This window comes from Hemitrygon akajei, chromosome 12, assembly GCF_048418815.1.
Source record: "Hemitrygon akajei chromosome 12, sHemAka1.3, whole genome shotgun sequence".
NCBI classification, from domain to species: domain Eukaryota; kingdom Metazoa; phylum Chordata; class Chondrichthyes; order Myliobatiformes; family Dasyatidae; genus Hemitrygon; species Hemitrygon akajei.
In genome coordinates, this window is record NC_133135.1 from 14,982,110 (window position 1) to 15,126,288 (window position 144,179).

At 40.7% G+C, this 144,179-nt stretch overlaps 1 protein-coding gene across 1 annotated transcript; it reads right to left on the reverse strand.

The window, feature by feature from the left end:
- Positions 1 to 30,452: 30,452 nt before the first annotated feature.
- On the reverse strand, positions 30,453 to 105,203 carry LOC140736733 (calcium-activated chloride channel regulator 1-like). Its single transcript, XM_073062612.1, has 14 exons — positions 104,992 to 105,203; positions 104,674 to 104,817; positions 91,952 to 92,102; positions 84,570 to 84,678; positions 81,324 to 81,489; positions 74,965 to 75,186; positions 71,954 to 72,178; positions 71,695 to 71,872; positions 69,276 to 69,382; positions 68,966 to 69,187; positions 65,619 to 65,880; positions 42,512 to 42,679; positions 41,401 to 41,628; positions 30,453 to 31,948 (listed from the first exon to the last, which is right to left on the reverse strand). The coding sequence occupies exons 1-14, from the start codon at positions 105,154 to 105,156 to the stop codon at positions 31,545 to 31,547; spliced, it is 2,751 nt and encodes a 916-aa protein (XP_072918713.1). The 5' UTR covers positions 105,157 to 105,203; the 3' UTR covers positions 30,453 to 31,544.
- Between the last annotated feature and the right edge of the window lie 38,976 nt (positions 105,204 to 144,179).

The following is a 144,179-nucleotide window of genomic DNA, read 5'->3' on the forward strand; positions in this document are numbered from 1 at the left end:
CTGAAGACATTTTTCGTATCTTCTTTAATATTATTGGCTTACTTACTTTCATATTCTATCTTTTTCTCCTTAATGACTTTTTTTTTAGTTACCTTCTTTTGGTTTTTAAAAGCTTCCCAATTCTCTAACATCACTCTAATTATTACTTTGTGATACGCCCTCTCTTCGGCTTTTAGGTTGGTTTTGACTTCTCTTGTTAGGCACAGTTGTGTCATCTTGCCTTTAGAATATTTCTTTCTTTTTGGGATGTATATATCCTGTGCCTTCTGAATTGCTTCCAGAAATTTCAGCCATTGCTGATTTGCCAACATCCCTGCCAGTGTTATTTTCCAATAAATTTTGGCCATCTCCTCTCTCATGCCCCTGTAATATGTTTTACTCCACCGTAATACTGATACATCTGACTTTAGCTTCTCCTTCTCAAATTTCAAGGTGAATTCAATCATATTATGATCACTTGCCCCAAATGGTTCTTTCACCTTAAGATCTCTAATCAATTTTATTCATTGCACAATATCCAATCCAGAATAGCTGGTTCCCGATTGGGCTCAACTACAATCTGTTCTGAAAAGCATTCTCATGGGGATTCTAGAAATTTCTCCTCTCAGGATTCAGCTCCAATCTAATTTTCCCAATCTATTTTACATATTGAAATTCCTCATGGCTCTTGTAACATTGCCCTTTTGCATTTTTGTATTGCATTTTCATTTTCTCAATGTAATTTGTAGACAGCACTTTAACACTATTCAACCCTATATTCCTTCTTCCTAATGATTTAATGTCATTTTTTACCAACAGAACCATGCCATCTTCTCTGTGTACTTACCTACCTGTCTGTCCTTTTGGTACAACATATATCCTTGGACATTAAGATCCCAGTTATAATCTTCTTTCAGCCATGATTCAGTGATGCCTGCAACATCATACATCCCAATCTGTAACTGTTTCAAGTTCCTTTACCTTATTCCTTCCAATATTAATGCCGTCCAATAATTTACCCATTGCTGATATCATTTTCCTATAATTTTCCAGATTATTCTTAGAGCCTTTCTTAAACAATGGAACAAAATTCAATCCTCCAGCATCTCACCAGTGGCTAAGGACAGTTTAAATAACTCTAGGGCCCCTGTAATTTCTGCAGTAGCTTCACACCAGCTTCAATGGGCACCTTATCAGGCCCTGGGAATTTATCCATCCGAATTCACCTCAAGATTGCCAGCACCTCCTCCTCTGTAATCCGGATACAGTCCATGACCTCACTACTCTTTTGCCTTGGTTCTATACTCTGAGTATGTCTCCCGGGGACTGGCTAACAGACAGAAAATAAACAATAGGAATAAATTGCTCATGCTGGCAGCTCACAAGTTGGGCTGAACTTTAAGGCGATGAGCCAATGAATAATTCAAACAACACTGGAAACAGTGCCAACTTCATGACAAGATAAACTAAAGCTGTGGAGCACAAGTGGATCTGAAGAAATATAATAGGTTGGGGCTGATATGGACCTGAAAGGGTGAAAGATCAACATTCAATCAATATTGGAAAACATGCTTCCCATTCAGTTCTTAACAAAGTCTTCATCAATACTCACTCAAAAGACTCCACAGGCCATTAACTTCACATCCTTATGTGTGGCTTGCAGGGTGAATAAGTAGTATGAAAAACAAATGCAATGTTAGCATTGATTTTGAAAGGACAAGAATATAAATGCAAGGATGTACTGTCATTTCCGATTAACTGGACTCTGAAACTCATACTTGCTCCTCAATCACATTTTATTTACTTGTGCACAAGGAAAACAGCAAGCCTCTTGTCACCACACTGTTCCGAAGTTTGAGCAAACAAATGCCATTTTTATACTGAAATCGAATGAGGATACAGATGTAGACTAATTAGTAACCTTGTGTATGCTCAGCTTCCTTATTTACATAATTGGTCACCAATCTCACTGTGGCAACACACACAAAATGCTGGAGGAACTCAGCAGGTCAAGCAGCATCTATGGAAATGAGTAAACAATGGATGTTTCCAGCTGATAGCCTTTATTAGACTTCATCATGTTAAATGACTCCGGTCCGCTGCTGTGCGAAGGGACATTATGTTCATCAAAGACTTCTCTTCAAAGGCCTTTCTTGCATCGGTTCACTGCATATTATCTGTAAACTCTCCTTGCCTGGACATTACTTTAACCCTTGCTGCAACTTCCATAGTACTGCTAAGCTATATAAGGTGTTGATCAGACCATACGTAATATTATGACCATATTGTGAGCAATTTTTGGCCCTGTATCTAAGGAAAGATGGCTTGGTCTTGGAGAGGTCTAGAAATGGTTCACAAGAACAATCCCAGGAATGAAAAGTTTCATGTATGAGGAACATTTGATGGATCTGAGCCTGTACTTGATGTACAGAAGGATGAGGGAAACCTACCAGTACTGACTAATCTGAATGGAGTGCATGTGGAGAAGCTGCTTCCATTAGAAGGAGATTACAGGATCTGAGGGCACAGCATCTCAATAAAGGGATTTCCCTTTAAAATTGAGATGAGGAGGAATTTCTTTAGCCAAAGGTGGCAAATATGTGGAATTCATTGTCAGAAAGTGTGGGGGAAGCCAAGTCATTGGATACTTTCAAGAGAGTGATAGGCTTCTGATTGGGAAAGGAGTTAATGTTTATGTGAGAAGGTAGGAGAATAAACTTTAAATGTGTCAACCACAAATGTCGGAAACAGCTCTATTTTCACCTTTAATATCTTTATTTTTCCCGTTTGGGGTTCTTTTGAAGACCCTGACCTGGAGTTACACACAGACTTCAGTTCTTTGCGGGAATGGGACTATTTCTCAAGGTTCCATGACTGGCTGTTATTCAACATGCCAAGGGTTGGGCCTGAGAGTCTCGCTCGTGTTTGTAAGCCTAAGATCTCAGGGCTCTGGAGACGGGTGGATCGAGGGTCGGTGTCACGACAGGAGACTCGTGTGTCGTCGGGGAAGCCAGAAAATCTTTTGCTGTGGGCCTGAAGACCTGAGGTCTTTGCAATCTTCAGACACAGAGCTTGAAAAAAGCGACAAAATGGATTTTTAACATCGTAAACCAGCGGGTTGTTGTTATATCTCCCGCTCGCTGTGAAAATGGGGGACACCAAACTCTCCACTGCTAGGGAGAGAGAGAACCTGTGGTTTGTCAAATGTTGGATGAACTGCGAAGTCTTTGAGGTAACTTTGGTCTGTGTCCTTGCTATTGCTTAGCACACGCTTGGGCTCAGTGATGGTACCGATGCGCCATTCTTTTGCTGGTGGGGGCAGGGGGGATCGTTACTCGCTGCCAGTTACGCACGGGAGGGGGGAACTGAGGGGTGTACTTTGGGGTTGTCATGTTTAACTGTCGTTCATTCTTTGGGGCACTTCTCTGTTTTTATGGATGTTTACGAAGAAAGACATTTCAGGATGAATATTGTATACATCTCTATGACATTAAGTTGAACCTTGGAGCCTTTGAACAATTCAATGGTGGAGCAGATTAATGGGCCAAATGGTCTAATTTTGCTCCAGTACCTTTTGGTCTTAATGCTTGTTCAAACTGACAGCACTATCCATCCTTATATTATGGGATGACCTTTCCATTATTTTATTTCTCTTATCACAATAACCTGTAGTAAAGTTGGTTTCTTTCCATCATATTTTGCAAAGGTTTAGCTGTTAACCACATGTTTACATCTGCTTAAAACAATTATGAATTTCAAGTAAATTTTAAAGAGCTACAAGGGGTGATTGATAAGTTTGTGGCCTAAGGTATGAGTCAATTTTAGAAAACCTAGCACATTTATTTTTCAACATAATCCCCTCCTACATTTACACACTTACCCCAGTGGTCATGAAGCATATGGATCTTGGACCTCCAGAAAGTGTCCTCACCATGGGTGATTGATAAGTTTGTGGCCTATAGTAGAAGGAGATGAGCTCTCCTTATACAGCTCTCCTTACATGCACATGCAATTCAACTCTTTGAGCGATTATGCAGAAATTCGAAGTTAATAACTTAGCTCCTACCTAAGGCCACGAACTTATCAATCACCTCTGATGATTTATTAACTTCAAACCTTCTGCATAATCACTCAAAGAGTTGAACTGCATGTGCATGTAATGAGAGCTGTATTACTCATCTCCTTCTACCTTAGGCCACAAACTTATCAATTACCCCTACCGGGGACACTTTCTGGAGGTCCAAGTTCCGTATGGTCCACGACCGTTGGAGTAATTGTGTAAATGTAGGAGGGGACTATGTTGAAAAATAAATGTGCTCGGTTTTCTAAAATTGACTCCTTCCACCTTAGGCCACAAACTTATCAATCTCCCTTTGTATAATGGATCTTAATAAATCATAATCAGATTTATTATCGCTAACATACATCATGAAATTTGATCATTTGTGGCAGTAGTGCAGTGCAAAGCATAAAAAATATATGATGAATGACAATAAGAAATACAGTATCTGTATTGCTAACATAAAGTCAACATATTAAGGTGGTGTCTGGACTTGTTTTCGGACTGCTGATAGATTTTTAGTATTTAGCCTGTTTTTGAAATTTGAACCCAATAGATTTTGAATATTTTTGTCAGACTTCCTTGACTTCACTTCTCAAATTCTGTCCTGGATTCAACTTCATACTTGAGTAGTTTTAACAATATGGACTGTGACCCTCTGGCTCAAACCATCTATTATTCAACAGAGAATTTCCTATGTGACATAGGAGACCATTCATCGAATCCATACTGGCACTCAGGGCAATCCTATCAGTTCCATTCCCCCACTTCAGAATCAGAATCAAGTTCATTACCACTACCTTATGTCATGAAATTTTGGATACAAGAGATTCTGCAGATGTCCTGATGAAAGGTCTCAGTCCGAAACGTTGAGTATTTGTTCATTTCCATTGATGCTCCCTCTAATCCCAAATGTTATGCACTTTGTCTCTCTGACATAGACTGCCAAGTCACAGTGTGCCTTCATCTTCACTCTCTTACCTTTCAGTCAGCTCTGGCCTGCTTGTTGGAGTTGGCTACTGGCAATAAGAGCAGAACACCTAAATACTGAACAGTACAGGCACCATCCATAGGAAGGAAAGAAAAGACTAGTTCTGTAGATTTCCAGCAATGGGGATTATGAGAAGGGCAGAGAATCAACAGAGATTTCATGGAAAAATAGACAAACTGAATGCATGGCAACAAATATGGAAGGTGCAATATAATGTAGAAAATTGAGTTGTGCACCACCTTGTTGAACATAACATTTTTTAAGTGGTGAGAGATTTGGTAACGTTCAAGGGGAGAAGTGATATGAAGGCAGGTAATAGAAGGAGGAGCGAGAAGGTTTTTTTTTACCAGAAGTAGATAACAATATTCATGCCATCAGGTTGGAGGTTACCCAGACAGAATATAAGGTTTTGATCCTCCAAGATGAGGCTATGGGACGGGAATGGGAATTGAAATTAAAATGCTTGGCAACCTGTAAGTTTCACGTTTGGCGGACGGTGCTTGAGGAAGCTGTCCCCCAATTTATGATCGATCTCAGCAATGTAGAGGAGGCTGCATCAGGTGAAACTGACACAATATACTACCCCAGCAGTTTTGCAGGTGAAGTGTTGCCTTACCTTTAATGACTGTTTGGAACACTGAATAGAGGTGAGGAAGAAGTGAATGGCAGGTGTAGCACTTTGGCCAATTGCAGGGATAAGTCCTGGGAGTGAAATTGGACAATGGAATCCCAGAGGGAGCGATCTCTGCAGAAAGTGGAGGGAGGGGAGGTAAATATGAGTTTACTGGTAGGATTCCTTTGGAGATGACAGAGGATGATTTGTTGTACGTGCATGCTCATGGGGTGATCGTAAATATGAATGATCAGATAAAGAAGTGCTGCAGGGGACAGAGTTACAGATTTGTGATTCATTGGGATCTATCTTGGAGAAGGTATGATCTGTACAAAAAGGACGGGTTGATTACAGAGACATGAGAGGAGAGCTGGTCAGTGTTGATTAGAATGGGAAACTAGCATGGATGGCAACTGAACAGCAATGGCTGGAGCTTCTGAGTGCAATTCGGAAGACGAAGGATATATATATCTCAAAGACAAAGAACTATTCTAAAGAGAGAATGAGGCAACTGTTGCTGACAAGGAAAGAGTGAGCATATAATATTGGAAAAATTTCTGGGAAGTTAGAGGAATGGGCAGCAGTTAAAAATCAATGGAAGACAATGAGAAAAGCTTTAAGGAGAGAGACAATGAAATATGAAGGTATACTAGCCAATAATATAAAAGAGGATACCACTTTCTTTTTCAGATGTATAATGAGTTTAAAGAGGTGAGTGTAGATATCAGACCACGAGAAAATCATGCTGAAGAGGTACAAATAAGGCACAAAAATAGTGGAGAAACCTAATAAGTATTTTACATCAGTTTTCAAACACCAGCATATGCCATAAATTTGAAAAAGGTGGCAGAAGTGAGTGTAGCTGCCATTACTAAGGAGAAGGTGTTTAGGAAGCTGAAAGGTCAGAGAGTGGATAAGTCACCAAGACCAGATGGTCTACATCCTAGAGTTCTGAAAGGGGACTCTAGGAAAGCTGAAGAGATTCTGGAATCAATAGTAAAGATGTTTCAAGAATCACTAGATTTTGGAATTGTTCCAGAGGACTGGAAAATTGCAAATGCCACTCCAATCTTTAACAAGGCAGGGATGCAGAAGAAAGGAAATTATAGGCCAGTTAGCTTGACTTCAGTGATTGAGAACATAGTGAAGTCCACTATTAAGGATGAGGCTTTGGGGCACTTAGAGACACAAGATAAAGTAGGACAAAGTTAGCATGGTTTTTTGAAGAGGAAATATTGCCTGACAAACTGAATGAAATGCTTTGAGGAAATATCAAATAGGATAGAAAAAAAGGAGAGTCAACGGATTTTGTTTAATTGAATTTTCAGAAGGTCTTTGAAAAGGGTCACACATGAGGCTGCTTAACAAGATAAGAGCCCATTGTATCACAAGAACGATACTAACATGAATATCGGATTGGATGATTGGCAGGAGGCAGGGTGGGAATAAAAGGTGTCTTTTTTTGGTTGGCAGCTGATGACTAGAGGTTTCTGCACAGGTCAATGTTGAGACTGATCCTTTGCATATTATGTCAATGATTCGGATGAAGGAATTGATATTTTTGTGACCATTTGCAGAGAATATGAAGATATGTGGAGAGACAGGTAGTGCTGAGGAAGCAGAATGTCTGCAGAAGAGCTTAGACAGATAAGGGAAATAAGCAAAGAAGTGGCAGATGGAACATTCTGTTGGGAAGTGTATGGTCATGTACTTTGGCAGAAGGAATAAGTCATGAACTATTTTCTAAATGGAGGAAATTTTTTAAAAATCAGAGCTGCAAAGGGACTCTTTCTGTAGGATTTTCTTTTTTTTCAAATCTTTTTATTAATTTTAAGAAAAACATTAGTAAAATATGAGTACAAAACATTTGAGAGTACACAATTAATAGATTAATTAACAATCAGATATGTATTAATCAATATATAAAGTCTCCCAAACTCATAGTATTAATGTAAAGGAATTAAGAAAAAGAGAAAAAGGAGAAACCCCCCCCCCAAAAAAAACTAAAAGAATTAAAGAAAAAACTAATAAAAAAAACTAACCAACATGGGCAATTGCATAATGTTAAATACATACAGTAGTGCCGATGACTCCGAACCTCCATCCACACAATTCAGGATAGTAACAATAAGGTTCAGGATCAGACCATTTAATTCATATGAAAATGTTAAATAAATGGTCTCCAAGTTTCCTCAAATTTAACTGAAGAATCAAAAACCACACTTCTAATTTTTTCTAAACTCAAACAGGAAATAGTTTGAGAAAGCCACTGAAATACAGTTGGAGGGTTAATTTCTTTCCAATTCAGTAAAATAGATCTTCTAGCCATTAATGTAACAAATGCAATCATTCATTGTGATGAAGCGGATAAACGCTTATTATCTATCATGGTAGACCAAAAATTGCGGTAAAAGGATGTGGTTGGTAATTAATATTTAAAACTCTTGAAATAATATTAAAAATCTCTTTCCAATAGTTTTGTAAACAAGGACAAGACCAAAACATATGGGTCAATGAAGCAACATCAGAATGACATCTATCACAGGTTGGATTAACATAAGAATAAAATTGAGCAAGTTTATCTTTAGACATGTGAGCTCTATGTACAACCTTAAATTGTATTAGAGCATGTTTAGCACAGATAGAGGATGAGTTTACCAATGATAAAAATTTTTCCCATTGCTCAGTAGATATAGGGCAATGCAATTCTTCCTGCCATTCCTTCTTAATTTTTTCTGATATATCTGGCTGTACATTCATAATCATATTATAAATGATAGCTACTAAACCCTTTTGACAAGGATTGAGAGCTAAAATTCTTTCTGTAATGTCCAATGGACATTCTTTCAAAAAAGACTTTAATTCATTATATAGAAAATTTCTAACTTGCAAATATCTAAAACAATGGGTTTTAGATAAATTATATTTATTAGATAACTGTTCAAAGGACATAATGTTATCATCCAAAAACAGATCACGAAAACATGTTATACCTTTTGTTTTCCATAAAAGAAAAGCTTGATCTATAGATGATGGTCGGAAGAAGTAATTAGATATTATAGGACTTAACAGCATAAACTTATTCAAACCAAAAAATTTACGAAATTGAAACCAGATTCGTAATGTATACTTGACTATGGGATTAGTTATCTGTTTATTCATTTTGAGTAACGAAAAAGGAAGTGAAGATCCTAAGATTGAGATCAATGAGAAATCTTGCACAGATTTACATTCCAAATTTACCCATTGTGGGCCAGCAACTGTAGTCGATTCTTGTGTCCAAAATATCAGATACCGTATATTAACTGCCCAATAGTAAAATCTTAAATTTGGTAGAGCCAAGCCGCCCTCCCTCTTAGGCTTCTGTAAATATTTTTTACCTAGTCTAGGATTTTTGTTCTGCCACAAATACGAAGATATTTTAGAGTCAACCATATCAAAAAAAGATTTAGGAATAAAAATTGGTAATGCTTGAAATAGATATAGAAATTTAGGTAGTATCATCATCTTAATGGCATTAACTCTGCCTACCAAAGACAAAGATAGTGGGGACCACCTATTAGCAAGTTGCCTAATTTGATCTATTAAAGGTAAAAAATTAGTTTTAAATAAATCTTTATGTTTTTTAGTAATTTTAATACCTAAATAAGTAAAATAATCTGTAACAATTCTATATGGTACATGATTATAAATTGAAACATGCATATTTAATGGAAAAAGTTCACTCTTATTAAAATTCAATTTATATCCAGAAAAATTACTAAATTGAGCAAGCAAAGAAGAAATAGCAGGAATAGATCTTTCAGGGTCAGATATATATAATAACAAGTCATCCGCATATAATGATACCTTATACATCGTCTCCCCACGGGTAATACCTAAAATATTGGGTGATTCACGAATGGCTATAGCCAAGGGTTCTAAAGCAATGTCAAATAATAAAGGGCTTAAAGGACAACCTTGCCTTGTACCCCAAAATAATTGAAAAAAAGGGGATCTTTGATTATTGGTAAAGACCGAAGCTAAAGGTTTATGATATATTAATTTAATCCATGATATAAATTTTGAACTAAAATTAAAATGTTGCAATGTATAGGATTTTCTAAAAGTTGCAATTAACTTCCTTACTTGTGGTAAGGAAGGCAAATGCAATGTTAGCATTTATTTCAAGAGGACAAGAATATAAGATCAAGGATATCATGCTGAGGCTTTATAAAGCATTGGTCAGACCAGACTTGAAGTACTGTGAGCAGTTTTGAGCCCTTAACTAAGAAACCTTCAGGAGGGTATAAACTAATTTGCAAGGGGGATGGGACCTGGAGCGATAGAGCAGTGAAAGATGTGCATGGAGTAAAGGCAGATCTAATATATAGAGAGGCTTTGAGGAAGGAGAAGCAGAATAAAGGGTGTAAAAGTAGTAAGGTAGAAGGGTTAAAGTGTGTGTACTTCAATGCAAGAAGCATCCGGAACAAAGGTGATGAACTGAGAGCTTGGATACATACATGGAATTATGATGTAGTGGCCATTACGGAGACTTGGTTGGCACTAGGGCGGGAATGGATTCTCAATATTCCTGGATTTCAGTGCTTTAAAAGGGATAGACAGGAGGAAAGGGGAGGAGGGGTGGCATTACTGGTCAGGGATACTATTACAGCTGCAGAAAGGGTGGGTAATGTAGCAGGATCCTCTTTTGAGTCAGTATGGGTGGAAGTCAGGAACAGGAAGGGAGCAGTTACTCTACTGGGGGTATTCTACAGGCCCCCTGGTAGCAGCAGAGATACCGGGGAGCAGATTGGGAGGCAGATTTTGGAAAGGTGCAAAAATAACAGGGTTGTTATCATGGGTGACTTTAACTTCCCTAATATTGATTGGCACTTGATTAGTTCCAAGGGTTTAGATGGGGCAGAGTTTGTTAAGTGTGTCCAGGATGGATTCCTATCACAGTATGTTGATAGGCTGACTAGGGGGAATGCCATACTAGATCTAGTATTAGATAACGAACCGGGTCAGGTCACCGATCTGTTCGTGGGTGATCAAAACTCCCTGGCCTTTAGCATTATCATGGAAAAGGATAGAATCAGAGAGGACAGGAAAACTTTTAATTTTTAATTGGGGAAGGGCAAATTATGAGGCTATTAGGCTAGAACTTGCAGGTGTGAATTGGGATGATGCTTTTGCAGGGAAATGTACTATGGACATGTGGTCGATGTTTAAAGATCTCTTGCAGGATGTTAGGGATAAATTTGTCCCAGTGAGGAAGATAAAGAATGGTAGGGTGAAGGAACCATGGGTGACAAGTGAAGTGGAAAATCTAGTCAGGTGGAAGAAGGCAGCATACATGAGGTTTAGGAAGCAAGGATCAGATGGGTCTATTAAGGAATATAGGGTAGCAAGAAAGGAGCTTAAGAAGGGGCTGAGAAGAGCAAGAAGGGGGCATGAGAAGGCCTTGGTGAGTAGGGTAAAGGAAAACCCCAAGGCAATCTTCAATTATGTGAAGAACAAAAGGATGACAGGAGTGAAGGTAGGACCAATTAGAGATAAAAGTGGGAAGATGTGCCGGGAGGCTGCAGAAGTGAGCGAGGTCCTCAATGAATACTTCTCTTCCGTATTCACCACTGAGAGGGAACGATGACTGTGAGGACAATATGAGTGAGGTTGATGTTCTGGAGCATGTTGATATTAAGGGAGAGGAGGTGTTGGTGTTGTTAAAATACATTAGGATGGATAAGTCCCCAGGGCCTGACGGAATATTCCCCAGGCTGCTCCACGAGGCGAGGGAAGAGATTGCTGAAGCTCTGACCAGGATCTTTATGTCCTCGTTGTCCACGGGAATGGTACCAGAGGATTGGAGGGAGGCGAATGGTGTCCCCTTATTCAAAAAGGATAGTAGGGATAGTCCAGGTAATTACAGACCAGTGAGCCTTCCGTCTGTGGTGGGAAAGCTGTTGGAAAAGATTCTTAGAGACAGGATCTATGGGTATTTAGAGAATCATGGTCTAATCAGGGACAGTCAACATGGCTTTGTGAAGAGCAGATCATGCCTAACAAGCCTGATAGAGTTCTTTGAGGAGGTGACCAGGCATATAGCTGAGGATAGTGCAGTGAATGTGATCTATATGGATTTTAGTAAGGCATTTGACAAGGTTGCACACGGTAGGCTTATTCAGAAAATCAGAAGGCATGGGATCCAGGGAAGTTTGGCCAGGTGATTTCAGAATTGGCTTGCCTGCAGAAGGCAAAGTGTTATGGTGGAGGGAATATGTGTTTCTCATCTTGGCTGTGTGCCTCCATAACCTCCTTCCTCACTCCAAATTGTCCACCAAGGGGTAGCTTATGGGAAAGTTTCAAAATTCCATTCCTTGACAACACTAAATCAGCTTCGACTCCCTTACTTTCCTTAGCTCCACTATTCTCCACTTTACCATCCTCTAACCTCTCCTGGTAAAGGGCTGGTAAAAACGTCTCAGCTAAATCAAGGCTGGACTCAGCTAAATCAGCGGTTTTCTTAGCAGCTTTCCTCGACATTCTTCTGGTGACTGCGCCTGCGGGATTAACTTCAGAAACTATGGACGGGTCCTCATCCTGGCAGGCTTGCTAGTCAGCTTCACTGCTGGGTACACGTCCCCACCTGCCAGGTTGTTCCTATGCAAGACATCTACCTCGGGTATTGGGAGTGCAGACCGTCCCCCTATCGTGACTGGTCCGGAAACAAAATCACATGTCAAAAATTCTTTATGTAACGGAACGGCCTCAGTCCCTTTTCCAACCCCTTCTATCACGTTCATGTCACCAGCATCTGTCTCACTATTGAATTCAAACACTCTGTTTAAGATTAAGGAATGAAAAGCACCAGTGTCTCTCCAGATTCTTACTGGCACTGGGTGTGACCCCTCCCTCACAGATACCAACCAGGTTGAAAGGAATTTCTCACATCCCTCCTGAACTCGGTTTACCTCCTCCTCTTTTAATGGTATTTCAACTGGCTTAACACAGCCTGTCGGTGCGGTCGCCTTTCCTTTCCCTGTCTCCTTCTTTGGAGCAAAGCACCTAGACACAATATGACCAGCTTTCCAGCAATTAAAGCACACAAAACTAGGAGATCTCCTGTCAGACTGTATTTCCTCCTCCTTGCCTTTTCCACTAGTCTCCGGCTTATTCTCTCACTTAGCCGGTGGGCTTCCTCTACCATCCCTACTACCCCTCTGGTAGCTCTTATTTGGGGAAAATTGTATCTTATGGGTTAAGGCGTATTCATCTGCTAGCTTGGCAGATTCTGATATGGACTTATTCTTCTTCTCGTTCAGGTATGTCCGGATATTATCCGGAACACAACCTTTAAATTCTTCGATCAGGATCAACTCTCTTAGGCAGTGGAAATCTTCTACCACCCCTTCTGCAGCGCACCAGTGGTCAAAGTACACACACTTCTCGTAGGCAAACTCTGTGAATGTCTGATTCCACTGCTTCCTTAAGTCCTTAAACTTTTGTCTATACGCTTCGGGTACCAGCTCATAGGCCCGAAGGATAGCCTGTTTTGCTTCCGCATAATCCTCTGCAACCTCCACAGACAACGCCGCATATGCTCATTGAGCCTTCCCTTTAAGTACACTTTCTAACAACACCACCCACTTATCTCTAGGCCACTTCTGGTTCGCAGCCACTTTTTCAAAATGCAAGAAGTACCGATCAATGTCCGTCTCCTCGAACAGAGGTACCAACCTAATCTCCTGACTAACATTAAACTTTTCCCCACGGCCTGCCCCACTATCCATGCGTTGCCATTTCTCCCTCTCGAACTGTCGCTGTTTTTCTGCCTCCTCTGCCTCCAACTTAATTCTCTCCAGCCGCATCTGTTCTAGACATAACTGAACCTCCCCTTTCCCTACAGGAAAGTGCTCTAACACCTCTGCCTTGAATATCTGCATTGTGACATAATATTCAGCTATCTTACGTTGTATCTCAGCCTTTGTCATCCCTTTCTTAACCACAACTCAGACTTTTTAGTCTTCTTTAAACCCACAGGGTCCGGACTTAACAGAAACTCGTCAACATCCATTTTTGCTGTATGTCTTTCTGGTTTCTCACACAACCAGATCAGATAAGGGAATTCTGCCCCGATTCACTGCCCCCCCAATTCGTTAATTAAATCCCGGATGAGCCCCCAATTTGTTACGTACCCCATAACTGTGTTAGCAAACCAGCAGAAATGGAATGATACGTTGGAGTCTGGTGGTACTGTAACTAAAGGTGTTTATTAGTAAACTAAGCAATACAGTATCAAAAATGCAAATATACATATAAAACAGGTTAGCAATGATAAATACAGAAGTGCAGGAATTATAATCAAAACCAAGCTCTATCAAAGTCTAGGGGTAAATGAATTGTCATAAGAGAATATAGAGTTCAGTTCAGTTCGTGTTGAGGTAGTTGTTGTTGTGTTGCAATGTTGGAGAGAGCGAGAGAGAGAGAGCGAGCAAGAGATGAGCAGCTGCAGCAGGTAAACCTTCCGTCGTCTTCTTGTTCCATCATACCGTTGGGGTCACCGGTTGTGACCCTTCTGTTCCAGGCTAGACCATTCTTCAGTGATGGACTCGTCACCCAGGCAAGGGCGGACACACACACAAGTCCCCACTGGTCTGCCTTCATCCACCGTGCTCTGGAATGATTCTCCTGAACCAATCCTCCAGGCCCCCACCTTCCTGTGGGTGCACAACACTCTTTCAGTGTCCACTGGTGTGTCTGTGGGTGTCCCCGCAGACCGGTCTTTTATCCCCACTGACGGGGTATCGTCCATCCATCAACTCTATGTCCATCAAACTGGTCACTCCCTGCTGTCTCCTCAGGAATGTTAATGAGCAAGGAAGTGTCCTTGTAGCAAGAGGTAAATAATCAGTGAAGAAGCCATAATACATAAATTATCTGTCTCTCTCTCTCTTATCTGTAGCAGATGCCTCTACCTCTGTTCTTCATCTCTCTCTCTCATTAGCAGCATAGTTCCCAGGGGGAAGGGGTCAGCTCTGGACCCCATTTCCATCTGGTTTGTTCAGCACACATAACAAGGCCAAATCATTGAGTATATTTAAAGTGGAGCATGGTAGGTTCTTGATAGTCAGCACATCAAAGGATATGCGGAGAAGGCAGGAGAATGGGGTTAAGCAGGATAATAAATCAGCCATGATGAATTGCAGAAGAGATGCAATGGGCCAAATGGTCTAATTCTGCCCTTATGTCTTATGGTATTATGGTCTTATCCCTTCCTGTCTTTTCAAAGAAATGCACAACAGTAACAAACCTCTTATGCTTTAGTATTACTTCTATAGCCAGGGGTGATAGGGCCCAGAGCATCTACAACTTCCTTTCTTGTATCTGTTTTAATACATGGGTATATATAACAGTATGGCCTTGGGATTTAAGTATTTTGCCTTTTTTACTCCCTCTGTGCTTATCCAATAAAATATTTTCAATAATTCCTCATTAATCACATCATTGGTATTGCCAGTATTTTTTCAAAGATAGCAACAAAAAATCATTAGGAAGCCTTTCCAAGTCTTCTGCTTTTATGATTTTTTGCTCCCTATAACACACATTTTTTCCCCTTGGTTATCATCTTCCTCTTTATGCATACAAAACATTTTTTTATTTTCTTTAAATTCCCAATTTGTGCCATGTCATCTTCCCACAGTTGCAAAGAGGCAGGAGGTACAGGAACCTGAAGTTCCACACCACAGGATTCAAGAACAGTTACCATTCAGTACAACCATTCAGTTTTTGGAATGACCGGCAAAACCCTCATCATCAGAGTTTAACAACACTGTAATTATTTCAATCACTTTGCACTAAAATAGATTTAACTTTGTTATTCCTTTCTTCTAAATGTTATGATTAATTTTAATTTGTGAATACTGTTCATATTATATTATGGGTATGTGTTTCTGCTGCTAATTATAGGACTTATATGCATCTAGAGTCAGGAAGTGAGCAAGAAGCATTATTGTAGACCCATCACACCCTGGACATCACCTGTTCCAACTCCTCCCTTCTGGTAGGGGCTTTAGATCACTGTATGCTAGGACAAATAGGTACAAGAATAGTTTCTTTCCATATGCCATCAGTCTTATGAACACTTGAATTATAGTTATTATAAATCAAGTCCACCTGTACATTCAATAGGAGAACCTCATTGTATATAGTTTATGATGATTTGCACTATTGTTTTGTTTGCTTTTAATTCTTTACAGAGAGAGCTCAGGGAAACCGGCATCAAATTCCCTGTATGTGTCCTCATACTTGGCCATAATAAAGGATTCTGATTCTGATTCTGATTCTAATTGTAGACTTCAGGAGAGGGAAACAGAGGTCCATGAGCCAGCCCTCATTTGAGAATCAGAGGTGGAGGGGGTCAATAACTTTAAATTTCTGGTTGTCACTATCTCTGTGGACCTGTCCTGGACCCATCATATAAATGTAATTGCAAAGAAAGCACAAAACACCTCTACTTCCTTAGGAGTCTGTTGAGATTGACCATGACATCAAAAACTTTGACAAACTTCAATAGATGTTCAGAAGAAAGTGTATTGACTAGTTAAACTATGGGAGAACCAATGCCTTTGAATGGAAAATCCGACAAAAGCTCTGGTATTTGGCCCAGTACATTACAGGTGACATCCTCCTAACAATTGAACACATCTACATGAAACACTGTCATAGGAAAGCAGCATCCATTAACAAAGATCCTCACCACCCAGGCCATGCTCTTTTCTCACTGCTGCCATCAGGCAGAAGGTACAAGTGCCTCAGGACTTACCATCAGGTTCAGAAACAGTTGCTACCCCTCAACCATCAGGCTCTTGAACAAAAGAGGATAAGTACACTCATCTATTGAAATGTTCCCATGACAAATGATCTTACTCTTAGGACTCTTTATCTTGTAATTTAATGCTTTAATTTTTATTGTTATTTATTTATATTTGCATTTGCACAGTTTGTTGTCTTCTATGCCCTACTTGATCTCTCATTGACCCTGTTTACATTTACTATCCTGTAGTTTTGCTGACTATGCCCACATGATAAAGAATGTCAGTGTTGTATGTGGTGATATATATGTACTCCAATAATATAAATTACTTTGAGCTTTGAACTTTGTACTAAGTTTTTCATTGCCATGATCCCTGGCACCGTAAAGTGTTCAAACTCAAAAGTACATTTATAACCAAAGTATGTATACCTTGAGATTTGTATCCTTAGAGGCAGCCACCAAACAAGAAACCCCAAAAGAACCCATTAAAAAAAGACCGTCATACTCCCAGTGTGCAGAGAAAGAGAGAGAGAGATAAAAACAAATAGTGCAAGCAATATAATAGGCAAATACCATTTGGAATGAAGGTGAGTCCTCAAACATGAAGCCCAAAACAGACAGAGCAGGCCCACAGCATCAGAGTCATTTCAGTGAATAGCAGAGTAAATGTCATGGAACCCACAGATATGAAGTCCAGATCGGCTGGAACAGGCCCACAGTCTCAGCTTCAGTTCAACAAACAGCGGAGTCAACATTGTTGAGTCCACAGACACAAAGCTCGCAGCAGCTGGAGCAGGCCCTCATCATTGGCCTCAGTTCAGCAACCAACAGAGTAAATGTCAAGGAGCCCACAGACACAAAACCAGGATCAGACAGAGCAGGCCCACTGCCTCAGTCTCCATTCAGCCCTTAGCAGAGTAAACTTCACAGAACACCAAGTAGAAATGAACCGACCCTCACCTTTGGTCCCTACACCCTGCCTTTGCAATTCCTCTGGCCCAGCATTTAAATTGTCTAAACACTGGGTCATTCCTTGCGCTAGGACCAGGGCTCACTTGCATCAATGCTCTCTGAGTCTAGACCCAACTGCCACATTTTAGTTCATGCCAAATCATCCAGCACTTAAATCAATCCAATCTCACTCTTGGTTTAGGATGGACCCTGAAACTGTCTTTCCTCCACTGTGACTTTTCTCCACTCCACTTGCCTCAGCTCCTTCTCAAATGTGCCTCAACTTTTCCTTGCAAATGCACTCTTCGACCTTCAACTCAGCCTTGTCTTCACTTGCCTCTTCATTGTTTGCGGTGATCAGTAAACTTAATTTTTTTTCCAGAAAAGTGTTACTAATAAAGTGTTTCTTTGATTTCTTCTTTTCTGAGCCACCTGGAAGTTGTCATTCACCCTCAGTAGTGCCATCTTCAACTGAAAGCTTTCTGCTAACAACTAGGCTTCCTGCCACCCCCACTGATTGGTGGGTTAACTGAAATGTGAGCAGCCAACTTTGGAAAAGGAGAGGTCAGCATTAAAGAGGTTGCTGGATCTCTGTCGGCAGATTAATTTGGAGTTTTTTATGAATTAATGCAAGCTAATATGTGAATATTATTGCATTGATATTTCTAGGAGCATACTGTACCCAAATTGGCTGTTAAGTTTCCCACTACAACAGTAACTACATTAATTGACTGTAATGATTGGTTGTCCAGGCCTATAAGACTCTCAGTACTCCTGACCCCTCAATCTACTTCATTATGACTTGCACTTTATTGTTTGCACTGAACTTTCTCTGTCAATATAAAACTTCAGCTTGCTTTCAGAATCAGAATCAGTTTTAATTTCACTGGCATATATCATAAAATTCATTCTCTTTACAGCAACAATACGATGGAATACATAAATAAATAAATATGGAGACAAATACTGAATAACAGTAAGTATATAAATGTCTATTAAATAGCTATGTTTTGAATGTAAGTAGTGCAAAAACAAACAGAAATAAAAAAGTAGTGAGGTAATGTTCACAGGTTCAATGCATGTTTAGAAATGGGATGTCAGAGGGGAAGAAACTGTTCTCAAATCTTTGAGTGTGTGCTTTCAGGGTTCTGTACCTCCTTCCTGATGGTAACAATGAGAAGAGGGCTTAGGTTGGGTAGTGAGGGTCTCCAATAATGGATGCCACCTTCCTAAGGCACTGCTGCATGAAGATACTACAGAGGCTCTCTTTGGTATATTTGTAGAAGTTTTTGATTGTTTCAGTTGACAAAACAAATCTCCTTAAACTTCATTTGAAATATAGCTGTTGTCTTGCCTTATTTATAGCTGCATCAACTTGTTGGGACTAAGTTAGGTCCTTAGAGATTTTATACCCAGGAACATAAAATTACTCATTCACTCTATTTCTGATCCCTCTATGAGGATTGGTTTGTGCTTCCTCATCTCACCATCTCTGAAGTCTATAATTAGCTCTTTAATGTTGCCGACATTGAGTACAAGTTTGTTGCTGTGACATCATCCAACTAACTGGTATATCTTACTCCAGTAGGACCTTTCATCACCATCTAAAATGCTGCCAACAATGGTTGTATTATCAGCATATATAAGTACACAGTAGATGCCATTTCATTGGCTCTTTACTCAATCCTAGAACGTCTGGACAGCTAAGGTGCATACATCAGGATACTCTTTAACAACTACAGCTTAGCATTCAATACCATCATCCCCTCAAGACTAATCAATAAGCTCCAAGACCATGGCTTCAATGCCTCCTTGTGCAATTGGATCCTGAATTTCCTTACTTCTAGACCCCAGTCAGTTCAGATTAACAACAATTTCTTCTCCACAATCTCGATCAGCACAGGTCCGCCATAGGGCTATGTGTTTAGGCCCCAGCTCTACTCACTTTACACTTATGACTGTATGCCTAAGCACAGCTTCAGTGTCATATTCAAGTTTTCTGATGATACCACTGTTGTGATGTGGCCAGGATGTGGATTACAAATTACAGCAAGAAATAAAAAGGGCACATCAGAAGGACAATGTCATGATAATTTTTGGGGATTTTAAAATGAAAGTAGATTGGGAAAACCAGGTCAGTACTTCATCTCAAGAGAGAGAATCTGTAGAATGTCTAAGGGATGGCTTTTTTGAACAACTTGTTGTTGAGCCCACTAGGCAAATCAGCTGTGCTAGATTGGGTGTTGTGCAGGATTTGGAGGTGATAAGAGAGCTTAAGGTTAAGGAACCCTTAGAGAACAGTGATCACAATATGATCAAGTTTACTTTGAAATTTGAAAAGGAGAAATTAAAATCCAATGTGTAGGCAAATTATAATGGTATGAGAGGGGAACTGGCCAAAGTTGACTGGAAAGGGGCACTAGCAGGAAGAACAGCAGAGCAACAATGGCTGGAGTTACTGGAAAAAAATGAGGGAAGTGCAAGACAGATATATTCCAAATAAGAAGACACTTTCAAATAGAAGAAGGACACTACCGTGGCTAACAAGTGAAGTCAGAATCAAAATAAAAGTAAAGCAGAGGGCATACAAGGAATCCAAAGCTAGTGGGAAGATAAAAGATTGCAAAGCTTTTAAAACCTTGCAGAAGGAAACTAAAAGGTCATTAGGAAGGAAAAGATGAATTATGAAAGGAAGGTGGAGACCAATATCAAAGAAGATTCTGCAAACATTTGTAAAAGCTTTTTTAAGTATATAAAGGATAAAAGAGAGTCGAGGGTAGATATAGGACCAATACCAAATGATGCTGGAGATATTGAAATGAGAGATGCAGCGATGGGAGAGGAACTGAATGCATATTTTGCATCATTCTTCACAGTGGAAGACATCTGCAGTATAACGGACTTTCAAGAGTGTCAGAGAAGTGAAGAATGTGCAGTCAAAATTACGACTAAGAAGGTGCTCAGGAAGCTTAATGGTCTGAGGGTGGATAAATCTCCTGGATCTGATGGAATACACCCTCAGGTTCTGAGGGAAGTAGATGAAGAGATTGCTGTGGCATTAACAATGATCTTTCAAGAATGGATAGATTCTGGCATTGTACCAGATGACTAGAAAATTGCAAATGCTACTCCACTATTTAAGAAGTGTGGGAGACAACAGAAAGGAAACATAGACCTGTTAGTCTGACATTAGAGGTTGGAAGCTGTTGGAATCAATTGTTAGGGATGAGATTTAGAGTATCTGGAGGCACATGACAAGATAGGCCAATGTCAGCATGGTTTTCTGAGAGGAAAATCTTGCCTAACAAACCTACTGTAACTTTTTAAGGAAATTACAAGCAGGGTAGATAAAGGAGATGTAGTAGAAGTGGTGTACTTGGATTTACGGAAGGCCTTTGACAAGCTGCCGCATATGAGGCTAAGAGCCAATGGAATTTCAGGAAAGTTACAAATATGGGTGGATCATTGGCTGTTTGGTAGAAAAATGAGAATGGAAATAAAGGGATCCTATTCTGGCTGACTGCCAGTTACCAGTGGAGTTCCACAGGGGTCAGAGTTAGGAAAACGGCTTTGTATGATGTATGTCAATAATTTGGACTATGAGATTAACCTCCATGTTGAATCGGTGGTGAAGAAGGCAAATGCAATGTTGGCATTCATTTCTAGAGGTATAAAATATAAGAGCAGGAATGGGATATGGAGGCTCTATATGGCACTTGTGAGACCAGACTTGGAGTATTGTGTGCAGCTTTGAGCTCCTTATTTTTGAAAGGATATACTGACATTGGAGAGGGTTCAGAGAAGATTCAGGAGAACAATTGCTGGAATTAAAGGGTTACCGCATGAAAGAAGTCTGGCAGCTCTTGGGCTGTATTCCCTTGAGTTCAGGAGAATGAGGGGGGGATCTCATAGAAACATTTTGAATGTTAAAAGGCCTGAACAGATTAGATATGGCAAAGTTATTTCCTATGGTAGGGGAGTCTAGGACCAGAGGCCACAACTTCAGGATTGAAGGACATCCATTTAGAACTGAGGTGTGGATAAATTACTTTAGTCAGAGGGTGGTAAATCTTTGGAATTTGTTGCCACGAGCTACTGTGGAGGCCAAGTCATTGGGTGTATTTAAAACAGAGATAGATAGGTTCTTGATTAGCCAGGGCATCAAAGGATATGGGGTAAAAGCAGGGGAGTGGGGATGACTGGAAGAATTGGATCAGCCCATGATTGAATAGTGAAGTAGACTCAATGGGCCAAATGGCCTATTTCTACTCATATAACTTATGGTCTTATGGACTATTTTCTCAATGGAGAGAAAATTCCAAAATCTGAGGTAAAGGGACTTGAGAGTACTTGTGCTAAATTTCCTAAAGGTTAATTTGCAGATTGAGTTAGTGGTGTTATGTACCCCTAGGGTTCATATTTTCTGTGGACAATCACATTAAATTGTCGGGAGAATGAGACTGGCTTTTGGACACTGTTAGAGGAGAGGAGAGGAGAGGAGAGAGAGAGAGAGGGAGGTGAAGAATGCTTGGAAGATTGATGTTATGGTTTCTCAGTAGTTTGTTTACATTTCCACAAGGACACTGCCTACTTGTGAGTTCTTACACAGAGAGAAGGGCGGAATTGGTTGATGGACAGCTGGTGTTCAGCATGCTGAAATAAATACCAGGTCAGCTGCTGGACCCACACACACACGGTTTTGGAGACTCGATGAGCTTGTTGTGCCCACAGGAAGATAGATTTTTGGAGGATTGATCAGGAGAATCAATCAGTGGCTCTTGCAGTGCAGAAAAGGTGTGACCGGTGCGGTGTTATTTGTGTGTCCAACCCTGGCCTGGGTTGATAACTCTACCACAGAAGAACGGTCACCTTGGTTATGGTCACAGTCGGTGACTTTGAAGGAAGAGAAGAGGGGAGAGGAAGGTTTGAAACAGAAGAAACCTAGTGACAAAGAGGTCACTGTTTGGACTCTCTCCTCTGTAGCCCATAAGGGTGAGTTTGAGTTCCATTCAAATACGAAGGTGTGACTGTCATGTAGTTAATCCACAGGAGTGGGCTCTCTGGTGAGGGGGAAACCTTTATGATTACCACTTGTGTGTTACTCTTGTTTGGGTGTGGTACTTCACTGAAGAAAGGCAAATCACTGTAGGAGTTATTTCGTATGTCGTGGAACTGGATAAGCGGCTATCACAGTACTGTGTTTGAGGTAAACTTGTGGAATCTACCCATGTGTGATAATCCTGGCTGGGGTTGGTAGTTTTACTACTTGAAGATGGTACCTTGTTGATAAGCTACTGCTGGTGATAATCCATAGGTGGATTCTGTTTGAGTATCCTGTGGCCACCACTTTGGGATGACCAGTAGCTGAATTCAGGTATGGTACCACCTGTGTTGAAAGGATATTCATTGAAGATCACTGTTGCTGATACTTCGTGTGTGGAGTGGAACAACGTCGGAGATAAAACCGACTGCTATTGTTATTTTGGAATATCGACATAATTGCCTTCTCACAACATATGCCTTTGGATTACAAATATCTCTCTCTTACCAACAACAGCAACCCTGTGCATTGAACTGACCTTTCCTACATATCATCGTAAGACTGGATTCATTTACCCCTAGATTTGAAGAAGCTTGGTTTTCCTATTTCCACACTAATGTATATATATTATTGCTATCCTGTTTAAGATATATCCGCATTTATAGTACTGAGTTGCGTAGTTACTAATAAGCACTATTAGTTTATAGCAATACCAGATTCCAAAGTGTTTTCCATTTTGGCTGGTTCTTTAACCTGTCCCTGGTCCCTGACAGCGGTGAAGAAGGCAAATGAGATGCTAACATTCCTTTCAAAAGGACTGTAACCAAGGCAAATACATGCTTGATAGAGCTCTTTAGAAAAATATATGATTCAGATAATGGTAGTAGAATCATTTCAAGCATGTATAAGGGTTATCAAATCTTAAAACACATTCGTCTTCATACATTAAAACAAAATGGGAGAAGGAAGGAGGGATAATTATATCGGAGGAAGAATGAACAACAATATGGAGATATCAATGGAAGTGTACCAATTCACAAAACTGGAGGGAGTTTGGATGGAAAAACTTGATAAGATATTTTATTACACCCTCTCAGAAATCCCATTATGATAGCAACCTCCCTGTTCGCTGGAGAAATTGTGGAAATCAAAATGCAAATCATTATCATATTTTTTGGGACTGCCCTGTTATCAAAAACTATTGGAGGGGGATACACAATGCCCTACAAGACATATTTAAATGTGAAATACCCTTGAAGAGTAAGACCATATATTTTGGATATATACCTCAAGAATGGTTGAAGAGAGATTAATATTTAATGAATATACTGTTGGTGGCTGGTAAAAAGACTCTTACTAGGAAATGGATATCACAGGAGAACCCAACTTTAAATACATGGATGGAAATTACAATGGACATTTACAAAATGGAGAAGATAACAGCATCTGTTAATCATAAGCTGAAACAATTTGATTCATACTGGGGAAAATGGTTTAACTACATAATGCCTCATAGGCCTGATTTTATTCTCACAAATCAATGAATCTGTTGTAAAAAAAAAGATCACTCCCTACTTGTACATAGTTCTTTCCTTTTGCTTGTTTTTTCTTTCCACTCTTTTCTGTAGGTGTATACCTCAGATAAATACTTTGTGGAGATTTGTGATATATATGATTATATGATGTATATGTACAATGTCTGAAATACATCTTATTGAAATGTTTGTTTGATGAACTTCAATAAAAAAATAAATTACAAAAAAAAATATAAAAGCAAGGATGTAACGTTTAAACTCTATAAAGCACTGATGAGGCCAAATTGGACAATTGTGAGGAATTTTAGGTCCCTTAATGAAGAAATAATATGCTGACATTAGAAACATTTCAAAGGTGGTTCACAAAAATGCTTCCAAGATTGAATGGTTGTCATATAAAGAGTGCTTGATGGTTTCTAGATCTGTATTCACCAGAATTCAGAAGAACGAGGGGTGATCTAATTGAAACCTTCAAATGTTGAATGGCCTCAATAGAGTAGATGTGCAGGAGACACAACAGTCTAGGACCAGAAGAAGCACTAGTCACTGGCAGCCAATAAGAAAAGGATACTTTTATTCCCACTTGCTGCCTCCTACCAATTATTGAAAGCTGTAACCATGTTAGTAACTTTCCAGAAGTACCATTGGCTCTTAACTTGGTAAGCAGCCTCATGTGTGGCACCTTATCAAAGGCCTTCTGAAAGGCCAAATATACAACATCCACTGTATCGCCTTTATCTATCATACTTGTAAACACCTCAAAGAATTCCAACAGGTTTATCAGGCTGGATTTTCCCTGAAAGAAACCATGCTGTGTCACAAGGGGGCGTTGGGAGCGGACCCAAATTCAAGACACAGACACTGAAGTAATATGAACAGGACTATGTTTATTAAGAATACTAGGGAAGCCAAGCAGCGAGGACAAAATAACAACACGGACGAAGATGTAGAATAACAAATTGGAAAACCTGAACTTGGACTTGGGACTTGAGCTTGACAGGGAACTCAGGTCATGACTTGGAACTCGGGTCTTGACGGGGACTTGGTACCTGGGTCTTGTCTTGGCTCTTGACTAGAACTCGGACCTCGGGCTCAGCTTGATCAGGCACTCGAGTTTGACTTGACCAGGAGCTCAGGCTTGGCTCAGTAGGTCAGGCAACATCTGCGGAGATGATTAGACAGTTGATGTTTCAGGCTAAGACCCATCATCCAGTACTTGTTTCCTATCCATAGATGCCTCTTGACCTGCTGAGTTCCTCCAGCATGTTGTGTGTGTTGCTGTGGCTTTCCAGCATCTGCAGACACTCCTATGTCTAAGATATGTGAGATGTTGGCCTTAACTCAACCTTCAACAATTTTGTATAATGAACCAGTTATACAAGCAAAACCTTTCATAACCACAGTACAGTTCTACACCAGCTGTAATATTTCCACCCAACAGTGAACACAGAAGAGTCAGAACTGATGATTGTATTGAATGACATCAATGTTGACACTCCTCCTGCTATCACAGGTTTCGGCACTGAGAATCACAATACTTGTGACAATATCATCAGTTGAAGTTTCTTCATGGCCGTGTGAATTCAGCACACTGATTTGCAACCTGAGTTTACAAGCCCAAGTTTTCAATCTGCATCCAATATATTACTGCAGTATTTGCATATTCCTCTGTTAAAGCTATTGCTAGTAGTAGTCTCTGAAAGTCCGAGGAAGACGAATGTGTTGCACAGTCAACGTCTGTTGGCACGCATATGACTTCTGAGGCCAAAGTCTGAAGCACAGATATGGTCACAGAAGGGGCAAGGAGCATCGCCTGTTGGGGCAGGAGCGGACGCCTTCCTGTGTCTTTCGTGACTCGCCTTGAGGCGCTGCATGAACCAGTTGGCTTGTAAGTTGTTTGCTGCCTTGGAGCATAGATTGCGCCACTTGGACCGATCAGCAGCAGTGTGTTCAAGATCACGGGGCTGGAGTTTGGCCCACTTAAAGTTTGACTTGAGGTTTTCCTTGTACCTCTTCCTTGGGCAACTTTGGGCATGGTTGCCCTGCTCCAGTTCTCCGTAGAACAACTGACACGGCATTCTGGACTCATCCATGCGGATCACATGGCCGGTCCATCTGAGCTGAGCCTTCAAAACCTTGGCTTCAATGCTTGTAGAATTGGCTCGGACCAGGACTGTCAGGTTGGGGATACAGTCTTGCTGGCAGATTTGCATGATTGATTGCAGAGCGCGATTGTGGAATTGTTCAAGCTGTTTGACATGTCTGCAATACAGTGTCCAGATTTCACAGCCATATAGAAGTGATGAGACCACAACAGCATTGTAAACCTTCAGTTTAGTGGAGAGGCAAATGTGCTGCAGAACTTTGACCCGGAGCCTTCCGAGTGCCTGGCTTGCTTTCTGGATCTTTGATGTGATTTCTTGAAAGCTATTGCACAATCTTTTATAAGAGAGTAGCCTCTGCATCCACCTGGATTTTCCTGTCTTCCCTCTTACCCCTTCTCTTATCTACACTAACCCTCTGGTGCTTCCCCTCCTTCCCTTTCTCCCATGGTCTGCTCTCCTCTTCAATCAGACTCCGTCTTCTTTAGCTTTTTACAATATCCACCTATCACCTGACAGCTTATACTCCCTCCCCTCACCCAGCTTATTCTGGCTTTTTCCCTCTTCCTTTCCAGTCCTAATGAAGGGTCTTGACTTGAAATGTTGATTGTTTATTCCTCTCCGCAGATGTTGCCTGACTTGCTGAGTTTCTCCAAGATTTAGTTTGTGTTCCTCTGGATTTGCAGCACCTGCAAAATCTCATGAGTTTATGTTTTACACTGACTGTATTTTGCTGGCTTCCATCAGCCATTGTTACTTCTCATCTTCAATCACTGACATACGTCAAGTACATTAATTTTCACATGTTTTTTCCTTGTCACTCTTCCATTCCTCCTTTTGGGATCAAAGATATAAGGTATTGAATAGTATTATGTTGCACAAGGTTCATACTGAAGATCAGAGTGCTTCTTAATCTTTCAGCTTTTCTCTACCTCAAACTCTCATTATTTTGTCCCTTCTTGGAAAATAACAAGTATTTGAGGTTATCCTCTCTCTACTTTCTATTCTATTCTTAAGGATGTGGAGAAGAATGAACTTATGCATAACCTTTTCTTAGAGAATCTTTAGTTATTAATCCTCAACAATAATGACCAATTAGGCACAATGAGAATTTCTATTACCTGACAAATACCTTTATTGGTTCATCAAAGCGCATGAAGTTACAAAACTAAGTACCTGTGCACACACTACTGGATTTCCCTGACACTCCCTAAATAGTCAAAGTAGGAAAGATACTACCTGGGACAGGATTCTATGATGGCCAGGTATTCCTCTTGATCCCATTGTAATCTCCATGTTTCTGACCTGGGGTTATCTGCTTTTGCGATGGGTAGTATCCAGAGTTGTCACTGCCTGTATGTCGACATCCTCCATTCATATCCTTTTCCTTATCAGAACAATCTATAATCTTGCAATTTTGCTCACTAAGGCTCATTGGCTTCTCTTTGCATCTGGCCCAAGCAGACAACTTCCAAAATCAGCCTAGTTCAAACCAGTTTAGCCATTTCAGCCAAATAATGGGCTCATGTTACATCAGATCACTGGTGGTTCTTTCAACAAGCCTGCCAGTTTTACGTAACTGAGCTAACAGCTTCTTGTTAGGAAATAGACTCATTTAAATAATTGTCATTTCTGAAGATTAACCTAATTATACTCAGTTGCACAAACTTCTGGTAATCACTCAATGGAATAGGATTTTCTTACCATTTTAAATAAACAATATGCAAATATGTTTCTTTGTTTCCTAATCTATTTCCTATTTTATTTAATACCTTGTTCTTAGATTATTCTTTCTCTCATTCCCCTTCCATTTAGAAGTTTATTGCTGGTTTATTCCTTTTTTTGCATGTAAAGCTTCTCATTATAGAAAGGATGTGGAAGCTTTCAAGAAGGTGCAGGGGAGATTTACCTGGATGATGCCTGGAATAGAGAGCATGTCTTATGAGGAGAGTTTTAATGAACTAGGGCTCTTCTCTTTGGAGAGAAGGACAAAGAGAGGTGACTTGATGGAAATGCACAAGTCAAGAGGCATAGATCGATTGGAAAGCTGGAAACTTTCTTTTCCAAGGATGGAAATGGCTAATACAAGAGAGCATAACTTCAAAGCGTTGGAAGGAAAATACAGAGGGATATCAGAGGCAGGTTTATTTTTACACTGAGTGGTGGGTGCATAAAACCTGTTGCCAGGGATAGTGATAGACTGATTAGCTCCATTTAAGATACTCTTAAAGGGAACATGGATGAAAGAAAAATGAAGGATTATGCAGGAGGGGAGAGTCAGATTGATCTTGGGGTAAATTAAAGTGTCAATACACACCTTGGGCTGAAGGCCTGTGTTCTGCCATCTGTTCTACGATCCATGCTCTTTGTTCCTTGAATATTTGTTCTGAAGTTTCTCTAGAGAATAAAGTAATGCTACCATTTTCAGAAAATATTGTTTTTATTGATATAGAGCTACATCAAGATTATTCAATGATACAGATTCTACCCCAGTAGAAAACCACATCCTCCTCCAAAAGCAGTGTTTCCAATCTAAAGCTTGCAATCTTCCGATCATTCCCAAGAGGCTAAGTAACTAATCTGGACTGAATTTCCAAGGGAGATCTTCCAATTGTCTGGAAATGACCATAGATAGCTCAGAACATATCAGACAAATCCTTCAATCTTCAAATACTCTGCAGCAATAATGACTGAGATAAAGTAATCCTCAGATTTGTAACCTTAAGCAGCTGCTGCTTCTGGCAGCCTTTTTTTTTGCATTTTTTCTGCATAACACAATTAATAATCCCAATAATCAAAACATACAATAACTGCTGCTACTACTGCAACCCAAGTACTGTGCAGTACTTTATTATCTTCCAATCTGTCCAGCAGAGTCACAAAGAAAGAAACCTTGGCAACATTGGACATGTCAGAAGACTGATCCTTTTCATCATAAGCATGTAAAGTGAAATAGAGTGAGGTTATGTTTTTAAGTCCTGTACATTCAGATGGCAAAGGGGAAGAAGCTGTTCCTGAATTGTTGAGTGTGTGCCTTCAGGCTTCTATACCTCCTTCCTGAGAAGAGGGCTTGTTCTAGGTGGTGGGGTCCTTAATGATGGACACTGCCTTTTTGAGGTACCATTCCTGGAAGATGTCTTGGATAATACAGAGGCTAGTAGCCATGATGGAGCTGACTAATTTTGCAACTCTCTGCAGCCTACTTCAACTCTCCCCCCCACCCCAATACCAGACAGTGATGGGGTCAGTCATAATGATCTCTGTGGTACAACTGTAGAAATTTCTGAGTGTTTTAGTTGACATACCAAATCTCCTCAAACTCCTAATGAAATACAGTTGCTTTCTTGCCTTCGTTATAGCTGCATCAATATGTCAGGTCAGGTCCTCAGAGATATTGACACCCAGGAACTTGCTCAGGAAATTGTTCACTCTCTCCACTTCTGATCCCTCTACAAGGCTGGTGTGTGTTCCCTCATCTAACCCTTTCTGAAGTCCATGATCAGTTCTTTGGTCTTACTGATGTTGAATGCAGGTTATCACTATGACACCACTGAATGATATGGTATATCTTGCTCTACCATCTCATCACCATCTGAAATTCTGCCAACAATGGTTGTATTGTTACCAAATTTGTAGATGGTATTTATAATGCCACGTCATCTTGGGTGTAGAGAAAGTAGAGCAGTGGGCTAAGCCGGTGGGAACTTCTGACTGTAGCAGTGAGAGATTGAAAATGTCTTTGAGCACCCCCGCCAGTTGGTTGGCACAGGTTTTCAGAGCCTTACCAGGTTCTGTAGCGATCCACACAGCAGTAGTTTCATTCTCCCTTTCAAAACAAGCATGAAAGGCATTGATTGACCTTGGAACACCTTGAGCCAAAGATCTTTATTTTGCTGTTCTGTTCTATGATCCATGCTCTATGTTCCATGAATATTTTTCTCTGACCAGACTTGTGGTCAGCTGGCCTCTCCATCCTCTGCTGGGCCTCCCTTTCCAACCTTACTGTTCTTCTTCAATGTCATAGATGTATCTTTTTACATTAAATGGCTACACTTAATTATACCTTATTGCTGTTACTGATGACAAAGATGGAACATTCAATATGTATGACCCTGGTATCTCAAAGGTTCAAAGATTCATTTTATTGTCAAAGTATGCATGTCAATACATCTCTGATATTTCTCTTCTCCAGATAGCTGTTAAGTAAAAAAAAAGGGCTTTGTTGAAAGAAAATACATCAGCTCCCTGCATGAAAAAGTAAAAGATAAAGAAGCAAAATTTTTAAACCACAACCTCCCGCCACCCCCCACTGAAAATGGCAGCTGGAACATCAAACCCCCAGCCTCTCCCTCCCTAAAATTTTAGAGACAATAACATCAAGCCCTGCAACCTCTCCCTTGCAAAAAATGAGCGGTGACAATATCAAACCCCCCAACCACTCTATCACACACAGATTGCTGACACAAAAAAAACATTAACAAGAACATCAGGTCCCAAATCGCCAAACCCTGCCCTCGCACAAAAGTCATATCCACCAATCAGCAACAAGAAAGAAAACACAGAAAACTGAAGGAGACCAATATAAACTACAATCCAATGATCACGTATATCTCAGAATTTCAAAAACATTCACCAATCAGCATTGAGGAGAGCAGCCGCACAAACATAGTGCTTCCATGAAGACCAACCATCACGCCAGCATCCAAACGCTGCCAACCCGGCTGAGCCGTCAACCCCGTGGCCTCTGTAGAGAGTGTACGCTGATCTCCTCCGCATTCAACTCAATCCTTCAGTCTTCCTTGACACTTTAAAATGGAGTTGATCATGGCCCCACACCTGATCTCTGGTCTGCTCCATGAGGCATCTTATGTTCTCGGTGCTCTCCAAGGACTACAGAGCACTAGATCATTTGATCAAATTCCAAACTGCACAAGCTTCAACAGTTTACGAAACACAATCAAGACAAAAAGAACAAGCAGAAGATGTAGAGAAAGTGAAATAATTGAAGAGATTGGCTATCTAAAAAATGTCACCTGAGGAATTACTGTTCTCTGGCACCACCTTGACTGGATGTCTGTAGTTTTTATGGAAACTAAGGACACTATGGAGACTACAAAAAATAACCTTAATTATGAGCTCCTAAAAGGAGGTATCATAAAATAAACTAATGCTACCATTCCAGAAAATATTGTTTTTATTGGTACAGAGCTACATCAAGATAACTCCATGATACAGATTCTACCCCAGTAAAATTCCACAACATCCTCCAAAATCAGTATCACCAATCTAAAGCATGCAACCCTTCGATCAACCCCAATAAGCTAAGCAACTAACTTGGACTGAATTTCCAAGGAAAGTCTTCCAGTTGTCTGGGAGTGACTACAGATGTCTCAGAAAATCTTCAGACTAGCCTGCTACAATTATAACTCAGAATAAAGTAAATGTTCAGATTAGTAAACTCAGCTGTTCCATTGACATTATGCTGATACTGCTTCTGGCAACCTCCTTTTGCACTTCTTCTGCACAATATAAACAGTAATCCCAATAATCAAACATACAATGATTGCCACTACTACTGCAATCCAAATACTGTGCAGAACCTGCACTTTATTGTCCTCTGGTTCGTTAAGCAAAGGCACAAAGACAGAAACCCTGGCAACATTGGACATCTCAGAAGACTGATCCTTTTCATCATAAGCACATAGAGCGAAATAAAGCGTGGTTGTGTTTTTAAGTTCTGTACTTCCAATGGCAATTGTAAATGTTTCTTTGGAGCCAAATGGTTGCGGTTTCAAAATTGTCAAATTAACCTGTTCAGCTCCTGAGAAACTGTCCCGTAGCTGCAGCAGTTTCTCACTCATTCTCATCTCATAGTAGGAGGCTGATAAAGAAAGGAAATACTGTAAGTGATTGTATTGACACATTGAACGGTTATTGGATAGATGTGAGAAAGTTATGAGTGCATATACGGCCGATCGATTACGTGGTAAATTGATTGGCCCTGCTGCGTGTGGAAAGCATTCTCTTATCATGTGGACTTTCAAGTGAGCATGTTTCTGTCTCTGTGGGCCCAATTCATCACTCCCACACTGTAAATTGTCCAGAGTGTACAGTGGCTAACATGACTCAGTAAAAGCATTTAATCCTTTGTCGTTCTTGATCCTCGTGCAGGGTTCTCAGATTATTAACTGTATGTTAACTGCTAACTGCATATATAAAAAGGCTTCTCTGTAGAGTTATAATGAAATGGCTTCTTTATTAAGTGTACTCTGGTGTGTGTGGTGTGCGGTCCGATATTGTGTGTGCGAGTTTGTATCAGTGTGCATTTCACAGCATCCATGCAAACAGGAGACACGGTTTGGCGGGTGGATGGATTTTCCCCGAGACATACATAAGCCGATAGCGTGTTTACATTCGCAAACATAGCACATGACTGATTGGCCTCCTTCAATGTAATACCTCTTGTTTTATTGCCCTGACAAGCAACTTCAAATATTTTACATTCAAGTGGAGTTATCATTCCAAATCAGAACAATGTAGTCCTGTAATGTATTTCAATTTTGAAATCTTATCAGTTCAATTATTTCCATCCCAGTTCAGTATATTCAGATTAGATTAGCTTTATTTGTCACGTGTATTGAAATACCAAATCATACAGTGAAATGTGTCATTTGTGTCAAATTGAATCAGCGAGGGTTGTGCTGGGCTGCTGGTAGGTGTCATCATGTTTCCGGCATCAACATCGCATTCCCACAATTCCCTAACCTGACCATATGTCTTCGGAATGTGGGAGGAAACTGGAGCAGCCAGAAGAAACCCACATGGTCACAGGGATTACATACACAATCCTTACAGGCACGACTGGGAACTGAACCTTGATCAGTGATCACTTGCACTGTAAAGTGATGGGCTACCTGCTGCACCACAACACAGGGAGGATTCCCTGCCTGTAACAATTCCAGCAGAAAGAGAGGCCAACCATACCTACCTTAACTCTCTGGGCCACTGTGTGTGTTAGTGTGCACTGGTGTTCATAGACAATGAGTCAGTTTGTGATCTTCAGTACCAGACATTGACTGGAACTGTAGAGCCCCACTGGGATCAGAGTGAACAAAGGCTTCATGAAATGTAAGAGCTGTGAAGATGTATGGCAGAAACTGGAAGGGAAAGACAAGTATCTTATCCCTTGTGGTCGTTGACTGACTGTGATCTTCCATACTCACAATGTGGTCATAAAATATACTTCAATAACCAAAAGGTATTGAGTCAGGAGCTGCTTGTAAAACCTGCCAGAGAGACCACTAAAATTAAATTGCCACATTGAAGTTATCTGTATGAACAACAGGTGTTGGGAAGCATTTAGAACCTATATTTCCCCACCTGGAATCTATCTCATTGTGAATATGTGAAACCCTTTAAACTAAAATGTAATTGAAGTGTACTTAAATATAACTATTAAAATAATGTTATTATTTTAATAGTTATATTATTTTAATTCCACAGGGAATGTAATTCATAATTATGATTTGGTAACATTAAACATCTTTTTAAGTTTACACATGTTGCATTGAAAGTGATGAGAGTAAAGGAGGTGAAATGTAGTGTCAGCTGTTATAGGAGGATTACCACTAATCTTTAAACTCCATTTATAGACATGTGATCATCAAATAAGCAACTTATTTCCTTTAGGGTTGGCATGGTGGGGTAGTGGTCAGTGTAAAGCTATTATGGCTCCAGAGACTGGGTTCAATTCCGCTGCTGTCTGTAAGGAGTTTGTTCTCCCCATTACTTTTTGGGCTTCTTCTGGGTGCTCTGATGCTCCAAAGATGTATGGATTGGGAGGTCAATCGGTCACATGTGAGTAAATGGCCAATACAGGTTCATTGGGTCAAATGGGTCTGTTACCATGCTGTATTTCTAAATACATTTTTAAAAGTAGTTCACCTGAGTCACATTCTTTATTTAAGAACATAAGAACATAAGAAATAGGAGCAGGAGTAGATCATCCAGCCCATCAAGCTTACCCCGCCATTCAATAAGAATCTGTCTGTAAACTCAGCTCCATCTACCTGCTTTTTCCCCATAACCCTTAATTTCCCTATGATGTAAAAACCTATCTAACTATTCCTTAAATACATTTAGTAAAGAAGCCTCAACTGCTTCCCTGGGCAGAGAATTCCATAGATTCACCACTCTCTGGGAAAAACAGTTTCTCTTCATCTCCGTCCTAACTCTTCTCCCCTGAATCTTGAGGCAATGTCCCCTAGATCTGGTCTCACCTACCAATAGAAACAACTTTACTACTTCTATCTTATCTATCCCTATCAAAATTTTGTATGTTTCTATAAGATCCCCTCTCATTTATCTGAACTCCAGAGAGTATAGTCCCAGGCGACTCAATCTCTCCTCATAGGTTAACCCCTTCATCCCTGGAATCAACCTGGTGAACCTCCTCTGCACTGCCTCTGAAGCTAGTATATCCTTCCTCAAGTATGGAGACCAGAACTGCACACAGTACTCCAGGTGTGGCCTCACCAGTACCCTGTATAGTTGCAGCATGACCTCCCTTCTCTTGAATTCAATCCCTCTAGCAATGTAGGCCAACATTCTGTTTGCCTTGTTAATAACCTGTTGTACCTGCAAACCAACTTTTTGTGATTCATGCACAAGCATTCCCAAGTCCCTCTGCACAATAGCATGCTGCAATCTTTCACTGTTTAAATAATAATCTGCTCTTCTATTATTCCTTCCAAAGTGGATGATCTCGCACTTACCAATATTGTATTCCATCTGCCAGACCTTGGCCCACTCACTTAACCTATCTATATCCCTCTGCAGACTCTCCACATCATCTGTACAATATGCTTTTCCACTCAGTTTAGTGTTATCAGCAAATTTTGCTACACTACACTCAGTCCCCTCTTCTAAATCATTAATGTAAATGGTAAACAGCTGCGAGCCCAGCACTGACCCAGCGTCGGTACGGGCAGCGGAGCGGGAGCAAGGAGTGCTCGAGGTCGACAGACGACTGGAGAACGGAGGATCAGAGGATCAGCCGTTGTAGGTAGGCTGAGACCGTCAGACCTACCTGTACAGTACCTGAGGAGGAAGGTAAAACTGTGCAGGCGTCGGTGACGTCAGCGGCGAGCGTGGAGTTTAAAAAGAGGCCCACTTTTAGGAGCGGGCAGCATCGGCTTTGGCTCAGTGGCCTTTGGCGCAAGGGGACTTCGGTGAGAGGAAATCAGTGAGCCTGAGTATGTGCTTGCTGAGGTAAAATAGGTAAGGTCGGTAGGTACTTTTTTCATTTATTCTGACTAATCTGGGATCAGGTAATGGGGGAGACAGTTAGAGCAGTGGTGTGCTCCGTATGCAGTATGTGGGAGGTCAGGGTCAACACAGTTGTCCCTGATGACCACACCTGCAAAAGGTGTATCCAGCTACAGCTCCTATCAGACCGAGTTAGGGAATTGGAGCAGGAGCTGGATGAACTACGGATCATTCGGGAGGCAGAGACAGAGATAGATAAGAGTTATCGGGAGGTAGTCACACCGAAAAGAAGGAGGTAGGCAAATGGGTGACAGTCAAGAGAGGCAGGGGGAGCAGACAGAGAGAGCAGAGTACCCCTGTGGCTGTTCCCATCAAAAATAAGTATACCGTTTTGGATACTGTTGGTGGGGATGACCTACCAGGAACAAGTTGCAGTGGTCCTGTCTCTGGCACTGAGGTTGGACCCTCGACTAGGAAAGGGAGGAGGGAAGAGAAGAGAGTGGTAGTGATAGGGGATTCTATAGTCAGGGGGGCAGATAGGAGATTTTGTGGGGAAGATCAGGAGTCTTGGATGGTATGTTGCCTCCCTGGTGCCGGGGTCCAGGACATCTCAGATCGGGTGCAGGTTATTCTCGAGAGGGAAGGTAAGAACCCAGATGTTGTGGTCCATGTATCGACCAATGACGTGGGTAGGATGAGTGAGGGGGTCCTGCGTAGTGAGTTCAGGGAGTAAGGTGCGAAGCTGAAGGGCAGGACCTCCAGGGTAACAATCTCAGGATTGCTACCTGTGCCACGTGCGAGTGAGGCAAGGAACAAAAAGATTATAAAGATTAATATGTGGCTGAGAGGATGGTGCAGGAGGGAGGGCTTCTGGTTTATAGATAATTGGGCTTTGTTCCAGGGAAGGTGGGATCTGTTCCGAAGGGACGGTTTACACCTGAACTGGAGCGGTACTAACATTCTTGCAGGAAAGTTTGCTAGTGCTGCTCGGTGTGGGGGGGGGGGGGGGTTAATTAAATTTGCAGGGGGCGGGGATTCAGAATGTGAGAGAGGATAGTGAGAGGAAGAATAAAGGACAGGTGGGGACTACACGGTTCCGGAATATTAAGTGTGTAGTAGAGAAAGGTGAGGCAGAACAAGTGATAAGGAGGACACATGTACAGAGGGATGGTCTGACGGAACATGGAGTTAAATGTGCAGAAAGAATAAGTAAATTTAGGAAGGACAACAAAATTCAAGGGGTGTATAGCCCAATGGGAGTTCGAGGAGCTGGGTTAAGCGCAATAGGCAGCGATTTAAACAGAGAGAGGAGAAATGGGCAAAAATTCTATATCTGAATGCATGAAGTGTCAGAAATAAGGTGGATGAGCTTGAAACTCAGGTGCAAATGGGTAACTATGATGTTGTAGGGATAACGGAGACATGGCTGCAGGGAGATCAGACCTGGGAAATGAATGTACAAGGGTATACGTGCTATCGTAGGGACAGAAATGTGGGCAGAGGGGTGGGGTGGCTCTGTTGGTGAGGAATGAGATTCAGTCCTTTGCAAGGGGGGACATAGGATCAGGAGAAGTAGAGTCTGTGTGGATAGAACTGAGGAACAGTAAGGGCAAAAAGACCCTAATGGTTGTTGTCTACAGGCCCCCAAACAGTAGCATGGATATTGGGTTCAGGTTGAATAGGTAGTTAACATTGGCATGTGGCAAAGGTAATGTCGCAGTAGTTATGGGGGATTTCAACATGCAGGTGAACTGGGAGAATCAGGTTGGTGCTGGACCCCAGGATAGGGAGTTTGTAGAGTGCCTACGGGATGCATTCTTGGAACAGCATGTACGAGAGCCAACCAGGGACAAGGCTATTCTGGATTTAGTGTTATGTAATGAACAGGATTTGATAAGCGATCTCGCAGTAAAGGAGCCATTAGGAGGTAGTGATCACAATATGATAAGCTTTTATCTGCAATTTGAGAAGGATTAGGGCAGCTCAGAGGTGTCAGTGTTGCAGTTGAACAAAGGAGACTATGGAGCCATGAGGGAGGAGCTGGCCAAAGTTAAATGGATGGATATCCTAGCAGAAAAGACAGTGGAACAGCAATGGCAGGTATTCTTGGGAATAATGCACAAGGTGCAAAATCAGTTCATCCCCCGGAGAAGGAAGGATTCAAAGGGGGGAAAGGGGCCACAGTGGTTGACAAAGGAAGTCAGAGATTGCATAGCATTAAAATAAAAGAAGTATGACAGAGCTAAGGTGAGTGGGAAGACAGATGATTGGGAAAATTTTAAGGAACAACAGAACTTAACTAAAAAGGCAATACGGGGAGAAAAAATGAGGTATGAATGCAAGCTAGCCAGGAATATAAAGGATGATAGCAAAAGCTTTTGAGGTATGTGAAGAGAAAGAAGATAGTTAAGAACAATGTTGGGCCTTTGAAGAATGAATTGGGTGAAATTGTTATGGGAAGCAGAGAAATGGCAGAAGAATTTAATAAGTACTTTAGATCTGTCTTCACTAGGGAAGACACAAGCAATCTCCCAGATGTATGGATGGGCCAAGGACATAGGGTAACAGAGGAAATGAAACAGATTGACATTAGGAAGGAAACGGTGATGAGTAGACTGATGGGACTGAAGGCTGACAAATCCCCAGGTCCAGATGGTCTGCATCCTAGGGTACTAAAGGAGGTGGCTCTGGAAATTGCTGATGCATTGGTAATCATTTTCCAATGTTCCTTAGATTCAGGATCAGTTCCCGAAGATTGGAGAATGGCCAATGTTATCCCACTTTTTAAGAAAGGAGGGAGGGAGAAAACAGAGAACTATCGTCCTGTCAGCCTAACATCAGTAGTGGGGAAGATGCTAGAGTCCATTATTAAAGATGAAATAGTAGCATATCTAGATAGCAGTGATAGGATTGGGCCAAGCCAGCATGGATTTACCAAGGGCAAATCATGCTTGACTAATCTGTTGGAGTTTTTCGAGGATGTAACCAGGAAGTTGGACAAGGGAGATCCAGTGGATGTAGTGTACCTTGATTTTCAGAAGGCATTTGATAAGGTCCCACATAGGAGATTGGTGAGTAAAATCAGAGCTCATGGCATTGGGGGGAAGATATTGACATGGATAGAAAACTGGTTGGCAGATAGAAAGCAAAGGGTAGCGATGAATGGGTGTTTCTCGGAATGGCAGGTGGTGACTAGTGGGGTGCCACAGGGCTCGGTATTGGGACGACAGCTGTTTAAGATTTACATCAACGATTTAGATGAAGGCATTGAGAATAACATCAGCAAGTTTGCTGATGATTCTAAGCTGGGTGGCAGTGTGACATGTGATGAGGATGTTAGGAGAATTCAGGGTGACTTGGATAGGCTGGGTGAGTGGGCAGATACTTGGCAGATGACGTTTAATGTGAATAAGTGTGAGGTTATCCACTTTGGGAGTAAGAACAGGAAGGCAGATTATTATCTGAATGGTGTAGAGTTAGGTAAGGGAGAAATACAAAGAGATCTAGGAGTCCTTGTTCATCAGTCACTGAAGGTGAATGAGCAAGTGCAGCAGTCAGTGAAGAAGACTAATGGAATGTTGGCCTATATTACAAAGGGAATTGAGTACAAGAGCAAGGAGATCCTTTTGCATTTGTACAGAGCCCTGGTGAGACCACACCGGGAGTATTGTGTACAGTTTTGGTCTCCAGGGTTAAGGAAGGACATCCTGGCTGTAGAGGAAGTGCAGCGTAGATTCACAAGGTTAATTCCTGGGATGTCTGGACTGTCTTACGCAGAGAGGTTAGAGAGACTGGGCTTGTACATGCTGGAATTAGGGAGAATGAGAGGGGATCTGATTGCAACATATAAGATTATTAAGGGATTGGACAAGATAGAGGCAGGAAATATGTTCCAGATGCTGGGAGAGTCCAGTACCAGAGGGCATGGTTTGAGAATAAGGGGTAGGTCATTTAGGACAGAGTTAAGGAAAAACTTCTTCTCCCAGAGAGTTGTGGGGGTGTGGAATGCACTACCTCAGAAGGCAGTGGAGGCCAATTCTCTGGATACTTTCAAGAAGGAGCTAGATAGGTATCTTATGGATAGGGAAATCAAGGGATATGGAGACAAGGCAGGAACCGGGTATTGATAGTAGATGATCAGCCATGATCTCAGAATGGCGGTGCAGGCTCAAATGGCTGAATGGTCTACTTCTGCACCTATTGTCTATTGTCTATTGACCCCTACAGCACCCCACTCACCACAGACTGCCAAATGGAGAAACAACCATTTATACCAACCCTCTGCCTTCTATTGGTTAAGCAATCCACCATCCAAGCCAATACACCTCCTCCAACTCAATGCATCCATATCCTATTTATAAGTCTCTTGTGCGGCACCTTATCGAGTACCTTCTGGAATTCCAAGTATATGACATTCACCTGTTCCCTCTATCCACTGCACTCATTATGTCCTCAAAGAACTTCAGTAAGTTTGTCAAACATGACCTGCCCTTTCTGAATCCATGCTGTGTCTGTCTAATGGAACCACAAGTTTCTAAAGGTTTTGCTATATCTTGCTTAATGACAGCTTCAAGCATTTTCCCAACTACAGATGTTAACCTAACTGGCCTATAGTTGCCTGTCTTTTGCCTACATCCTTTTAAAAAAAAAATTGTGTGCCATTTGCTGTCTTCCAATCTACCGGGCCTAGAGTCTAGAGAATTTTAATAAATGATTACCAACACCTCTACTATAACCTCCGCCAGTTCCTTCAGAAACCTGGGATTCATCCCATCAGGACCAGGGGACTTATCTACCTTCAGGCCCTCTAGTTTACTCATCACTATCTCTTTAGTGACAGTGATTTTATTGAGGTCCTCACCTCGCATTTTGTCCATAAGATCCTTCTTTGGCATATTAGACATACCCTCCACTGTGAAGACCGGCACAAAATAGTCGTTCAATGCCTCAGCCATTTCCTTATCACCCAATATCAATTTCCCCTTCTCGACTTCCAAGACCTGTCTCATTTCACAGGACTAGATCTAAGATAATATTTTCCCTTGTAGGTTCACTAATATGCTGCTCAAGAAAGCCATCACGGATTCATTCTATGAAGTCCTCCTCAATACTTCCTTGCCCAGCCTGATTCACCCTATTTATGTGGAAGTTAAAATCCCCCATGGCAACTGCCATTCTGTTTTTACAAGCCTCAGTTATTTATTGGTTAATCACCTCTGTCACGGCAATATTTGTATTAAGTGGCCTATAGGCAACTCCCACCAGTTGCTTTTTCCCTTTACTACTCTTAATCTCTACCCAGATGAACTCAGCATTCTGCTCCGTAGATCTTATATCGTCTCTCATAATCACCCTGATCTCATCTCTAATCAAGAGTGCCACCCCACCTCCTTGGCCTTTCTGCCTATCTTTCTGTATTACCTGATACCCTTGAATATTTAATTCCCAGTCATCTCCACCTTGCAACCAGGTTTCTGTAATGGCCACTAAATCACATGCCTTGGTACTGATCTGTGCCACAAGTTCACTAACCTTGTTTCTAATGCTACAGGCATTTAGATAAAGTGCCTTTATACTCATTGGCCTTTTAGAATCTAGTGACCTATGCGATTTTTGCTTTTTACTTTTATGCACTCTACTCTTACTTTTTTCTTCACTAACTCTAGCTGTGGTCTCTGCATCACTTTCCTCTTCTTTTCTGTGTGGGTTTCCATCCCCTTGCCATGTTAGTTTAATGCCTCCCCAACAGCACTAGCAAAAAATCTCCTTAGGACATTGATCCTGGCCTTGCCCAGATGTAGACCATCTGGATGGTACTGGTTCCACCTTCCCCAGAAGCAGTTCCAATGCCCCAAGAATCTGAAACCCCACCCACCCTCCTGCACCACCACTCAAGCCACATATGCATTCTAGCTCTCCTGCTATTTGTTCTTGTTCTTTCATCTTGGAAAACATGTTTTTATATGCATCAAACCACAGCTAGTCATCAGATTTCCCAACTATTCAATCACTTCATTGCTGGGAAGAAAAACTTCATGTAAGTTATTAAAACACAGGAACATTTACCTGCTCCTTGATCCAGGTCTGCTCCTGGTGCTGTCCACTGCAGCTCAATTTTATCTTTTTCTATGGCTGCATAAAGGTCTGTAACTTTGCACGGTGGAAAGTTGACGATAGGTGTACCTGGGGGAACTGAAAGTGCTCCTCCTGATTTCACCCTGCTGAAGATTCCTATCTGAGCTGCAGAATCTTCATTACTAACTGGAGGCTTTGGCAGATTTGTGTGGATAACACCTATGTGGAAAGAAAGGAACTCAAATTGAAATTGGAACTAGTTTATTCTTATCACATGTGCTGAGGTACAGTGAAAACCTTGTTCATACAGATCAATTCATTACACTGTGCATTAAGGTAGGATGAGGTAAAATAAAATCAATGCAGAATAAAGTGTAACAGTTGCAGAGAATGTGTAGTGTAGGTGGACAATAAGGTGTAAATTAATGTGTTGGAAGAGTCCATCTTATCATATCAGGTAATCATAAAATAATCTTACAACATCAGGGTTCAAGTTGTCTTGAGCCTGCTGGTATATAGTAGAGACAGATGTATTAAGGATATTTATGAAACTCTTAGATAGGCATATGAATGATAGAAAAATGGAGGGCTATGTAGGAGGGAAAGGTTACATTAATCTTAGAGCAGGTAGCCTGAAGGACCTGAACTATGTTGTAATGTTCTACGTTTGAAGTTCTTTCTAAATCTGGACACACCAAACAGAATTCCACACCAGCTTGCATGTGGTACCCGGACAGTTACTTACCTGAATACCATCCTATTAAACAGGGCAGGTGGAGATGTGCGATTGGGTTCTTCCTGATGATGAGTGACTGGACAAACACAGGTAAGATTGTTGGAGGAATGGGCACCAGTTTACAAAGCAAGCATACAATTCAATGACTCACCCTGTCATTACATCACAAAGAAGGAAAGGTTTAGATGGATGTAAACCAATGGAAGTAATTGGCACTAGCCCAGTTAGACAATTGGGCCAGCATGGACAAATTGGGCTATAAGACCTGTTTCCATACTGTATTGCTCTATGATTCTCTGACTTTAACCACTGTAATGACAATAAAAGCCAGTGTTGTCTTATTGTGAAATGCCAAATATTCATTACCATTTTCTATGTATCCTGGTATGTACATGGCACTCCCATCTGTTCTGTTTGTCTTCGTGGTAGACCCTTCCTTTCCCAATACCCGCACCTTGAAGTTGTATCTTCCATTTTTAGTAGCTGGCAGGAAATACTTAGAGTAAACTCCATCATTGCTGACAATATCAGCACCTAAAAGTAAGTAAAGGTCAATGATTTTCAGCTGAGAAGAGAATGCAACACCAATAATACAATTTAGTTAAAAGCTGCCTATAGAAGCTTCCTACTCTCATCTCATTGGTAGTCCATTATGATGTCCTCAGGTCAAGAACAAATTCCAAATTTTGGATGTTTTCATTGCTGTGTGGACTGCCAAATGTGTGTTATTTTCAGCAGGAATAATTTTAAGGCAACATTCAAGAAAGGGAATTTTCTCATTAATTGCTCTATTCCATCACATCCACTGAAGCTGTGATATATGAATAGATCACAAAAGGTCCCAGGCAGTCATTATATGGATACAGAACGAAAGCTCATATCTGTCTTAAATAATTATTTGTCAACTTCAATAATTAATTCATGTATACAAGGTTGTGATATACATATGTTAAATTAATCTGAATTATTTCTGAAGCTCCTTGGATGGATCGATGAGAAAGTTTCCAAACAGCAGTAAACCACCAAGTTTGATCCAGTCAACCACAATCCAGAGATGTCTGAAATTAGCAAGTAATTCCTTTATTCTGCTTTTCCCATCCATATCCATCCTTTAACCTCAAAAATTATTAGCTTTTTTAGTTATATATTGAACCTGAGGGATTCCAATATTGTTGCAGGCAGTTTAGCAAGGGTTGTTCGGGTGGGGGTTTAATCTAATTTGGCAGGGGGAGGGAACTGAAGTGATAACACTGAAGATAAAGTAGTTGGTTTACAAACAAGCAATGTGTAGTGAGACTCCTGGCAAGGAGAGGCTGATGATAGAGCAAAATTGCTGTCAACAGGATAAGTTGCAATGTAAAAGGCAGACAAAGGAAAAAGGTGAATATTGTCCTGAAGATATTATATTTGAATATGTGCAGTATACAGAATAAGGTCGATGAACTTGTAGCAGTTACAGATTGGCACGCATGATGTTGTAGACACCACTGAATCATGGCTGCAAGAAGATTACAGCTGGGAGCTTAATGTCCAAGGATACACATTGTATCAAAAGGACAAGCAACAAGGCAGAGGAGGTGGCATTGCTCTGTTGCTAAAAAAATGATATCAAATTATTAAAAGAGGTGCCATAGGATTGGAAGATATTGAACATTAGTGGATAGAGCTAAGGAACTGCAAGAGTAAATTAAACTTGATGGGAGTTGCATATAGACATTAAGCTCCCAGCTATAATCTTCTTTCAGCTATGATTCAGTGATGCCTACAATCTCCTATCAGCCAATCTGCAACCGTGCTACAAGTTCACCTATCCTACTCAGTATACAAATATAACACTTTCAGTCCTGTATTCATCCTTTTCAATTTTGTCAGCCTTTTATGTTGCAACTTATCCTGTTGACTGCAATTTTTCCCAGTCAACAACCTCTGTTGCCTCTGTTATTAAACCAGCTACCTCATCTTCAGCACTTTCAGCTGACTTTTCTACGATACTTCTTGCATTGAAATATACATAGCTCAGAAATTAGTTGCACCGTGTTTAAGCTTTCAATTTCTAACTTTGTCTGAGATCTTACCAACATCAGCCTCCCCAACCTCTCCACTAACTGTTCTCATAATCAACTTCCCATTTCCCTGTGACTCTATTTTAAACCCCACCATGCAACATTTACAAGTCTTCCTGCTCAGATATTAGTCCCCCTCCAGATCAGGTGCAAACTGTCCCTTCTGTCCAGGTCCCACCTTCCTTGGAAGGGAACCCAAATAAATGAAAGGGTAATTTATTTTCTAAATGGAGAAAAGATTCAAAACTCTGAGGCGCAAAGAGACATGGGGGTCCTTGTGCAGGATTCCCTAAAGGTTGATATGCAGGTTGTGTCTGTGGTGAGTAAGACAAATCAACTGTCAGAATTCATTACAAGAGGAGTAGAATATAAAAGCTAGGATGTAATGTTGAGACTTTATAAAGCACTGGTGAAGCCTTGCTTGTATTATTATGAGCAGTTTTAGGCCCCTTATCTTAAAAAGGATGTGCTGGAACTGGAGTGGGTTCAAAGAAAATTCATGAAAATTATTCCAGGATTGAAAAGCTTGAGATATGAAGAGCATTTGATGGCTTTGGGCCTATATTCACAAGAATTCAGAAGAATAAAGGTGACCTCATTGAAACCTATCGAATGGCAAAAGGACTTGATAGAGTGGACATGGAGAGGATGCGTCCTATGACATGAGTGTCTAAGACTAGAGGACCCAGCCTCAGAATAGAGGGAACAGTGGAAAACATCTTGTATTGTACCGGTACCGAAGAAACCACAACCAAAGGAGTTGAATGACTTCAGACCTGTTGCCTTGACGTCGCACGTGATGAAGACCATGGAGCGGCTGATAATACAGAATCTGAGGCCACAAACCAGGCACGCCCGGGATCCGCTTCAGTTTGCGTATAAGGAGAAGGTGGGAGTGGAGGATGCTATCACGTATTTGCTGCACAAATCACTCTCTCACCTAGATGGGGTCAGTTGTGCTGTGAGGATTACATTCCTTGACTTCTCTAGTGCCTTTAACACCATCCAGCCCAAGATCTTAAAGCACAAACTAACGGAGATGGGAGTAGACTCTCACATGGTGGATTGGATAGTGGACTACTTGACAGATAGACCTCAGTATGTGCGGTTGGGAGACTGTAGGTCTGACACAGTGGTCAGCAGCACAGGAGCGCCACAGGGAACCGTACTCTCTCCGGTCCTGTTCACCCTGTACACATCTGACTTCCAATATAACTCGGAGTCCTGCCATGTGCAGAAGTTCGCTGATGACACGGCCATAGTGGGGTGTGTCAGGAATGGACAGGAGGAGGAGTATAGGAAACTGATACAGGACTTTGTGATATGGTGCAACTCAAACTACCTGCGTCTCAATGTCACCAAGACCAAGGAGATGGTGGTGGACTTTAGGAGATCTAGGCCTCATATGGAGCCAGTGATCATTAATGGAGAATGTGTGGAGCAGGTTAAGACCTACAAGTATCTGGGAGTACAGTTGGACGAGAAGCTAGACTGGACTGCCAACACAGATGCCTTGTGCAGGAAGGCACAGAGTCGACTGTACTTCCTTAGAAGGTTGGCGTCATTCAATGTCTGCAGTGAGATGCTGATGATGTTCTATAGGTCAGTTGTTGAGAGCGCCCTCTTCTTTGTGGTGGCGTGTTGGGGAGGAAGCATTAAGAAGAAGGACGCCTCACGTCTTAATAAGCTGATAAGGAAGGCGGGCTCTGTCGTGGGCAAAGTACTGGAGAGTTTAACATCGGTAGCTGAGCGAAGGGCGCTGAGTAGGCTACGGTCAATTATGGAAAACCCTGAACATCCTCTACATAGCACCATCCAGAGACAGAGAAGCAGTTTCAGCGACAGGTTACTGTCGATGCAATGCTCCTCAGACAGGATGAAGAGGTCAATACTCCCCAATGCCATTAGGCTTTACAATTCAACTGCCAGGACTTAAGAACTTTTTTTTAAAGCTATTATTAATGCTTTTTGAATTAGTGATTTAGATGCATATCATATTATTACTGAGTTAAGTATTGTATGTAATGAGTTTTTGCTACAACAAGTGTATGGGACATTGGAAAAAATGTTGAATTTCCCCATGGGGATGAATAAAGTATCTATCTATCTATCTGTCATCCTTTTAGAAAGGAATTTATGGATCTGTGGAATTCATTGCCACAGGCGGCTGTGGAAGCGAATTCATTTTGTATATATAAGGCAGAAATTGATATATTTTTGAGTGGTCAGGACATGAAGGAATATGGGGAGAAGGCAGGAGCTTGGGGCTGAAAGGAAAAATGAATTTATAGTAACCCTTTGTTCTTGAATATGGGGGGGTTTGTGTCTTTTTTTTCTTTTTTTAAGCTGCTGTCTTGAGAGATGGGGGTAAAATTAGTGTTAGTCTGCTTGCTGGCCCTTCTCTGGTTCTTTCTAGGGTTTTCGTGGGTGAGGGGGGAGGGGATTTCTCTTTTTCTTTTGCTTTTGCTTTTCACTTAGTTTCTACTTCATGGGCGGACCTGAAACTACCAAAATGTCTGAAGTGTTGTAATTTCCGGTTCCTCTTTGAACCTGCTCTCCTCTTCTGGATTCATGAGTTTACTTTCTGTTTAACCTTGTGCGTTTATTATGATAAACATTAGCAATATGGATAAGACTATTAATTTTGTCTCCAGGAATACAAATGGTCTAAACCATCCAGTTAAATGGAAAAAAATATTTAAAGTATTCCATAGAATGAATGCTAATATTATTTTTGCACAAGAGACTCATGCGAGGGAAGAGGATAATCAATGTTTTTTTAGGTTTTGGAAGGATCAACAGTACCATTCGAATTCCCAACCTAAAGTGAGAGGCGTTTCTATTTTTATAGACTTCAACTTCTTACATTCATTATGAAACAATTTCAGACCCACACGGTAGATTTTTGCTCCTCACTGTTTTACTTTTTAACGAAAAAGTTGTTTTGGTTAATGACAATGCCCCGCATATTGATTGTCCCAATTTTTTTAAGTGTTTGTATAGTGGCATATCTAGATAGCAGTGATAGGATTGGGCCGAGCCAGCATGGATTTACCAAGGGTAAATCATGCTTGACTAATCTGTTGGAGTTTTTCGAGGATGTAACCAGGAAGTTGGATGGGGCAGATCCAGTGGATGTAGTGTACCTCGATTTTCAGAAGGCATTTGATAAGGACCCACATAGGAGATTGCTGGGTAAAATCAAAGCTCATGGCATTGAGGGGAAGACATTGACATGGGTAGAAAACTGGTTGACAGATAGAAAGCAAAGGGTAGCGGTGAATGGGTGTTTCTCAGAATGGCAGGTGGTGACTAGTGGGGTGCCACAGGGCTCAGTATTGGGACCACAGCTGTTTACAATTTACATCAACGATTTAGATGAAGGCATTGAGCATAACATCAGCAAATTTACTGATGATACTAAGCTGGGTGGCAGTGTGACATGTGATGAGGATGTTAGGAGAATTCAGGGTGATTTGGATAGGCTGGGTGAGTGGGCAGATATTTGGCAGATGACGTTTAATGTGAATAAGTGTGAGGTTATCCACTTTGGGAGTAAGAACAAGAAGGCAGATTATTATCTATATGGTGTAGAGTGAGGTAAGGGTGAAATACAAAGAGATCTAGGAGTCCTTGTTCATCAGTCACTGAAGGTGAATGAGCAAGTGCAGCAGGCAGTGAAGAAGGCTAATGGAATGTTGGCCTTTATTACAAAGGGAATTGAGTACAAGAGCAAGGAAATCCTCTTGCATTTGTACAGAGCCCTGGTGAGACCACACCGGGAGTATTGTGTACAGTTTTGGTCTCCAGGGTTAAGGAAGGACATCCTGGCTGTAGAGGAAGTGCAGCGTAGATTCACGAGGTTAATTCCTGGGATGTCTGGACTGTCTTACGCAGAGAAGTTGGAGAGACTGGGCTTGTACGCGTTGGAATTAAGGAGATTGAGAGGGGATCTGATTGAAACATATAAGATTATTAAGGGATTGGACAAGATAGAGGCAGGAAATATGTTCCAGATGCTGGGAGAGTCCAGTACCAGAGGGCATGGTTTGAGAATAAGGGGTAGGTCATTTAGGACAGAGTTAAGGAAAAACTTCTTCTCACAGAGAGTTGTGGGGGTCTGGAATGCACTGCCTTGGAAGGTAGTGGAGGCCAGTTCTCTGGATGCTTTCAAGAAGGAGCTAGATAGGTATCTTATGGATAGGGGAATCAAGGGATATGGGGACAAGGCAGGAACTGGGTATTGATAGTAGATGATCAGCCATGATCTCAAAATGGCAGTGCAGGCTCGAAGGGCCGAATGGTCTACTTCTGCACCTATTGTCTATTGATAATGGGTGGGGATTTTAATTGCTGTTTACATCCCTTGATGGATAGATTTAAGTCTAACCAGGTTCTTCCGAATAAATCTCTCATTAACTCCTTTATGGTTGATTCTGGAATTTCTGAAATTTGGCGATTTCTACATCCTACGGATAAAGAATTTTCATATTTCTCTCATGTTTATCATAATTACTCAAGAATTGACTATTTCTTTATTGATCATCGTTTACTTACAGACGTTATTGACTGTAACTATGGTTCTACTACTATGTCCGACCATGCAACTTTGAAACTATCTATTAAGACAATGGATTCATCCTCAAGTGTTAAACCATGGCAGTTCAACTCTACTTCAGGATTCAGACGTTCTCAACTTTATTAGACAACAAATTGATTTGTTCTTTTCAACAAACTCTACAGAAGAGATTTCTAGTGGAATATTATGGGACACCTTTAAGGCATTTATCCATGGACAAATTATTTCATACTCTGCTGGAGTCAGAAAACGAATTAACACTGAAATACTTATGTTGGTTGATAAGATTAAAAAATTGATAAGACATACTCTGTGACTCCTAGTAAGGAGCTTTATAAAAAGAGAGTTGAACATCAAATGGAGCACAATTTGCTGTTATCCTCTTTGATTGAAAATCAATTAATTAAAACTAGGACTCAGTTTTATATACATGGGGATATATCTGGTAAATTATTGGCTAATCAAGTGAAAACTGCTTTGGTTAAGCATCAGATCATTAAGATCCGTAAATGAGATGGTACTCTGATGGTTGATCATAAAGAGATAAAAAAAAGTCTTTCAAGAATTTCATAACTCTTTATATCAATCAGAATTTTCTGACAATTCTTCCATAATGTATGAATTTTTAAGGCAACTGAATATCCTGAGATTAACGGCTGAGGATTGTGTATCAGTAGATGCAGCCATTATAGAAGCTGAAATAAAAGAGGCTATTTTTTCAATGAATTCAGGTAAAGCCTCTGGTCTAGATGATTACACTACAGAATTTTAAAAATCTTTTTCTTCTATACTTACTCCTTGGTTATGTAAAATTTTTAAGGACGCATTAACTGTAGGTAAATTACCACAATCTTTTTATGAAGCTTCCATTTCTCTAATTCTTAAAAAAGACAAAGACCCTATTGAATGTGCATCATATTGGACTATATCTTTGCCGAATGTGGATTCCAAGATTTTTACCCAAATTTTGGCCACTAGATTGGAAAATACACTACCTCAAATCATTTCTGAGGACCAGACTGGATTTATTAAAAATCGTTATTCATCTTTTAACATTAGAAAATTAATTAATATAGCTTATACTCCTTCATCTAGAATCCCAGAATGTGTTATTTTCTTGGACGCTGAGAAAGCATTTGACAGAGTTGAATGGCCATATTTATTTAGTATGCTTCAGAATTTTAATTTTAGCCCAACATTTATATCGTGGATTAACTTAATATATTATAAGCCTTTGGCTTCGGTTTTTACCAATAATCAAAGATCTCCCTTTTTTCAGTTGTTTCGTGGCACAAGGCAAGGCTGTCCTTAAAATCCTTTACTATTTGACATTGCTTTGGAACCCTTAGCCATTGTTATTCGTGATTCACCTAACATTTTTGGTATTACCCGTGGGGAAGGGACATATAAGCTATCATTATACACTGATGATTTGTTACTATATATCTCTGACCCTGAGAGATCTATTCCTGCTATTTTATATTTGCTTGCTCAGTTTAGTAGCTTTTCTGGCTATAAACTGAATCTCAATAAGAGTGAATTATTCCCATTAAATACACAAGTTTCAATTTATAAACATCTACCATTTAAAGTAGTTACAGATAACTTTACTTATCATATTTGGGTATTAAAATTACCAAGAAACATAAGGATTTATTCAAAGTTAATTTTTTACCTTTAATTGACCAGATTAACCAACTCGTTACCAGATGGTCCCCATTGTCTTTGTCATTGGTTGGTCTAATCAATGCTATTAAGATGATAGTTCTACCTAAATTTTTATACTTATTTCAAGCATTACCTATTTTTATTTCCTAATCCTTTTTTGATATTATTGACTTGAAAATATATTCATATGTATGGCAGAATAAAAATCCTAGATTAAGTAAAAAATATTTACAGAAGTCTAAGAACGAAGGTGGTTTGGCTTTGCCATATCTAAGGCTTTATTATTGGGCAGTTAATATCCGATATTTAATATTTTGGACACAGGACTCGGTGGAAATACAAAGCCCACAATGGGGAAATCTGGAGTGTAAATCAGTACAAGGTTTTTCACTTGTCTCTATCTTAGGGTCTTCACTTCCCTTTATCTTCTCTAAACTGAATAAACAAATGACTAACCCTATAGTTAAATATACATTACGAATATGGTTTCAATTCCATAAATTTTTTGGTTGAATAAGTTCATTTTTTCAAACCCTATTATATCTAACTTTCTTTTTCAGCCCTCTGTTATGGACCAAGCCTTTGTACTATGGAAAAAGAGGGGTATAACATGTTTTTGTGACTTATTCTTAGATAATTGTTTCATGTCCTTTGAACAGCTGTCTAATAAATATAATTTGCCTAGAGCCCATTTCTTTAGATATTTATAAATTAGAATTTTTTTTATTAATAAGTTACAGTCCTTTCCAAATTCATGCCCAATTGACATTATGGAAAAAAACTCTAGGTTTAAAACCCTATCAGAAGGATTTAATAGCCATCATTTATAATATGATCATGAAAATACAGCCAGGGATGTCAGATAAAATTAAGAATGAATAGGATAAAGAACATCAATTTCCCTTACCCTCAGAGCAATGGGAGAAAATTTTACAGTTAGTTAACTCCTCTTCTATATGTGCCAAACATGCCCTAATACAATTCAAGGTGATGCATAGGGCCCATATGTCTAAGGATAAACTTGCTTGATTTTATTCCCACATTAATCCTATTTGTGATAGATGCCATTCTGAAGTAACCTCTTTGACCCACATGTTTTGGTCTTGCCCTTGCTTGCAAAAATACTGGAAAGAGATTTTTGGTATAATTTTAACAGTTTTGAGTGTTAATTTGCAACCTCATCCTATTACTGCAATTTTTGGCTTAACAATGGTGGATAACAGTTATTTATCCCCTTCAGCTCGGCAGATGATTGCATTTGTTATATTAATGGCTAGAAGATCCATTCTATTGAACTAGAAAGAAATTAATCCCCCAACTACATTTCAATGTTTTTCCCAAACTATATCTTGTCCGAATTTAGAAAAAATCAGAAGTGTCATTTTTGACCCTTCGGTCAAATTTGAAGAAACCTGGAGATCATTTATTCAACATTTTCATATGAATTAAATTGACCTTTCCCAAACCTTTTTCTTATCATCTTTAGTTATTTGGATGGAGATGTGGAGGTATTGACACTACTGTGTATACCTGATATGATACAATAGCCCATCTCGGTCAGGTCAGCTGTTGTTAGTTTTTTTTTGGGGGGGGGTTTATTTTTGTAAATACAGTATGATTCTGGGATGTTATTATATCTGTGTTGTTAACTGTTTGTATTTGCAATCCAACCTTATTAATTATGTACTCTCAAACTCTCTGTATTTGTTGTTTGTTTTCTTATGTTTTGTTTGAAAATTAATAAAAAGATTTAAAAAGTAAAATTAGGTAAAACTAAACCTCCAGATTTTTTAGATTTTTGAAAATTAACCTTATTTAAATGAGGACATTTATTTTTCCTTATTTAAGAGGATAAAATAGAATCAAGAGAGTCAAAAGAGGTTTTAAGAATAAAAACAGGTAAAGCCTGAAAAAGATATATAAATTTAGGTAGAATATACATTTTAATAGAATTTAATCATGCAATTAATGATATTGAAAGAGATGACCAATTTAATAATATAATTTTTATATGATACGATAAAGTAAGAAAGGTTTCTTTAAACAGGTGTTTGTAATCCTTAGTGACTGTTACACCCAAATAAGTAAATTGGACTCCGCCTCCCGGTTACGGACATGTAAGACACAGTTGCTTCTTGTCCGCCTTTCATCGCTCCCTTTTCCGACTTAAACTTTGAAATTTCAATTTTATTCAGTGGGATCTGTAGAGTAACAGTTATAATTATGGCTACTCTCAGAAGTGCCAAGAGAAATCTGGACCCGGGCAATGGGAAGTCCAAAAAAGCTGACGAATTCTCAGAAGAACCCTCCTGGGTAAAGAGACTAGAATCTCAAATCAGCAATATCGGCATTGAGTTAACTCAATTAAAAGAGAAATTTGAAGGAAATGTTGACTCTCTGAGCCTTGATCTTAAAGAAGTTAGTCGAAGTTAGTCTCTTACTATCTTTCCTTTCAGTCAGTCCCGAGGAAGGGTCTTGGCTTGAAACGTCGACAGTGCTTCTCCTTATAGATGCTACCTGGCCTTCTGTGTTCCACCAGCATTTTGTGTGCATTGTTAGTAGAAATGCTGCTGACCTTTCTTCTCGTTTGGAAAAAGCCCAACAACGGATCATCGATCTCGAAGCTCGATCATGTCAGAATAATATTCGAATTGTTGGATTATAAGAGAAATCAGAATCGCCCGACACACCGGATTATTTTGCAAAAATGTTTCAGTCTTTATTTCCGGAGGTTTGTTTACAGCCTTCAGATATTGAAATGGCTCACAGAATCGGCACTTTAAAATTTTTGGATCAAGGTCAAAACAGGCATATTGTTGTGCGTTTTCTCCATTTCAGAGACAAAGACCATAGTATTAAGCTTGCGGGAAAAAAAAGACTATTTCAGTAAAAGGATTCAGACATTACCTTTTTTGAAGATTTTCCACGCGAAATTGTTAAGAAGTGTGCTGGATTTGCATTGGTTATGAAATTAGCGTATGACAAAAAGCTTTCTCCACTGCTTCCAGCGAAATTAAGGCTTTTTGTCAAAAAGTCTGGTGTTCATATTTTTGATGATCCAGTCGATGCATTGGGTTTTATTAATTCTTTATCCAACACATCTGATGACGAGTCTGAAGCCTGAAGCTTGAATGATTTATAATGGCTTGATTGTCTCGCGGTGTAAAGGATAATGAGATTGGCAGATTTGATGTTTACAGAAGTCCTTACCTCAAAATGCATTTTTATCTCTGAAAAAGACTGGTTTGGGTGGCTTCAATTTCAGTAGACATAGAGGGAGAACTGTTGATAGACTGTAATAAGCTTGAACCATTTAGAATTTTTTTTCTGCAACATTTAAATAAATTAATTGTTTTTTTGTTTCATATGCTTTTGTAAAGATCTTTTACGTAATTATTTGGATTTCCTTATGTTTTAAAGATAGACCGGACAATTTAAAAATGGCAATTGTTTTTCTTTTGTGCAAATATTTCAAGAATTGTTTTGGATGTGTTTTTCCTCCCTTATCTAATGTTATGAAGGTTACTTTCAAATTGAAGGTTGTTTTGTTTTACAGGAAAAACACTTTCCTTCCAAGTAAATTATATCGAGATATATGTCGACTGTAATGAGTTTTATGTTCAGTAGAGGGAGACAGAGATTTTTTTCTTTTTTTTTTACTTAGGTAGGCAGAGTTTGCATTTGCATCTATGCTTTTCTTGGGGCTTGTGTCGATTGTTATCGACTTGTTTCTGGGCTTTGTAGTTTGGGTGGGATTTTTTTTCTTTTTTCTTCCCCCATTAAGGAATCCTGGAGCATACACCAATTATTTTTATTGTTGTTCATCTCCGCCATTTTCAACTACCCTATCCTGGCATGTGACTAACTATTCTTTTTAGATACAAAGTTCCATGATGATATCTAAACAGTTAAATGTTTTAATTTGGAATGTTCACAGTTGGAATCATCCTATTAAGCGTAAGAAAACATTTAAAGTTATTAACCGATTACAGCCTGATATAATTTTTGCTCAAGAGACGCATATCAGGTTATGTGATAAAAATTGATTTTTTTAAATTTTGGAGGGTCCTCAGTTTCATGCAAGCTCCCAGAGTAAAACTACAGGTGTCTCTATTTTTATTGATTCCAATATTCCTTTTAATCAGGAGAATATTATAGCTGATGTTAACAGTAGATTTTTGATTGTTAAAGAAATAATTTGTAATAGGAGAATGGTTTTGGTTAATATTTATGGAGCAAATGTTGATGATCCCTCATTTTTGAAGCTGTTTTTGCTCTATTACCTGATTTAAATGAATATATGTTATTAATGAGTGATGATTTTAATACTTGTCTAAATCCTTCAATGGATGTCATCATCCAAATATCAACTCCCTAATTGTTCTGCATCACTTATTAATTCCTTTTTAATTGATTACGTTTTAATTGAAATCTGGAGGCATATGCACCCTAGTGATAGAGAATCCTCTTTTTTTCTCACATGTTCATAATAAATATTCGAGAATTGACTATTTTATAGTTGACTCTTGACTTTTATTTAATGTTCAGAAATGTGAGTATGATGCGATTGCTATCTCTGATCATGCTCCTTTAAACTTAATATTTGAACTGAAAGATGTTGTTTTTACCAGATCATTTTGGCGTTTTCCAGAACATTTATTACAAAGTTCAGAATTTGTTGAGTTTATTGAGGCTCAGATAAAAGAGTATTTCTCTTTAATAATATAGGAAATGTCTTTAAGTTAATAATTTGGGATACATTAAAAGCTTATTTACGTGGTCAAATTATTTCGTATGTAGCTAAACTGAAGAAACAAACAAGAATGGAATTAGATAAGATCTCTGAACAAATTAAAGAATTAGATAACATCAGTGCAATCTCTCCAAATGTTGTTTCATTTAAAAGAGTAGAATTACAATCACAGTATAACTTATTACTAACATATCCTATTGAAGGATATTTGCTTAAATTGAAAAGTCAATTTTATATTTTTGGGGATAAAAATAATAAGCTCTTAGCTTCTCAATTAAGAGCAACTGGAGCTAAAAGACAAATCTTAAAGATTCATAAAAATAATGGAGATATAGCAAGTAACCATGAGGACATTAATAATACTTTTCAAGATTATTACTCTGATCTTTATAGATCTCAATTTCCTGCAAATTCCTCCAAAATTAAGGCTTTTTGCATAAGATTAAATTTCCACAAATTTCTGTTGAAGATCAACAGATGCTCGATGCTCCAATTACCGAGCATGAAATTCAGAAAACTATTTTATCAATGCAATCGGGTAAAGCTCCTGGACTTGATGGTTATTCAGTGGGATTTTACAAAAAATTTGGAAGATTACTTTCTCTGCATCTTTTGGAAATATTTCATGAATCCTTTGAGAGGGGTAATTTGCCTTCTTTTTATGAAGCATCTATTTTCTTAATTCTTAAAAAAGATAAAGATCCTGTTGAATATTCATCATATAGACCTATTTCGCTATTAAATGTGGATGCAAAAATTCGCTCTAAAATAATGGCTAATGCTGGAAAATGTTTTAACTAAAATCATTTCTATGGATCAAATGGGCTTTATTAAATGTTGTTATTCTTTCTCTAACATTTGGAGATTGATGAACATTATATATTCATCATTATCTAAGCAACCTCAATGTGTTATCTCTCTCAATGCAGAAAAGGCATTTGATAGAGTTGAGTGGCCATATTTGTTTAAAGTATTAGAAACATTTGGTTTTGGTAATAATTTCAATAGATAGATTTAAATGATTAATAAGAATCTTATTGCCACGGTCATTACTAATAACTGCAGGTCTTCTTTTTTCTGTCTTTCTCATGGCACTAGACAGGGATGTCCATTAAGCCCTCTATTATTTAATCTTGTATTGAAGCCTTTAGCTATAACACTACATGAAGCTAAAAATATTCATGGTATCTCTGAATGGAACCATACATGAGATTTCTCTTTAGGCGGATGATCTTTTGGCTTTTATTTCAAATCTTGAGGAATCAATTCCTAATCTTTTGGAAACGCTTAAAGATTTCGGTAAATTTTCAGGATATAAACTTAACTTGAATAAAAGTGAACTGTTTCTATTAAATGTCCCTGTTAGTATATATAATGATACTCCTTTTAAAATTGTTAATACATTTAGATATTTAGGTATTATAATTACTAAAAAGTATAAAGATCTCTATAAAGCGAATATAGTTTCTTTAATGGACTCCATGAAACAACTATTTTCTAGATGGAATCCACTTACTTTTTCTTTAATAGGTCTTATTCATGCTGTGAAAATGATGATTTTACCTAGATTTTTATATAATTTCCAAAATATACCTATCTTTTTAACTAAAAAATTTTTTGATCAAATTGACTCTCTTATTTCTTCCTTTGTTTGGAACAATAAGACACCAAGAATTAATAAGTATCATTTACAAAAAATCTAAAAAAGATGGTGGACTTGCACTTCCTAATTTAAGACTGTATTATTGGGCTGTAAATATTAGACAATTATGTTTTGGTTATATTGGCTTGATAAGAACCAAAAACCATTATGGGTTGATTTGGAATTAAAAGCTGTTAAACAATTTCATTTAACTTCAATTTTAGGAGCTCCATTACCTTTACAACTCTCTAAAATTCTAAATTTAAATCTTTACCCTTTAATAATCTTTAGGGATTATTAAACAATCCCTATTTTAAACAATTTAAGTTGTCTAGTTTTTTTATATTGAAACTTTTCATTTAAACCTTCAACAACTGGCCCGATTTTTCTCCTATGGAAAAATAAAGGGATCCATTCTTTTGCAGATTTATTTTGTGATGGTCGATTGATGACCTTTGAAGAGTTAATTAATAAATATTCTCTCATTCATACACATTTTTTGCAATATTTTCAGGATAGACTTTTTTACAGCAATATTTACCTAAGTTTCCATATTTACAAGAATCTAATTTGTTGAATACCATTTTGAAATTAAATCCCTTAGTGAAAGGTTCCATTAGCAGAATTTATAATTTATTTTTGTTACAAAAAGAGAACCTATCACTAAAGATTAAACAAGATTAGGAAAGAGAACTTAATATGACCTTTGTTAATGAAGATTGGCTTCAAGTTTTGAAAACCATAAATTCTTCTTCTGTATGTGCCAACCATTGTTTAATTCAATTTAAAATTGTTCACCATTATTCTTTTCAAAGGAGAGACTATTTTAATATTTCCTAGTATAGATAACTACTGCGATAGATGTAAAACTGAAGTAGCTACTTTGTCACATATGTTCTAGTCATGTTCTTCATTAAAATCGTTTTGGAAATCTTTATTTTCTACAATTTCTAAAGCCCTGAAAATTAATTTACAGCCTAATAGATTGACTGTTCTATTTGGAATAGTTGCGCATCATATTCAGGGTATTTCATTTTCAGATCAACATGTAGTTGCATTTGTTACACTACTGGCAAGAAGGGCTATTTTATTAAAATGGAAAGATATTTCTTCCCCTACATTAATTTAATGGTTTTCTCAAGTAATGTTATGTCCTAGTTTGGAAAAAAATTAGAAGTAGAACTTTTGATCCTCAATTCGATTTTGAGAGAAGATGGGGTTCTTTTGCCAAATATTAACATTTAATTTGAATTATGCTATATTGTTTTCTTCCAATTTTATATTTTTTATAAATATGAAATGGCGGTTGATGGCTTTTAAAAAAATATTTAGATGATGGTCAAACTTATTGCTCGGGGGGGGTTGATTCCTATTTTCTTTTTCCTTTTTTTGTAGTTAGTGGGGTTTTTTCCTAGTTAGATGGGGTTCCTTTTTTCCTTCTTTTTCCTATATATATATATATAATTTTTTTTCCTTTTTTTGCGATCAGTTTTTTCTTCAGCTTTATTAATTGTATACATATTAATCTGTTGAAGTTTTGCATCATTTTATAGCTGTAGAAGATTATGTACCAATAAAAAGATTCTGAAAATGAAAATGAAAATAAGTAAATTGACTCTTTACAACTTTAAAAAGCAGATTAGTATTAATTGATTCCAAATTATTTAAAGGAAATAATTCGCTCTTACGTAGGTTCAATTTACATCCTGAAAACTGGCTAAAATGGAAGAGTAAAGAAAGTACGCAAGATAACGAGGTCTCAACATTACAGATAAACAGCAATATATCATCAGTGTAAAGTGAAATTTTGTGAGTCATACCTCTCCTTAAAATACCACAGATATCATTAGATTCTCAAAAAGCAATGGCAAGGGGTTCTAAAGCTAGACCAAAGAGAAAAGGGCTCAACGGACAACCTTGTCTAGTTCCGCGATGAAGTTTAAATGGTTTGGAATTTTGAAAGTTAGTAAGAACTCGAGCAGAAAGAAATAGATAAAATAATTTAATCCATTGAATAAAATCTGGTCTAAAATGAAGTCTTTCTAAGGTTTTAAATAAATAATTCCATTCAACCCAATCGAAGGCCTTCTCAGCATCTAAGGATATCACACATTCTGATATCTCTTGGGAGGGAGAGTAAATAACATTTAATACATGGCGTATATTAAAATGGAAATGTCAGTTCTTAATAAATCCAGTCTGTTCATCAGAGATAATAGAATGTTGAATATTTTCAATCCTATGAGCCAGAACTTTAGAAAGGGTTTTAGTATGAACATTGAGTAATAAAATTGGCCTATATGAAGAACATTCAGTTGGGTCCTTGTTCTTCTTTATGATAAGCAAAATAAAGGCTCCATAGAAAGATTGAGGCAAGCTACCCAATTTGAAAGAATCCAAAAAGACTAAGTGTAACTGCAGTATAATTAATGAAGAAAAAGCCTTTTAAAATTCTCCAGAAAATCCATCTGGACCTGGAGCCTTCCCCGAGTGTAATGAATGTAAAGCCTCAGCAATTTCCTCATAAGAAATGGGTTGATCCATTTGTTTACAATTATCTACAAAAAGTGCAGGGATATTTAATTGATCTAGAAAATTATTCATTACAGTATTATCTTTAGGGGATTCAGAACTATAAGGTTTAGAATAAAATTCTCTAAAGGTATCATTTATTTCAGAATGATCAGTTGTCCTATCACCATTAGTTTTGCAAATTCCTTTAATTTGTCATTTAACTACAGAAGTTTTTAATTGGTTGGCCAATACTTTGCCTGATTTATCTCCGTGAATGTAAAATTGAGTTTTATCTTTAAGAAGTGAGTTTCAATTGGATATGTTAACAGAAGATTGTATTTAGTTTTAACTTCAACACATCTTTTATATAAAACAGGATCTGGAGCTGTAGCACATTTTTGATCGAATTGATTGGCTAATTCAATTCTTTCTTTATTAGCTTTATTCTTAACACTCGCAGTATAAGTGGCCTTAAAAGTATCCCATACAGTAAGATTAGAAGTCTCTTCCTTTTTATTCTCTTCAAAAAACAAAATATGTCTCTCTAGAAATCTTAAAAATTCCTTATCAGATAACAAAGTTGTATTAAAATGCCAAATTCTGTTTGTCTGAGGAAGACCAGGGAGATTTAAAGATAGAAATACAGGAGCATGATCTGAAACAGCAATCTCTTTATATTCACAGGAATGAACTGATGAAATCATTTGACTATCATTAAAAAAAATAATCAATCCTGGAATATGTATGATGAACATGGTGAAAAAAATGAGTACCCCCTATCTAAAGGATGTAAAAAATGCCAAATATCAAAACACCACATTTCAATAAAAAAGATTGAATAAACAAAACTTATTTATTAAGAGACGCTGGTTTAAAAGATGATCGGTCTAAAATTGGGTCTAGCCAGCAGTTAAAATCTCCTCCCATCACCAAAGAATAAAGTCTCAGATCTTTATAATTCTTTATAAGATTCTTTATAATTTAAAGAATCCAGGATTATCTGCATTGGGGGCATACACATTGCTAATTATTATTAATTTATTATCTAGTTCCCCTGAAATTATAACAAAACGTCCATTAGTATCAGACACTACTTTATGTTGGACAAAGGAAAGCGTATTATCTCCAAGAATCGAAACTCCTCTAGATTTGGTCTGAAAAGATGAATGAAAATGAAGTCCATTCCAATGGCTGAAAAAACATAGATTATCACATTTGTGTATGTGAGTTTTTTGTAAAAAAAAGTAATAGGGACCTGAAATTTCCTAATATAAGCAAAAATCTTATTACGTTTGACAGAGTGATTTAAACCTTCCATGTTAAAACTGAGTAGAACTATAGAACATTGCAGCACAGAACTAGGCCTTTTGGCCCTTCTCAGCTGTGCCGAACCATTTTTCTGCTTAGTCCCACTGACCCTCACCCGGCCCATATCCCTCCATACACCTCTCATCCATGTAGCTGTCCAAATTTTTCCTTAATGTTAAAAGTGAGCCCGCATTTAGCACTTCATCTGGCAGCTCATTCCACACTCCCACCACTGTGTGAAGAAGCTCCCCCCCCCATGTTCTTTTTAAACTTTTCCCCCTTCACCCTACAGATGAATAGTTTGGTCCATTTTTAGAATAATTTAATGGAAGGGTTAAAATGCAAGTTAAAATGAATCGATAAACCTTGAGAAATGGTAACCAAGCAACAAGTTGGCTAAAAAAAAATTACAAAATAGCTTCTGAGAAAAAAAAACATTCCCCCACCGACCTCCCAAAGAAAGAAAACCGACCAATAGAAAGTCGGCATCTACAACTACGGACAACTCCCCAAAAAACTTGGTGATTGCTCCAATTAGTTTCAGGTTATTTATATTCCAACCTAGACTAAACAATATCCAAACAAGAAATTCAATTCTCGTATATCAAAAATACAGTATTAAAAATACAAAAGGAAATTAGTTACAAAGGTTTACCAAAAGTAAAATATACATTTTTCATACAGAAGGACATTAAACATTTAATCTTATATCTTCATGAAAAACAGGCTAAGCAGTTGGCTTTCAAATTTAAAAATCTTTGTGCTTCAGCATTCAAATGAAACCATTCGAAGGGTCCATCTTTAATGAGATTCTCAGTCAAACTAGGTAGCCAAAGGACGGGTTAACCCTTGATAGAAAAATTCCAACAAAGCTTGTTTAAACTTAGCACATTCTTGCATAACCTCAAGCAAATAGTATTGGAGAATCTTAATATTCCACCCTATAACGAATCATGTCCCTTCAACGGGATTTTTGAATTAAAAGTTTCTCATTTAATCTTGTGTTCTCATGTAAAGACAAACTAAGCAGCTAGCCTTCATATTTTAAAAACCTTTGTGCTTCAGCAGTCGATCGAAACCATTTGAAAGAACCATTTTTAAGTGTGATTCTGAGACAAGCTGGATAGCGAAGGGAGGGTTTAAAACCCTTGTTAGAAAACTCAGACATAACTTCTTTGAACTTAGCACATTCCTGCATAACCATCGGCAGGTAATCTTCAATAATTCTAAACTTGCCGCCATGATAATCAATCATGCCTCTTCAATGAGACTTGCGTATTAACAATTTATTTGTTTTAAATTCATGAAAACAAATTATTACGGATCTTGGTCTATCTCTGTTAGGAGGTCTAAACATGGGAGACCTGTGAACTCGATCAATCATAGACAAAGATGCAAAAATTTCCAGAAATAATTCTTGCAGAAAGTTTGCAAAGAATTCCATAGAATGATTACCTTCGATTAATTCTTCAAGACCCAGAACCTGTGGGTTGTTCCTTCTACTTCTATTTTCTATGTTCATAATCTTCTGTCTTAACTTTTCATTGGACTGATTGCTTTTCACAAAGCTTTTGCAGTTCATCCACTTTTGTTTCCAGAGACAACATTGCTTCTTTTTTAAAAAAATATGTTTATCATGTACATTAGGTGTTTGCTGAATAGAATCCAATTTGCCATCTATTTGTTTAATTTCATAGCTGAATTGTTGAAACTTCTCAGAGGCTTCTCGTGTATGACTTTGCAGCAAATTCATAATAGAATCCGAAGATGCAGGGGGATCATCCTTTTTAGTACCTCTGCCACCTCTTAATGTAGCCATAGTGACAAAATATCACACTTAAAAAGGAAGTTTCAAGACAGGTTGGAAATTGTAAGATAATTAGAATTGGAGCAACAGGAGATTGCTGTTACTCCATCAGCCACTACCAGGAAATCTCTAACTAAAGAATTCTGATAAAGTAAAAGGACTGGTCCTAACCTGCTTTTACATTTTTTCCACAGAACTGGTGATCCCATTCAGACAGATGAATCTCTCAATCACACACCTCCCTGACACTGGGTTGTGTTCTAGTCAAGATGGTGCTGAGCTCCAGCCTCTATCAAGGTTGTGTCTCAGACTTAGTTGTTTTTAAGGTTTGAGAGAATGAGTTTGGGGATTTGAAATCAGGTTAAAGATTAGGAATAGGGATTGGGGGAGTTAGAGATCAGGCCAGAGTTAGGTTGGTGCTCTCCATGAGTCAAAGTCAACAAACTCTGTAGAGGTCTACGGAATCTGAATCTGAGTGTTTGGTGCAGTAAGCCATTGCTTCATTAAGTTACGTGTGTCCAGAATTGTTTCCTGTCACAGTATGTTGACAGGCCGACTAGGGAGAATGCCATACTAGATCTAGTATTAGGTAATGAACCGGGTCAGGTCACAGATCTGTCAGTGAGTGAGCATCTGGGGGACAGTGATCACCGCTCCTTGACATTTAGCATTATCATGGAAAAGGATAGAATCAGAGAGGACATGAAAATTTTTTAATTGGGGAAGGGCAAATTATGAGGCTATAAGGCTAGACCTTGCAGGTGTGAATTGAGATGATGTTTTTGCAAGGAAATGTACTATGGACATGTGGTCTATGTTTAAGGATCTCTTGCATGATGTTAGGGATAAATTTGTCCCGGTGAGGAAGATAAAGAATGGTAGGGTGAAGGAACCATGGGTGACAAGTGAAGTGGAAAATCTAGTCAGGTGGAAGAAGACAGCATACATGAGGTTTAGGAAGCAAGGATCAGATGGGTCTATTGAGGAATATGGGGTAGCAAGAAAGGAGCTTAAGAAGGGGCTGAGCAGAGCAAGCAGGGGGCATGAGAAGGCCTTGGCGAGTAGGGTGAAGGAAAACCCCAAGGCAATCTTCAATTATGTGAAGAACAAAAGGATAAAAGTGGGAAGATGTGCCTGGAGGCTGTAGAAGTGAACGAGGTCCTCAATGAATACTTCTCTTCGGTATTCACCACTGAGAGGGAACTTGATGACGGTGAGGACAATATGAGTGAGGTTGATGTTCTGGAGCATGTTGATATTAAGGGAGAGGAGCTGTTGGAGTTGTTAAAATACATTAGGACGGATAAGTCCCCGGGGCCTGACAGAATATTCCCTAGGCTGCTCCATAAGGCGAGGGAAGAGATTGCTGAACCTCTGGCTAGGATCTTTATGTCCTTGTTGTCCATGGGAATGGTTCCGGAGGATTAGAGGGAGATGAATGTTGTCCCCTTGTTCAAAAAAGGTAGTAGGGATAGTCCAGGTAATTATAGACCAGTGAGCCTTACCTCTGTGGTGGGAAAGCTGTTGGAAAAGATTCTTAGAGATAGGATCTATGGGCATTTAGAGAATCATGGTCTGATCAGGGACAGTCAGCATGGCTTTGTGAAGGGCAGATCATGCCTAACAAGCCTGATAGAGTTCTTTGAGGAGGTGACCAGGCATATAGATGAGGGTAGTGCAGTGGATGTGATCTACATGGATTTTAGTAAGGCATTTGACAAGGTTCCACACGGTAGACTTATTCAGAAAGTCAGAAGGCATGGGATCCAGGGACGTTTGGCCAGGTGGATTCAGAATTGGCTTGTCTGCAGAAGGCAGATGGTCGCAGTGGAGAGAGTGCATTCAGATTGGAGGGTTGTGACTAGCGGAGTCCCACAAGGATCTGGACCTCTACTTTTTATGATTTTTATTAACGACCTGGATGTGTGGGTAGAAGGGTGAGTTGGCAAGTTTGCAGATGACACAAAGGTTGGTGGTGTTGTAGCTAGTGTAGAGGATTGTCAAAGATTGCAGAGAGACATTGATAGGATGTAGAAGTGGGCTGAGAAGTGGCAGATGGAGTTCAACCTGGAGAAGTGTGAGGTTTTACACTTTGGAAGGACAAACTCCAAGGCAGAGTACAAAGTAAATGGCAGGATACTTGGTAGTGTGGAGGAGGAGAAGAGGGATCTGGGGGTACATGTCTACAGATCCTTGAAAGTTGCCTCACAGGTAGATAGGGTAGTTAAGAAAGCTTATGGGGTTTTAGCTTTCATAAGTCGAGGGATAGAGTTTAAGAGACGCAATGTAATGATGCAGCTCTATAAAACTCTAGTTAGGCCACATTTGGAGTGCTGTGTCCAGTTCTGGTCACCTCATTATAGGAAGGATGTGGAAGCATTGGAAAAGGTACAGTGGAGATTTACCAGGATGCTGCCTGGTTTAGAGAGTATGGATTATGATCAGAGATTAAGGGAGCTAGGGCTTTACTCTTTGGAGAGAAGGAGGATGATAGGAGACATGATATTAGAGGTGTACAAGATATTAAGAGGAATAGACAGAGTGGACAGCCAGCACCTCTTCCCCAGGGCACCACTGCTCAGTACAAGAGGACATGGATTTAAGGTAAGGGGAGGAAAGTTCAAGGGGGATATTAAAGGAAGGTTTTTCACTCAGTGAGTGGTTGGTGCATGGAATGCACTGCCTGAGTCAGTGGTGGAGGCAGATACACTAGTGAAGTTTAAGAGACTACTAGACAGGTGTATGGAGGAATTTAAGGTGGGGGGTTATATGGGAGGCAGGGTTTGAGGGTCAGCACGAAGGACCTACCACTGAGTCTGGCTCTGGGCTCACTACTATGTAAACTGATGAGATTGACAGTCTAACTGAACTTCAGGCTGTCTTAGATCTTTGCATTTCACCACAAGGCACAACTGAATGGTCAGCTAGCACAACACAGCCCAGTGAAGTCTGGTTTACAATTTGATCAGGGCACCTGTAGGCTAAATAGTTCTCCTGCTGGCAACCAATGGTCCCTTACTCATCCAGTTCACTCCATGTCATTAGATCTCCCCCAAACTTTCACTTACATTCACAAAATCATTAGTAATTTCACAAAAGCTCCAATTTTATTTCTCAAAGAGATTTTTATATGACTTACCTAAACCATTATCTAAAAGCTCCACTTTTTCTGTAGGACCCGTGGGTGGTTCAACAGTGATCATCACTCTTGCAGATAAGACTGGTAAAAATCCTTGGGAGACTTTCACATAAATAACCACTGGAGCAGAGGGATGCTTTCTGTTGATTTTTGTGTTGACTGTGACAGGGGGAATGTTCTCATCCGCTGCTCGGGATGTTACTGTAACTGTTACTTGCTGCTTATTTCCTGTATTCATGATATTGTAAGTCCAAGTTCCATCCTGGAAGATGATTACGGTTAGTTCCGTGAAAATCAAAGTCAGGAATAATTTCTCAGTGATATTTAAAATCATTAATACTGAACATATTGAAGAATGATTATCTCTGTGTTGGGAACCATTGAGAAAGTTGTGGTGAGTCATTTTCTTCAGCGCTGTTAAGATACTACAAGATCATACAGCATAGGAGCATAATTAGGCCATTTCATCATGGTTGATTTATTATCCCTCTTAACCCTATTCTCTGGCTTTCTCCCTGTAACTTTTGATGTAATTACTAATCAAGTACTTATCAGCTCCTGCTTTAAATATACTCAATGACTTAGACTGTATATCCAGCTGTGGCAATTGCACAGATGCACCCCCCCTCTGGCTAATTAAGTTCTTACTCCTCCCTGTTTTAAATGGACTTCCTAATTTCATAGTTCTGAAATAATTTAGTGCAAACAAACATTGTTAGATGACCTAAAATTACTTTCCAGATTTCTCCTGAATCCAGGCCCATTTCCTATCACTGGAAAATTACTCTTGTCAGTTTGCTATTGAAGAATGGTGGCAGTGAGAGGGGAGAACTCATTGTATAAAAGAGAAAATGCTGGAAATGCTCAGCCAGTCTGCCAGCATCTGTGGAGGGAGAAACACAGGTTATGTTCTAAGTCGACGACTGTTCATTCAAAAGATTTCACAAAGTACAGAGATTAAAACCACCTTTTTCACTTTTTGAGGAAAACAAGGCAGCATCAACAAATCTCCAAATAACTAAAATAAATAAAGATAAAATTAACCCCAGTTATTCAGGTCTGAGATGTAGAAGCAAGAGGTTGGTGAGATTTAAGGATGTCACTATAAAGGATAGTGTAACTGAGGATCACTTAGATATTGTCTGAGCATGGATGTTAAACTCTATGGAATCAAAGGCTGATATTGATGCAAATAACACATCATGCTAGAAGAACAAAAGAGGATGAAAGGGTCACAAATGTATACAGTACAGAAACAGGCTCATTGACCCATCAAATCCATGCCAACCATCAAACAACCATTTTCACTAATCCTAAGCCCTATTTTACCTTTTTCACATTCCCATCAACTCTGCCCTCATTCTAACATTCATCTACAAACAGGGGCAAATTACACTGGCCAAATCACCTATCTATCTATCTAGCCCTTTCAATATTCAGTAAGTTTTAATGAGAACCCTCTTCATTCTTCTAAACTCCAGTGAGAGCAGACCAAGAGCCATCAAATGCTTCTCATGTACTAACCCTTTCATTCCCGGGGTCATTGCCATAAACCTCCTCTGGACCTTCTCCAATGCCAGCATAGTCTGAGCAATGTGTTAAAAAGTCTCAGCATTACATCCTGTTTTTATGTTCTAGTACTTTCAAAATGAATGCTAACATTGTATTTGATTTCCTTACCACTAACTCAACCTGCAAATTAACCTTTAAGGAATCCTGCATGAAGATTGTGCAGTCCATTTGCACTGTTCAATTTTGAATTTGCTCGTCATTTGGAAAATTGTCTCTGCCTGTATTATATTTAATAGAGTGCATGATTGTATGGCAACCTACACTATAAATTTATCTTCTAAATTCACTTTAAACTAAGCTCTCTATTTGTAGACCACCCTGCTGTGGGAAGAAACAACATTCTGGCTATATTATCAGGTCACCCCTCGACCTTCCATGCTTCAATGAGAACAAACAGAGCCTATACAATCTAATTGTATGACTAAAGACTTTCATTCCAAATAGCAACCTGGTGAAATCTCTTCTGCAACCTGTCAATTGCTACTTATCTTTCCTGTTTATAGTTCAAAGTTAATTTCATAGCGAAGTACAATACATATGAGTCACCATAGAACAAACGTAAGATCTATGTTCTTATGGATATACACAGTAAATCCATAATACACAATAGAATCAATGAAAGACCACACCCAACAGAACCGACAATCAATGTGCAAAAGACAAAAAACTGTGTGAGAGAGAGTATGTGTATGTGTGTGTGTGTGTGTATGTGTGTGTGAGAGAGAGTGTGTGTAATAAATAAAAGAAAATATCAAGAGCATGAGATGAAGAGTCCTTGAAAGTGAGTCCATAGGTTATGGGAACAGTTCAGTAATGGGGTGAGTGAAGTTATTCCATTTGGTTCAAGAGCCTGAAGGTTGAGTGGTTATAATTGTTCCTGAACCTGGTGGTGCAGGCCCTGAGGCTGCTGTACCTTCCTCCTGATGTCAGCAGTGAGAAGAGAGGAAGACCTGAGCAGTAGGAGTCCTCGATGATGGATGCTGATTTCTTGTGGCAGTGCTCAGTGTAAATGTGCTCAAAGGTGAAAGACTGTGAAAGACAGTCTTTTACCCGTGAAAGACTGGGCCATATCCATTACATTTTGTAGGATTTTCTGTTGAAGGGCACTCCTGTCCACAAGGAAACCAGTGAATATACACTTAGATAACCAATAGAAATTTCTCAAAGCTTTAGATGTCACACCGAATATTCACAAACTTCTGAGGAAGTAGAGGTGCTGTTGTGGTTTCTCATTTATTGCAATTCCCTACTGGGCTCAGGGCAGATCCTCTGAAGCAATAACACAGAGGAATGTAATGTTGCTGACCTTCTCCACCTATGATCCCTCAATGAAGATTGTTTCATGGATGTCCAGGTTCCTCCTCCTGAAGTCAGTTATCGGCTCTTTGAGCCTGCTGACATTGAGTGAGAGGTTGTTGTCATACACTCAGCTAGATTTTCAATCTCCCTCTTATGGGCTGATTTGTCACCACCTTTAATCCAGCCAACAACAATGATGTCATCAGCAAACTTCAATGTGGCATTGGACCTGTAATTGCTATAGCCTCAGTCACAAGTGTCAAATGAGTAAAACTGACCATAGTGTGATAAACAGAACTGTATACAATATGCCAATACAGCCTAAATGAACAAGTCCAAGTAATGCACATTGACTGTAATGTTAACAGAAAGTAAAACTGCAAAACTCTGTGGAAACCAAACAGGCCCATCAACATCTATGGAGAGAAAAAGAGATAAGAAAAAGAGAAAAAGAGATCAGGTACGTAGGAGAATACCTGTGCAGTGCCTTCAATTTCGAGCCGTGCGGTGTGTACGTTCTCTTCTATGATAAAGTCATTGTTGCTGTACACCTTTCCATTGGGGTCACGTACAAATAATTGTGGTGTGGACGTCTCCCAAGTGAACACAAAGTGTGTGTTGTTTCCAACAGTTTTATCAACAACAATTGAATCATTAAACCAACTGTTTCCATCAACACTCCTTCCTGTACTTTCAAGCTAGAAATGAGGAAGTAAACATATTTTGTTACAAAGCACTTGGTAACATAAAAATAATAGGAAATTAATTTCTGTAAGGTAATCAAACCTGGATTGACTGTTGATTAATGTCACCATCTCCTGATACTAATCTGCTGAATGCATCAATTAGTCCATTTGTGTCCACGTTATCAGTGGCTGCAAACTGTAGACCTCCTATTTAATGGAAAATGAAAAATAATCCATAACTCAGATATGGTTTCCTCTTCTATCCCTGAGTGGTTTTACCCTCACTCTAGTTATCCATCTGTTCTTCCCACACATATATAACACATTGGGGTTTTCCTTAATTATACTCGCCAAAGCCTTCTCATGTCCCCTTCTAGCTTTCTTCAGTCCATTCTTAAACTCTTTCCTGGCTACCTTGTAACTTTAGAGCCCCTTGCTTCCTAAACCTTGCTTCTTTCTTCCTCTTGATTAGATCTCTTGTCAACCATGGTTCCTTCATCCTTTCCCTTGCTCAATAGGACAAACCTATCCAGGATCCAATGCAGGTGCTCCCTAAGCAACTTTGACATTTCTGTTGAGCATTTCCCTGAATACATTTGTTACCATTTTATGCTCCCAGGTTCCTGCCTAATAAGATCAAAATTCCTCTCCCCAAGTAAGAACATTCTCATGCTGTTTCCTTCTATCCTAACCAAGGTCATGGTAAGGTCAGGGAGTTGTGGTCACTGTCTCTGAAATGCTCACCCACCAAGAGATCTGTCACTTGACCAGATTCATGACTTAATATGGCCCCTCCTCTAGTCAGCCTGTCCACGTGTTGTGATGTCTCAGTAATCTTTCCTGGACACACTTATCAAATTCTCCTCCATAATAAATGTCTACACATAGGGGTGCCAATCAATTGTAGGGAAGTTGAAGTCAACCATGACAACAGCCCAGTTACTTTTGCACCTTTCCAAAATCTGCCTGCCATTCTGTTCCTCAGTGTCTGCTACTATTGGGGGTCTATAGAATACTCTCAGAGAGATTGCTCCATTCTTGTTTCTGATTTGCATCCACACTGTATCAGTAGACTATCCTTCCACAACGACATTGCTTTCTGCTGCTGTGATCGTAACACTGATTAGCAATTATCTCTTTTCCCTCCCTCCCTAGCCATCTGAAAGATTTAAACCACAGAACATCCATCAGCCATTCCAGCCCTTGTGAAAGCCAAGTTTCTGCAATAGCCACAATGTTATAGTTCCATGTACTGACCCATATTCTAGTCACTGGTAGCCAACCAGGAAAGGTCTCCTTTATTCTCACTCACAGCCTCCTGCCTGTCAGCCATTCCTCTGTCCAAGTCAGTATCTTTCTAATAACACCATAGGATTTTATCTTGTTAAGAGGCCTCATGTGTGGCACCTTATCAATTGTTTTATGGAAGTCCAAGTAAATGACATCCACTGCCCCTCCTTTGTTCACCCTGCTTGTTACTTCCTCAAAGAACTCTAACAGATTTGTCAGGCCAGATTTCCCTTTACAGAAACCATGCTGACTTTGACTTATTTTATCATTAGTCTCCAAGTACCCTGAAACATCATCCTTAATAATGGAATCCACCACTTTCCCAACCACTGAGGTTATGCTAACTGGCCTATAATTTCCTTTCTTTTGTCTTCCTCCCTTCTTAATGAGTTGAGTGACATTTGTAATTTTCAAGCCCTCAGGGACCATAGCAGAATCAAGTGATTCTTAAAAGATCATAACCAATGCATCCATTATCTCGTCAGCAACCTCTCTCAGGCTCTATGATGTAGTCCATCTGCTCCAGGTGACTTATCCACCTTAAGACCTTTCAGTCTGCCTAACACTTTTTCCTTTGTAAAAGCTCACTCTTGTTCCCTGACACACATGGACCTCTGGCATATGGCTAGTGTCTTCCACAGTAAAGACTGAAGCTAAGTATTTATTGAGCTCATCTGCCATTTCTTTGTTCCCCCATTATACAACTGAAAAAAACTTTTGGAATCCTGCTTTATACTATTGGCTTGCTTGCCTTCATATTTCATCTTTTCCCTTCATATATCTTTTGTTGGATTTTAAAAGATTCCCAACAACATCCTAGTCACTTTAGCTACCTTATCTGCACTTCCCTTGGCTCTTATGCTGTCCTTAACTTCCCTTGTCAGCCACGATTGCCTACCCCTGCCATTTGAGAACAGCTTCTTCTGAGGGAGATATCTATCCTACACCTTGTGAACTATTCTCAGAAACTTCATCCATCTCTGTTCTGCCTTCATTCCCGCTAGTATCCCTTTTCAATCCACCTGGTCAAGCTTTGCAATTCCCTTTATTCCATTCTGATAATGATACAGGTAACTTATAGTTCTGCCTCTCATACTGCAGTACAAATTAAAACATATTAACATTACTGCCTCCTGAGGTTTCCTTTACATTAAGCTCCCTGAAAAGATCTGGATGTTGTCATGCTGTTTGCCCAGTTGTAAACTGTGTGATTATTAGGTGCTGGTTACCTGTCTTTGTTGAAAGCTGCTCTAGATCCTTGGCTGCACTTGGCCCTAATGCGATTGTGTGGATTATGGCTCTACTTTGTTCCACCTCCGTAAAACAAGTATTAATACTGCTGTCCTCTCCGTCCGTGAGCAAAATAATTTCATCACCTCTAGTATTACCGTCATCACCACGAAGTACCTGCAAGACAACGAGTTGTCAACAAGTTGAGTAAAATGTAATCCCTGAAAGGAGTGTGTTAATGAAGTTTTCCAGACCTACCTGAAAGCCAGATCGAACCCCCGCACAGATACTCGTTCCCCCTTCAGCTGATGTTGGTAGCAGCAGTACAAGATCCTTCCTCATATCAGGATTGACAATCTTTTTTAAATGTGCTTTAATGCTTGCACCAGAATTAAAAGTGACAATTCCAACTTGCGATCCTTCTTCAATGACCTGCAGCAAGAATATCTCAGCAGCTTGTCGAAGCCTGCCAATGCGATTTCCCTGTTCACCAACATAAAACACAAAGTATGATGTAAGATTAATCTCAGACCCATTTAATGGACCAGACAGTGCTGGATACAACTAAATCTTAATGCCATTAAATGTAAACCATGAAGCTGTGACCATTCTGTTGGAATCAAGCTGTTGTTGCAATTCAGCCCCACATTACTGGATGACCAAGTGACCAGCACATTTACCTATTTGGTAATGTGGGGCTCAACATCCCCAGAGAGGTGGGATGTTCATTTGGTGCTGTTTTCCATGTTCCCACTGTTGACTACAACTAAAACTGAAACAGCTTCTTGTGATTTTCAAAAATTGTCCAACGCAATTCAATTCAAGATTGTTAATTGTCAATTCTTTAGTAAATGGGCAGAAAGGAGAACAAAATGACTGTCACTCTGAATCTGATGCAGCATTAAAGAAGCACAATAAATATAAACATAAATGCAATCATTTCAAACAAACTGTTGACTATTTCTGCATATATGCACAATTAGCTTATAGACATAGACTATATATCCACTAGGTTAATCACAATGTTTCTTTGGATTGAGGCATGGTCCAATGAGAACCTCGTGTTTACAATGTGAGGGTGAACAAGGAGTATTGGTTAGAAGTTTAACTTAGTCAAAAACAAGTCTACCCCTTGGAAGGGTCATGCTGCTGTTCCAGAAAACAAATGTTCACAAAGTGTCCTCTGGTCCCTGGAAAGTGAGTATCCAGCACAAACTCTGGCTGAACTCTTGGTCTGACAACCTCCCTGAAATGCCATCTATAACACTCTTTGCCTCCTGTGCTCTCCTCACTGATCCAGCTCCATCTCCAACCATCCATATGGTTTGACAGGAGCTACAGGTGGTAAACACTTGCTGGAGAAATTTTCTTCAGTGTCACCTGACTGTTCCCTAATCTCAGGAAATCAGCCACTCCACTGGCTGCCAACACTGCCCTTGCAGTGAACACGCGGAGTTGAGGAAAAACGTAAAATCTTATCTTGACTTACCTCATTGCTACTCACCCTCCTCACTGAATCCTGGTGTTCACCAAAGCCAGCACTTTAACATACTGACAGCACTTGGTGCGATCTCCACAACTACACACTGAACGGTTGACAAGCAAATGCAGAAAGCTGTCCATTTTATCCAAACATCTCAGCCTCCAATTGAGGGATCAGGTTGGGTAATTTCACCTGTGTAGCTGTTTGAAATGTCTAAGTATGTGTTCTTAGCATAATAAAGACAGCCACACTGACCTAAGAATCTAATTGTTTTGAGTATCTGTATTACTAATGGCTGGATAGGTAAAAATTGGATTTTCTTCATTTATACAACTCTATTATACCATTGTCTACCCACTTACATTTTGGTAGGAATAATCAAAATAGGACATACATGGTAAATGGTAGGGCATTGAGGAATGCAGTACAACAGAGTTATCTAGGAATAATGGTGCATAGTTCCCTGAAGGTGGAATCTCAAGTGGATAGGGTGATGAAGAAAGCTTTTGGTATGCTGGCCTTTATAAATCAGAGCATTGAGTTTAGGAGTTGGGATGTAATGTTAAAATTGTACAAGGCATCGGTAAGGCCAAATTTGAAGTATTGTGTACAGTCCTGGTCACCGAATTATAGGAAAGATGTCAACAAAATAGAGAGAGTACAGAGGAGAATTACTAGAATGTTACCTGGGTTTCAGCACCTCAGTTACAGAGAAAGGTTGAACAAGTTAGGTCTTTATTCTTTGGAGCGTAGAAGGTTGAGGGAGGACTTGATAGAGGTATTTAAAATTATAAGCGGGATAGATAGAATTGATGTGGATAGGCTTTTTCCATTGAGAGTAGGGGAGATTCAAACAAGAGGACATGAGTTGAGAGTTAAGGGACAAAAGTTTAGGGGTAACACGAGGGGGAATTTCTTTACTCAGAGAGTGGTAGCTGTGTGGAACGAGCTTCCAGTAGAAGTGGTAGAGGCAGGTTCAATATTGTCATTTTAAAGTAAAATTGGATAGGTATATGGACAGGAAAGGAATGGAGGGTTATAGGCTGAGTGCATGTCAGTGGGACTAGGTGAGAGTAAGCATTCTGCACGGACTAGAAGGGTCGAGATGGCCTGTTTCCATGCTGTAATTGTTACACGGTTATATGATTAAATATAAAACCTCACCTGTTTATTAGGACCAAGGGATTTTCCATGCATTAAGGTTAGCATTCCATGGTTTCACTGAGTGGTACCAAGGACTATCGATTTGAAGAAATTAAGGACAGGAAGCTCAGGTAATAAGATGGTAAAGCTGTCTAACTGATCATTTACATGCATCAGCCAAAGCTCACCCCGTCACTGAATGTAGTCCAACAGGAATATTAAACCCACTTCAGCATTTGCATAAATTTGAAACAAATTGTGACCATATGCTTGTTTCTACACACATACAGTAAATGAAAATGAAATATTATAGACAAAATATTGCACATTTCCCACTCTGAGGCCTCTCTTCAAAGATCAAGTTTGAACTTTAATCGCCATATATATTTACATATCTTAGGAGTTTGCTGTGGTGTGTTCAGGGCAGAAATGTGACAAAAAACAACATTCAACAATTATAACAAATAAAGAATTATATAAAGAATCATATATAAATAAGAATGCTAATGAAGTTAGAAGTTAAAAGATGGGAATGGAATAAAATATGTATAAATAAATAAATATCAGAATGCATTTACAATGTCACTCTCTTGTTAACCTATTTACACAATTCCTCGAATGGCCTGATCATAAAAGACCTTACCTCTTTCATGCTTCCTGATACGTCGAGGACTAAGCAAAGCGCACGGTTCTTGGCCTGTAGAAGTGTGAACGTTGGGATGGTTGAACCAGTATAGGGTGAAGAAATGCTTCTGAAATCTTCTGACTGGCTAATCACATCCCAAGTGCTCCTGTAATTACACATACTGTTCTGCATGTTGGGTGCTTCGGTATTGTGGGTCTTGTCAGTGCAGAATTCGAGCACCTAGAAAATGCATAATGTGTTAAACAGATGAGTAGCTGAAAGGAAGTCCTTATTCAGAAGGTTACAACTGATCTCTAAGACTTATTTCAAAGAATAGCCAGGAGATTATTCCCATTTTATACCTGATAGTTACACTTCAATCAACATCACAAACAATAGGTCACCTGGTCCAAGATAGAAATGTTCCCTTTGACCTTTCCTGTCCATGCAGAGATTTTTGCCCTTCTACACTAATCCCATTTTCCCTCACCTGAATCATATTCTATTTGCCTTTCTTTTAGTGTCTAGCATTGAGTGTACAGTCGTCCCTTGGTATCCGTGGGGGATTGATTCCAGGACCCCACACAGATGCTCAAGTCCCTTATATAAAATGGCGCAGTATTTGCATATAACCTATGCACATCTTCCTGTATACTTTAAATCATCTATAGATTGCTTATAATACCTAATACAATGCAAATGCAATTTAAATAGTTGTTATACTGTATTGTTTCGGGAAAAATGACAAGAAAAAAAGTCTGTACATGTTCAGAACAGACGCAACTATCATAGCTCTTCTGGGAACGCTGATGCTGCCTCGGCATCAGCCAATGCTGATTCTCCCATGATCTTTAAGTTCTTGATGCTGTAGCAATTTACATAGCTAGCCAGCCATTCCTTACTAGCTTTAGACTCCTTCCTCTCGCTCATAACACAAACAGCGAACGAACAATGAACAATGCTCAAACAATGCTGGAGAGAGACTGAGGATCTGTGAAATGGTGGGAGGCTACAGCAGGGTATGCCTATGCATCACTTCATTTGCATGAATTCAGCATAGTGCTCGGCGTGCGACAAATTCAAGTTTCGCTTTTTCGAACTTTCCAGAATTACTTTTTTCCAAATGTTTTCGATCCGCAGTTGGTTGAATCTGCGGATACGGTGGGCCGACTGTATTTAAAGTGGAGGCTGATGGGTATTTAATTAGTAAGGGCATGAAAGCTTATCGGGAGAAGGCACGTGAATGGGGTTGAAAGGGAAAATTAATCAGCCATGACTAAATGGCAGAGGAGACTTGATCGGCTAAATAACCTAATTCTGCTCCTATGTCTTATAGTCTTATGGTCTTATCAGATTTCCCAAAATGTTCAGGATTTTGAGTCAGGGAATATCTTCTTGGAATGGGATGGGCGCTGTTGTTAAGGGTTATGACCTACCCTGTTTAGTTTGAAATATGTTAATTATTAGTCCATGGCTAGACAAAATCAGGAGTGCTTTGATGACTGATGGATAGAGTCACATTGAACAATGTACAATCATCAGCAATAATACAGTTAGGTTAAGGTTACTGATACTGGCAAATTTCTGATTGGTTGATCTGGTAAGGATATACCAATGCACAGGATTGGAGAAGATGGCACTACCGAACATGTGCGATGGCTTATTGGTAGTTAAAAAGTTAAGAAATCCAATTGAAAACATCACTATAAACACCTTTTCTGTGGTAAATTGTGTTAATCTATCACTGCAAACAGTGAGGGGGCAAGTGTTGGTGAGGCAAGTTCAGGAGATGAGCCAAGATGGTGTGCTGCAGAATGATTGCAGATGGAGTGAGCCATTCAGAGATGAGAGGTTGGGGCATTCGAGGGCTGATGTCCATAAAACTGGCCCAGATAGGAGGCTGGATTGCTCTGGGCACCAAGCTGATTTGAAGAGCTTGGGAGCAGCTTCGGGCTCGGCAGAGAAATCTGGGCCCAGGGCCCTTCACAGTAGCTGGGTCCTAGTGTGAGGTACAATCTGGTGTTTAGACATTTTGAACGTCAGCCCAGATCGAAGATGAGAGCCAATGTTGCTTTGTCTCCACGATGTTCCAGGGTGCCTGAGCCTTTCGCCTGCCCTAGCAGACTGAAAAGACAGGGTATCAGGATCCGAGATGACAGGAAATTTTGTTCACTCTCTGTGATGGTCATTCCTCTCTCCATGGCACTGAGGCTATAAAGATTTCTCTGGCTGCTGTGCTAATATGATGAGATGGTAAGTGAGGCTTTGGGCCTACTCCGGGCTGCACTGGTGTTCGGATCTGAGGACTCAATTTGGTTTGGAGTGTTGTTGTTTGCTTCAATTGTTTGCATGATTTATACTTTTTCCTTCTTGCACTAAAGGTCTTAATTTTTATTTTTTCTTTACTTGGGTTCTTTCAGGTTTTTTGCTTTGTGGCTCTCCGTAGACAAACAACTCTCAAGGTTGTATAATATATACATTCTTTGATAATAAATGTACTTTGAATCTTTGTCATTTTGAATCATCAGCAATAAACAGTGAGGTTAATGTCATTGACTCTAGCAAATTTCTGACTGGTTGCGTCACCACCTGGTATGGACGTACCAATGCACAGGATTAGAGAAAACTGCAGAAGGTTATGGACTCAGCCAGCTCTATCCTGGGAACTAGCCTCCTCACCAGTACACAAAGTCCAGGTACCACCTCTAGAGAACCATTTACATGTGAAGTGTTAATTCCAGACCAAACCTGAATCACAGAGGGATGCTCGACAGATATGGAAGGGCTTGAATGCTATCACCTTCTACAAAGTAAAACCCAATGACAAAAAAAGGTTTTTTTTTCCCAGATGAGAGTTCATTTTATGTTTACTATGAGTGACAGAACATGGAGGCACCTTCAGCAGCTTCCACAGTCCCCGATGACCCTGTGATTTCAGTCTTTGAGGCTGGCATATGAACTTCCTTAAGGAGGGTGAACGCATTGAGAGCACTTGGCCCAGGTGGTGTACTGGGCTAAGAACTGAAGACCTGTGCTAATCAACTGGTTGGTTTGTTTACTGATATCTTTAACCTCTCACTATGGCAGTCTGAGATACCCCCCTGTTTCAAGCAGGCTTCAATTATACTGGTGCTAAGAAGAACACAGCAACCTGTCTCAATGACTATTGTCCAGTACCTCCACTATGATGAAGTGCTTTGAGAGGTTGGTGAAGCATATCAACTCCTGCCTGAGAAACAATTTGGATCCACTCCAATTTGCCTTCTGTCACAACAGGACCACAGCAGATGCCATTTCATTGGCACCACACTTGACCCTGGAACATCTAGATGGTGAAGGTGCATACACCAGGATGCTCTTCATTGACCAGAGCTCTGCAGTCAACATTATCTTCCCTTCAAAACTAATCAATAAGCTCCAAGACCTTAGCCTCAATACTTCTTTGAGCAACTGGATCTTTGATCTCCTCACTTGCAGATTCCAGTCTGTTGGTCATAACATCACTTCCACAATCACCATGAGCACAAGTGTACCACAGAGTTTGTGCTTCACCCCTTGCTCTGCTCAGTTATGACTGTGAGGCTAAGTACAGCTCCAATGCCATATTAAGTTTGCTGACAAAACCACTGTTGTTGGCCAAATCAAAGATGGTGACAAATCAGAATATAAGAGAGAGATTGAAATTTTGGATGAATGGTGGTGCCACAGCAACAGACACTCACTCAACATCAGCAAAACTGAAAAGCTGATTATTGAGTAAAGGAGGAGGAAGCCTGAGGGCCATGAGCCAGTCCTCATTAGGGATCAAATAATCAGTAGTGGAGAGGGTCAGTAACTTTAAATTCCTTGGCGTCATCATTTCAGAGGATTTATCCTGGGTTCAGCACGTAACTGTCATTACAAATGAGGCACAGGAACACCTTGGCTTCCCTAGAAGTTTGTGAAGGTTCAGCATGTCATCTGAAACTTTAATAAACTTCTCTAGATGGACGGTGGAGGGTAAGCTGACTGGTTGCATCATGGTTTAGTATAGAAACACCAATGAACTTGAATGGAAAAGCCTACAAAAATAGTGGGTCCAGCCCAGTCCATTTCAGGTAAAATCCTCCGCACCATTGAGCACATTTACACGGAGCACTGTGGCAGAAAAGCAGCATCCACAATCAAGAACCCGCAACATCCAGGCCATGCTCTCTTCTTGCCATAGCCATCAGGAAGGAGATATAAGAGCTGTAAGACCCACACCACCAGATTCAAGAACAGTTATTCCCTTCAACCATCAGTCTCTTAAAACAGAGTGGGTAAATTCACTCACTCAACACTGAACTGATTCCATAACCTATGGACTCACTTTCAAGGACTTTACAACTCGTGTTCTCAATATTAATTAATTAGTTTATTTATTTCTTTTTTTTTTCTTTTTTACCTTTGCACAATTTGATGTCTTCTGCGTATTGTTTGTCTGTCCATCTTTGGTGCAGTTTGTTATTGATACTACTGTGTTTCTTTAGTATTTACTATGAATGCCCACAAGGAAAAGCATCTGAGGATGGTGACATGTAGGTACATTTATAATAACTCTACTTTGTCTTTGAACTCTGGATAGAGGACATCTTTAGAGAGCGGTGCCTCAAGAGGTGGCACCCATCTTTAAGAACTCTCACTATCTGGAGCATGCCCTCTTCTCATTATTACCATCCAGCTGGAGGTACAGCCGCCTGAAGAACCACACTCAATATCTCTATGTTTCATGAACACTACCTCACTATTTAGCTCTTTTTTCTATATTTTATTATATTGTAATTTGTAGTGCTTTTTATATATTGCAAAGCACTGCTGCTGCAAAACAACAAATTTCACAGCATACGTCAGTGCTAATAGTTTCTGTCCTCAACTCTGTCCTGTCCCACTTTTAAAATTGTGCCTCATGTGACAAGATGCTACTTATCAACATCAGATCAGTGTCTAAATTAATCATCCCCCAGAAGCTGGTGAGTAAACTGTACTCATTGGGTCTCAGCATTTCTCTCTGTAACTGGATCTTGGACTTTTTGACACAAAGGTCACAGACAGTCTGTGTTGGCAGCAACATCTCTAGCTCCATCACACTGAGCACTGGCGCCAAAGTGCACCTACATGGCTACATGCTCAACCCTCTGCTGTTCACGCTGCTAACTAATATTTACAGGAGCATCTTTGAGAGTACCCTGACCAGATGCATCACCATCTGGTATGGATTTGCAAGCACTTGAACACAAGATCCAGAAAGGATTGTGAGGACTGCTGAGATTATCGGGGTCTCTCTTCCACCCATCTGAGATACTTATCAGAAACGCTGCATACGCAAAGCTCTTAGCATTGTCAAGGATCCCTCTCACCCATCCCACCATCTCTCTGACCCCTACCATCAGGCGGAAATTAGGACAGCAACTGTTAGGATGGGGAACAGCTTCTCTCCCCCGGCCATGAGATGACTGAACTCCCAACCAGGTCTCTTCACATATAACGTATCAGTAACATTAAGCCACTTATTTTTGACTTGTGTTGTAAATGCATTTTATGCCAAATGTCAATCTTCTGAAATATATTTTGGTATTTGTTAGTTTATTTGTGGTAATATTACTTTATGTGTTCTGTGTGGGTTATATGTAGTGTGTGGTTGAATGTGGAGGAACATGGTTCAGTTTAGCGAGGTATACATGTATACAGCTGAATGACAATAAACTTGAAGCAATAAACCTGATCCTGAAGCTGCTGAGTTCAGGCTGGCCTGGGATATTACCTTGACAATGCTCTGCAGTGATCAACTGTTTTGTGGTGGCGTGTTGGGGAGGAAGCATTAAGAAGAGGGACGCCTCACGTCTTAATAAGCTGGTAAGGAAGGCGGGCTCTGTCGTGGGCAAAGTACTGGAGAGTTTAACATCGGTAGCCGAGCGAAGGGCGCTGAGTAGGCTACGGTCAATTATGGATAACTCTGAACATCCTCTACATAGCACCATCCAGAGACAGAGAAGCAGTTTCAGCGACAGGTTACTATCGATGCAATGCTCCTCAGACAGGATGAAGAGGTCAATACTCCCCAATGCCATTAGGCTTTACAATTCTACCGCCAGGACTTAAGAACTTTTTAAAAGCTATTATTAATGCTTTTTGAGATAGTGATTTAGATGCATATCATATTTTTTACTGAGTTAAGTATTGTATGTAATTAGTTTTGCTACAACAAGTATATGGGACATTGGAAAAAAGTTGAATTTCCCCATGGGGATGAATAAAGTATCTATCTATCTATCTATCTATCTATCTATCTAATACAATGAGCTGCAGGTAGAAAAGTTCATCATCGGTGGGGAAAGCAGTCCGGTGATTCCACTTACATTCTTCAATCCTTGATTATACATTATTGAAGATGATGCATCCTGGTTCTTCTCTGGATAAAATGTACAATATCCATCTGGCAATCCTGTCTTTTTATTAATGGTGCAGTCTGAACAGTCACCACCACTGCAATCTTTAATAACTCCTTTTATCACCTTTGAACACCTGAAAGACCATTGACAAAAAAAAATCAGATTTGTTTCTGAGTGACATTTCTATCATTAACCATTGAGTAATTGTGTGCCAGCTTTATTAGAAAAGGTTGAGAATTGGGATTTCCCTCAGGTGGAAGGTATACATAGAACACAGAAGAGCTCAGCCCAGGAACAGGCACTTCAGCCCACATTGTCACTGCCAAACATGATGCCAAATTAAACAAATCCCATCTGTCTGCACATGATCTCTACCCCCTCCGATGCCCACCAGTCCAAATGCCTCTCCAAGATCACTATTGTATCTGCTTCTATCAGTTTGCCAACAGAGTATACCAGGCACCTACCATTCTCTTTGTTAAAACATCTAACTCGCACATTTCCTGTGCACTTTCTCTTTCTAACATTAAAACTATGCTCTGTTATTTGACATTTTCACCCTGGGAGAAAAAAAAACTAACAATTTACTTTATCTACGCAACACACACACACACAAAATGCTGGAGGAACTCAGCAGGTCAGGCAGCATCTATGACGAGATATAAACAGTTGACATTTTGGGCCAAGACCCTTAATTATATCCAATGAACGTGTCCCATAAGACCATAAGATGATAAGACCTTAAAAGCTTGGAACAGAATTAGGCCTACAGCCTATCAAGTCTGCTCCAGTTTTCTAATCTGGCTGATTTATTATCCCTCTCAACCCCATTCTCCTACCTTCTCCCCGTAGCTTTTGATGTTCTTGCTAATCAAGACCCTATTAACTTACTGTTTATACATACCCAATGACTTCGCCTTCACCGGTGCCTGTAGCAACAAATTCTACAGATTCACCAACCTCTGGCTATAGAAATTGTGATTCCTCTCTGTTCTAAAGGGCCATTCTAATTTCATGTTTTTGAATCAAAAATCTATCAATCTCCATTTAAATATACCTAATGATTTGGCCTCCACAGCTGTCTGTGGCAATTAAGTCCTCAAACATAAATTGCTTATTTTCCTCCACAGATGCAACCTAACCTTTTTAGATCCTCCAGCATTTTGTTTGTGTCCAGACTTCTAGCATCTGCAGGATCTCTTGTGTAACCTATCCATGCAGCTTATAGTTTTATATACTTCTATCTGGTCAGCTCCAGGGGGAAAAAAAAATCACAAATTTTCCAGCCTACACACTTAGCTGATTCAGGCAACAATGTAATTAACTTCTTCTACACTCTCTCCAAATCCTCCCTTACATGTGGTGACCAGAACTGCACACAGTATTCCCAATGTGACCCAACCATGCTTTTATACAGCTAGAACATGACTTAGTGAAAGGTAGAAACATTCAAGGACAAAGAAGAGAGATTTTGCTAGGAGCCAGAGGAATTTGGGGAGGGTACTAAATGAATACTTTGATGGAATCCAGCATAGAGAATAACATGGAAAGACTGTGAGATCAGTGTAGGGCATGTTAATATTAAGAGAAGGTTGATGTTAACATGCATGATGTGTTAGGTCTCTTGAAGAACATTAAGGTAGATAAATCCCCAGGGATGAAATCTAACCTAGACTATTGACACAGGCAAGAAAGGAGATTATTGTATCCTTAGTGGAGATCTTGTCCAAGTAAGTTATATAGATCATAAATGACAAATGTCCCAACACTGATCCCTGCAGAACACCACTAGTCACAGACTTCCAATCAGTGAAACTTGTGGTTCATGTAGACAGAATTTCTTACCCTACCATCGTCAATCCCATGTGCCTTAATCTTTTGGATCAGCCTGCCATGAAACTCCAGAGCAACATCTGCAGAATTTCTTGTGTTGCTGATGCACTAAAATCCATGTGGACAACATTCACTGGGTTCCCCTCATCAATCATCTTTGCCACCTCCTCAAAGAACTCAGCCAATCTCATAATACATGGCTTGCCCTGAACAAATTCATGCAGACAATCCTGATAAATCCTATTTTCCAATAGGAATAAATCCTATACCTAAGAATTCTCTCCAATAGCTTGCCTTACATTGATGCGAGACTCACCTGCCTATATTTTGCCAGATTGCCAATTGTTATTCATAAGCAAAGGCTCAACAATGACTATTCTCCAGTTTTCTGGGATATCACATATAGCTGGAAAGTATACAAACATCTTGTTCAAGGTCACAGCAATCTCCTTTCTTGCCTCTGTCAATAATCCAGGATTGATCCTACCTCTGGGGATTTATCCACCTTAATGTTCTTCAAGACCTAACACCTCATGCTTCTTAATATCAACATGCTCTGGAATATTAACATACCTCGCACTATCTCACTGTCTTCCATGTCCTTTTCCTAACTGGTTACCAAAGCAAAGTGCTTATTTAGTACCACACCAACTTCCTCTGGCTCATGGCATAAAGGTTCTCCTTTGTCCTTGAATGGTCCTACCTTCTACCTAGTATCACTTTCTCTTTTATGATATGCATATACACTACAGATGTTCCTTCTGTTACATCAGGGACTAACTATGTAGTAGGAAATTGGTTTGCAATCATTAATAAAAGTCTTATTAATGTATGCACATCTACAATCCAATAGAAAGTTCTGGTCAATTTGTGCTGAACAGCTAGATACTTCAACACAGCCATAATTACAGCATAAACACAATAGATTCTGCTGATGCAGGAAATCCAAAGTAACACAAACATGCTGGACTGATGAAGGGTTTCAGTCTAAAACATCGACTGTTTATTTTTCTTCATAGTTGCTGCCTGACCAGCTGAGTTCCTCCCACATTATGTGTGAAGTAACATCAGTTAATATTCTAGTAATATTAATAGGCTGGGAAGAATTTCAACACCTTGGTTGTCAGTTGCTATCAAAACTAAGTGCTTCATATCCTTATGCCAGAAAAAGCACAGATTAAATCTGCAATAAATTAGCCAGTGCTAGAAATTCTCAGAAGATCCATCAGCATTGTAGAGAAGGACAGCTGGTAAACAGTGAAATTATATCAGCACAGGGAAATGATAACTATAAAAAATAATGATGCAAAATTAGCTGGGTTGGGGGAGGATGGAGGTAAATTGACTATGACATGCAAGAAAAAAGTTAAAGTGCCTTACCTTGTTGCCTCAATGATTCCATCACTAGATCTGTAAAAGGGCTCCTGATCATCATATTCATTAAATACACCCCACTGGAGATGGGCCCATTCATGAACAAACAATCGTTCTGTATGAAAGGAAGTGTATTTGTTCAATACAATGCAATAATTTTTTAAATATTTTATTTTGAGATACTGCACAGTAACAAGCTTTTCTGACCCAACTATACCCATGCAACCAATTACCCTACTAACCCACACACCTTTCCTCTAAGAGGACCACAACCCTCTCATTGGGTTTTGAGGATTGCATGCCTCAATGACCCAGAAAGCTATGCTGGATGGAATCAGGGCTTCATGCTTTAGCTCTTGGTAGGTTCACCCATGCCATGCAGGTCAAATGGTAGAGGCCAGATTAAGAATGGTCCATCGGTCCTTCAGTTTTGAGGTTCAGCTCAGGGCTAACAACCCTGATGGGTAAAACAAAATTGTTACAGAAACAGCAATAAAGATTCCTTCTACATCTGGCTGTGATAGTATTCCAGAGTCTCCACCTGGGACTTGCATGACTGATAATAGTGAAAACCAAAAGGAAGCTACTGACATGAAGAAGGAAGCCCCGAACAATGCCAGAAATGGAGGACGTTCATTGTTTCCCTAAACACTTGTGGCATAATGAGCAGTAAAAAAAATTAAACCACACATCTTTGGAATGTGGAAGGAAACCACAGCACTAGAGGAAACCCATGCAGTCATGGGAAGAGCTACAAATTCCTTACAGACAGTGGCAGGATTTAGTAAGGGGATATTAGCTTACTCTGGAATATGCTGTCCTAAAGTTCGCTAACATTAGGGTGCTAATCTGTTGGAAAAATATCACAAATTTGTTTAAAAACTGAAAACCTTTCTAACTCACTGTCAGTCTCATCCATTTTCTGACAATAAAGATAAAGATCAGCTTTATTTATCACCTGTACTTTGAAACATACAGTGAAAAGTGTCATTTTGCTTCATCCAAAGATGTGCTGGGGCAGCTCATATGTCTCACCATGCTTGCTGCACCAATATAGCATGGCCACAACTCACTAACCCTAACCATACATCTTTGGAATGTGGAAGGAAATTAGAAAAGCCAAAGGAAACCCATGCAGTCTTGGGGAGAATATACAGACTCCTCACAGACAGCAGAAAAACTGAACCCGGTTCGCTGGCATTACAATAGAGTTACATGCAGGTTGTTAGCAACACTTTTCAGAATGTTTAGTTATTGGTATGATATTTCTCCTATCTCTTATTTCTATAACATAGAAAAAGGGACATCTTACCCATTGTGTCTATGCCAAGTCTCAGGTGAATACTATCGGTATTTCCCCATTCCCAATCCACTTCTCACATATTAAATATGTGATATGATTAAATATTCCCATTTCAGCTTGATACAGCTATAAAGCACAACTGCTTCCAAGGTCAGTACAGTCAACAAAGATGTCTTAATGTGTTTAACCAAACTATCACTGCTTAAAACTGATGGAAACCACACCGATTGTGGTTGGAAGCACCCATGTAGGATACCTCAGAGGAAGCGAAGGTGCAAAGCAGGGTTACAAGCACATTTAAGGAAAAGGGGTTTTAAACTCCCTATACCAACTATCTTGCTGGCAAACATGCAGTCTCTGGTGAATAAAATCGATGATCTCAGATCGAGGGTGCTAAGTCAAGGGACATTAGGACCAGGTGTGTCCTTTGTTTCGCGGAATCCTGGTTAACCACTTCTGTACCAGATGCAATGATTCAGATCGACGGGTTTACTATACACCACCAGGATAGATCTAAAGAGTGTATCAAAAGCAGAGGTGGAGGAGTATGCCTCATGATCAACTCTTCTTGGTGCACAAGTATATCAGTACTGTCCCAATTCTGCTCACCAGGCCTGGAATATCTAGCAGTAAAGTATCATCCTTTTTACCTACCACGGGAGTTCTCTGGGGTCATTCTGGTTGTAGTTTACATTTCACCTCACGCCAAAGTCAAGCAGGCTTTAGATGATCTGAGCAATGGGATCAACATGCACGAAACAGCACACCCTAATGCCTTCACCATCGTTTTGGGAGATTTTAACAAGGCCAGTCTAAAAAAAATCACTAAGCAACTACCATCAACAGATCACTTGCAATACCAAAGGAGACAACACACTGGACCGTTGCTACACCACCATCAAGAATGCCTATCATCCTATTCCACACCTTCACTTCAGGAAGTCTGGTCACCTAGCTGTACTTCTACTCCCTGAGTATAGGCAGAGACTGAAGACTGCAGTACCAGTAGTGAGGACCAAGGTATGGACAAGGGAAGCACAGGAGCACTTACAGGACTGCTTTGAATCGGTGGACTGGACTGTATTCAGGGATTCATCTTCGAACCTGGATGAGTATGCTGCAGTTCTTACTGACTTCATTAAAACCTGTGTGGATGAGTGTGTGCCCACAAAGACTTACTGTACATTCCCAAACCAAAAGCCGTGGATGAAGCAGGAGGTATCTTGTCTGCTGAAGGCTAGATCTGTGACATTCAAGTCTGGCAACCTAGGCCTGTATCAGAAAACCAGATATGATTTGCAGAGGGCATTTCATGGGTGAAGAGACAATTTCGAATGAGGTTGGAGGTGACATTGGATGCACAGCAACTCTGGCAGGGTTTGCAAGAAATTAATTCTTACAAAGTGAAACCCAATAGCACGAATGGCAGCGATGCTTCACTACCAGATGAACTCAATGCCTTCTATGCCCACATTAAAATGAAGAACACAAATGCAGCTGTGAAGATCCCTGCTGCACCTGATGACCTTGTGATCTCTGTCTCAGAGGCCGATGTTAGGCTGTCTTTAAAGAGAGTGAATCCTCGCAAGGCAGAAGGTCCCAACAGAGTACCTGGAAAGGCTCTGAAAACCTGTGCAAACCAACCAGCTGGAGTATTCAGTGTCATTTTCAACCTCTCACTGCTACGGGCAGAAGTTCCCACTTGCATCAAAAAGGAACAATAATACCAGTGCCTAAGAAGAATAATGTGAGCAGCCTTAATAACTATTGCCCAGTAACACTCACATCGACAGTGATGAAATGCTTTGAGAGGTTGGTCATGACTAGACTGAACTCTTGCCTCAGCAAGGACCTGGACCCATTGCAATTTTCCTATTGCCACGATAGGTCAATGGCAGACACAAACTCATTGGCTCTCCACACGGCTTTAGATCACCTGGACAACACAAACGCCTACGTCAGGATGCTGTTCATTGACTATAAGTCAGCATTTAATACCATTATCCCACAAACCTTAATAAGAAGTTGCAGAACCCGAGCCTCTGTACCTCTCTCTGCAATTGGATCCTCAACTTCCTAACCAAAAGACCACTATCTGTGCAGATTAGTGATAACATATCCTCCTTGCTGATGATCAACACTGGCACACCTCAGGGGTGTGTGCTTAGCCCATTAATCCACTCTCTAAATATACATGACTATGTGGCTAGGCATAGCTCAAATGCCATCTATAAATTTGTTGATGATACAACCATTGTTGTTAGAATCTCAGGTGGTGACGAGAGGGCATACAGTAGTGAGTGATGCCAACTAGTGGACTGTTGCCACAGCAACAACCTGGCACTCTACATCAAATTTAAGACGAAAGAGCTGGTTGTGGACTTCAGGAAGGGCAAGACGAAGGAACACATACCAATCCTCCAAGTGGGATCAGAAGTGGACCGAGTGAGAAGTTTCAAGTTCAAGACCTCTGAGGATCTAACCTGGTCCCAACATATCAATGTATTTATAAAGGCAAGACAGCGGCTAAACTTCATTAGGAATTTGAAGAGATTTGGCATGTCAACAAATACACTCAAATACTTCTACAGTTGTACCGTGGTGAGCATTCTGACAGGCTCAAACACTGTCTGGTATGGAGGGGCTACTGCACAGGACTGAAAGAAGCTGCAGAAGGTTGTAAATCTAGTCAGCTCCATCTTGGGTACTAGCCTACAAAGTATTCAGGACATCTTCAGGGAGCGGTATCTCAGAAAGGCAGCATCCATTATTAAGGACTACAGCACACAGAGAACACTTTTCTCACAGTTACCATTAGGCAGGAGGTACAGAAGCCTGAATGCACACGCTCAGCGATTCAGGAACAGCTTATTCCCCTCTGTCATCCAATTCCTAAATGGACATTGAATGCTTGGCCACTACCTCACTTTTTTACATACAGAGCATTTCTGTTTTTGCACATTTTTAAAATCTATTCAATATACACATACTGTAATTGACTTATTTATTATTATTTTTATTTTATTTATCATTTTTTTCTCTCTTCTATATTATGTATTGCATTGAACTGCTGCTGCTAAGTTAACACATTTCATGCCACATGCTGGTGATAATAAACCTAATTCTGATTCTCATTCTGACATAAGACCACAAGATAACAACCTTGTTATTTTTGCACCTTTCCAAAATCTGCCTCCCAATCTGCTCCTCGGTATCTCTGCTGCTACCTGGGGGCCTGTAGAATACCCCCAGTAGAGTAACAGCTCCCTTCCTGTTACAGACTTCCACCCATACTGACTCAAAAGAGGATCCTGCTACATTACTCACCCTTTCTGTAGCTTTAATAGTAACCCTGACCAGTAATGCCACCCCTCCTCCCCTTCCCCCCCCCCCCCCACTATCCCTTTTAAAGCACAGAAATCCAGGAATATTGAGAATCCATTCCTGCCCTGGTGCCAGCCAAGTCTTTGTAATGGCCACTACATCATAATTCCATGTATGTATCTAAGCTCTCAGTTCATCACCTTTGTTCCTGATGGTTCTTGCATTGAAGTACAAACACTTTAACCCTTCTAGCTTACTACTTTTACACCCTTTATTCTGCTTCTCCTTCCTCAAAGCCTCTCTATATGTTAGATCTGGCTTTACTCCATGCACTTCTTTCACTGCTCTATCGCTCCAGGTCCCATCCCCCTTGCAAATTAGTTTAAACCCTCCCGATCCATGCTAGCAAACCTACCTGCAAGGATATTGCTCCCCCTCGAGTTCAGGTGCAACCTATCCAATCTGTACAGGTCCCACCTTCCCCAGAAGAGATCCCAATGATCCAAAAATCAAAAACCCTGCTCCCTGCTCCAACTCCTCAGCCATGCATTCAACTGCCATCTCCTCCAATTCTTACCATCACTATCACGTAGCACTGGCAGCAATCCTGACAATGCCACCCTTGAGGTCCTGTTCTTCAGCCTTCTGCCTAGTTCCCGAAACTCACACTTCAGGACCTCATCCCTCTTCCTGCCTATGTCATTGGTCCCAACATATATCACAACTTCTGGTTGCTTTCCCTCTTGTACCAGGATGTCATGCACCCAGTCAGAGACATCCCGGACGCTGGCACCCGGGAGTGTGTCTTCCTCACGTCCACAAAATCTCCTGTCTGCTCCCCTGACTATTGAGTCTCCAATGACGGCAGCTCTCCTCTTCTCCATCCCATTCTTCTGCACCACAGGGTCAGACTCAGTGCCAGAGACCCTGCCACCGAGGCTCACACCTGGTCGGTCATCCTCGCCAACAGCATCCAGGACAGTAAACTTATTATTCAGGGGAATGGCTACAGGGGTGCTCTGCATTATCTGTCTACTCTCCTTCGCTTTCCCCCTTCGGACTGTCACCCAACGACCTGCTTCCAGCAGCCTAGGTGTGACTATCTCTCTGTAGCTCTCAACTATGACTGCCTCATTCTCCCTTATGAGTCGAAGATCATCCAGCTGCTGCTCCAGATTCCTCACACAGTCTTCCAGATTGCCCAGCCGCATGCACTTCTGGCAGATGTGACTCTGCGGGAGAGGGGTGTTCCCCCAAGACTGCCACATCTCACAGGAGAGGCACATCACTGTCTCAGGAAGCATTGTGAAGACCAACTGGGAACAAACTCGTCCTCCGCCTCTTCTCGTCAAGCCGTTCGAGTCAAGGCCTCAAATCACCACCCCTTCACTGGCCGCTTTCCACAGGCCGCTCCACTTAAGCTACCCCTCTATTTGTCTGAGCTTTTCAAACTGCTTGGTCACCTGACCTCGATTGCCCAATCAGCTGCTTTCTGTTGATTCTGATCCATTCAAATCTTGATTGTCTAATCAACGGCTTTCTGCTGAGCTATTCAAATCTTGATTGACTTGATTGCACAGTCCAACTGCCAAAACTGCCAGAATCTCTCGAGTCAAAGCCTCAAATCGCCGTTCCTTCACTGGCCCACTCACTCACTGGCCGCTTTCCACTTCCCTCAATCCTGAAGCCATGGGAAGTAACTCTGCGATATCATTGCATCTCTGTATTTTGAATCCTCTCCCCATCTAACTAATTGTTTGCCCATTTATTTCTTCCACTAAAATACATGACCACTTTCCAACATTGTATTTCATTTGCCACTTCTTTACCCATTCCCTTAAACTATCTAAGTCTCTCTGCAGGCTCTCAACACCACCTGCTCCTGCACCTATCTTTGTATCATCAGCAAAGTCAGCCACAAATCCATTAATACCATATGTCTGTCTGTCTGTCTGTAAATCATTGACATGCCCCAGATAAACTCCAACCTGATTCTTTGAGATTGGAGGTGTGTGTGTGTGTGGTGAGGGGGATGGGAAAGGGGTTTGTTACATTGTTCATGTCTGGTATATGTTGTCTCCGTGTAGTACTGCTGAACGTAGTGGGTGAGCTTGCTATGTTGGCCTCAGAATGTGTGGTGACACTTATTGGCTGCTCCCTGAACATCCTCAGATTGTGTTATTTGTTAATGCTAAAGACACATTTTTCTATATGTTTCGATATACATGTGGTTAACAATAAAGAATTCTAAATCCAAGTCCCATCACCTACCTAGATTACTAACATCGGTCCCATTCCCCATTCATCTAGCTTGCACCTTATTAACACCCAGCAACTCCAGCGTAATCCCCCTGACACCCACCAAACAAAAGTGCAATTTCTGCATTGTAATGCTTTCAGTTTCTGTCACTAAAAATCACATTTCTGAATGTTTAAATACTGCAGTGATATGTCTCATTTCTCTTAAGGGGAGATTTGGCCCAGTGAGACAGCACCGGCTCTCAGATTAGCACCATTAGTATTTCCACATCCCTGATCCACTTTTCCATGTCCTAGTCAAGCGCCCCCTCAACTCCATCCTTATTCTCTTGTCACCCACCTCAATAAAGGGTGGTTTATATGTGGTCACTTAACTTACCACCCAGCACAAGTTTTTCACCAAAATCTCTGACTTCCTACTTTTTTCCCGGGTTGCTGTTACTGGAAGCCTAGATACAGTTTCATCAGATTCAAAACATATGCTTCAAAGATGTTAACTTACCCTTTTTACCATAAACTTTAACCAGACTGTCGTTTAGTAGGAAGTTTGGCGTAAGGTGAATGTAGAGGCCCTTCTCCCCACATCCTCCATACTGCAGGGTGTATGGAGTGTCTCCGTACAGAGGATTGGGTTCAGCAATGATCACATTTGCCTATGAAATACAATTGCACTTTTCCACGTTAAAACCCATGTAATAGTTGCACTGTAATAGTTGCAATCCATACAACTGTGAGCGTAGAGTTGTAATGTAAGAAATATGCATTGGATAGAATTTATAATGATATTTTCCAGATCTTTATTTGTAAAGCATTCATTATTTGACATTTGGACATCTCCGAAGACCAGGCCATAAGACCATAAGATACAGGAGCAGTATTGAGCCATTTGGGCTATCGAGCCTCCTCCGCTATTCAAACACAACAGTTTTATTATCCCTCTGAATACCATTCTCCAGTCCTCTACCATAACTTTTGATGCTCTTCAGAATCAAGAACCTAACAACTCCGCTTTAAATATACCAATGTTTATTGTCCTCCTTGAGCTGCCCTTGATAGGCAGTTGAAGGCTACCATCTTGAATCAGTGCAGTCATTCTTTGTTCTGATGCATATCTGCAGATGGTGGTTTTCTTACCCGGCTGTTTTCCTTCTACTACTTGGTTGCTGTGCCATGCTTTGTTAAAGTCAAAGTGGTCAAGGTAAAGTCAGAGTCAAAATGAAATTTATTATCAGAGTACATGTCACCACATACAACCCTGAGATTCATTTTCCTTGGGACATGTTGCAAATCTATAGAACAATAACTGTAAATCGGATCAATGACCAACAAATTGTGCAAATGCAAATATAAATAAATAGCAATAAATAATGAGTATTGTTATGAAGGATGAACAGCTTTGATGGGCAGCAGGGTGCAGGGTTGCCCATGTCCCCTCCCCCAGGAGAATCACAAACTGTTACTGTTACCACACTGGTAATGAGAGAGAAAGAGATGGAACAAAAACATGCCAGAACATCTGCTACTGATAAGAGAGGGGAGAGAGACTTGTTGTTCCACCATATTATGACTCCTGAAAGACTTATGGCTCCAGAGAGGGCTGTTTACTTGGTACCATTCTGTTCATTAAAATTCCTCAGTGGACAGCCGGAGTGGGCTGGTTTGATGGACTAAGCCATTCAAAACTGATTGACACCTGAGACCCCGTGAGTAGGGATAAAAGTGAGGTCTGGGGAGACAACCCTCAGACGCACCAGGAGACACACTAGTGAACACTGCTTAAGTGTTGGAACCCACGAGAAGGTGTGGGGCATCGGAGACCGAATGAAGGATTGGTCAATTTTAACTCACAGTGTTTACAGTGAGGCCGGTGGGGGCTTGTGTGTGTGTCCACCCTTGCCTGGGTGACGAGTCCACCATAGAAGAATGGTCTAGCTAAAGGACAGAGGGGTCATACCTGAATGGCCACAACAACACATTGACGGATCAAGAACGTAAAGGAAGGTTTGACTGACTGTAGCTGTCACTGTTTGCTCGCCCTCTCTCTGTCTCCCTCCAACGGTTACAACAAAAGAACCAACAACTACCTCAGCCTACATGAACTGAACTGAACTTTATACTTTCCCATGATAATTCATTATCCCCTAGACAACAATAGAGCTTGTTTATTATTGATTATTATTATACCCACACTTTTAGGTTTAGTATTGCTAACGTGTATTATCTGTATATTTGCATTGTTGATATTGATTTGTATATTTTACTAATAAACACTGTATTGGAAATAGTACCAGACTCCAACGGATACTTCTATCTTTGCTGGTAAGACACCAAGTTACGGGTACATTACAAATTGGGGGCTCATCTGGGATTTGATTACCAAATTAGGGGGCCAGTGAATTGGGCTATAAGTCCATTATTTGAGCTGGTTGCATGGGTAACCAGATGGGAAACCAGCAAAGATGGATATAGACAAATTTTTAGAAAGCCCGACTTTGAATGCGCTAGAGGACACCACAAAGACGGTCTTGGTGGATATTGTGAAATGATTAAATCTCACAGAGGTGAAGTCGTCAATGAAAAAGTGGGAGATACAGAGGGCCATAGCCCAGTATTATATGGACAAGGATGTGTTTTCAGCTGGGGTATTGGATCTGTTCCCTGAAAAGAAACCAGTTGTTGGGGTGGTTCAGTTAGAGATGGAAAGATTAAGGTTGGACGTGGAACAGAAGAAAAGGGAGTATGAGCTCCAGCTAAAGGAGTTAGAGGCGAAAAGGGAGCGAGAAAGAGCTGCATGGGAGAAGAAAAAAGCTGAAAGGGAGATAGAGGAAAGGGAAAAGGAGAGGGATAAGCAGCATGCGCTGGACATGGAGAGGTTAAAGCAACAGGGAAAAGACCAAGGGGAAGGCTCAAGAGAGGAGAAGTTTAATGGTAGTAGGGATTTTAGGTTAGTACCTCCGTTCGAGGAGACAGATGTTGATAGTTACTTCTTGCATTTTGAAAAGGTGGCAGTGAATCAGAAGTGGCCCAGAGATCAGTGGGTGGCATTGTTACAAAGTGTATTAAAAGGGAAGGCTCAACGGGCATATGCAGCGTTGTCCAAGGAGGAGTCTGAGGATTATGAGGAAGTAAAAGAGGCTATCCTTCGGGCCTATGAGGTGGTACCTGAAGCGTATAGACAAAAGTTCAGAGATTTAAAGAAACTATGGAATCAGACATATGCAGCGTTTGCCTATGAGAAGGTTGTGCTCTTGGATCACTGGTGTGCTGCAGAAAAGGTGGAAGAGGATTTCCATCGTTTCAGAAAGTTAATTCTGATTGAGGAATTTAAAGGTTGTGTTTCGGATAATATCAGGATGTATCTGAATGAAAAGACGAATAAGTCTATATCGGAATTTGCCAGGTTCGCAGATGAATATGCCCTAACCCACAAGACAAGGTTTTCCTCAAATAAGAGTTACCAGAAAGGCAGTAGGGACGGTAAAGAAAGTCCACTGGCTAAGGTAGAGAATAAGCCGGGAGCTAGTGGTAAAGGTGGGGAGGAGGACAAGCCGGCTGGCAGGAAGGTTCCTGGCTTGACCTGTTATAATTGTGGAAAAGTTGGTCATATTGCATCTAAGTGCTTTGCTCTGAAGAAGGAGACAGGAAAAGGGAAAACGGTAGTCCCTACAGGGTGTATTGAGTCGATCAGCAAATCGACGAGGAAGGCAAAGGTAGATGGAGTACGAGAGGGGCGTGAGAAATTTATTTCAGAAGGGACGGTGTCTGTGAAAGGAGAGACCCCAGTTCCAGTGAGAATCTGGAGAGATACTGGGGCTGATCAGTCATTGATCCTAAGTAAGGTGCTAGATTTTGGTCCTGAAACTGGAGAGGTGGTATTAAGAGGTATAGGAAAAAGGACAGAAGCTGTACCTTTGCATGGGATCATTTTAAAATGTGACCTGCTATCTGGACCAGTCGAAGTAGGGGTGCAGTCAGAATTACTGAGAGACGGCGTGGACGTCCTTCTTGGTAATGATTTAGCAGGTGGTGACGTGTGTTCAGCAGTGAAACTGACAAGCAAGCCTGTGAGTGCTGAGGACCCGCCCCTGGATTCTAAGATCTATCCCGCATGCGCAATCACTCACAGCATGTCGAGAAAGGCGGCTGAGAAAGAGGACAGTTTAAATGAGTCCAGTGTTGATTTGGCTGAGATGTTTTTACCGACCCTTTACCAAGAGGGGTTAGAGGATAGTAAAGCGGAGAATAGGGAGGTGAAAGAGAGTAAAGGAGAGGAGGCAGACCTACCCTTAGCCAAGAGAGAATGTATAGAGACACAGAGTAAAGATGAGTAACAGATAAGGCAGTTAGAAGGTCCAGGGTTGGACATGGATGATCTGTCTGGCTTGACAGAGCAGTTTGAAGTTGAAAAATTTAAATGTGTTCCTGGTAATGATATAAGGGCAGTCCTAGATGAAAAGGATACCATTACCTTGAAGGAGTCTGCTGGGTTAGCAGATGAAGTTGTTTTAACCCGCAGGGTTGAGTTTACTCCAGATGGGAGTTGCCCAGAGAGTAACTGGGAGGATCAGGGGAACTTAGAATTTGAAAAGGGGACAGGTATTGAAAGCCTAGGAGAGGTAGATGTCCCGTTTGCTTGTGTTCAGATTGTTGAAGTACCTGTGGAGTCACAGGGTACTGAACCTAGTATTGAAACTCAGGAAAAGTCTGAGGTATCTGATTTAGTTGAAAAGGAATGCAGTTCTTTTGGGTCAGATGGACTTGGTTCAGTGAAGAAAGGGTTAACCTTGGTACCAGTGGAAAGTGAGAATTCTCAGTTGTTTGTGTTAGAAGGTGTGTTAAAGGTGAATGATGAAATGAAAGGTGGTGATGTGAATATTACTGAAGGAGAAGAGATAAGTGTTCTTAAATTGAATAAAAATTTAAAGTCTGGATTGGTTTTAGAAGCAGTAACCATGCTGAAGGAACAATGGCTTGTTAGCAAGGTGCCTGTGAATCAATTACAGTTTGTTTTGGAATTTAAAGGTAAACAACTCGCTGATGTTATTAAAGGAGGTGATTTGGACAGAACCAAAAGTGTTGTTTTGACAAAGAGGGATCACTTGCAGATGTTAAACTGAAAACAAATAGAATGAAAGATCCTGAAGATAAAATTAATGACTTGCTCAAAAATAAAGAATTGTGTGGAAGTTCAGAAAATGGGCTAAGTTTGGAAAACATTGGTGATAAGATAACTCCTATGAGAGGAGTATGTGAAAGCCTATTTCACACTGGTGAGCAAGCTAACCATGTGAGAGTTAAGTGGAAAAGGGACAAAGGTTGACAAAATGCCACTTTGAAAAACAAGATCTGGTTTTGAGGGAATTCGACAAAGCATGTAAAAGATAAAGACAATATCATGGAAGATTGAATGTTAAGTTTAAAAGTAAAATAGAGATTAGTATTTGCACAGACTTTTGTAATGTACCACAGTATAATCACACATGTGTTGTTCACATTTTGTAATATACATTTAAGCTAAGATCACAACCCTTGTTATTTGTTGGCTAACAAAGAGAAAAAAAAATCAGTGGTTATTAAATTGGAGTCTGAAGCTACAGGAATTTATTAAGATACAAGATATTAAGATACAACATATTAAAGGGAGTGACAATGTAATCGCTGACTGTTTATCTAGATGCTAAGTTGACTGTATATCTGTATTGCTTTGTAGTTAAAAAACACTTCTGTATTTTGTTAGATTCTGTAATTCTGTAAGACGCTGTATTAGTTAATTTTCCCCTTTGGTGAAAATTCCTAGAAGGATGGGGGTGTTACAAAGGATGAATAGCTTTGATGGGCAGAAGGGTGCAGGGTTGCCCATGTCCCCTCCCCCGGGAGAATCACAAACTGTTACTGTTACCACGCTGCTAATGAGAGAGAAAGAGATGGAACAAAAACATGCCAGAACATCTGCTACTGATAAGAGAGGGGAGAAAGACTTGTTGTTCCACCATATTATGACTCCTGAAAGACTTATGGCTCCGGAGAGGGCTGTTTACTTGGTACCATTCTGTTCATTAAAATTCCTCAGTGGACAGCCGGAGTGGGCTGGTTTGATGGGCTGAGCCATTCAAAACTGATTGACACCTGAGACCCCGTGAGTAGGGATAAAAGTGAGGTCTGGGGAGACACCCCTCAGACGCACCAGGAGACACACTAGTGAGCACTGCTTAAGTGTTGGAACCCACGAGAATGTGTGGGGCATCGGAGACTGAACGAAGGATCGGTCAATTTTAACTCACAGTGTTTATAGCAAGGCCGGTGGGGGCTTGTGTGTGTGTCCACCCTTGCCTGAGTGACGAGTCCACCATAGAAGAATGGTCTAGCTAAAGGACAGAGGGGTCATACCTGAATGGCCACAACAACACATTGACGGATCAAGAACGTAAAGGAAGGTTTGACTGACTGTAGCTGTCACTGTTTGCTCGCCCTCTCTCTGTCTCCCTCCAACGGTTACAACAAAAGACCCAACAACTACCTCAGCCTACATGAACTGAACTGAACTTTATACTTTCCCATGATAATTCATTATCCCCTAGACAACGATAGAGCTTGTTTATTATTGATTATTATTATACCCACACTTTTAGGTTTAGTATTGCTAACGTGTATTATCTGTATATTTGCATTGTTGATATTGATTTGTATATTTTACTAATAAACACTGTATTGGAAATAGTACCAGACTCCAACGGATACTTCTATCTTTGCTGGTAAGACACCAAGTTACGGGTACATTACAAATTGGGGGCTCATCTGGGATTTGATTACCAAATTAGGGGGCCAGTGAATTGGGCTATAAGTCCATTATTTGAGCTGGTTGCATGGGTAACCAGATGGGAAACCAGCAAAGATGGATATAGACAAATTTTTAGAAAGCCCGACTTTGAATGCGCTAGAGGACACCACAAAGACGGTCTTGGTGGATATTGTGAAATGATTAAATCTCACAGAGGTGAAGTCGTCAATGAAAAAGTGGGAGATACAGAGGGCCATAGCCCAGTATTATATGGACAAGGATGTGTTTTCAGCTGGGGTATTGGATCTGTTCCCTGAAAAGAAACCAGTTGTTGGGGTGGTTCAGTTAGAGATGGAAAGATTAAGGTTGGACGTGGAACAGAAGAAAAGGGAGTATGAGCTCCAGCTAAAGGAGTTAGAGGCGAAAAGGGAGCGAGAAAGAGCTGCATGGGAGAAGAAAAAAGCTGAAAGGGAGATAGAGGAAAGGGAAAAGGAGAGGGATAAGCAGCATGCGCTGGACATGGAGAGGTTAAAGCAACAGGGAAAAGACCAAGGGGAAGGCTCAAGAGAGGAGAAGTTTAATGGTAGTAGGGATTTTAGGTTAGTACCTCCGTTCGAGGAGACAGATGTTGATAGTTACTTCTTGCATTTTGAAAAGGTGGCAGTGAATCAGAAGTGGCCCAGAGATCAGTGGGTGGCATTGTTACAAAGTGTATTAAAAGGGAAGGCTCAACGGGCATATGCAGCGTTGTCCAAGGAGGAGTCTGAGGATTATGAGGAAGTAAAAGAGGCTATCCTTCGGGCCTATGAGGTGGTACCTGAAGCGTATAGACAAAAGTTCAGAGATTTAAAGAAACTATGGAATCAGACATATGCAGCGTTTGCCTATGAGAAGGTTGTGCTCTTGGATCACTGGTGTGCTGCAGAAAAGGTGGAAGAGGATTTCCATCGTTTCAGAAAGTTAATTCTGATTGAGGAATTTAAAGGTTGTGTTTCGGATAATATCAGGATGTATCTGAATGAAAAGACGAATAAGTCTATATCGGAATTTGCCAGGTTCGCAGATGAATATGCCCTAACCCACAAGACAAGGTTTTCCTCAAATAAGAGTTACCAGAAAGGCAGTAGGGACGGTAAAGAAAGTCCACTGGCTAAGGTAGAGAATAAGCCGGGAGCTAGTGGTAAAGGTGGGGAGGAGGACAAGCCGGCTGGCAGGAAGGTTCCTGGCTTGACCTGTTATAATTGTGGAAAAGTTGGTCATATTGCATCTAAGTGCTTTGCTCTGAAGAAGGAGACAGGAAAAGGGAAAACGGTAGTCCCTACAGGGTGTATTGAGTCGATCAGCAAATCGACGAGGAAGGCAAAGGTAGATGGAGTACGAGAGGGGCGTGAGAAATTTATTTCAGAAGGGACGGTGTCTGTGAAAGGAGAGACCCCAGTTCCAGTGAGAATCTGGAGAGATACTGGGGCTGATCAGTCATTGATCCTAAGTAAGGTGCTAGATTTTGGTCCTGAAACTGGAGAGGTGGTATTAAGAGGTATAGGAAAAAGGACAGAAGCTGTACCTTTGCATGGGATCATTTTAAAATGTGACCTGCTATCTGGACCAGTCGAAGTAGGGGTGCAGTCAGAATTACTGAGAGACGGCGTGGACGTCCTTCTTGGTAATGATTTAGCAGGTGGTGACGTGTGTTCAGCAGTGAAACTGACAAGCAAGCCTGTGAGTGCTGAGGACCCGCCCCTGGATTCTAAGATCTATCCCGCATGCGCAATCACTCACAGCATGTCGAGAAAGGCGGCTGAGAAAGAGGACAGTTTAAATGAGTCCAGTGTTGATTTGGCTGAGATGTTTTTACCGACCCTTTACCAAGAGGGGTTAGAGGATAGTAAAGCGGAGAATAGGGAGGTGAAAGAGAGTAAAGGAGAGGAGGCAGACCTACCCTTAGCCAAGAGAGAATGTATAGAGACACAGAGTAAAGATGAGTAACAGATAAGGCAGTTAGAAGGTCCAGGGTTGGACATGGATGATCTGTCTGGCTTGACAGAGCAGTTTGAAGTTGAAAAATTTAAATGTGTTCCTGGTAATGATATAAGGGCAGTCCTAGATGAAAAGGATACCATTACCTTGAAGGAGTCTGCTGGGTTAGCAGATGAAGTTGTTTTAACCCGCAGGGTTGAGTTTACTCCAGATGGGAGTTGCCCAGAGAGTAACTGGGAGGATCAGGGGAACTTAGAATTTGAAAAGGGGACAGGTATTGAAAGCCTAGGAGAGGTAGATGTCCCGTTTGCTTGTGTTCAGATTGTTGAAGTACCTGTGGAGTCACAGGGTACTGAACCTAGTATTGAAACTCAGGAAAAGTCTGAGGTATCTGATTTAGTTGAAAAGGAATGCAGTTCTTTTGGGTCAGATGGACTTGGTTCAGTGAAGAAAGGGTTAACCTTGGTACCAGTGGAAAGTGAGAATTCTCAGTTGTTTGTGTTAGAAGGTGTGTTAAAGGTGAATGATGAAATGAAAGGTGGTGATGTGAATATTACTGAAGGAGAAGAGATAAGTGTTCTTAAATTGAATAAAAATTTAAAGTCTGGATTGGTTTTAGAAGCAGTAACCATGCTGAAGGAACAATGGCTTGTTAGCAAGGTGCCTGTGAATCAATTACAGTTTGTTTTGGAATTTAAAGGTAAACAACTCGCTGATGTTATTAAAGGAGGTGATTTGGACAGAACCAAAAGTGTTGTTTTGACAAAGAGGGATCACTTGCAGATGTTAAACTGAAAACAAATAGAATGAAAGATCCTGAAGATAAAATTAATGACTTGCTCAAAAATAAAGAATTGTGTGGAAGTTCAGAAAATGGGCTAAGTTTGGAAAACATTGGTGATAAGATAACTCCTATGAGAGGAGTATGTGAAAGCCTATTTCACACTGGTGAGCAAGCTAACCATGTGAGAGTTAAGTGGAAAAGGGACAAAGGTTGACAAAATGCCACTTTGAAAAACAAGATCTGGTTTTGAGGGAATTCGACAAAGCATGTAAAAGATAAAGACAATATCATGGAAGATTGAATGTTAAGTTTAAAAGTAAAATAGAGATTAGTATTTGCACAGACTTTTGTAATGTACCACAGTATAATCACACATGTGTTGTTCACATTTTGTAATATACATTTAAGCTAAGATCACAACCCTTGTTATTTGTTGGCTAACAAAGAGAAAAAAAAATCAGTGGTTATTAAATTGGAGTCTGAAGCTACAGGAATTTATTAAGATACAAGATATTAAGATACAACATATTAAAGGGAGTGACAATGTAATCGCTGACTGTTTATCTAGATGCTAAGTTGACTGTATATCTGTATTGCTTTGTAGTTAAAAAACACTTCTGTATTTTGTTAGATTCTGTAATTCTGTAAGACGCTGTATTAGTTAATTTTCCCCTTTGGTGAAAATTCCTAGAAGGATGGGGGTGTTACAAAGGATGAATAGCTTTGATGGGCAGAAGGGTGCAGGGTTGCCCATGTCCCCTCCCCCGGGAGAATCACAAACTGTTACTGTTACCACGCTGCTAATGAGAGAGAAAGAGATGGAACAAAAACATGCCAGAACATCTGCTACTGATAAGAGAGGGGAGAAAGACTTGTTGTTCCACCATATTATGACTCCTGAAAGACTTATGGCTCCGGAGAGGGCTGTTTACTTGGTACCATTCTGTTCATTAAAATTCCTCAGTGGACAGCCGGAGTGGGCTGGTTTGATGGGCTGAGCCATTCAAAACTGATTGACACCTGAGACCCCGTGAGTAGGGATAAAAGTGAGGTCTGGGGAGACACCCCTCAGACGCACCAGGAGACACACTAGTGAGCACTGCTTAAGTGTTGGAACCCACGAGAATGTGTGGGGCATCGGAGACTGAACGAAGGATCGGTCAATTTTAACTCACAGTGTTTATAGCAAGGCCGGTGGGGGCTTGTGTGTGTGTCCACCCTTGCCTGAGTGACGAGTCCACCATAGAAGAATGGTCTAGCTAAAGGACAGAGGGGTCATACCTGAATGGCCACAACAACACATTGACGGATCAAGAACGTAAAGGAAGGTTTGACTGACTGTAGCTGTCACTGTTTGCTCGCCCTCTCTCTGTCTCCCTCCAACGGTTACAACAAAAGACCCAACAACTACCTCAGCCTACATGAACTGAACTGAACTTTATACTTTCCCATGATAATTCATTATCCCCTAGACAACGATAGAGCTTGTTTATTATTGATTATTATTATACCCACACTTTTAGGTTTAGTATTGCTAACGTGTATTATCTGTATATTTGCATTGTTGACATTGATTTGTATATTTTACTAATAAACACTGTTTTGGAAATAGTACCAGACTCCAATGGATACTTCTATCTTTGCTGGTAAGACACCCAGTTACGGGGTACATAACAGTATGAATTAACATGAACTGAAAGACAATGAAATAGTAAGATAAAGACTCCTTAAAGTGAGACCATCGGTTGTAGGAACACCAAAAATAGAATGAGTATTGTATTCGCAGCAGGCCAGGCAGCATCTATAGGAAGAAGCACTGCTGACGTTTCGGGCCAAGACCCTTCGTCAGGACTAACTGAAAAGAAAGATACTAAGAGATTTGAAAGTAGGAGGGGGAGGGAGAAATGCAAAATGATAGGAGAAGACCGGAGGGGGTGGGGTGAAGCTGAGAGCTGGAAAGTTGATTGGCAAAAGGGATACAGAGCTGGAGAAGGGAAAGGATCATGGGATCTACTTATTTATTATTTCCCCCTTTTTTCTCTCTCTCTTTTTTTCTCTTTCTGTCCCTCTCACAATCACTCCTTGCCTGCTCTCCATCTTCCCTGGGGCTCCCCTCCCCCATTCTTTCTCCCTAGGCCTCCCATCCCATGATCCTCTCCCTTCTCCAGCTCTGTATCACTTTCGCTAATCACCTTTCCAGCTCTTAGCTTCATCCCTCCCCTCCTGTCTTCTCCTATCATTTCGGATCTCCCCCGCTTCCTCTCACTTTCAAATCTCTTACTATCTCTTCTTTCAGTTGGTGCTGGCGAAGGGTATTGGCCCGAAACGTCGACAGTGCTTCTTCCTATAGATGCTGCCTGGCCTGCTGCGTTCCACCAGCATTTTGTGTGTGTTGCTTGAACTTCCAGCATCTGCAGATTTTCTCGTATTTGCGTCTTTGAATCTTGAAGACCATAAAATATAGAACAGAATTAGTCCATTTAGCACATTGAGTCTGTTCTTCCATTGAAAGGTTGGTGAGCTGGTGAGCCTGGAGTTTGGGGACCCATCGTTGGCCTCTGTGGGAGTTGATACTGAAAACTGAAGTCTGAAAGTTGATCAGAAAACTGGAAATCAAGGTTTGATGGACAAAGTCTGGAGCCTGGAGGAATGTCCATGTATGTGCGGAGGGGGTGGGAGGGAGGGAAGGCATTTGTTTTGGTGTTGTTTTGTTGTCTGTTGTGTTCAGTTATGTTCTGCCAAGCATTAAGGGCATATTACGTTGGCACTGGAATGTGGGGCGACAATTGCAGGCTGCCCCAGCACATCCTCAGATTGTGTTCATTGAAACAGACAGTATAATGTATTAACAATGTACAAATGATAAATAAATGAATCTAAGTCTGAATCTGGAGCAGGGACCAGGCCACGATTAGTGTAAAAGGGCAATAGGAAAAGGGAACTGAGTGAACTTAAAGGGACCATGGGAAATGATGTTCTATTGAGTTCAAAGAGATCACTGAAACAGAGTTGCGGTGAGTTGAAGAGGAGGGGAGAAACCGGGACTGGGGCAGTTGAAAGGGAGAGAGCAGAAACTGGGGTTCAATGCAGTGAAAAGGTCTTTGGAAATGGGGCACTGGTTTGGATAAAGAGAGCGCAGGAAAAAGGATTCCAGTGAGTTCAATGGAGGGCATTGTGATTGCAGTTAAACCAAGTATCCCATATGATAAGAAGCTTCCTGAAAAAATCCAGGTAGGATCTAAAATAAATTCACATCTGTTGCTTTGTGCCAATGTTGTGTTGTGTTATCCAGACTGATACCTGGATAAGTTGAAAGGAGAACAGAAATGGGGCACTGGCTAGTTTCTGTCGGGGGGTGGGGTGGGGGAGAGAAACATCATCAGTGCGCCAAGTGCTAAACCATCAGGATTTTTCAACAATTGAACAGCAGATAATTAGTGTTATATTTTATATACCTCAGTCTTTCTCTTCACCTGTAACTTGCTGCCTATTCAGCAGGCCCATCTACATCAGTGTACATTATCACCCTCTCACACTTTGCCACTCCTTCATCCATAAATTTATAAATGTTATCCAACACATCCATTTCAGTATTGAACCCTGGGCAACTAGATACTAGCTCTCTACCATTATTCAATCTGATATACAACCATTTACTATCACTCCCTGATTTCTTTGTTCTTACCTTCTCATATGATTGATTAGTTGGTCTTTGAACCAAGCTGGAGTTATATGGCCAGGTTTTAGGCAAAAGGATTTTAACATCTGAAAAATAGAGCGATTTTTTGGTAGCTTGCTGCAGGAAGGAGGAGGCTTCAATCATCATTGCCTAAAGGAAACAAAAGTTTAAAATCAATATCTCATTGTGTTTTAATTATGATACCAAAGCAATTAAGGCCACATATTCTTTTAACTCTTCCTACTGTCATGAAATCCTGATTTCAAGGTAATGCAACACATCATTGACATAAAGCAACAGATATGAATTTATTTTAGATCTTACCTGGATTTTTTCAGGAAGTTTCTTATCATATGGGATACTCGGTTTAATTGCAATCACAACATCTCTAAATCCATTATTCACCACGTTTATTCCATAGCTGCTCTCAACATAAGCACATAGGAGGTAGCTGAACACCAGATTAAATGTTTTTTGAAGAACCATCATTGCATTGAAGCTTTACTCCACTTGCTTCCTATGCTTACAAAAATACTTTTGCCAGTGACTCAAAAATGAATGAAAAATTGTACCTCAGCACAAAAAGGGTGTGACGTTGGCTCAGAATTTCCAACTTGTTCCAATCTTTCAGCATCAGCAAATCTTAACATGACATTGATATGCATCAGACACAGAGGTGCAAGAAAAGTTCATCTTGGAATGAATCCAACAAAGCTCTCTGTGAATAACAAGTTCAACTTTGTTGGAGACTGTTCCCACGTTTAAAGCATATTGATGATCTGAAGGACATTATGTGCTGTAGATGCATAGAGTAGATGGGTCATCCCTAAAATGGCCTAATTTGCCTCAAGCCAGCAAACACCTCCTACTCTGTTATCTGTATAGGGTCTGCTTTGATACCACTTTGCCTCACTTCCATACACTCTGTGTCCATCTTCTGAGTAAATACAGATGTAAGTAATTTATTTAAGCAAAAAATAATCTGGTGCTTTCCCAGTGTATATGATGAATAGACTCTGCTCAGGCTTTCCCTCCCTCCCACTTTCCATTCTCCGCAGGGATTGCTCCCTACGTGACTCCTTTGCCCATTCATCCCTCCCCCACTGACCTCCCTTCTGGTATCTTTCCTTGTAATTGGAAAAAGTGCCAATCCTGCTCCTACACCTCCTCTCTCAGTACCATTCAGGGCCCCAAACAGTCCTTCCAGGTGAAATGATGCTTCACCTGTGAGTCTGTTGTGATCGTGTATTGTATCCGGTGCTCCTGGTATATATTGGTGAGACCCAGTGTAGGATGGGCGACCACTTTACTGAGCACCGATACTCCATCCATCAAAAAAGTGAGGTAGCCCAGTGGCTACCTATTTCAATTCTACCTCCCATTCCCATTCCAACATGTCAGTCCATGACCTCCTTTACCGCTGTGATGAGGCCACTCTCATTTTGGAGGAGCAGCACTTTGTATTCTGTCTGGGTAGCCTCCAACCTGATGACGTGAACATTAAATTCTCAACCTTACAGTAATTGTTCCCCCCCCCCCCCACCTTCTTTGGCATTCCCCCATTCCCATTTCCCTCTCTCACATTATCTCCTTACCTGCCTATCACCTCACTCTATGCTTCTCCCCCTTCCCTTTCTTCCATGGTCTTCAAACCTCTCCTATTGGATTCTCTCTTCTCTAGCCTTGGTCTCTTTCACCAATCAACTTCTCAGTTCATTACTTCACCCCTCCCCCTCTCCTGTCTTCACCTTTCACCTACGAACTTGTACTTCTTCCCCATCTCCCACCACCTTCCCCCCAGCTGTTGATCTGACTTTGCATCTTTTATTTCCAGTCGCGATGAAGGGTCTCAGTCCGAAACATCACTGTTTACTCTTTTCCACAGATACTGCTTGGCCTGCTGAGTACCTCCAGCATTTTGTGTGTGTTGTAAGGTAATAATAGCTGCTTAACCTAAAGATGTGGGACCTAAGACTTATGTACCTGAGGGAAATCAATTGGTAAAGATAAATGGATAAGAGGGTCACATTGAGAATGATCCCTGCTGAAAGCAGAGGGGTGTTGTGGGAGGGGGGCAGAATATATTTTGTGGTAGGAACCCACTGAAGATGGCAGAGGTTATGGAGTATGAGGTTTTGGATGCAGAGGCATGTGGGGTAGTAGATAATTATGAAGTCTATTATTGTTGTTATGATGATAAAAAGATGGAGTGAGGGCAGATGATTGGGAAATGGAGGAGGTAAGGGAGAGGGTAGTATTGGTGGTAGAGGAAGGGAAACTCCATTCTTTCAAGAAGGATGTTCTGGAATGGAAAACCTCCTCCTGAGGACAAATAAGATGGAGACAGGGCAACTGAGAGAAGGGAATAGCAATTTTACAAGTAGCAGAGTGGGAAGAGCTATAGTCAAGATACCTGTGAGAGTCAGTAGGTTTATAAAATATATCAGTAAATAGTCTCTCTCCAGACACAGAGAAAGAGAGATCGAGAAAGGGGGCAGAAGTCTCAGAGATGGACCAAGTAAATATGAGGGCAGGGTGGAAAGTTGGAAACAATGCTGATGAAATTGACAAATACAGCATGGCTGTAGGAAGCAGCACTAATGCATTCATCAATGTAGCACAGAAAGTTTAGGGGAGTGTTACCAGTGTAGGATTGGAAAATGGACTATTCTACATAGCTGATGAAAAGGCAGGCATATCTGGGGCACAGGATGACACCCATGGCTACATCTTGAGGTTGGAGAAGGCAAGAGAAGCCTAAAGATAAATTGATGAGCGTGAGGACCACTTCTGGCAGACAGAGGAAGGTGGTGGAGGGGGAAACTGATTATGCCTAATATCTAGAAAGAAGCAAAGAGCTTTAAGGCCTTATTGATGGAGATAGAAGTGTACAGTGACTGGATATCCACGGAAAATATGAGGTGATCATGACCAGGACATTGAAGAGATCAAGAGTAAGTGAAATCTCACGGATTTAAGTGGAAAAAGACTGAATTTTTACATATATAATGCAACCACAAAGTAGCAAATTTCACAATACATGTCAGTAGACATTTATCTGATTTATTCAAATGACCAAACAGTGCATACATACTCACAAACAACCCCTTCTCACTTTTCCTACAAGTGCTTGCATGTTCTTGGCAGGGTAATATTTAACTAGAAAACTTGTTCACTTTTTAACCCTCAATGATCTTAAACAGAGGCTACCCTGGATGTACGACAGTACGACAAATCATGGGGCCATGAGAAGGCCTTGGCAGACAGGATTATGGAAAACCCCAAGGCATTCTAGAAGTATGTGACGAGCAAGAGGATAAGACATGAGAGAATAGAACCAATCAAGTGTGACAGTGGAAAAGTGTATATGGAACTAGAGGAGATGGCAGAGGTACTTAATGAATACTTTGCTTCAGCATTCACTATGGAAAAGGATCTTGGCGATTGTAGGGATGACTTGCAGTGGACTGAAAAGCTTGAGCATGTAGATATTAAGGAAACAGATGTGCTGGAACTTTTGAAAAGTATCAAGTTGGATAATTCACTGGGATCAGACGGGATGTACCCCAGGCTACTGTGGGAAATGAGGGAGGAGACTGCTGAGCCTCTGACGATTATCTTTACACCATCAATGAGGATGGGAGAGGTTCTGGACGATTGGAAAGTTGTTCATGGTGTTCCTTTATTCAAGAAGGTGAGTAGGGATAGCCCAGGAAATTATAGGCCAGTGAGTCTTACTTCAGTGGTTGGTAAGCTGATGGAGAAGATCCTGAGAGGCAGGATTTATGAATATTTGCAGAGGCAGCACAGCTTTGTCAAAGGCAGATCATGCCTTATGATCCTGGCTGAATTTTTTGAGGATGTGACTAAACATTGTTTTGTGGATCCAGAACTGGCTTCCCCACAGAAGGCTAAAGAGTGGTTGTAGACGGGGTCATATTCTGTATGGAGGCCAGTGATCAGTGGTGTGCCTCAGGGATCTGTTTTGGGACCCCTACTCTTTGTGATCTTTATAAATGACCTGGATGGGATGGGTTAGTAAATTTGTTGATGACACCAAGGTTGGGGGTGTTGTGGATAGTGTGGAGGGCTGTCAGAGGTTACAGCGAGACATTGATAGGATGCAAAACTGGCCTGAGAAGTGGCAGATGGAGTTCAACCCAGATAAGTGTGAGGTGGTTCACTTTGGTAGGTCAAATATGATGGCAGAATATAGCATTAATGGCAAGACTCTAGGCAGTGTGGAGGATCAGAGGGATCTCAGGGTCCAAGTCTATAGGACACTCAAAGCAGCAGCGCAGGTGGACTCTGTAGTTAAGAAGGCGTATGGTGCATTGGCCTTCATTAATCGGGATTGAGTTTAAGAGCTGAAAGGTAATGTTGCAGCTATATAGGACCCTGGTCAGACCCCACTTGGAGTACTGTGCTCAATTCTGGTCGCCTCACTGCAGGAAGGATGTGGAAACTATAGAAAGGGTGTAGAGAAGATTTACAAGGATGTTGCCTGGATTGGGGAGCATGCCTGATGAGAGTAGGTTGAGTGAACTCGGCCTTTTCTCCTTTGAGTGATGGAGAATAAGAGGTGACCTGATAGAAGTTTACAAGATAATGAGAGGCATTGATTATGTGGATAGTCAGAGGCTTTTTTCCAGGACTGTAATGCCTAGCATGAGAGGACATAGTTTTAAGGTGCTTGAAAGTAGGTACAGAGGAGATGTCAGGGGTAAGTTTTTTTATGCAGAGAGTGGTGAGTGCGTGGAATGGGCTGCCGGCGGCGGTGAAAGTGGAAACGATAGGGTCTTTTAAAAGACTCCTGGATGGATACATGGAGATTAGGAAAATAGAGAGCTATGGGTAAGCCTAGGTAAGAACATTTTCGGCACAACTTTGTGGGCCAAAGGGCCTGTATTATGCTATTATGTGCTGAAGTATTAACCTGCTTAGTCCCATTGACCTACATCCACAAAATAGTCCTCCAAATTGCTCCCATCCATGTACCTTTCCAAACTTCTCTCGTCCATAAGACCATAAGATATTGGAGCAGAAGTAGGCTATTCGGCCCATCGAGTTTGCTCTGCCATTCAATCATGGGTTGATCCAATTCTTCCAGTCATCCCCACTCTCCTGCTTTCATCCCATACCCTTTGATTCCCTGGCTAATCAAGAACCTATCTAGCTCTGCCTTAAATACACCCAATGAATTGGCCTCTACAGGCGTTCATGGCAACAAATGCCACAGATTTACCACCCTCTGACTAAAGTCATTTCTCTGCATCTCTGTTCTAAATGGACTTCATAGAACATAGAATAGTACAGCACATTACAGGCCCATCGGGCCACAATGTTGTGCTGACCCTCAAACCCTGCCTCCCATATAACCCCCCACCTTAAATTCTTCCATATACCTGTCTCGTAGTCTCTTAAACTTCACTAGTGTATCTGCCTCTACCACTGACTCAGGCAGTGCACTCCACACACCAACCACTCTCTGTGTGAGAAACCTTCCTCTAATATCCCCCTTGAACTTCTCTCCCCTTACCTTAAAACCATGTCCTCTTGTACTGAGCAGTGGTGCCCTGGGAAAGAGGCGCTGGCTGTCCACTCTGACTATTCCTCTTAATATCTTGTACACCTCTATCATGTGTCCTCTCATCCTCCTTCTCTCCAAAGCGTAAAGCCCTAGCTCCCTTAACCTCTGATCATAATCCATACTCTCTAAACCAGGCAGCATCCTGGTAAATCTCCACTGTACCCTTTCCAATGCTTCCACATCCTTCCTATAGTGAGGTGACCAGAACTGTACACACTACTCCAAATGTGGCCTAAACAGAGTTTTATAGAGCTGCATCATTACATCATGTTTCTTAAACTCTATCCCAACTTATGAAAGCTAACACCCCATAAGCTTTCTTAACTACCCTATCTACCTGTGAGGCAACTTTCAGAGATCTGTGGACATGTACCCCCAGATCTCGCTGCTCCTCCACACTACCAAGAATCCTGCCATTTACTTTGTACTCTGCCTTGGAATTTGTCCTTCCAAAGTGTACCGCCTCACATTTCTTCAGGTTGAACTCCATCTGCCACTTCTCAGCCCACTTCTGCATCCTATCAATGTCTCTCTGCAATCTTTGACAATCCTCTACACTATCTACAATACCACCAACCTTTGTGTCATCTGCAAACTTGCCAACTCACCCTTCTACCCCCACATCCAGGTCGCTAATAAAAATCGCAATAAGTAGAGGTCCCAGAACAGATCCTTGTGGGATACCCCTATTCACAACCCTCCAATCTGAATGTACCCTCTCCACCATGACCCTCTGCCTTCTGCAGGCAAGCCAATTCTGAATCCACCTGGCCAAACTTCCCTGGATCCCATGCCTTCTGACTTTCTGAATAAGTCTACCATGTGGAACCTTGTCAAGTGCCTTACTAAAATCCACGTAGATCACAACCACTGCACTACCCTCATCTATATGCCTGGTCACCTCCTCAAAGAACTCTATCATGCTTGTTAGACATGATCTGCCCTTCACAAAGCCATGCTGACTGTCCCTGATCAGACAAGGATTCTCTAAATGTCCATAGATCCTATCTCTAAGAATCTTTTCCAACAGCTTTCCTACCACAGACATAAGGCTCACTGGTCTATAATTACCCGGACTATCCCTACTATCTTTTTTGAACAAGGGGACAACATTCGCCTCTTTCCAATTCTCTGGAACCATTCCCGTGGACAACAAGGACATAAAGTTCCTAGCCAGAGGCTCAGCAATCTCTTCCCTCGCCTTGTGGAGCAGCCTGGGGAATATTCCGTCAGGCCCCGGGGACTTATCCGTATTTTAACAACTCCTCTCCCTTAATATCAACATGGTCCAGAACATCAACCTCACTCATATTGTCCTCACCATCATCAAGTTCCCTCTCATTGGTGAATACTGAAGAGAAGTATTCATTGAGGACCTCGCTCACTTCCACAGCCACGAGGCACATCTTCCCACTTTTATCTCTAAGCGGTCCTACCTTCATTCCTTTTGTTCTTCACATAATTGAGGAATGCCTTGGGGTTTTCCTTTACCCTACTTGCCAAGGCTTTCTCATACCCCCTTCTTGCTCTTCTCAGCCTCTTCTTAAGCTCCTTTCTTGCTAACCTATATTCCTCAATAGACCCATCTGATCCTTGCTTCCTAAACCTCATGTATGCTGCCTTCTTCCACCTGACTAGATTTTCCACCTCACTTGTCACCCATGGTGCCTTCACCCTACCATTCTTTATCTTCTCACCGGGATAAATTTATCCCTAATATCCTGCAAGAGATCCTTAAACACTGACCACATGTCCATAGTACATTTCCCTGCAAAAACATCATCCCAATTCACACCTGCAAGTTCTAGCCTTATAGCCCCATAATTTGCCCTTCCTCAATTAAAAATTTTCCTGTCCTGTCTGATTCTATCCTTTTCTATGATAATGCTAAAGGCCAGGGAGCGGTGATCACTGTCCCCAAGATGCTCACCCACTGACAGATCGGTGATCTGATCCAGTTCGTTACCTAATACTATATCTAGTATGGCATTCCCCCTAGTCGGCCTGTCAACATACTGTGACAGGAATCCATCCTGGACACACTAAATAAACTCTGCCCCATCTAAACCCTTGGAACTAATCAAATGCCAAACAATATTAGGGAAGTTAAAGTCACCCATGATAACAACCCTGTTATTTTTGCACCTTTCCAAAATCTACCTCCCAATCTGCTCCTCGGTATCTCTGCTGCTACCAGGGGGCCTGTAGAATACCCTCAATAGAGTAACTGCTCCCTTCCTGTTCCTGACTTCCACCCATACTGACTCAAAAGAGGATCCTGCTACATTACCCACCCTTTCTGTAGCTGTAATAGTATCCCTGACCAGTAATGCCACCCCTCCTCCCCTTCCCCCCCCCACTCTATCCTTTTTAAAGCACTGAAATCCAGGAGTATTGAGAATCCATTCCTGCCCTGGTGCCAGCCAAGTCTCCGTAATGGCCACTACATCATAATTCCATGTGTGTATCCAAGCTCTCAGTTCATCACCTTTGTTCCTGATGGTTCTTGCATTGAAGTACAAACACTTTAACCCTTCTAGCTTACTACTTTTACACCCTTTATTCTGCTTCTCCTTCCTCAAAGCCTCTCTATATGTTAGATCTGGCTTTACTCCATGCACTTCTTTCATTGCTCTATCGCTCCAGATCCCATCCTCCTTGCAAATTAGTTTAAACCCTCCCGAACCATGCTAGCAAACCTACCTGCAAGGATATTTCTCCCCCTCGAGTTCAGGTGCAACCTATCCAATCTGTACAGGTCCCACCTTCCCCAGAAGAGATCCCAATGATCCAAAAATCTAAAACCCTGCCCCCTGCACCAACTCCTCAGCCATGCATTCAACTGCCATCTCCTCCAATTCTTACCATCACTATCATGCAGCACTGGCAGCAATCTTGAGAACGCCACCCTTGAGGTCCTGTTCTTCAGTCTTCTGCCTAGTTCCCGAAACTCACACTTCAGGACCTCATCCCTCTTCCTGCCTATGTCATTGGTACCAACATATATCACAACTTCTGGTTGCTTTCCTTCTCGTAATAGTATGTCATGCACCCAGTCAGAGTCATCCCGGACCCTGGCACCCGGGAGGCAACAAACCATGCGGGTGTCCTTCTCACGTCCACAAAATCTCCTGTCTGCTCCCTTGACTATTGAGTCTCCAATGACGACAGATCTCCTCTTCTCTGTCCCATCCTTCTGCACCACAGGTTCAAACTCAGTGCCAGAGACCCTGCCACCGTGGCTCACACCTGGTCGGTCATTCTTGCCAACAGTATCCAGGACGGTAAATTTATTATTCAGGGGAATGGCTACAGGGGTGCTCTGCACTACCTGTCTACTCTCCTTCGCTTCCCCCCCTCGGACTGTCACCCAACGACCTGCTTCCGGCAGCCTAGGTGTGACTATCTCTCTGTAGCTCCTAACTATGACTGCCTCATTCTCCCTTATGAGTCAAAGGTCATCCAGTTGCTGCTCCAGATTCCTCACACAGTCTTCCAGATCACCCAGCCGCATGCACTTCTGGAAGATGTGACTCTGTGGGAGAGGGGTGTTCCCCCAAGACTGCCATATCTCACAGGAGAGGCACATCACCGTCTCAGGAAGCATTGTGAAGACCAGTTGGGAACAAACTCATCCTCCGCCTCTTCTCATCAAGCCTCTCAAGTCAAAGCCTCAAATCACCACTCCTTCATTGGCCACTTTCCACAGGCCGCTCCGCTTGAGCTACCCCTCTATTTGTTTGAGCTTTTCAAACTGCTTGGTCACCTGACCTTGATTGCCCAATCAGCTGCTTTCTGCTGACTCTGACCTATTCAAATCTTAATTGTTTAATCAATGGCTTTCTGTTGAGCTATTCAAATCTTGATTGAATTGATTGCACAGTCCAACTGCCAAAACTGCCAGAATCTCTCGAGCCAAAGCCTCAAATCGCCGCTCCTTCACTGGCCCACTCACTGACTGGCCGTTTTCCACTTCCCTCAATCCTGAAGCCATGGGAAGTAACTCTGCGATATCTAATCTGTTCAGGCCTTTTAACATTCAAAATGTTTCTATGAGATCCCCCCTCATTCTCCTGAACTCCAGGGAATATAGCCCAAGAGCTGCCAGACGTTCCTCATACGGTAACCCTTTCATTCCCGGAATCATTCTTGTGAATCTTCTCTGAACCCTCTCCAACGTCAGTATATCCTTTCTAAAATAAGGAGCCTGCAATTACTTCCATTGGCAGCTCATTCCATACTCTCACCACCCTAAGCTCCCTCTCTGGTTCCCCTTGAATAGTTCATCATTCACCATTTACCTGAGACCTAAGTGGAAAAGGCCTGCTTGCATTTTCCCTGTTTCTACATTCATTATTTTGTATACCTCTGTCAAATCTCCCCTCATTTCTGCCTATGCTCCAGGTATAAAGTCCCACCCTATTCAATCTTTCCCTATAATACAGGTCCTCAGGTCTTAGCAGCACTCTGGTAAATTTTCTCTGTGCTCTTTCAATCTTATTGCTTTCTTTCCTGTTGGTAGGTGACCAGACCTATACTCAATACTTCAAATTAGATCGAAATGTAACACCCCAATTCCTGTGCACAATACCTTGATTTATGAAGCCCGGTATTTTGATATATGAAAGCTCTTTCATCAACCCCATTTATCCATGGCTCCACTTTCAAGGAATTATGGATCTGTAGTCCCAAATCCCTCTGTATTACTATATTGTCAGTGCTCTGCCATTCATTGCAACTGATCCGGATCCCACTGCAAGCTTTGATAGTAATCCTTGCAGTCTTGTTGCTATCCACAAATTTGCTGATCCAGTTTACCACATTATCAATGGACCCAACACTGATGCCTGCAGCACACCACTAGTTACTGGCCTCCTGTCAGTGAAGCAATCACCTATGCTCTATGGCTTTTTCCACAAAGCCAATGTCAGATCAATTTTACTACCTCATCCTGAATGCCAAGTAGAACCATAGAACACTACAGCACAGTACAGGCCCTTCAGCCCTCCATGTTGTGCCAACCCATATAATCCTTTAAAAAAAAGGATTTTTTAGGTGAAGGTGAACCTTCTTGACCAGCCTCCCATGTGTGACCTTGTCAAAGGCCTTGCTAAGTACATGTTGGCAAGATCCATTGTCTTGCATTCATAAATTTTCCTGTAATCTCCTCAACAAACTCTACAAGATTATTAAATACTGCCTACCACACAAAAAGCCATGTTGACTATCCTTAAACAGTCCATTTCTATCCAAATACTTATAATCTGGACCCTTAATCTGATTCTCTTTCTCTCTCTTTTTCCCCCCTCACCATAATTTCCCCCAGACCTACCTTTCTTTCTCTTTTATTTCCCATAATTCTCCACCTTTCCCCTAGTCCATTTCCCTTCAGCCTATCACTTCCCAGCTCTCTACTTCATCCCTCCCCCCACTTCTTATCCCCCCTCGACCATCCCATGTTACTTCACTCCTGATGAAGGTTTTCAGCCCAAAACGTCGTCACTACCTCCTCCCATAGATACCGTCTGGCTGCTGAGTTCTGCCAGCATTCTGTGTTTTTATTTATTTCCAGCAGCTGCAGATTCACTCATGTTGCCAGAGGAATTGTACACATGTTTATAAGAAAACACAATTCAAACAAAAAGAAGTAATCCGTTCCATAATGCAGGAGTGTTTATCACCTGAGCATGAAAAGTCTGTGAAATTCATGAAAATGTCTGCATTGGTGAGTTTTTATTAGTCATATTGTAGGTTTTCATAAAACGGCAGAGGCATTTTAAGTTTAAGGAAAACCATAACAACTTCTTTATTGTCCTCCAGACACAGAACATAAAATGCGGTTAAGAAAAAATCTTCATCCAATTACATCAGACCAGCCTCTTAAAGTGAACCCCAACACAATATCGTTGGTGTTTGTGAATTCTGCCTGTTTCCACCCATTGCTTTACCCTGCAGTATCAGAATTAGATACTGTATTTGTTATTATCACTGACATCATTCATGACATTTGTTGCTTCGTGGTAGCAGTGCAGAGCAGGATAATAAATTACTGTAATTTACAATAAAATATAAATAAATTAGTAGCGAAGAAGAAAAAATAGTGAATTTGTGTTCATCTGTTCAGGGACCATTCAGAAATCTGAATGCAGAGGGTAGAAACTGTTCCTAAATTATAATTTATAATTATAATTAAACAGTCAAATGTGCACAAGTTGGAGCTCAGCTCTTCCCCAAAAGTAATATCCACCGATCCTCAGTTGATCTCAGTACCTTGCTCTGTCGATTCATGGTTCCCACTGGATCAAATCCTATGACCGATTTTCTCCAGCATCCTCCCTCTTCCCCTCCCATGAATGAAGGACCCAGCTCTCACCAGTGTCAGGCACACAACACAAAAACCCACTCTCTTGATTGGATGGCTCACATTCCAAAGTATCCATTATCTCTAATTATAACCCAAACACTGCTTCTACAGAAAGACCATTACATTAGCAGTGAAACCCTTTCCCAGTGTGTTACATAAGGAAAGATTGAATAGGTTAGAACTTTATTCCTTGGAACGTAAAGATTGAAGAGAGAGTTGATGGAGGTGGACAAAATTATGAGGGGTATAGATAGGGTAAAGGCAAGCAGGCTTTTTCCACTGAGGTTGTGTGGTACATGGATATTAGGGGATAGAGGGCTCTGGTTCTGGTACAGGTTGATGGGAGTAGGCAGTTTAAATGGCCAGCACAGACCAGATGGGCCAAATGGACTATTTCTGTGCTGTACTTTTCTATGACTCTTTTGCTCTACAAATTACTACATGTACTGCAATACTGCAGTAAAACCAGATGTGGTCTGTACATACTGGCTGTGTAGTGAAAAGGCACAACAGCACCTCCTTCATCTCAGATGGATGAAGAGGTTTGATGTGGTCCCCCAAATTCTAAGAACTTTATATAGGGGCATGATTGAGAGCATCCTGACTGGCTGCATCACTGCCTGGTATGAGAACTGTACTTCCCTCAATCACAGGACTCTGAAGAGAGTGGTGCGGACAGCCCAACGCATCTGTGGATGTGAACTTCCCACTATTCCCACATTTACAAAGATAGGTGTGCAAAAAGGGCCTGAAGGATCATTGGAGACCTGAGTCACCCCAACCACAAACTGTTCCAGCTGCTACCATCCGGGGCCAATAGGCTTTAGGACAGCTGCTTCCACCAGGCCATCAGATTGCTTAATTCATGCTGATGCAACTGTATTTCTGTTATCTTGACTATCTTGTTGTACTACTATAATTGCACATTTAGATGGAGACGTAACATAAAGATTTTTAATCCTCATTTATATGAAGGATGTAAGTAATAAAGTCAATTCAATTCAATAATACTGGAGGGGGAAGAAGAAATGAATTCAGATAAATAAATGTTAATTCTGATGAACAGACTTTAGTGCTGAAGAGATCATTCTCAGTAAAGTGCTTTGTTCGGTTGCAATGATCAGAATTTGGAAGACTTAGCAGATTAACATTTACCCTCAGAAGGTTAAATAATGAAATCTGAAGGACTTTTTATAGCTGAACACAATTCCTGTAAGTTAAATTATTGGCTTTTCGGACAATTAATCTATTTAAACTCAGTTCTGGTTTTCTCTCACTGTAACAAAACATTCCTTACCAGTTTAATTAAAATGTGTGCAAGGTACCATGTGTTTTAAAATTGATCAATGCAGTTCCCTTGGCATCTGTAAAAACTTGTTGTGAGTGAGTCTGCCAGAGGCCATAATGTAACCCAATCTCAAGGGCCTCATTAAGCAATAGTATTGTGTTCATGTCAACATTAGTTTTGATGACTATTTCTGAACTTTCCAATTTTGTGCAGCATTTTTAAAACAACTGCAAGAACTGAAATGTGTTTGAGGAATTGGAAATGCTATTCAAAACATCTACAGGAGGAAGTTCTGAAGAAGTGCGAAAAGGTGATATTTTTACCTTTCTGGGCTGAGTATGGCAAAGATGTTTAAGTTTGGTTGCCTGAATTGAAGTCAAAGCAAATGAGTTCCATCATTATAGTAAAATGATCGAACATTCTACATATGCAATTATTGATGGAATTTCTTTAGCCAGGGAGTGAGACTTCGTTGTGACAGTTGGCTGATGAGACCCAAGTTGTTGGGTACATTTAAGGCAAATGTTGATAGGATTAGTCAGGGCATGAAAGGTTACGGGGAGAAGGTAGGGGATTAGGGCAGAGAGGGAAATGGATCAGCCATGATGAAAATGAAGAGCAGACTCTATAGGCCCAATTGCCAAATCCTGCTCCATAAGATCTTATGGTCATATGGTCACGATCAAGGATAGTTTCAGGAGGCAGTGTCTCAAGAAGGCAGCAGCCAATAGTAAGGACTCTCACCATCTGGGACGTGCACCCTTCTCATTACTACAGTCAGGGAGGAGGTACAAGAGCTTGAAGACCCAAACTCTCTGTACTCAGATTTCAGAACCCAAATCTAGCCATACGAATCTTCATGCTTCTGAACCTTCTCCTGGAGGGAAGTGGGACAAAAGGTGTGTCGGCTGGGTGGGTCTTGTCCTTGATTATCCTGGCAGCACTGCTCCAACAGTGTGCGGTTGACTCAGTGGTGAGGAAGGCAAATTCAATGTTAGCATTTATTTCAAGAGGACTAGAATATAAAAGCAGGGATGTAATGTCAAAACTTTATAAAGCACTGAAGGGGTCTCACTTGGAGTATTGTGAGAAGGTTTGGGTCCGTTTTCATAGAAATGATGTACTGAAACTGGAGAGGGTTCAAAGGAGATTCCCAAAAATTATTCCAGGATTGAATGGCTTGTCATATGAAGAGCGGTTGATGATTCCTGGCCTGTATTCACAGGAGTTCAGAGGAATGAGGGGTGACATCATTGAAACTTATCGAATGGTGAATGGACTTGATGGAATGGATGTGGAGAGCATGTTTCCAATGGTGGAAGCATCTAAGACTGGGGACACAGCCTCAGAATAGAGGGGCATCCTTGTGGAACAGAGTTGAAGAGGAATTACTTCAGCTAGCAAGTAATGAGTCTATGGAATTCTTTGCCAAGCTCTGGAAGCCAAGTCTTCGTGTATACTTAAGGCAGAGGTTGATAGATTCTTGACTGATCAGGGCATGAAGGGATATGGAAGGAAGATAGGAGATTGGGGAGAAGAGGAAATTTGGATCGGCCGTGATGAAATACTGGAACAAGTTCAATGGGCCAAATGGCATAATTCTGCTCCTGTATCTTATTGTCTTATGATCTTATTAAGTAAAGTTTGGATAAGTACATAGTTGGGAGAGATATGTAGGGTAATGTTCCAGGCGTGGGTCCATGGGACTAGGCAGAATAATAGTTTGGGATGGGCTAGCCAGGACTTTTGCTACCAAACCTGATTCTGATTCTGATTTTGGTACTGATTTAAAATGTCAATCACCAGACTACCACCTTAATATGTAAATTTGTTGAAGCAAACCCTGCCTGGACTTAACCAGCTGTGTTCTGATTGGTTCAGAATTGAGGTTAGACCGTGTCATATTCACAATTGTGTCAAACTGATTTCTTATACCTATAGCCTATCATACAGCATATGTTTCTCCACACCAGGAGCTGAAGAGTTCCACGTTGGACACTGAGGTGTTCGCTAAACAGGACCTGGCAATTGAAACCTTCTTACTTGGCTTGAAAATAAACTTGGAGAAACAGTATCACATCTGACTGAAGATGAGTCACTTGAATGAAGCACAACTACCAGTAAGATAATTAATGCAGCATGACTGCAATCTCAATGCTGGGTGCAGCAATGCAGGAATGAAAAGAGGAATCACAAACGTGCATGCACAAAATGTGTGGCACTTGAATAACACAGTGGTAACAGATTTCCACACGACAACATTTACATGCTCCCTGTGCTTTTTCAAGGACAATGCAAGTTACAGTGTGTCTGTGCAGGGAGTAGAACATGTTCCACAAGACCATAAAAGGCAGAGTCATAGAGTGATAGAAAAGTAAGGCACTGAAAAATGCCTTTCAGCCCATCTAGTCCATGCTGAAGGCACACACTCAGCGATTCAGGAACAGCTTCTTCCCCTCTGCCATCTAATTCCTAAATGGACATTGAATCTTTGGACACTACCTCACTTTTTTTTAATATACAGCATTTTTGTTTTTGCACTTTAAAAAAAACTATTCAATATACATATACTGTAATTGATTAACTTGTTTATTTATTATCATTATTATTTAATTTTATATATATATATATATATTTTCTCTCTGCTAGATTATGTATTGCATTGAACTGCCGCTGCTAAGTTAACAAATTTCACGTCATATGCCGGTGATAATAAACCTGATTCTGATTCTGATTCTGAAACCATTTAAACTACCATCGACCTGCACCAGGACCATACCCCAATACCCCTACCATCCATGCACCTATCAAAACTTCTCTTAAAATTGCATACACTATTTGTGCTGGCAGCTCATTTCACACTCTCACAACCCTCTGAGTGAAGAGGTTTCCCCTCATGTTCCCCTGAAACTTTTCACCTTTTTCCCTTAACCTATGTCTTCTGGTTGTAGTCCTACATAACCCTTGTGGAAAAATGCCTGCTTGCATTTACCCTATCTCTACCCTTCATAATTTTCTATCACTCTGTCAAATCTTTTTTTCAATTTTCTCTGTTCCAAGGAATAAAGTCTTAACCTATTCAATGTTTCCTTTTAATCGGGGACGTCACGTGATGACGTAGGATCAAGACGTGGAAATCCAGCTCTCCCGTAAAAACTAGTAAAATAAAGTTTAAGTGAAGAAGAGTTAATAAATACTTTCAAAAAATTACTTATAAATAACTCAGGACTATTTTTAGATATGTCTCCTAAACAGAAACAGAAGAGAACTACTACTTTGAAGACAGCGCGAGTTGGCAAAGAAAGAGGGCCGACCATTACAACGAAACCTCGTACTCAAGTTGGATCTCTTCTCGGCGAAGTACACGTCGCCTCCAGCGGTGCAGAACAGGAAACTGCGGCAACTTCAACAGTCTCTAAGAAGAAACAGCAGGAACTGCACATGCGTGAAGAAGAGGACATGCGCAAACAGGTGCAAACAAAACTACAAGTTCCAGCTGCGACTGAAAGTGAAAGTGGAACGGAAGTAGAATCAGACTCTCTGGACAACACAGATGAAGATAAAGAGGAAGAAGAAGAAGAACAGGAAGAAATTTAAAGTGGAGGACTTTCTGGAGACATAAGAAAAGCCCTGATACAAATAATGCATGAATTAAAAGTATTAAAAGTAATAAAAACAGATATTAAAAATATGAAGATTACACTTGATAAGGTTGTGGAATAACAGAAGAAAACGGATAAGAAAGTTAAAAAGTTGGAAGAAAAAAACGGGAGACACCACTGAAAGAGTAGACAAGATGGAAGATAATATCCTTGCCTGGACATCAGAAAGAAAACAGTTGTTGGAAAAAGTGGATGTGCTTGAAAATTTTAACCCAGTGAAAAAAGTTTTATGGGAAAAAGGTTATAAATTTATACTGTGCTACCCAGCAACACTGATAATCTTTTTGGATGATGAAGAAAGAAGAATTTTTACTGATCATTGGAAAGTGGAGGAGTTTGTACAAGAACTTCCAAATATTTGCTGGACGCAGTAAAGAATTTATGGAAACGAAATGGATTAAAGATGAAGACTGAGATAGGGAATGGATTTGATGGATATTTAAGAGTAGAAGAATATACAAATATACTCTAATTATATGATAGAAGGGGAGAAAGATAAAAAAATTGAGGAATATTAATTGGGAGTAGGGATATTAATTTTTTTTCTTCACTTCCATATATCTTTTTTTCCGTTACGGGGGAGCTGGGGAAGCTTCTGATCAATTGCTGTGGGATTCACGTGTGTAATCATGGCAATTGCTCTGACCTGTAAAACGGAGGGGGGTAATGTTGTGTTTCTATTCATTCACAACATTAATAGGGGGGTATTTTGTTATCTTTTTCTTTACTATCTATCTTTCTTCTATTTTTCTTTTTTTGCCTGGATGACTGGGGGGGGGGGGAGACATATAGCAACATGGAGAATTTTAAAGAGGTTCCCCAAGGTACTATGAGAGCTGAGATATTATGTATTATTATAGACTGGAATAACCTTGTTAAAAATAATCACTAATTTACTGAATTTTTTAAGCTATAATGTTAATGGGCTTAATGGACCGGTGAAAAGAAAAAGAATTTTAACATATATTTAGAAAATTAAAGAAGATATAGCCTTTTTGCAGGCAACACATTTAACAGAGATAGAACATCAGAAATTAAAGAGAGATTGGGTTGGAAGTGTTATTGCAGCTTCATTTAATTCAAAGGCGAGGGGAGTTGCAATTTTGGTTACTAAAACCTTACCAATTAAAATACAAAATGTACTAATTGATTGTGGGGAGATATGTGAATATACATTGTCAAATATTTTCACAGTTATGGACTCTTATGAATATTTACGCACCAAATGAAAATGATGCAAAATTCATACAAGAAGCTTTTTTAAATTTGGCTGATGCACATGATAAAATATTAATAGGTGGAGACTTTAACTTTTGTCTAGATCCAGTTCTAGATAGGTCAATTAAGGTTGTTACAAAATCAAAAGTAGTAAAACTAACTTTATCATTGATGAAAGATTTAAATTTGATTGATATATGGAGAAGAATTAACCCAAGAGAAAGAGATTATTCAGTTTATTCAAATAGACATAAAACTTATTCAAGTATTGATTTTTTCTTATTATCAATGAATAGTCATGATAGAGTGAAAAGTGTGGAATATAAAGTGAGAATACTGTCAGATCATTCCTCTTTGATAATGACAATGATAATGATGGATAAAGAGGAACTGATTTACAGGTGGAGATTTAATTCAATATTATTAAAATGTCAAGATTTTTGTGATTTTATGGAAAAATTTATATTATGGGAAGTGATAAAAGCATATTTGAGGGGCCAGATAATAAGTTATACTTCTAAAATTAAGAAGGAATATATGGTAGAAATAAATCAATTAGAAAAAGAGATTACAAAATTAGAAAAAGAATCTCAAAGATATATGACAGAAGAAAAACGAAGACAACTTGTCAATAAGAAGTTACAATATAATACGCTCCAGATTTACCAAACAGAAAAAGCAATAATGAGAACTAAACAGAGATATTATGAATTAGGTGAAAGATCACATAAGATTCTTGCTTGGCAGTTGAAAACAGAGCAGGTTTCCAAAACAATAAATGCAATTAGAACAAGTGCAAATAAAATTACTTTTAAACCTTTAGAAATTAATGAAACCTTTAAAATTTTTTATTCTGAATTATATCAATCGGAATCACAAAATGAGGTTGTTGAGATAGAAAGATTTTTTATCACAAATAACTCTTCCAAAATTGAATTCGGAAGAACAGAAAGGATTAGATATGCACTTTACATTAAAAGAGGTTGAAGAAGCTCTTGGATCACTCCAGAGTAATAAATCTCCAGGAGAAGACGGCTTCCCACCTGAATTTTATAAAAAAATTAAAGATTTATTAATCCCTCCCTTTATGGAGTTAATATATCAAGTGGAAAGAACACATAAACTTCCAGAATCTATTTCGACAGAGATTTTAAAAGTATTGCCAAAAAAAGATAGAGATCCTTTAAAACCAACATCATACAGGCCTATTTCTTTGTTGAACATGGATTATAAAATAATAGCAAAAATTTTATCTAATAGATTATCTAAATATTTACCAAAAATATTACATATGGATCAAACAGGCTTTATTAAAAATAGACAATCGGCAGACAATGTAACTCAGTTACTTAGCATAATTAATTTGGCACAAAAGAGGGAGGAAATGAGCGTACAGTTGCTTTGGATGCAGAAAAAGCATTTGATAGATTGGAATGGGACCTTCTATTTAAGGTATTGGAAAAATATTGGTGAGGAAAATCTTTTATAAACTGGATTAAAACCTTAAATACTAGTCCCAAAGCTAAAATAGTGACAAATAGTCAAATTTCAACATCATTCCAGTTAACAAGGTCTACTAGACAAGGCTGTCCATTATCACCTGCCCTATTTGTATTGGCGATAGAACCATTAGCTGAATTAATTAGAACCGATTCAGATATTATGGGCCTTAGAGTTAACCAGGAGGAATATAAGATTAATCTATTTGCTGATGATGTTCTGATTTATCTAACAAACCCATTGCATTTGTTGCATAAATTATCTTTTAGATTGGAAGAATATGGGAAAATATCAGGGTATAAAGTAAACTGGGATAAAAGTGAAATTTTACCCCTTACTAAAGGAGATTATAGTCAATGTTGATTAGTAACTCAATTTAGATGGCCGATAAATGGTATAAAATATTTAGGCATAAGAGTTGATAACGACATAAAGAATTTATATAAAATAAATTGTTTGCCATTATTGAAAAAAATTCAAGAAGATCTTGATAAATGGATGATGTTGCCAATAATATTAGTAGGTAGAGTTAATGCTGTAAAAATGAATATATTTCCTAGATTATTTCAAACATTACCAATACAACCATCGCAGAAGTTTTTTCAAGAGTTGAATAAATGTGTGAGGAAGTTTCTTTGGAAAGGTAAGATGTCAAGAATATCGTTGGAAAAATTGACATGCAAATTTGACCTAGGAGGGTTACAACTCCCAAACTTTAAGAATTATTATAAAGCAAATCAACTTAGATTTATTGCATCTTTTTTTTGATGAAGATAAACCAGCATGGATTAGAATAGAGTTAGATAAGATAGGAGAAAATATACCAGAAGATTTTATGTATAAATGGGAATCCAAATGAATACGGGAAAAGAAAGAATCTCTTATATTAAAACATTTGATTGATTTATGGAATAAGATAAATGTTGATAATGAGATAAAGAAATCTTTATGAGCAAAGAGACCCCTAATTCAAAATTGACTCATTCCTTTTACAATGGATAACCAACTTTTATATAACTGGTTTCAAAAAGGGATTAGATATGTAGGTGACTGGTTTGAAGGAGGTAAATTGATGTCATTTGATCAACTAAAAGATAAATATCAAATATCAAATTACACACTTTTCTGTTATTTCCAGTTAAGGGCTTACTTAAGAGATAAACTAGGTCAAACAATGTTAATGCCGAAGCCTAATGAAATAGATATTTTAATTCAAAAAGGAAAAATTAAAAAAATTACTTCTTGTATGTACAATTTGATTCAAAAACAGACAATTAAACAAGGAATTCATAAGTCAAGACAAAAATGGGAAATTGATTTGAATATTAAAATTGATGAAATAAGTTGGTCAAGACTATGCCTTGACAGTATGACAAATACAATAAATGTCCAGCTTAGACTAGTACAATATAATTTTTTACATCAATTATATATTACACCACAAAAAAATAAATAGATTAAATCCAAACTTATCTGATCAATGTTTCCGATGTAATCAAGAAATTGGTACTTTTTTACACTCTACTTGGTCTTGTTTTAAAATTCAACCTTTTTGTATAAATTTAAGAGTTTTATTGGAACAAATTATTGGAATACAACTTCCACATAACCCAATATTATTTTTATTAGGTGATATTGAAGGGATAAAACCGAAACCTAAATTGAACAAATATCAGAAAAATTTATAAAAATTGCATTGGCAGTAACCAAAAAGGCTATTGCAGTTACTTGGAAATCAGATACTTAACTAAGGACCATTGGAATAATGAAATTTTTAGCTGCATTCCACTTGAAAAAATTACTTCTAATTTAAGAAATGAATATGACATATTTCTGAAAATTTGGCACCCTTATTTACAAAAGATAGGATTAAATATATAGGCCCTTTGAAGATAAAGTTATTAGCTATTTGGGGAAAGAAATAAATACATATATTTAAGCTATTTTGAATTCCATGGAGCATGTGGGGATCTTACGACATCCAGGCAATCTTTCTTTCTTTTTTCTTTCTTTTTCTCTTTTTTTTTCTTTTTTTAGATAGGGATGTTAAGGGCGGAAGGGTTAAGGGGAGGGGGGAGGGTTGCAATTATACTCTATTATTCTATTATTCTATTCATTCTATGTAATTATCTTAAAAATTGAATAAAAACCATATTAAAAATGTTTCCTTTTAATCCAGACCCAGCAACATCATTGTACATTTTCTCCATACTCTTTGAACATAATTTATATCTTTTCTGTAATTAGGTGAACAAAACTGCACACAATATTCCAAATTAGCCCTCAGCAAAGTCTTGCACAACTTCAACATAACATCCCATCTCCTGTACTCAGTACTTTGATTTATGAGTGTCAGTGTGCCAAAAGCTTTCACTATGGCCCTATCTAAATTTGATGTCACTTTCAATGAATTATGGACCTCTATTCACAAATCCCTTTGTTCTACTACACTCCTCAGTGCCCTATCATTCAGAGTGTGAGAACTACCTTGGTTGGTCCTTCCAAAATGCAATACCTCGCACTTGTCTGTATTAAATTTCATCTGCCATTTTCAGCCCATTTTTCCACTGCTCTAGATCCCACTACACCCCCAATCTTGGTGTCCTCGACAAATTTACTGATCTATTTAACCACATTATCATCCAGATCATTGATATAGATGACACACAACAGATCTAGCAGCACACCACTCGTCACAGGCCTCCAGTTAGAGATGCAACCATCTACTACCACTCTTCGGCACCTCCCACACAGCCAATGACTAATAGGAGCAGAATTAGGCCATTCAGCCCATCAAGCATGCCCCACCATTCCATCATAGCTGATCCTGGATCCCACTCAACCCCATACACCTGACTTCTCACCATATTCTTTGATGCCCTGATCAAACAGGAAACTTCTGCTTTGCATATACTCACTGACTTGTCCTCCACCACTTTCTGTGACAGAGCATTCCACAGATTCACCTGGCTACAGATCTCTGGCTAAAAAAAAAATTCTCCTTATCTCTCTTCTAAAAGTTCACCCCACAATTTTGAAGCTGTGCCCTCTGTTCTGGATAATATGAATTCAATCATAATATGATCACTGTCTCCTAAGGGTTCCTTTACATTAAGCACCTTAATAAGATCTGGGTTTTTACACAACACCCAATCTAAGATAGCCTTTCCCCTCAAAGTCTCAAGCACAAGCTGCTTTAAAAAGAATTCAACAAATTCCCTTTCTTGCGATCTAACACCAACCTGATTTTCCCAAACTCTTGCATATTGAAGTCCCCAATTACAATTGTGTCATTATCCTTATTCCATGCCTTTTCCAACTCCCTATATTTGATTCCAATAATGTTTTTTTAACCCTTGTATTTTCTTAACTGCACCCACAAAGTTTTAACATTCTCTGACCCTGTATCACTTCTTTCTAAAGGTGTAATTCCATCTCTTACTAACAGAGCCACACCACCACATCTTTCCTTTCAATATGAGATATATTATTTGAAGATAAGCTCCCAACTATGACCTTCTTTCAGCCAAGACTCAGTGATGCCCACAGCATTATACCGACCATTCTCTCTAATTGTGCCATGAGTTCAGCTATCATATTCCAAATTCTATAAGTACCTTCAGTCCTGCATTCTTTGCCCTTTTGAATTTTGCTTCTGTGGTACAGTTTAACTCTTTGGTTTGTCCTCATTTGTACTAAATCGTTGGCTTTTCCTTCCTTACATTCACATTATACCCATCATCTATTTGTAAACCTGCTGGATTATTTTCAACTCTGCCATAATTGTTCCCACCCACTGTTATATTAGTTTAAATCACTCCCAACACCTCTGATAAACCTGCCTGCAAGAATATTGGTCCCCCTTGGATTCAAGTGAAAAGTTATGAAAAAGTTATGAGGATTCAAGTTTTCTATAAAATGTGTATCCTTGGATATTAAGCTGTCAACTATGACCTTATTTCAGCCACGACTCAGTGAAGCCCACAACGTCACACCTGCCAATCTCTAGCTGCACTACAAAGACATCTACCTGATTGCGTAAACTGTGTGCATTCAGATATAACACCTTCAGTCCTGTATTCATTCCCCTTTTTATGTTTCACTTGAATTCACCCCTCTGACTGCAATTTTACTCAATCATCTGCCTGTCTTTCCTCACAGTCTCACTCCACACTGCATCAAGTTGTATACCATCTGCTTCATCCTCAGCCCTATCAGTCTGGTTCCCATCCTCCTGCCAATTTAGTTTAAGCCCTCCCCAACACCTTTAGCAAAACTGCTCACAAAGATATTTGTCCCACTCAAGTTCAGGTGTGGCCTATCCCTTTTGTACAGGTCATACTTTCCCCAGAAGAAATCCCTATGATCCAGTATTTCAATATGCAGGTATACTGGGAAAATAAATTTGGTACTGGATCTCAAAAGGGAGAATTTGTAGAATGCCTGTGAGATGGCTTTTTGAACTCCTGTCCCCTGTTCCTGCCAAATCATTCTATTCTTACTCTCACTGGTGTGTGACATGGGCAGCAATCCAGAGATGACTACTGTGGAGGTTCTGTTCTTCAGCTTTCTACCTAACTTCCTAAATTCTCCCTTCAGGGCATCCTCACTTTTCCTGCCTATGTTATTGGTGCCAATCTGTACCAAGGCTCATTATTGCCTATTAGAATTCTGAGGTTTCAGTTTGAGACATCCCTGACCCTGGCACCTTGGAGGCAACATAACATCCAGGTGTCTCTTTCATGTCCACAGAATCTTGTGTCTATTCCTCTAACTATGGAATTATCTTTCACTACTGCAGTCCATTTCTCTCTATGGAGCCAGAGCACTAGACTTAGTGACAGAGACCCAGTCACTGCAGCTCCGTTTCCTCAATATGTTTTCTGAGGAGCTGCAGCTCGATGGACCCCTTGCAGATATGGTTATCAAGAGTTTGGAGGTCTGCCAGAATACCCACACCTCACACAAAGAACACACAACATCCTCTGGAGGCATTCTCATTGCAGTAATAATGCATCAACAGGCAAAGAATGAAGAAGAAGATTACCAGAAGCTTACTCTTCCTTGGCATCTTCTCGACGAAGCCTTTAGAGCCAAAGCCTCCCCACTCTAACACAGATCTTCCCAATAATGACCACTCCACTTACCCTATTTTATTTTTATTTGCCCTTGCTAATGAATTGTGTTTCAATTAGGCCGCTGGAAAAAGACAAAAGCTTGAGAATGCTCCTTTTTAAATCTCTTGCCCCAAGATAAGTGTAGCCTCCTCTCTCAGTTTGATGGGTCTGCCTGGGAAAAGGTGTGTCTCTGGTGGATTTACATATTTACTTCAGCCAATTCATGTCCAGCACCATTGGACCATATGCCCAATGGTGATGAACTTGACAGGCTATAGGTATTCTTGATGGATAGCAAAAATGAGTCAGTCTTTCCTGTTCTTTCCAGATTGAGCTCCAAGGCTTTCCGGACAAAGAGTTTTGTTTTTGCCGGGATGTGCCAGATGAACAATTTGCCTTACCTTTGGGTTATGCCAGCACTTTTGAACTCCCTTTTCAATTCTTCTTGTTGTTCAGCAGTATCAATGGGATACAGAATACACCAACATTCAGGAATGGTAAAGACTCTAGTAAGTGGTAGATACAGGCAAAGCCCTCCCCACAACTGAGTACATTTACAAAGGGCACCTGCACAAGTTCAATGTTCAAAGTAAATTTATTTTCATAGAGATTCATTTTCCTCTGGGTATTCACAGAGAGTTCAAAGAAACGGAATAGAATCAGTGAAAAGCTACACACAACAAAGATGGACAAAAGCCAATGTGCAAAAGCCAAAATAATTGCGCAAATACAAAAAAGAAAATATAATAATAATTAAGTACCAAATACTGAGAGCATTAGAAGAAGAGATTTTGCAACTGAGTCCATCGATTAGTGGTGGTATCCCATTGGAGATGGTGGAAGTTATGGAGAGTTATGTGCTGGAAGTGAAGGCTGGTAGGCTGGTAGCTGAGTACAAGAGGAACCCTATTCCTGGTGATTATTTCAGGTTAATGATTTGAAAAATTGTCTATTAGCAGCATCTTACAATGGAATTTTCTGTTTCATAATTCACTCATTCCACTGTTGTTAACTAATCCGTGCACTACATTCTTTTAATAGCCTCACTTTTTCATGTAATCTTTCATCCCCTCTATCCCATTGTATACTTTCTCCAGCATATTCCCATTTTAACACCATAAGACTATAACACATAGGAGCAGAATTAGGTAATTTGGCCCATCAAGTCTGCTCTAGCATTCAATTATGGTTGGTCCCCTCCTCTGTCCCACTCCCTGGTCTTCTTCCCACAGCCTTTGATGCCATATCCAGTCAAGAATGTATCAATCTCTGCCTTAAATGACCTGGCCTCCACAGCTGCCTGTAGTAATAAATTCCACAAATTCATCACCCTCTGCCTGAAGAAATTTCTCCACTTCTCTGTTTTAAATGGACGCCTCTCTATCCTGAGGCTGTGCCCTCTTTTCCTAGACTCCCCCCAACATGGGAAACATCCTTTCCACATCTACTCTGTCCAGGTCTTTCAAAATTTGAAAGATTTCAATGAGATCCCCCTCAAACTTTTAAATTCCAGTGAGTACAGACCCAGAGTTATCAAACATTCCTCCTATGATGACCCTTTCATTCCCAGAATCATCCTTGTGAACCTCCTCTAAACCCTCTCCAAAGCCAGCAAATCTTTTCTCAGATGAGGAGTCCAAAATTTTTCACAATGGGCATGGTGAGGCCTTACTAGTGCCTTTTAAAGTCTCAGTATCACATCCCGCTCTTGTATTCTAGGCCTCTTGAATGAATGTGAACATTGCATTTCAGTGGAAACCCACAAGATCCCAGGGAGAATATGCAAACTCTTTATAGACAGCAGTGGGAACTGAACCTGGGTCACTAGCACAGTAATAATGTTATGCTAACTGCTATGGAACAATGCCACCATACTTTTTAACTAGAATAGTCCAATCCAGGCAACATCCTTATTCACTACTGAGTATCTTTTCTTCTGTCAAAGAGAATTTACCCTGTCTCATAATCCTGAACATTTAGGGAAATCTGATAGGACCATAAGACCATAAGATGTAGGAGCAGAACTTGGCTATTTGGCTCATCAATCAAGTCTGCTCTGCCATTTGATCATGGCTGATTAACTTTCCCTCTCAACTCCACTCTCCTGCCTTTTCCCCATAACCATTGATGCCCTTACTACGGTAATTAAATACCTGCAGCCTTCTCCTTAAATACCCAATGCCAGACAGTTAAAGACAGACACAATGAGTACTGTGTACAATTATGGTCTCCATATTTTGTGAGGGATGTGAAGGCACTGGAGAGTGTCCAGAGAAAGGGGTGAGATTCATTCCAGATCTGCAGAGAATGAGCTATGAAGAAAGATTGAAATAATTAATTCCTTTTATCCTAAGTAGACATAGAATGAGAGGAAACATTATAGCAGTGTTCAAAATCATTAAGGGTATAAGTAAGGTGGATGAAAGATGTTACTTCAAAATTTATCCATCAACGAGGACACTAGGTCATAGGTGGAGACTAGTTAAAGGGAGATTTCAGACCAACATCAGGAAGCATTTATTTACACAGAGAGTTGTGGACACACGGAACAAAGTACCTAGTTGTGTAGATGAAAGTAGTACCTTAGAGACTTTCAAAACTAAACTTGATAGTTATTTCAAAACACAATATGAATAGGAACTTGGCAAGCTTTGTTGGGCTAAATAGCCTGTTCTTGTTAAAACCTTTCTAATATTATAATGTTCTAAATAGAATATGGTTCAGATGGGGACAAATGGGGTTAGTGTAGAAGGGCAAAAGAATCTTCACTGACATAGTGGAACAAAGGGCACATTTCTGTCTTTGACCGGTTGACCTGTTGTTTGTGATGTTGATTGAAGAGCAACTATCAGGTATAAAATGGGAATAATCCCCTGGCTAGATATTGAAATAGGTTTCAGAGATCAGTTGTAAATTTCTGGTAAGGACCTCCTTTTAGTTACTCATCTGTTTAACACATTATATATTTTCTAGGTGGCTGAAATCTGCACTGACAGGACCCACAATAACAAAGCACCCAACATGCGGAACAGAGTGTGCAATTACAGGAGCTTTTGGGAAGATTTCAGAATCATTTCTTCGCCCCACACTGGTTCAGTCATCCCAACATTCACACTTCTATAGCCCAAGAACTGTGTGCTTTGCATAGTCCTTGACATTTCAGGAAGCATAAATGAGGTAAGGTCTTTTATGATAAGGCCATTTGATGAATTGTGTTCATAGGGTAACAAGAGAGTGGCATTGTAAATGCATGCTGAAATTTATTTACTTATGCATATTTTATTCCATCTCCATCCTTTATCCTCTAACTTCAGTAGCTTTTGTATTTATGTATGTCTTTAACTTTTATAATTTGTTATTCTTTAAAATTCTTGAATGTTGTACTTTTCATTGCATGCTATGCCCTGAGGAACACAGAAGTTCAAAATTCGAAATCCAATGTACATTTATTATCAAAGTATGTATAACTATATACAACATTGAAAGTTACAGACAATTAGCAAAATGACCATGAAATGCCCAATGAGCAGAAAGAAAAAAATAAACAAAAAATAAGCTCTGGCCTGGGCCTCGCTGGCCCAATTCAGCCCTCCCCCAGACTTTCCTATCTGGCCCAATGTGTAACTTGATCAAACGTCGGCTTTTTCCTCACTTTGGGGCCAAGCCCCTCCACCTCAATTCAGCCTTACCTTGAGTCTGCCTCTTCCCATCACCTCCAAGTCCACTCCAGCAATGGCCAAACATTGGCTCATTCCCTCTTTTGTGCCCTGGCCCCACTGCCTTGTTTTGGCCCATAGCCCCATGGCACCGCAAATATCCTGTACCTTCAACACTTCAACTCACTCTGCACAAATGCCAGATCATATAGGCAGATCAAACAGGTCAACTCTGAAAGGGAAGTTGCAGGCTATAGATTGCAGTGAACATTTCTGAAAAATGATCCGGGACGATCGGGGTCCGGGATGTTTCTGATTGCGTCCACAATATCCTGAAGTGGGAAGGTGAACAGCCAGAGATTGTGGTATATATTGGTTCCAACGACATAGGTAGGAAAAAGGAGGAGGTCCTGAAAGCAGACTACAGGGAGTTGGAAGGAAATTGAGAAGCAGGACCACAAAGGTAGTCATCTTGGGATTGCTGCCTGTGCCATGCGACAATGAGTATAGGAATAGAGTGAGGTGGAGGATAAATGTGTGGCTGAGGGATTGGAGCAGGTGGCAGGGATTCAGATTTCTGGATCACTGGAACCTCTTTTGTGGCAGGCGTGACATGTACAAAAAGGACGAGTTGCACTTGAATCCGAGGGGAACCAATATCCTGGCAGGGAAGTTTGCTAAGGCGATTGGGGAGAGTTTACACTAGAACTGCTGGTGGGGTGGGAACCAAACTGAAGAGACGTAGGAAGGGGTGGTTGACTCAAAATAGAGAAAACTTGGAAACAGCGCGAGAGGGAGGATAGGCAGGTGATAGAGAAGGGATACGCTCAGACCGATGGTTTGAGATGTGACTGTTTAATTCAAGAAGCATCATGAACCAAGCAGATGAGCTTAGAGTGTGGATCAGTACTAGGAACTATGATGTTGTGGCCATTACAGAGACTTGAATGGCTCAGGGACAAGAACGGTTACTTAGAGTGTCTGGCTTTATATGTTTCAGAAAGGCCAGGGAGGGAGGCAAAAGAGGTGGGGGCATAGCACTGCTGATCAGAGATAGTGTCACAGCTGCAGAAAAGGAGGAAATCACAGAGGGAGTGTCTACTGAGTCTCTGTGGGTGGAAGTTAGAAACAGAAGGGGTCAATAACTCGACTGGGTGTTATGTTTGCTGCCAGCAGGTCACCAGCACCATCTGAAACTAAAGTCACTATAGCCCCTGAGCACATTCCTAATAGATGTAAATGTATGTGGTAAATAACGTTCAGCCTTGACCCTTAATCCCAGTCAAGAGACCTCAGTGTGGAAGCTCTACAGTTTCTTGTTTATAACATTTCTCTTTCATTTACTGTATGTGTGTAGATACAAACATATGGTCGCCATTTGGTCCATATTTCTGTAAAATCCTTAAGTAAGTTTAACATTCCGGTTGGATTAAGAGACAACATTCACTCAGTGATGGGGTGATTTTGTGGCTGACGTGTGTAAAGTGATCAGTCAGGCAGCTTTATCATCTTATTACCTAAGTCTCCTGCCCTGGATTTCTTTAATGATTAATATCACTCAGATAAAGCACAGAATGTAGGACCATCCCTTAGACCCAAACAGTCAGTGATGCTTTATAATCCAATGGGTAGACAATGGTTGATTAGAGTTGTGGATATGAAGACAATCTAATTTTTATTTAACTTAGTCATGAATAATCCAGAGACTCAAAACAATTAGATACTTAGGACAGTGTGGCCATCTTTATTATGGTGAGGACATTTATTTAGACATTGCAAATAGCTAAACAGGTGAATATACCCAACCTCATCCCTCAGATAGAAGCTGGGGTGCTTGGATAAAATGGATAGCTTTCTGTGTCGGCTTTTCAGCCCTTCAATATGTAATGGTGCAGAAATCACCAAGTGCTGTCAGCAGGTCAATGTACAGATTTTGGTGAACACTAGGATTCAGTGAGGAGGGTGAGTTACAATGAGCAAAGTCAAGACAAGATTTTACCTTCATCCTCAATTCTGCTAGTTCACTGCAAGTGAAGTGATGGCAGTCAGTGGAGTGGTATGTTCTCCTGTGAGGCGTGGGAGATCAGGGAATTGTCAGGTGACACTGAGGACAATTACTGCAGCAAATATTTACCATCTGTAGCTCCTCTCAGACTGTATGGATGGTTGGAGCAGCAGTTGGATCAATGAGGAGAGTGCAGGAGGCAAGAGTGTTATAGATAGCTTTTTAGGGAGGTGGTCAAACCAGAGTTTGTGCTGGGTATTCACCTTCCATTGCTCAAGGGCTTATTTATAACCCCAGTTTACTAGCACTGCAACATGACACTTCCAAAGGTTAAACTTGTGTTCACTAAGTTAAACTTATAACAAATATTCCTTGTTCATTCTCTTGCCATAAACAAGAGAACATCCAGGTTCGTGTTGGAGAATCAATATGGTCCAGGTTGGCTGAAGTCTGGAAATCTTGTATGAGTTAGAAATCCTCTATCAGTTTTAAGTCTACATCAAGAATTATTCATCTAAAGTAAACATTTATCACTAAGAATAATAAACTGTTGAAAACTTCTTTGTTTGCTGGAAGTATCTCCTCCTTAGTCTGGAGGAGGGACGCACTGCTCAAATAATGATAATTGACAGCTAGATCTCACCTTGGAGACTAAACATTGAAGTAATCTAGTCCTTGAAGTGTAGGTTAAGACAGCAGGAGAAGATGCGCAAAGATACCTATATTAGATAGGGCTTGAAGTATTCTCCTAAGTTTAGAATTTGCGGATGGTGGACTGATATCATCATAAGATATAAGTGACTACCAAACAGGTGGACAGGGAGAATAGAATTCACCTGTGGTTGTTCCCCCCTCAGACAAGTATACCATTTTGGATGCATTTGAGGGTAATGACAGCAATAGCCAAACTTGATTGCGAATGTTGTCAGATGATATCAGAAATCTCACTCCAATTCCATTCTTTCTATGGCAGGCCTAGGAACCAGCGCTCCCTCCAGGGCAAATCACATATGTATTGCTATCTGACCTAATCTCTTACTAATGGTTCTCTATATGTGTCATGGTCCCAAAAGCACCGAGACATGCATCCAAGTTTCAGCACTCCAATTCCCCAGAATGTGGTTAGCTGACATTCAATTTTAATTTATTTTGGGAACACTCAGCATTCTTTGAAAAAGATGGTCTCTACCAAAACCATGTTCAGAGATGTTATCCACTAACATTTTTATTGCACTCTGTTGAGCCCATGTGCGTGATAAGCTCTGATTGCAGAACAGCATCTGATTGGGTTCCTTACCGCCGTGATAGCAGAGCAGGATACACTGGTTTTCCAGTTTTTTTCCCGGGACCTCCAACATTCCTGTCTTGATGAGAAACAGAGTAAACAAAATGCCTTCCACGTTCACTGCAAACTTACAAAGCTTGATAACTGTCCCATGTCAGGCAAAGTCAAATCCAGAAGATGTTTTTAACACATTAAACCTAGCCTTACTAAATATTAGGTCTTTGGCTGGAAAACCACTTATAATTAATGAATTAATTATCAGGCACTGCCTTGATTTTGTGTTTCTAACTGCAAAACGCAGCTTGAACCACATCATCAAGTTCGCTGATGACACGACCGTGGTGGGTCTCATCAGCAAGAACGACAAGTCAGCTTACAGAGAGGAGGTGCAGCGGCTAACGGACTGGTGCAGAGTCAACAACCTGTCTCTGAATGTGAACAAAACAAAAGAGATGGTTGTTGACTTCAGGAGGGCATGGAGCAATCACTCCCCACTGAACATTGACGACTCGTCGGTGGAGATCGTTAGGAGCACCAAATTTCTTGGTGTTCACCTGGTGGAGAATCTCACCTGGTCCCTCAACACCAGCACCATAGCAGAGAAAGCCCAGCAGCGTCTCTACTTCCTGCGAAGTCTGATGAAAGCCTATTTCCCACCACCTATCCTCATCACATTCTAGAGGGGTTGTATTGAGAGCATCCTGAGCAGCTGCATCACTGCCTGGTTTGGAAATTACACCATCTCGGATTGCAAGACCCTGCAGCAGATAGTGAGGTCAGCTGGGAAGATCATTGGGGTCTCTCTTACCACCATTACTGACATTTACACTTCACGCTGCATCCGCAAAGCAAACAGCATTATGAAGGACCCCACGCACCCCTCGTACAAACTCTTCTCCCTCCTGCCATCTGGGAAAAGGCACTGTAGCATTCGGGCCTATTTAACAGTTTCTTCCCCCAAGCTATCAGACTCCTCAATACCCAGAGCCTGGACTGACACCAACTTACTGCCCTACTGTCTTGTTTATTATTTATAATTTATATCATAATTGAAGCAAGAGGCGGAGTGGGAAGAGGTAAAAGAAGCTCGGAGAGAAGCTGTTTTTTTTAACTGATCGGGGCAAAGAGGCTGGACTGCGCAGGGACATGACGTAGCGCGTCAAAGGTTTAAAAGAAAGACCACCATATACAGCGGCCATCGGCGTAGCGGCCATTGTCAGAGTGGACTGAGGCAGAGTGGGACAGCTTTGGCTCAATCAGGCTTTAGCAAGAACAGGCAGACGTGAGGTTTGAACAGGGCACGACTGTGCAAGCGCATGAAAGTTGGCCCCTGAGATCAGCGGGGGAATTTAAAAAGCGAGCAGAGGCTGAGTACAAGCTTCACTCCAGGTGAGGTAAGGCCAGGTAAGCGCCTTTAAATTAATCTAATTAGCTTAGGAGTAGGTAATGGAGGCAGCAGTTAGGGCAGTTGAGTGCTCCGTTTGCTGTATGTGGGAAGTTAGGGTGAGCACAGTTGTCCCTGATGACTACACCTGCAAAAGGTGCATCCAGCTGCAGCTCCTGACAAACTGTGTTAGGGAACTGGAGCTGGAGCTGGATGAACTTTGGATCATTCGGGAGGCAGAGGCAGAAATAGACAGGAGTTTCAGGGAGATAGTCACCTCTAGGAGTCATGGTATAGGTAGTTGGGTGACTGTCAAGAGAGGGAAAGGGAATAGACAGCAAGAGCAGAGCACCCCTGTGGCCATTCCCATCAACAATAAGTTTTGGATGACCTACCAGGGACAAGTTGCAGTGGTTGTGTCTTTGGCACCGAGACTGGACCCTCAGCTCAGAAGGGAAGGAGGGAAAAGAGGAGAGCAGTAGTGATAGGGGATTCGATAGTTAGGGGGCAGATAGGAGGTTCTGTGGAAGAGATCGAGAATCCCGGATAGTCTGTTGCTTCCCTGATGCCAGGGTCCAAGATATCTCTGATCGAGTTCTCAGTATTCTCAAGAGGGAGGGTGAGCAGCCAGATGTCATGGTCCATGTAGGGACCAATGATGTGGGTACGAAGAGTGAGGAGGTCCTGAAAGTTGAGTTTACGGAGCTAGGTGCCAAGTTAAAGGACAGGACCTCCAGGATAGAGTTTTGTAGATAATTGGGCAGTTTTCCAGGGAAGGTGGGACCTGTTCTGGCGGGGCAGTTTACATCTGAACTGGAGGGGGGACAGATATTCTTTCAGGTAGAATACTTTGACTGGGTAGTCATTGTTGGTGGTTTTAATACTCATGTTGATAACCCCAAGGACAGTAGTACTAATGAAATGGTTATAGACACTAACCATGGGTGGTGCAGAATGGAGAGGGAGAGTTAGCTGTCCTTCAATTTTAATTTATTTTGGGAACACACAGCATTCTTTGAAAAAGATGGTCTCTACCAAAACCATGTTCAGAGATGTTATCCACTAACATTTTTATTGCACTCTGTTGAGCCCATCTGCGTGCTAAGCTCTGATTGCAGAACAGCATCTGATTGGGTTCCTTACCGCCGTGAGATCAGAGCAGGATACACTGGTTTTCCAGTTTTTTTCCCGGGACCTCCAACATTCCTGTCTTGATGAGAAACAGAGTAAACAAAATGCCTTCCACGTTCACTGCAAACTTACAAAGCTTGATAACTGTCCCATGTCAGGCAAAGTCAAATCCAGAAGATGTTTTTAACACAGTAAACCTAGCCTTACTAAATATTAGGTCTTTGGCTGGAAAACCACTTATAATTAATGAATTAATTATCAGGCACTGCCTTGATTTTGTGTTTCTAACAGAGATTTGACCAAAACTCTAGTTCCTATCGAATTAACTCCTCATAATGTCAGTTTTAAAAGCGAGACCAGGCATAAAGAAACGAAAGGAAGGAATAGCCGTTCTTTTTAATAATACTTAACAGTGTAAGCAGATATCATATGAAGCATTTGTATCTTTTGAATGTCTTGAAATCCTCCCGTCCTGCTTTATTTTTAACTGTGTACCTTTTTTGATGACTTCCCTGAGCTACAGTCTATTGTTTGCATTGACTTTGACTGGGTAATCATTGTTGGTGGTTTTAATACTCATGTTGATAACCCCAAGGACAGTAGTACTAATGAACTGGTTATAGACACTAACCATGGGTGGTGCAGAAAGGAAAGAGAGAGAAGAAGAGAGGGAGAGTGATAGGAAACTCAATAGTGAGGGGAGCAGACAGGAGATCTGCCGGATCTCTGGCAGCATCTCCAACACCATCACACTGAGCATGGGGGCCCCCCAGGGCGGTGTGCTCAGTCCACTGCTGTTCACTCTGCTGACCCATGACTGTGCTGCAAAACGCAGCTTGAACCACATCATCAAGTTCGCTGATGACACGACCGTGGTGGGTCTCATCAGCAAGAACGACAAGTCAGCTTACAGAGAGGAGGTGCAGCGGCTAACGGACTGGTGCAGAGCCAACAACCTGTCTCTGAATGTGAACAAAACAGAAGAGATGGTTGTTGACTTCAGGAGGGCACGGAGCAATCACTCCCCACTGAACATTGACGACTCCTCGGTGGAGATCGTTAGGAGCACCAAATTTCTTGGTGTTCACCTGGCGGAGAATCTCACCTGGTCCCTCAACACCAGCTCCATAGCAAAGAAAGCCCAGCAGCGTCTCTACTTCCTGCAAAGTCTGATGAAAGCCTATTTCCCACCCCCCATCCTCATCACATTCTACAGGAGTTGTATTAAGAGCATCCTGAGCAGCTGCATCACTGCCTGGTTCGGAAATTACACCATCTCGGATTGCAAGACCCTGCAGCAGATAGTGAGGTCAGCTGGGAAGATCATTGGGGTCTCTCTTACCGCCATTACTGACATTTACACCACGCTGCATCCGCAAAGCAAACAGCATTTTGAAGGACCCCACGCACCCCTCATACAAACTCTTCTCCCTCCTGCTGTCTAGGAAAAGGCACTGTAGCATTCGGGCCTATGTAACAGTTTCTTCTCCCAAGCTATCAGACTCCTCGATACCCAGAGCCTGGATTGACACCAACTTACAGCCCTATTGTCTTGTTTATTATTTATAATTTATATTATAATTGAAGCAAGAGGCGGAGAGGGAAGAGGTAAAAGAAGCTCGGAGAGAAGCTGTTTTTTTGAACTGATCGGGGCAAAGAGGCTGGACTGCGCAGGCACATGACGTAGCGCGTCAAAGGATTAAAAGAAAGACCGCCATATACAGCGGCCATTGTCAGAGTGGACTGAAGCAGAGTGGGATGGCTCTGGCTCAATCAGGCTTTAGCAAGAACAGGCAGAGGTGAGGTTTGAACGGGGCACGACTGTGCAAGCACATGAAAGTTGGCCTCTGAGATCAACGGGGGAATTTAAAAAGCGAGCAGAGGCTGAGTTCAAGCTTCACTCCAGGTGAGGTAAGGCCAGGTAAGCGCCTTTAAATTAATCTAATTAGCTTAGGAGTAGGTAATGGAGGCAGCAGTTAGGGCAGTTGAGTGCTCCGTTTGCTGTATGTGGGAAGTTAGGGTGAGCACAGTTGTCCCTGATGACTACACCTGCAAAAGGTGCATCCAGCTGCAGCTCCTGACAAACTGTGTTAGGGAACTGGAGCTGGAGCTGGATGAACTTTGGATCATTAGGGAGGCATAGGCAGAAATAGACAGGAGTTTCAGGGAGATAGTCACCTCTAGGAGTCACGGTACAGGTAGTTGGGTGACTGTCAAGAGAGGGAAGGGGAAAAGACAGGAAGAGCAACTGGACCCTCAGCTCAGAAGGGAAGGAGGGAAAAGAGGAGAGCAGTAGTGATAGGGGATTCGATAGTTAGGGGGCAGATAGGAGGTTCTGGAAGAGATCGAGAATCCCGGATAGTCTGTTGCTTCCCTGGTGCCAGGGTCCAAGATATCTCTGATCGAGTTCTCAGTATTCTCAAGAGGGAGGGTGAGCAGCCAGATGTCATGGTCCATGTAGGGACCAATGATGTGGGTACAAAGAGTGAGGAGGTCCTGAAAGTTGAGTTTACGGAGCTAGGTGCCAAGTTAAAGGACAGGACCTCCAGGATAGAGATTTGTAGATAATTGGGCAGTTTTCCAGGGAAGGTGGGACCTGTTCTGGAGGGGCAGTTTACATCTGAACTGGAGGGGGGACAGATATTCTTTCAGGTAGAATACTTTGACTGGGTAGTCATTGTTGGTGGTTTTAATACTCATGTTGATAACCCCAAGGACAGTAGTACTAATGAAATGGTTATAGACACTAACCATGGGTGGTGCAGAATGGAAAGAGAGAGAAGAAGAGAGGGAGAGTTAGCTGTCCTTCAATTTTAATTTATTTTGGGAACACTCAGCATTCTTTGAAAAAGATGGTCTCTACCAAAACCATGTTCAGAGATGTTATCCACTAACATTTTTATTGCACTCTGTTGAGCCCATCTGCGTGCTAAGCTCTGATTGCAGAACAGCATCTGATTGGGTTCCTTACCGCCGTGAGATCAGAGCAGGATACACTGGTTTTCCAGTTTTTTTCCCGGGACCTCCAACATTCCTGTCTTGATGAGAAACAGAGTAAACAAAATGCCTTCCACGTTCACTGCAAACTTACAAAGCTTGATAACTGTCCCATGTCAGGCAAAGTCAAATCCAGAAGATGTTTTTAACACTGTAAACCTAGCCTTACTAAATATTAGGTCTTTGGCTGGAAAACCACTTATAATTAATGAATTAATTATCAGGCACTGCCTTGATTTTGTGTTTCTAACAGAGATTTGACCAAAACTCTAGTTCCTATCGAATTAACTCCTCATAATGTCAGTTTTAAAAGCGAGACCAGGCATAAAGAAACGAAAGGAAGGAATAGCCGTTCTTTTTAATAATACTTAACAGTGTAAGCAGATATCATATGAAGCATTTGTATCTTTTGAATGTCTTGAAATCCTCCCGTCCTGCTTTATTTTTAACTGTGTACCTTTTTTGATGACTTCCCTGAGCTACAGTCTATTGTTTGCATTGACTTTGACTGGGTAGTCATTGTTGGTGGTTTTAATACTCATGTTGATAACCCCAAGGACAGTAGCACTAATGAACTGGTTATAGACACTAACCATGGGTGGTGCAGAAAGGAAGGAGAGAGAAGAAGAGAGGGAGAGTGATAGGAAACTCAATAGTGAGGGGAACAGACAGGAGATCTGCCGGATCGCAGGCAGCATCTCCAACACCATCACACTGAGCATGGGGGCCCCCCAGGGCTGTGTGCTCAGTCCACTGCTGTTCACTCTGCTGACCCATGACTGTGCTGCAAAACGCAGCTTGAACCACATCATCAAGTTCGCTGATGACACGACCGTGGTGGGTCTCATCAGCAAGAACGACAAGTCAGCTTACAGAGAGGAGGTGCAGCGGCTAACGGACTGGTGCAGAGCCAACAACCTGTCTCTGAATGTGAACAAAACAGAAGAGATGGTTGTTGACTTCAGGAGGGCACGGAGCAATCACTCCCCACTGAACATTGACGACTCCTCGGTGGAGATCGTTAGGAGCACCAAATTTCTTGGTGTTCACCTGGCGGAGAATCTCACCTGGTCCCTCAACACCAGCTCCATAGCAAAGAAAGCCCAGCAGCGTCTCTACTTCCTGCAAAGACTGATGAAAGCCTATTTCCCACCCCACATCCTCATCACATTCTACAGGAGTTGTATTAAGAGCATCCTGAGCAGCTGCATCACTGCCTGGTTCGGAAATTACACCATCTCGGATTGCAAGACCCTGCAGCAGATAGTGAGGTCAGCTGGGAAGATCATTGGGGTCTCTCTTACCGCCATTACTGACATTTACACCACGCTGCATCCGCAAAGCAAACAGCATTTTGAAGGACCCCACGCACCCCTCATACAAACTCTTCTGCCTCCTGCCGTCTAGGAAAAGGCACTGTAGCATTCGGGCCTATGTAACAGTTTCTTCTCCCAAGCTATCAGACTCCTCGATACCCAGAGCCTGGACTGACACCAACTTACAACCCTATTGTCTTGTTTATTATTTATAATTTATATTATAATTGAAGCAAGAGGCGGAGAGGGAAGAGGTAAAAGAAGCTCGGAGAGAAGCTGTTTTTTTGAACTGATCGGGGCAAAGAGGCTGGACTGCGCAGGCACATGACGTAGCGCGTCAAAGGATTAAAAGAAAGACCGCCATATACAGCGGCCATTGTCAGAGTGGACTGAAGCAGAGTGGGACAGCTCTGGTCAATCAGGCTTTGGCAAGAACAGGCAGAGGTGAGGTTTGAACGGGGCACGACTGTGCAAGCGCGTGAAAGTTGGCCTCTGAGATCAACGTTGGAATTTAAAAAGCGAGCAGAGGCTGAGTACAAGCTTCACTCCAGGTGAGGTAAGGCCAGGTAAGCGCCTTTAAATTAATCTAATTAGCTTAGGAGTAGGTAATGGAGGCAGCAGTTAGGGCAGTTGAGTGCTCCGTTTGCTGTATGTGGGAAGTTAGGGTGAGCACAGTTGTCCCTGATGACTACACCTGCAAAAGGTGCATCCAGCTGCAGCTCCTGACAAACTGTGTTAGGGAACTGGAGCTGGAGCTGGATGAACTTTGGATCATTAGGGAGGCATAGGCAGAAATAGACAGGAGTTTCAGGGAGATAGTCACCTCTAGGAGTCACGGTACAGGTAGTTGGGTGACTGTCAAGAGAGGGAAGGGGAAAAGACAGGAAGAGCAACTGGACCCTCAGCTCAGAAGGGAAGGAGGGAAAAGAGGAGAGCAGTAGTGATAGGGGATTCGATAGTTAGGGGGCAGATAGGAGGTTCTGGAAGAGATCGAGAATC

Coding starts and splice junctions, on each gene's coding strand:
- LOC140736733 (XM_073062612.1), bottom strand. CDS start 105,156: ATGATGGTTCTTCAAAAAACATTTAATCTGGTGTTCAGCTACCTCCTA. Junction 42,680..65,618: donor GCTTTTAGATAATGGTTTAG/GTAAGTCATATA, acceptor ACTTACTTTTAG/GTGCTGATATTGTCAGCAAT. Junction 41,629..42,511: donor ACCAGGATACATAGAAAATG/GTAATGAATATT, acceptor CTTTCCACATAG/GTGTTATCCACACAAATCTG.